Here is a 121463-nt window from a genome sequence, read left to right on the forward strand (position 1 = left end):
CCATAGTAAAGCGTTCTACAAAAAAAAAATTATAGAATTATTTTTCAACTATTGCTAACGCATGCTAAACGAACGTCTGAAACAAGCTTCGATTGAATTTTAAATAATGTACATTAATTTGAAGGGACTTTAGTTGAATTCAATTTAGGAACCTTTTGCTGTTTCATACATTCGGAAATTATTATTCAATAAAACTCAATAACTTTTTTTAAATAATTTTTACTTACTTATTGTCCTATTTGGATCATGTCTAAATTCACAATTATTAGCCCACTCCTGCGCGCGAGCTGCTAGTTCATCATCCCAAACAATTTCTTGCATATTTTCTGCGGCTGGCTGACCAGGAAAACCACCTGTTGCTACAAGTTGTCTTAATTTATTGTGTTCTTGTAGGATAATTTTCTTTTCGTCTGCTGTGATGCCTGAAGCTGTAAATTAAAGAAAGTTTAGGTAAAATTTTAAATTTGGCTCTTAACATTCTGCTTTTTATGTTTAAATGAAAGGTGGCGTTGAGCTGGTTATGATATATTTTCCAAATCTTTAAAACAATTGGTCGTAAAATGCGTAATAATTAACCTACAAAAATCATGTTCATATCAAATGAAAGGTATTTTTCAGCTTCACGTTTGGAAATTGAAATTGCGCAAACTCTATATATTATAGGTATATTCTCTAAGGGTCTAACTGTGTTCAAATTATTTGAAAGTTTGCACTCGTGCAACAGTTACAGATCCGAAAGCTGGACCAGTGGAAATTTTTTCACAGATAGTGAGAACAAGTGTTTTTTTTTTTTTAGTATAATTAAAATTTTTGTCTAGTTAAATTCTACGTATGAATAAAAATAACCTAGAGATTTTGTTTTATCATCAATTATAACCTATCTATTGGAAATTTGGTTTGATAAATTGAAAGTCATTGAAAATTATTACTGTTCTTGCTAAATTTAAATTTCCAGGCCTAAAAGATTTGTCTTAAAGAGAGCTAAAAAATGGAGAATCTAGATTTAACTTAACTAACCATTACGTTAAAAATGTATTCATTCTTGTAAGTGTTTTATAATCCATGTCTACAAGGAACGGGCAAAACTAGACCATCTAAAAGTTCTAAGAACTGCAGCAAGCGCACGAAAAAATTAATTAATTTTGCAACATTTTACAGAAGAGGCTAACTTATAGGAACTTAAATGACCTTTCGTTTTTTAAACTCTCCTCAAAAATCAGTAAAGACAAACATAATACTTAGACTTGAACTTGTTTGACTCTTCTGCATCCTATTGTATACGGTGTCCACAAAATACACACATATACAGCTGAACTATTACCTATAATTGCAAGTAACTACTGCTGAAATCAACCTTCAATCTCTATTAATCAAAATTTTTTAAAGCATGTTTAAGATTATCAAATAAAATCTGTCATCTTTACAACTTATTATAGCACAAGGTCAGGCTGCATCAGAATCGAAGGTCCAGAACAATTATAATTAGTTGTTTAATTAATCATTTATCAATTACTTCAGATTCATTTATTTGAAATACATATTCTAAAAGCTCGCATATTTATGAGGTTGACCCAGATATTGATTAATATCTACTCAGGAACAATTTGAAAGCCACTTTATGAAGACCCTAACAAAATTGATGGGACATCGGAGAGCCATTTAGTGATTAATTTATAACTAAACTACTGTTTATTTTTTTATTATCATTTTTTAAATCACGTTATTTTAAAAGTTTATTAAATATAATTTGTTATAGAAAACAAAAATGACCTCAAGAATTGTTTTCAAGTTCAGAAAAATTAAGGCTGAGCCACAAAAAAAAAAGTTCGCTGCTCAGCTCTTTTATTTCGCATTAACGGACGGTTTATCTTAGTATTTTTAACTAACAACATGGTTTAATGTAATAAGTGATAGCAACTGGTACTCTTCCTACTTTGGCGCTGATGCAAATTTGGTTTTAAGTTTTTTAAATAAGCCACTATCGATCTTTGAAATACAAAAATACAGTGCTTCTGCGCGCAATGTTGGTCCCTATTTCCGACTATACAGGACACTAGAGTATAATTGTCCAAAAGGTTAATGGAGAAATTGCTTCATTTATTGGTTGAATAGATTGTTGAATACATAATTGTCCAAAAGGTTTAAGGAGAAATTGCTTCAGTATAATAGAATAGTTTTTTTTTTAAACCATTCAAATTTGTTGGTTTGGCAAGAATGAGCTTTTTATTTTTTAATAAGCGCTCAAGAAAAAATCAGATTATTTACTGCCCAGAATAATATTTTGTATAAGAACCAAACCAATGTTTTTGTTTAAAGTACCCTAATATCCATGCATAACATTAAAAAAGACAAAGATCGAAATAAAGTAGTTCCCATTTAAAAGTTTTAAGCTTATTCTTTTTTGTTTAAATTTTATGCAAGCACCCCAGATTTTTAATACAAAAGAGTAAAAGTATTTTTAAATATTAAAATTTGGAACCGGTTCCGAGTAAATTTGATTCAGTTACTCGGCTTTATAAAAAAAAACAAAACGTGGGATTAAAGAACAAAATTCAAACTTTTGTAAGCTTCTAAGAAAAAAAAAAGCCTAGAAGTAGCAGCACATTATGTCACAATGAAGAAAGAGATGCATACGAAGAAATGCAAGATGCGCAAGAACATAACTTGTTGTATTTAGTATATTTGCCTTCGTATAATCCGGTATTTCATCTTTGCATTAAGGTAAGTTGGTTTATTCTGACCAAATTCAATTCATTTGAAACTATTTTCGTACCAGCTTTCTTTTTCGAATAAAATAACTTTTGTATAGAGTGGACAAACAAGCAAAAGTATTGTTCTATTACTTACCTCTTAATGTTCCATGACAGGATAATGCTGTACTGCAACAAGATACAAGGAAGACAATAGCTTGCAGATATTTTTGTTGAACTGATTTTGTCATTTTACGTAGAATGTTACTCATAAAAATTAAGATATTTTTATGCTAGTTTGTTACTTTTTAAGAAAGATCCGTTATCTTTATTTCACACAAACACAATATTATGTTTATATGTTGTACACTTGTTGGTAGTATATATTTACAAATAAACAAACAATGAGAATAGTTCTTTTGAAAAACATTTAAACACGGCGACCGACGACACTCCTTCAATGAATTTCTTGTGTTCTTGAAACTTTTATGTTTTTTTTTTTTATTTAAAACATAAATAATACAATTAATTCACAATTTAGTACATTAAATTTGTATTTTTATTTCACTAAACTCAAGACTTCAAATTGTCTTAGCTCGACGCGATGACTTAAGAGTAAATACATAAATATACTTAACTCAACTTCTCCGCATTGATATCCAGTCAGCTAGACTTGAAGGTGTCTTATGGTAATGGGGCAGTATATTGAATTGATAGCCGCTTTTATATTACCATAGGAAAAAAACAACACATGCGTCACCTGTTTGAGACAGAATAAAATAAAATCCACAGCTGGGTCGCACGTGCTTGCTCTTGTAAATCAAAGTACTTATATGAAAGTTGAACGTTTAAAATGTAAGCTTTTGTTTATATTAGCTGTGTTTTATTTTCCTCGTGATCCAGACAAGATCATGAATTTATTTGCGAAACAATAACAAAACAAAATCCTACTTTTGTTTTAAAGCTAATAAAACAAATGATCTGATCTGGATCACGAGGAAAATAAAACACAGCTATTACTTTAAAGTTCAGATTTTAGCATAAGTGAGCAGGCTTTTTAAAATAACCGTGAGCATTGTGGTAAAAGCATGAAATTTTCATCGTTGGTAGTACTCAAAATAAGAGTTATATTGGGCTACTTTGGATTCCATCTGGAAGGCTAGATATAAGAGTATTTCTGTATTGCACATGTTTTGTTGCATTTCAAATCAGTATCACACAAAAATGAAACATTTTAACTCATATACGGAAAAAAGGACACCTTAAAATAAGATGATGCCCACCTTAAATCCCACTACCTCAAAGCAATAGGATGTCCGCTTAAAATAAGTGGAATCCGCTTAAATTCTTTTAAGATGGTTTCCCGCTTAAATTTAGTGGATTTATTTTAAATTTACGCATTCAAGAAATTAAAAAGATTTGTCAGCTTAATTTAATCATGGCAAGAAGCCATGTAGAAATACGCTTAATTCAATGCGGAATCCGCTTGTTTTTAGGTGGTCTTTTTTATCAGTGATATGATACATGATTTCAAGGAAATAAAAAGTTGTTGGCCTCCTTATGAATATATAAAATTAGACATAATTTTAGTTTAAAAATAATTTTTTTCATCTTAATATTCAATATTATACCTAATAAGGTTATTTGCGATTAAAATCGGTTAAGAAATCAAAAGAATAAATAAATATTCTTTCAATTTTTGCAAAAAAAATGACAACGTCATATTTTCTTTATCTGAATGTTTGCAAAAAAAAGATGCAGTTTTATTAGAAGCACTTCAAGAATTGCCTACACACCAAACAAAATGGTTAGAACCTAACCCGAAATCGTTATATGGGATGTAAGTATTATCTTGTTCTATTAAAAGACATAAATCAAAATACAAAAGAATAATCCAAGCTGGAAAATATTTGTACCAAATTTCAAGTAGGTATATCGGTCCGTCAGTTTGAAATGTGGTTTGCTTTTGGGATGGACGCGCATAGCATACCAACAACGTTATAATGAAAACCACTTTTTTTTGTTTGCTTTTTTCCATCACGGACAAATTTTTATTAAACGAAACCAATACTTGACCTATAGAGCAAGTAAAAACAAAATTGTCTCTATCTTGTCCCAATTCTTGTCGTCGTTCGTGTATTGATAGGTAGTAAATAATATTTATGTATATGTTATGCATATAATATACACTATATTTATTTTATGCATAAAATATACAGATCTTTGTGTATCTGTATACTGTAATCCTGCGCGCCGCCGCTTATGATTTGGTTAAAAAAAAAGACAAACTTACAATACCTATATAAATGAACTGCCATCTGAAAGTTATCTCACACCTCACAGTGAAAGAAAAAAAAAATCGAACTATCTTGTATCCACATGATTTACATTTTAATTCAAACACAAAGTTATAAATCTTATCATCTTTCGGCAAACAAAAGCTTTTTAAAAAGCTAGGTTCCCAAATTTTCGATTGAGCTTTTTTAATATATTGTATACATAAATATGTAAATCTCTATCACACAGTTGCCACTTTAAAAAACTTCTTTTGGCCACATCTCTCTTTTGTGGTTCCTTTCATTTAGTCTTACAATTTAAAGTAAAATACATGACTTAAAGTGAGACTTGTTGTAATTTGTACTTGCTCTATAGGGCATGTATTGGTTTCGTTTAAAAAAAATGTCGAGGTTTTGTTTTTATTACTTTTTTTTCTACATTGTACACACATTTTTTAACATTATCCTGAGAAATATTCTTTGCTCTTTCTTCGGAATTAAAACTGTCTACATCTTCTAAGTGATAAACTTCGGTTTCTAAAATATCAATAAATATCGTAGGTATTTGAAATTGTATATCCGAAATAAATATTTCGATCGCTTCTTTCGAAAAATATTTTGTTTTTTTTTTTACAGTAGGCAGTCTAAAATTTGTTATTCGATATAAAATATATTCGATTTAAAACATTAAGATTGCATTTTTTTTTCTTGAATGCTTTCTTGAGTTATTAAAGTAATAGAGTCTAAAATGTTTTTTTTGCGCTTCTGTTGCTTCTTCAGAAAGTTTGTCCAATCAGTAAAATCAACAAAGCTCTGCTGTTTCAAATGCGTATTTAGAAAATATTGACACGCCAATTTTATATCCACTTGATAAAACCTATAGAAAAGTGTTCAACCTATAAATCAACTAACACCTGTTTTTGACGTGATAACGTCTTATAAATCGATGAACCATGGCAGCCACCACAAAAAAGTGACGCCATTTTCTAACGTTACACTCTCGCACTTTCGCAGGGCGGCAAAAAATTTCAATTAAAAATAAACTATTAGAGATACAAAAATCTTCTATAGCTTATTTGAAAGATATTAACCTAAAGCTTAATCTAAATGAAGGATTTTTAAAAATTCCATTTAATAGGGTAAACAGGGGTAAAACGGAAAGATGAAATTTGGGCTAAAATCTAAACGCAAAGCCGTAGAGAATTGATTTTTTTTTGCTATAGATAGATGAGATTAATTTAAGAATAACTGCATTTAAGAAAAAAATCTAAAAAATTTTGAAACTAAGCTATAGCGTTTTGTTTAAACGTTGTACATGTGTTGGGGCTATGACAAAATGATGATTTTGATTTTTAGCTTTTTTTTTGGAGCTTTAAAAAAATCTCAAACTTATATGTAGGTCTTATGCATACATGTGCAAAAACTTGGAATCGTTTAGTGAGTTTTGACTGAATAACGGAAGAAACAAGTTTTTAAAAAACATGTTTTTTGACCGTTTTTAACCGATTTTAATCGGTTTTTCTTTTTATCTTTTTTTCTTTAATAGATACATTAATAAAGTATATGGAGTAATGATAGACCATGAATACGACTATATGTGCGCGAAGTTTTAATCATTTTCGTAAACACAATTTTGAGATAACGGTAAAATAAAATTTTAGAATTCAACAGGTCATAACTTTTGACCAAGAGCAGATAGAAATTTTATTAAACTTTTATGAGCATCCTGATACAATTACCTTTCATTTGGTATATCACACATAATAATAGACCAACTACAAGCCACACAATTATACAATATATTTTGTATAGGTTTTCAAAAAAATTGATTCCTGAGAACATAAAAATAAATGTTTTTTTGCTTTTTTTAATGAAATTTGATCGAACTCAAAAAATTCTAGCTCTTTTTGTAAATGTTTTCTTTTATCTTTTTCTTTTTTCCTTTTTTGTTTTCTTTTCTTTTCTTTTTCTTTATTTTCTTTCAGAACTGAAACATATAAGCAGAGAAACGAATTTTTAACTGATAGTACCATGGAAAACACTAAGAAACTTCAGCTAACTGAGGAGGAGGAGAATTTACTTCTCGATCCCTTCTCAAACCTAGACATGGAGGACGGAGCCAGCGCGATAGACGTCGATGATAGCGCCAGCATGATATCATCCGTTGCGAGCTCCAACTTCTCTAACTCGTCAAGGCGGAGTAGAATCTCTACCTGTAAGAGAACAATCCGGAGGTTAGGAAAGCTGGACTGGGACCAGATGTCCGAGGATGACAGAATGAGGCTGCACAATGCTCGTGCCTTTATGGACAGGGAGGGCTTGGGAAAAGCTAAACTTATCCCAAACCCCCCCTCTTCAGAAATTCCGAGTAGTAAGACCGTGATGGGACCACCCGCCCCCCATGTTTCAAAACAAGGGAAAGGGGACTTCCCATCTACGTCGGGTGCTACTGCCTTGATAGCAAACGAGCAATCGTCTGAAAAGGACACTACCGACCTGAGCGTGAGGACACACGGCGTTGCGTCTGACAACTCATCAACCAAAAAGGTCGTATCGTCTGGCGGTGCGAGTGTTAAAGCAGATGAGAAAGGCACAAATGGTGAGGGGACGGATAAGATGGGGTGCAAGGATAACTTGGTGGGCCTTAGCCCACAGGTTACCCAAAACACCACCATCAAATCTGTAACCGAGGGGACGGGTTTAATGGGGTGCATGGATAACTTGGTGGGCCGTAGCCCACAGGTTACCCAAATCACCACCATCAAATCTGTAACCGAGGGGACGGGTAAGATGGGGTGCAAGGATAACTTGGTGGGCCGTAGCCCACAGGTTACCCAAAACACCACCATCAAATCTGTAAACGTAAACCGTAACCTTTCTTCTGCCAAATCAGTCCTACCGCCTGGTGGTACGACTGGTAAAGTTGGTGAGTTAGACAATACTGTCGAGGGAAAAGGTAAGGTGGGGTGCGAAGCTAACTTGGTGGGCCGTAGCCCACAGGATAACCGAAACACTACCACCGAACCCGATCCCGCAAACCAATCGATCAATTCGACGTTCCAGAGCCTAGCTACGGTCATACGCAAAAAGACCAGGGCTAGACCGATCGATGAAAGCGAGATTCGCCGCCGTCAGAATCGAAACGCTGAGAAGATTGTCCGTCGCTTTGCTAAGAGGACTCCCGAGTCCCTCACGGCAAAAGAGCGAGTAGCACTGGACAAATCACAACAGCGTTTACGTGCAGTGGCAGAACAGGGAATTGAAAGCACACCTAGCACCTCCAAAAGAGCTAGGAACGATGCTAATTCACCTACCAGCTCTTCGCCTAACAAGACGAAGAAGAAGTATAGAACCTCTCAGGATAACGTAAAAGGTCACCACGTCGCTATAGCTGACTATGGTAAGCCTACACGTAAACTGACTGAAGACGAATGGCATCTCCTTGAACTAAGAATCCTGGAGCAAGTCAATGAGGCTATCGTCAAGAGCTGGACGGTTCCACTCTTCGGTAACCTCAAGACTGTCCATGGTTTCAAGGTGATGTGCTGTGAGAATGACGTGACTCTCGAATGGCTTCGGGAGTTCTTGCAGAAAACATCAGCTCCATGGCAAGGCGCCGAACTACGTCTCATCGACGTAAAGGAGATAAAAGATCTCAACAGACCTCTTGGAAGGCTGTTGGTCAAAGGCCCGGCCCTTCCCAGCGAACGGCTTGAGAGATACATCCTATCCCTGAATAGTGATCTCTTAAGCAGAGAATGGGAATGGGTCAAGTGTGAAAGAACGAATGATGGCACCGAAGTGGTGGTGAGATTGAGTCACAAATCTTTACCACTCCTGAGGAAGGCTGACTTTAAGGTACGCGTTGGGATCACTAGGTGCAAACTTAGATTGATTCGCAACGAGAGAAAACAGGTTAGTAATGCGTTGAACTTAAACTTTATTATATAAATGGAATTGAAAATCTTACAAATCAATCTTCATCATAGTAAAGCCGCAACTGCTAACCTTGTCTACCTCATGGAGAGTAGACAATACGACGTAGCCCTGATACAGGAACCCTGGGCTGTAAGAGGGAATATCAAGGGTCTACAATCTAAAGAACTACTGTTGTACAAGTCAAATCTTGACAGTCAAAATAGTAACCCTAGAACATGCATAGTAGCTAAGAAACAGTTTAATCTTTTTCTTCTAACTACTTACAGCAACATTGACCAGACTACGGTTAAACTGGAACGCGATGGGCTTCCAACGCTCATCTTATCTTCCACCTACATGCCGTATGATAGCATAGAAGGACCACCGGCAGATATCACTAAAACGTTGATATCTTTTGCAAGTAAGAACAAATTTGATATCATTTTAGGTTGTGATTCTAATTCACATCATGTGCAATGGGGAAGCACTGACATAAATACTAGGGGCGAGTCCCTCTTTGAGTATATTATCGAAAATAACCTTGTGGTAGCTAACAGAGGCAACACCCCCACCTTTGTTACAAAAACACGTGAAGAGGTTCTTGATATTACTTTGACGAATAACTCAGACACTTGCCTATTAGAAAAATGGAAGGTTTTAGATGATATCTCTTTTTCCGATCATAGGCTAATAGAATTTTATATCCCTGATGCTGATAGGCACAATAAGCCCTTTAGGAATAATAGGCGTACCGATTGGCAGGTATTCAATAGGGAAATAGTTAAGAACCTCAGTCCCCTGAGGACTGATAATAATCTAGACCCAAATGGCTTAGATAAATTGACAGAGGAATTCACAGGAATTCTACGCGATGCATTGGACAAAAGTTGTCCTCTTATTACCGCGACGAAGAAAAACAACAAACCACCCTGGTGGACAGTTGAGCTCAGTAACTTAAGAAAAGAAACTAGAAAACTTTTCAATCGTGCTAAACGCACTAGAGCTGAAAGTGATTGGGAATCCTACAAAACCAGTCAAAGAAAATTTAAGACAGAAACTCAACGAGCCAAACGCTGTTCTTGGAGAAACTTTTGTAGTACTATCGAATGTACAAATCATTCGGCAAGACTAAGGAAGATCCTCTCCAAAACAGTCACTCCTATAGGCTCCCTAAAAGGGCCTGATAACCAATGGACTGAATCTTGTCAAGACAGCTTAAAACTCCTGGTGCAAGCTCACTTCCCACTTCTGACTTATGGCAGCTTAGTCTGGTGGCAAGCTCTGGAGAAATCCACGAACTTGAAGACCCTAACCAAAGTACAGAGAACAGCATGCATTAGCACTACGGGGGTGATGAGGTCCACTCCAACCGCAGGGCTGGAAGCAATCCTTAATCTCACTCCCTTAGATCTATTTGTACAAGAATTAGCAGCAAACAGTGCCCTACGACTCAGTCAAACCAACATTTGGAATACTAGTCAAAACGGCCACACTACGATCCTTTCTAACTATGTTGGCAACAACGTAAGTACAGATTACATGACCCCTTACTTAGACTTCAACAAGTCTTTTAATGTCAGTTTCCCAAACAGACAAGATTGGGAAAATAGTGTACCTTTCTCAAATGAGTCGACTATCACCATCTTTACTGATGGTTCGAAAATGAATACTGGGGTTGGTGCAGGTTTTTACTCAGAAAACCTTAACCTTGCCAGTTCTTTCAGGCTCCCCGATCACAGCAGTGTCTTCCAAGCCGAGATATTGGCAGTGAAAAATGCTGCTAAACAAATATCCATGATGGCGATATCACCTGCTGACATCACCTTTTTCATTGATAGCCAAGCGGCAATAAAAGCGATTTCTGCCACCTTAATCAAGTCAAAGCTTGTTTCTTGCTGTCGCGAAGAGCTTAGGGTTCTTGGTATGCAGCATAATGTAAGACTCTGCTGGGTTCCCGGCCACAGTGATGTGTTCGGCAACGAAAAAGCGGATGAGCTTGCAAGGGAGGGCTCAGTTCTTGATCCCTCTCTCATAGACCATAACATCAGAATCCCACAATGTGAAATAAAACGAAATATTGTCAACAATATTTCACAAAAAACAAATGAAAGATGGAACCTCCTAGAATCCTGCGGTCACACCAGGAAACTATGGCCGAACTTCGACGAGAAAAAATCAAACAAGATCTTACTACTTAGTAAACCTTCCTTAAGATCACTAATAGGCATCTTAACGGGACATAACCTACTAGGATACCACAAAAAGAAAATGGGGCTTAGTACGGATGATCTATGCAGAGGCTGCGGCAATGAGGACGAACAGGAAAACACTGTTCACTTCCTCTGTCACTGCCCAGCACTCTGTCGCACTAGGAAAAAATTCTTAGGAAACTACTTCTTTAATGAATTAGAAGAACTTTCGGAACTTTCAGGCAATAGCCTACTGAACTTTGTAAAGTCCTCCAAATGGCTCGAACAACCATAGCATTCATAGGTTATCACTTTTTCAGGAAGTTACAATACTTCAGGGTATCACAAGGGATCTACATTGATCTAAGTGTGACGGTAACAAGATCAACTGTCAGCCCATTTAACCTAACCTAACCTAACCTAAATGTCTCATAGACCTGATCAATATATATATTTTGAGCTAAGACAATAAACTTTCAGATGGTATAAAATTTTGTATAGGTTGTAAGGGAAAAAATGGAATTAATGACGTGAGAAGATAAAAATTCATGTTTTCTTTGCTTTTTTGATGAAAATGATTCTTCTTCTTCCTTTTTCTCGGCGCTGTTATGATCTCGATGTCGAGGGGATCATAACCTTCCCACGTTACTGCTTCACACTAGTGATCCGCCTGTGGGGTTCGCCGGGTTGACCTCAGAAATCGGCGGCAAGCCTCCCGGTTTTGTATTGTTCCGTTTCTGAGGCCAACTGAATGCTGGTGTTTTTGCATTTGCTTGTACCAGGAGTTTTTAGGCCTACCTTTCTTTTTATTTCGTGTTGGAACGTTATATGATATTGCTTTTTTGACGGGGTTCTCAGGATCTCTCCTTTGAACATGGCAATACCAACTTAGTCGGTCGTGTTCAATTTTTTGGGAGATGGTATTTTTAACATGAAGGCTTCCTCGGATCTTCGTACTTCTAATTCTATCAAGCTTTGTTACTCCTGCTGTCATGCGAAGCATCTTCATCGCTCAGCTGCCGTTAACTTACTCTCATACTTTTTGTACATTGTCCAACATTCTGAACCGTATGTGAGTGCTGGACGCACAACTGCGGTGTAGAGCCTTCCTTTCAGCTTAGGGGGCATTTTCGATCACAGAAGATAGCAGAATTTTCCCGCCACTTCATCCACCCTACGCTTACGCGATGATTGATATCGTCATCACAAGTACCTTCGTTATTTATTTATCATAGACCCCAGATATTTAAACTTTTCACACTTGGGAAGCACTACACCATTCAAATAAATGTCAGGAATAGGCCTGTGTGGATCAGAAAATGGGCAGCATAGGTATTCTGTCTTTTTCGCGCTTATGCGGTACCCACTACCTTCTAGAACATCCACCCATACATCAAGTGCTCGTTGCAGGGATAAATGAAAATAATAAATTATTTTTATGCTTTTTGCGCATTATAAAAATTTAAAAATAAAAGAAGAAATACTTGGCTTTTAAATTGCATAATTTTTTTGTAAGCTTTTAAAATAAAAAAAATAATATAATGAGAAAATAAAAAAGGTATTTTTTTTAGCTTTTTCTTGTAAATTATGATTGTTTGAAAAAAAGTAAACTCTTCAATTGACTCATTTTAAACAAAACCACACAACCTGTTTTCTGACGATGTTATCACGTAAAATCATCGTCCGTAAACCGGCTTTACAGACAACCTCTTTTTTAACTGAAATTTGTGGAGCATTAAAAAAATAATCCTTTACAGCTTGCTGGACACATTTTCATTAGGTGCTTCAAATAAACGCTGTTATGTCGTCAATAGAATGAAATACCTACATATTTTGTTGTAGGTACTTACTGTTAAGTAAATATATTTATTGTATTAATTAACAAATATTTAAATACATTTAAAATTTTAATTATGTGCTTCACTTTTGACGTCTGAAAAATTCAATTAAAACAAAAGAGCTGATATCCAAACTTCAAACTATGTGGAATGTATTTGTGGACAGTGCTACCAAAATTAACATAGTTTTCAGTTAGTCTCGTAAATTTCATCAAATTGTGAATACGTTTTTTTACAAATATTTACACAGATATTTCTCATCATTTTTAAGAATAAAATGTTTTCAAATTTTAATAAAAAATTTTGTCCAAACAAATTTTTTTAAAAATTTTTGTTTACCTTTTTTTTTTCTTTTTTTCATATAATAAGCTTGTGTAAATAGCTTAAACTTGAGTTAAACATATAGTTTAATACTAAGTTTTTCGCTTTTGTGGATTTATATTATTTCAACTCTCACAAATGTATCGTTTTTGAAAATTTCTAATGACAAAAACACACGAGTAAAAACGTGTTTCAAAAATGAGAATTCTTTGCGTATCATGACTTTCTATGATAAAATAGAGTGAATCTTATATTTCAGTTGACAAATAAATAATAAATATGTATGTATATCTTTCTTATACCACTAGAACGTATTGATAAGATATCTTAAATACATTCTCAAAAGTTGTTTAGTTTAACTTGCTTAAATAATTTAACCAGCCTCTTAGTAACATTACTTAAATTCTAATTTTTAAGAGAGAATTGACAAATCTATATTAGAAAGCAGATACTATTAACATTTGAGACACATCAACTGGTTTTTGATTGTTTGTCTTTTGTATGCAAACGTAATTCGTAAATTTGAATGGTCACGTGTACGTACGTCGTACATACATACATATGTAACTGGAACATTTTTAAAAAAGAAAAAGATTTCTTAAAGAGCAAAAATATATAAATGAGTAAATTAAATTGATATTGATGAAATCATTTGTGTGTAAAAATTTTCTTTAAAAAAAGTGCGCAACAGTAAATTTCTACTCTTATTAGTGATTTAAATTTTAAGCATGATAACAAAAAAATCCCTTTGAGAATTTCAAGCTTGAAAGGGAAAGAGAGAAAACCAATGGATTTTGTGGGTATTCGGTGAATGGAAGATTTTCGTTCGAAGCAAGAGCTAACGAGATTTAGAACGATTGTTAAATTGGCTAAATAATTACCAGAGATAAAATTCTTGGCGTTATGGCTTTGGTTTCATTTTATTATTTTTCGATTGTTTCAACTATGGACTAAATCTACAAGGTGTCAGTTTAAAATATAAAATAAATAAAATTGATAATTAATAGGTAATGAGGTACATTTTTTTTTTAAAATGGAGTACTAAATTTTTGTTATTTTTTCACTTTTTTCCTAATTTTAGTTAATGCTAATTAATAATTTTTAGTAGGCTTGCAAAAAACAGTTAGTTCTAGGAGACTCTAAATGTAGCAAATGTTACACATACGCCACAGTGACCATTTAAACTTAAATAAATGATAACAAGATTCATCGCTGAACCAAATTGTTTAGATCTTGTAACCTTATTTTTATGAAGGGAAAAATATCAGCATCTGAAAATAATTGCTTTTATTTCATCAAAGGGGAATTAGTTCAAAAAAACGTATTGAGAGTAAAATGTTCTTAAATTTTAGCAGAAGATATTCTTGATGAAATGTTATAATGTGAATTAGAACCCAGATGTCCTTGTTGATAATTACAAACTTTATTTTATTAAAACTTGCATAAGTTAGTCATTAAATAATTAAAATAATATTCAATCTTCAACTTTTTTATTAAATTCTTGTAATCCAGTATAGTGCATTTTATTTGAATTTAAAAATTTTGACAATTTATAGCAACTTAAACTAAGTAGGTAGGTATATGAGCAATTTCGTGCTTCTCCGTAGCGCATCTGGTTTTGTTTTGGGCCCTTTTTGACTGAGGCCAGTATTTTTTTTGAAATCTACTTTAATGGCCACTTTTTGTGTTGTTCGTCTGGCACCTATCTAAATAGAGAATGAAAAAGATAAAAATTTTTTTTAATAAAGAAAAAATCAAACAAACAAAAATTTACTCTTCAACATAGTTATTAGCCCAGGAAATTTAGTCAAAATTTTCCATTTTTGCGGGACATATTTTCATGAAATGTTTTGAGGTGTATTTCATTATCATACAAATTAATTTGTTGGAATGATAGGATTAATTAATTAATTAATTCCATGAGTAGATCAAATTCAATGTTATAGTTGGCCAAAGTCCGTATTTGTTTGGCAAGGTGAACGGCAGATTGTAATTTTTCATATAGCTAACTTGTAAAATTTTGATTTGTTTGGGTAATTCTTGAATAATGAATGTAAGTAGATACTTTTAATTATAAAGATGAGCCCTCAATCGATATTGTAACCAACATATTGTAGAAGCAATCTAACGTCAAAGTTCACAGTATAAGCCTGGTACGCTGCTCGCGCTAAATTTTAGCTGAGATAAAATTCCCATACAAGTTATCGATAACTTGTATGGGATTCCATTTTAGCTCAGATAAAATTTTTTGATAATTTGTATGGGAGCTAAAATTTAGCGCGAGCAGCGTACCAGGCTATACTAGTAAAAAAAAAAGCAAGTTTCTTTTAATCGAGCAAATTTTGGGAGTGTAGGTAAAACTAAAATGTGAGTAGAGTCAGTTGGGGTAGGTGAGCGCACTTTTCACTTTAAGGCGAAATTGTGAAGATTCTGTAAGAGATATCAGGATAATGTTTTTTAGATTTGATAAACCTATACTTTGGGAACAAGAAAACACAGAAAAAAAGTTTCTTAGTTTAAATATTTCATATGATTAAAAACAAAAACCAAATGAAGTCGAAGTGCGCACTCTTGCCCCAAAGTCAGGGTAAGAGCGCGCACATAATTTTAATAGGAATCTTGACAGTTTACGGCAACTAAATGTCTAAAAACTTAATGTTATACTTAGTTAAACAAAACTTTATTTCAAAACTTTCAAGTTTTCACTAATAGTCTATTGAATAGACCCTTTTGGATGGAACAAATTCGTTCAAGAGTTTTTATTGCTGATTATGATTCCTTGCCATACAAGAATACTCCAGCCAAAAGTGCTACTAAATCCGTTGGTGCATTTCTGAGAAAACGGCAACACTGGTCGGTTTTCAGTTTTTTTGATTTAACTCGAAAACCAAGCCTGATTTTGAAATGGTTCAAAGACACTTTTCATAGCAAATTAAATTTTCTGTCAAGTTAAGATGGTTAATAAATTTTAAAAATTATTTTTGACTAAAATTCTAACCTAAAATCAAAGAAAAAAAAGTTAAAAAATTGACAATTTTATTTTTTCTTACTAAATCAAGGGGCATTTTGTGTATGTAGCCGGGACGTCCAAACTTTGTACTAATGAAATAAAGTAGAGGTAAAATCCTTTGATAATATGCAATTTTAATTTTTTTTTGTCAAGAAACAACTTAAATGTACCTATTCAAAAATTAGCACTTTTTCTAAATTTCTGACTTTTTTAGTTAAAAGCAAGTTTTTAAAACTCGATAAAATCGTATTAATTGGTAACTTTTTGACTTTTAAAGTAAACATACTTCGAAGGATTGATTTAATATAAACTAAATATGGCAAACAAAAAAATTTATTTGCATCCTTATGGCCTTTTGTGCAATTTTGTGTATGTGCATTTTTATAAATACGGGTTGAATGGATGGACGGAGAGCCATTAGCTTTGGTCTATTGCATAGAAGAACATTTAATACCAACTCTTTTACTGTTTTCAATGGCCTGAAAAACAATTCTTGAAAAATCTGCGACCAACGAAAAGTTTCTCTTGAAAAACGAAAACAATACTCTAATGAGTTTGAAACAAAATAGCTCAGGCAAATTAGTAAATCCAATTGCACTTTTCGCGGGATAAATTTTTTTCATGGAACGTGTTTAGGTGAATGTCCTTATAGTAAAAGTGAATTTTTTGGGATGATAAGATATCGGGAACAGCCGCCATCTTGGAAAAGAGGTCGGTGCCGTTTTTATTTTATAACTCCATTTTTACTCATTTAAACCAAAAATGTCCAAGGATAGACTTATTATAAATTAAATTATCTAAAAAATGATATACAAATGAATTCCGTGAACTGGTTAAATTCAATTTTATAGTCGGTCAAAGTCCAGGTTCTTCTCGCAAGGTTAAGACAATATGACATTTTTCCAAATATCTGAAGAACTTTTTATTTGTTTGGGATTTTCTTAAAGAATGAATTATAGCACTTTTAATTATCGATGAAATGAACCCTTTATTGTTTTTGTAACCATCACATTGCAGAAGCAACCAAACGTCGAAGTCATGATATACGATTTTTTAACTGAACATTTCAATAGTTCAAATAAACAATCAAAAATTAAACACAATAGTCTCGAAAACATAACGGCTTACACGCCTCATATCTTGAGTTATACTTATCGTAATGCTGAGATTGAGGTGTTCATGTTTAGGAAAAATGACAGGGCATCAGTTCTTATATTTAGAATTATAAATAATGTCACTTTAGCTTATTCACATTAATTGCAAAATTCACTTCATTTAAAACCTCGAAAACCATATAAAGGTTAACATTAAAGATTTCAAACTTTGAATTCAATATTTAGACGAATATAGTTAAAAAACTGTTTACTTATATTTTGGTTATGCCTCCATTTCAAAAATTTGCTCGATCTAATAGAAGAAAACTTGTTATTTTCTCACTTTTGACTAGTAGAATGTGAGCTTCGACGTTAGGTGGCTCATACATTATGTTGGTTACAGTTACGAGAAAGGGCTCATTTTATAGATATTTAAAAGTGCTATAATTCATTCTTTAAGAAAATCCCAAACAAATAAAAAGTTCTTCAGATATTTGGAAAAATGTCATATTGTCTTAACCTTGCGAGAAGAACCTGGACTTTGACCGACTATAAAATTGAATTTAACCAGTTCACGGAATTCATTTGTATATCATTTTTTAGATAATTTAATTTATAATAAGTCTATCCTTGGACATTTTTGGTTTAAATGAGTAAAAATGGAGTTATAAAATAAAAACGGCACCGACCTCTTTTCCAAGATGGCGGCTGTTCCCGATATCTTATCATCCCAAAAAATTCACTTTTACTATAAGGACATTCACCTAAACACGTTCCATGAAAAAAATTTATCCCGCGAAAAGTGCAATTGGATTTACTAATTTGCCTGAGCTATTTTGTTTCAAACTCATTAGAGTATTGTTTTCGTTTTTCAAGAGAAACTTTTCGTTGGTCGCAGATTTTTCAAGAATTGTTTTTCAGGCCATTGAAAACAGTAAAAGAGTTGGTATTAAATGTTCTTCTATGCAATAGACCAAAGCTAATGGCTCTCCGTCCATCCATTCAACCCGTATTTATAAAAATGCACATACACAAAATTGCACAAAAGGCCATAAGGATGCAAATAAATTTTTTTGTTTGCCATATTTAGTTTATATTAAATCAATCCTTCGAAGTATGTTTACTTTAAAAGTCAAAAAGTTACCAATTAATACGATTTTATCGAGTTTTAAAAACTTGCTTTTAACTAAAAAAGTCAGAAATTTAGAAAAAGTGCTAATTTTTGAATAGGTACATTTAAGTTGTTTCTTGACAAAAAAAAATTAAAATTGCATATTATCAAAGGATTTTACCTCTACTTTATTTCATTAGTACAAAGTTTGGACGTCCCGGCTACATACACAAAATGCCCCTTGATTTAGTAAGAAAAAATAAAATTGTCAATTTTTTAACTTTTTTTTCTTTGATTTTAGGTTAGAATTTTAGTCAAAAATAATTTTTAAAATTTATTAACCATCTTAACTTGACAGAAAATTTAATTTGCTATGAAAAGTGTCTTTGAACCATTTCAAAATCAGGCTTGGTTTTCGAGTTAAATCAAAAAAACTGAAAACCGACCAGTGTTGCCGTTTTCTCAGAAATGCACCAACGGATTTAGTAGCACTTTTGGCTGGAGTATTCTTGTATGCCAAGGAATCATAATCGCCAATAAAAAGTCTTGAACGAATTTGTTCTATTTTTGCTCTGGAGCTCGGGTCTATTAAATAGACTATAAAATGAATGAAAATGCTAAGAAAAAACAAATTAAGTTCAAATACAAAAACTTAAACTCTATTTATAAAACAAAACAAACAAAAAAATATTTCGAATTAAATTAGAAGATTACGGCCTTTCTTTTTTGGAATTCATGAATAACAGCCTTCGTTTTTCAAAGTTCAAGTTTCAAATGTTTCTGTCCTGTTGAAAAAAGAAATGTTTAATATGGGGAGAAGTGCGCGTTCTTACCCACAAATGGACTGCCCGATTTTACCCACAAAGGTACTTTTTTTTTCTATTTACCAAATTTATAATAAAATACAACAAAATCTAACAAATTTTTGACTTTAATCAAATATTAATATGCACAATTCCAAAATATGTACTACTCTCAGTATATAATGCTCCCACGCCGAAGCTACACACTTTTCCCGCACAACTTTTTTTTTTTTTTTTTGAGCCGGGTTTTTTCAACCCGCTTTTAAAATAAAATGGAGCTGAGCACATAATCGCGAAGGTCATCACTTATTGACGTCTTACTAAGCGCTGATTTCCTCATTTTTCGTTTTAGTTTTTTTTGGACACAATTCGAGAAATAAGCACTGCGCGCTCTGACCCACTGAGCGATCTTACCCCAAATGACTCTATGCAATCTGTTGTCTGCCAACTTTAATTTTGAGCTTTATATGGTTTTCGGTGGGTTAAATAACGTGAGTTTTCCAATTATTGTGAATAGACTAAATTGATACTATTTCACATTAGCTGCGTTCCTTTGTAGGCATTTATCTACTGCTTGATTCTTAAAGTCTTAATGTTGCTTTCAACTACTATTATGCAATTGAAAAAGTAGTTCAAAGCAGCTTTAAGTACTAAGCCCCTATTATAAATATTAGACTGATTAAAAAAAAAAGAAATTACAGAGCTTTTTAAACCGTTCTTATATTTAATAAATATAAGAACTGATGCTCTGTAATTTTTTTTTTATCTGAAAATCCTAAACTCCGCCATGCGATTAGTAGAACTCAAGTTATAAGATGTTTAAGCGATTATGTTTTGGGGGTTTTTGTGTTAAATTTTTTGTTTATTTATTTGATAACCCTGATATGGTTAGGTAAAAAAAGCTTTGGGCATGGGATGGATATTTCAACTTCTTCTAAAAAGAGTTGGTCTACGGAAGGTTCGTCGTAATTGGCATTGGTTAAATTCTGCTAAACAATTTGGTTGATGTTCTTGAAGGCATCAGGTCCGGGCTTTATTGACTGCTGTCTATTCTGCAAATATGTGTTGTAATCAGGTCCAGCTATAAATCACTTTTAGGCGTTTTCTTAACCGTTGTCTGTGTGCATATGTATAATACAGTACCTGGACTTATTGTTAGGCCCTTTATTTTGCACCTTTATTTTGCTTTTTACACGTGATTAGTTTTGTAATTTTGAGGTTGTTATCATTCTGCCACTCAACATGAAGCGTTTTCACAAGCTACTTTGAACTGTTAAAAGCTTTTTTTGCAACCTTTCCTTTCAGAAGCTCCAAAAGACTTTTTTTTATGGAACTCAAGTCCGGAAAACTACCAGTCTGGTTCAATACTTACATTTTTTCATTGAAGAGTAATATATGGCACTCGAACATTATGGCAATATTGCATAGGTAAATATAGAAGCTTCGAGCTTCAAAGACTAATTCCGAACTCATAGAATCAAAACGATACTAAGTTTTTTTTGTGTTGGTCCTGCGGTTTGGTCTTTTTCACGATTTAAAAAGGATTTAATTCTTTCTCTGAGATAGCAGAATAACCCATTATAAGTGGGGGCTTTTTGATTACTGAAATAACGTGTTGTAACCTAATTTTTCATCTTAATAGGTTTGTAAAACTGATTCGTGCATTAAATAAACCTAGATGCAAAATGTTTTTTGAGTGAATTTTTTGATTTTATAAACAATAATAAAAGTTTTTAACATTACCCTATTAAAATTTCTACGGTAAATTACGTAGCCGTTTTTAATTAACGGAGGTGTCGTCTTTAGATTTTGAGAGGAAGATCTCTCCTAAAGTGATACACGCAAGTGGAAGGGGACCTTAATCAACTTCGCATACGAATTGACTGGACAAGCTTATTGATTGAGGCCCAAATCCACAATGGATTGTAGACACCTTATGGCACTGGTCACCCGAAGATAGTAAGAGGAAGATACTAAAAATAAAAGGAATTTAACAATGAAACTGACAAACTTAAAAGGAAAAACTACAATGTCAAAAATAGCATTAGCAATAATTATATAATTTCACAGTATTTTGCTCTTCTCTATAATGCTAGATTTGACATTAATAATGCAGTTATGGCAATTATGGTTCTGAATACAATTAATATAAGCAAAATAGCCATAAATGCATTTCGTTCAAAATTAAAACAAACCAACTATTTTTAATAAACACAAAAAAGGGTTTTCAATGCATTTTTTTTTTTAAACATTTTAGCGGCACTGTTTTATTTTAAATATATCTATGTATTTGTATAAATACAAGTGAGAATAGTTTTCAAAATTTCAATACAAAATAACATAGCTTTTATGTGGATTTGTCCGGTTTTATTTTCCAAAGATATTCAAAACCCTTTATATCAAAACAACTATATTTTAATGATTGCAGTTGCAATCACTTTATTAATAACTCGAATAAGTGTTTGTGTATAACATGATATGCATATTTTTTATTGCTCATTAACTATACTTTACCGGTACAAAATTTTATTTGTAATAAAACTAGTTTTCTACTGACAGTTAATTTATAAGCCTCCACACGTACAATTTTGCACATTTTTTTTTTTTATTTCCATTCAAAGTGGAATGCGATCATTTCCAGAGACGAAAATATATAGTTGCTAAAGCAAGGCAAAACAAAACACTACTTCTAGGAAATATTATAACCCCCTACATTTGGTGTTGTTTTTTTAAATATCTCGAAATATCTTAAGCACAGTGTTGCCAGAAACGCTGATTTGTCGCATTTTTTCCATTTTTAAGTGCAGTTTCCTGCAGTTTCATCTAAATTTCAAAATTTTTTTGCAATAAGTTTGGAGATTCAGCAAAAATGTATTGGGTTACTATTTTTATTTCTCGATACCATAGCAAAAAAATACTGCATATAGCGTCCTATTCAGTAACAGAGGTTTCGTTTGTGGTGGGTATTTAGCCCAATTTGTCTCATTCTCCGTTGACATGTCATTTTTTACTAATTGGAGTTTTCCCGAAATTCCAAAACAGCTAACTCCTTTTTAAAAATTACAGAAAATATTTTTGTTTGGGATTAAATTTTTCATTATTTTAAAATTTTCCCCTGTATATATAAATTATTTAAAGTAGGCGAGACCGATCACGAGAAAGTTGAAAAACCCGTTTAATGTAAAGTTAAGGTATCCTCAAAAACATTGATCCAAGAATGATAGAACTTTTTTTAAAGATTCACCACACAAACTATCACTTTTTATTATTAAATTTTTCATTATTTTAAAATTTTCCCCTGTATATATAAATTATTTAAAATAGGCGAGACCGATCACGAGAAAGTTGAAAAAAACCCGTTTAATGTAAAGTTAAGGTATCCTAAAAAACATTGATCCAAGAATGATAGAACTTTTTTTTAAAGATTCACCACACAAACTGTCACTTTTTTTGAGTCCCGTAAATTTTTTTCTGCATAATGCCTAGCTTCAAAGATTGTTCTCGAAATTGAAAATGGCGATCTATTTAATTTTTTGAAATAAGTTCATCTGGTTGTTGATGTAGCGATTTCCCGTATTGGAAACTTATTTTCTAGCAACACTGTGTTTAGGATATTACGATAGAAGAAGAAACTAAGAAAATTTTATTTTTTTTGGCTTAGTCCTCTTATATTTATTAATACAAAATTTTTCTTGTGCAAGTAAGTAAATAAAACCTGCGTTGTTTTTTAGACCCAAATAAAAATAAATTTTAACAAAAAAAAAATTCAACGCAGTTTGTGACTTGTAAAAATACTTTTTTTGGACCATAATTGTGTTTTGTATACAAAATAGATATCGTGAATAAAGCACAATGGTACCATTTTTTTTTAAAGAGTTAAAGAGAAAGCTTTATATTTATGTTCTTCAAACCCAATCTTTCGGTTCAAATTTTTTTTATTTCTGCTTTTTTATTCAGTGGCAAAGAATAAACAAAATAATATAGTTAATAGTTCTTTTATGGAACAATTACTATAGACTGAGTTCATAATTGTAAGGTTTTGTTGCCATGTTATACCTAAAGTATGGATTTCAAAAAATATTTATGAACACAATTACAGCAGCATGAATGCAGTCGTTATACTTTCATTAAAATGAGTTCATAAATGTTTTCATGTGTAAAACATTTTAACAAATTTTTCAGAAACATAAATTTATCATACATACACACTTTTTTCATAAATTCAATAAACAATATTTTGGGAAATGATTCATGGGCTGTTTTAAGAAAAAGAAAAAACCTTAAAAAATTTCAATTAACTATGTTATATCTATTATTGTTTAAAAATAATAGATTTTGATTTTTTTTAAACTTTTTTTTTTAAATTTTAATGTAAAATATAAAAATATATATATATAAATGTAAGCAAGAAAAGAGAAACCCATTACCGCCTCGCAATTCCAAATTTTTCTTAGGTCCTGGAACCTCTAAGGAACAATCGGAACAAATATTTGAACAAAAAATAAATAAATACGGGCGTTAATGGGGCTAAGTACACACGAATAAGATCTTCCAACGAATTTTCATGAATTTTCCACCAAACATGTAAAAATCCAATTTGATCTGTCAAAAATGACAGAAACAAAAAATTGACAGCCAATTTTCTAAAAAAAAAAATGGCTATTGGATGAAGATCTTCCAACAACATTGCCCTAATGATTTCACAAATACTTCATTTCTAAAAAAATCGTCTCCCTCTGAGTCTACCAATTTGTTGTTTTCTAAAATCTTCCAACAGTGCAAACAGACAATTTTTAATTGGAAGACAAAAAGTTGTCGGCAATTGTCAGCCGATTTTCTACCAATGATTTGTCTAATGTTTTTAATAAAATCATCCAACCGTATAAAAAGACATTTGATAGAAAATTGGCAGATTATTGGTTGCTATATACATAAATCAAATAAACTTCTTTTGAAGGAATTATTATTGGATGTGAATGGATTAAGCAAACTCTAAAAATTCAAAAAATGTGACTTTATTTTGCATGGATCTATGCGGTTTAAGTTAAGATATAAGAAACTGACAAATCTGTTAAAAATACCAAAAAACGTTTTATATTCTATTTATGTATCTAGCTATTATATATCAAATTTTATGAAGACATGGATTCAATATTAATACTTTATAAACCCTGCGTTTTGTTTACAATTGGCACCATTTTTTAACCTCCCTCACAAAAACACCAATACATTTCCCTTTAACTATATATTTTAATATAATGCTAAAATAGTTATTTTTTATGAAAAATAAATACGAAATAATGTCAAAATTCTGCAATAAAAAAAAAACGAAGAAATAGCATAATAAAAGGTCTAAAAGTGTGTTTTACTAATTTCAAACTTTTGGACTTTGTTTTACAAATTTTTGAAATTTTTATTCATACCTAAATCCAAGATCGAAAACCTTTAAACGCTTATTCTGTCCGCCATTTTGAATAAAAAGAAGTTGGCAAATTTTTCTTATTCCTCATGTATGCTACATGTATGCGTCAGTGTACCAAATTTCATGACTTTTCGCCAAGAAATGGCCGTGCAAATGATTTTTGACGCCAGAAATTACCAAAGGCACCAATGTGCGGGGTGATACAAATTCCAATAAAATAAATAAATTTCTGTGTCAAAAAATCCCAATAAAAATGGCCGCTCGGCAAAGGAAGTTTTACTCATAGGTACATAACTAGCCAAAAGAAGTATAATTAAGATTCAAAGGTCTTAAAGAGGATGCACGAAGTAAGAAGTAAGTAAGAAGGCCTTTCCAAAATAAAACAGATAAACTTGTTTCTTAAAATGTCCATGAATCAGTTTAAAGTACATTTGTGTACGAATAAGGAAACACTCGGAATGTATCAAAAACAAAAGTACAAAAACAAAGGTACAAATAAGATTGTTTACAAATATTATATAATTCATAAGAGCAAAAGAACAATCGCTCTTCTGCAATTTTCCTGCAAGTTAAGCAACATAATACAAAATCACATGACTGCTAGATAGTATATCCCCTGTTAGTTCAGTCAATAGGAAAAATCTGTAAAAAAAAGTTGTGGCCTCGGCAAGGTTTGCATGCAGCATTAAAAAGGGGTTTATTCTGAGGACAAATCTCAGTTTGTGTAATATTTGGTCCGCCATTTTGAAAAAAAACGCATAATTGACAATATCTCGAAAACGACTTGTTTCGCAGAAAACTTGCAAGGACCTTTCTAATTCTAAATCAATTGAAATTGGAAATCTTCTATACTGTATCCAAACTTTGCTGACGTCACAGTTTTATATTGATCTTCTATATTTGACTCCTCATTGACTGAACTATGTTTGTCTTTTTTTATTTTTTCGAACTCAAATGTTGCGCAACTCAAGCAAATAGTAATTTGCTTACAATTATGAGTGCAAGTACGCAGGGCTGCCTTACAGTTATAAACTCAGTCATACTTATTTTGAAAACATAAACATCAACATAAAAATGAAACTTATAGTTATATAACATATTTTGTGTATTTTGTTATTTTTTTTTTTCAATAAAATTAAATAATTCATTGTGCTGTTATCAATAAATACTATTAAATGTTTTACTTTTTTTTTATTTCTTATTTGATTGTAAAAATTCCAATCCACAATTTAAAGATCTAATTCGTTTTGCTTGTACATATTTGTGTTCTCTACTTTTTTTTAATACATTGGTATCTTTTCTATATTTTCTAAAATCATTTCGATTGAATTTACTATTTAAGTATGTTTTTTTTTTATTATTATATTTTTTAGTTTATTATTATTTTTTTGTCTATAAATTATTTTTCCATTTTATATTGTGTTCTTGGAAAAAGTGATACATTGCCAAAATGATTTCAATGTTTTATTTTGTTTTATGTGAGATTCACAACTTTTGCATTTATATTATATTTCCTTTCACAACTTTTATACTTAAAAAAATACAACAGTTTTATTTAATTTAAAGCATTTAAACTTGTTGCTTATTTATAATAATTGTTTATAATTTTGTTTTACATTGTAAAGGTGTGTTTTCATATGTTTGATTTCATTTTTTTTTTTTTTTTTATAAAACTAATTTTAAATTACTTGTTTTTTTTTTTTTTAATTTGTAAAGCTAATAATACTTGTTAATATAAGCGTAGTTATTATGATCCCGTTGTTTGCTAGAATTATTCCTGATGAAGATGATATCCTGTTGAATTTTTCAGTATCATCGCATGCACCTGTCGACAAAGTAATATATTCTTAAGTTAATGATATGAATACATATAACTAAAGTAATTGTTAGTATTTGCGAAATTGCAGGCAAAATGAGTATTTATTAAATCAATAGAATTTGAATGTTCTAATATTTTTGCAGTTTTTCTAAATGAAAAACACTTTTTGAAAAAGCACCTACAAAACAAACACTCTTAAGAAATGACCACACCCGAAAGGTATGCGGTAGCGGTATGGGTAACTGTATGAAAAAAAGTTCCATTACTGCAGGCTCTAGCCATAATGGCGCCCGGGGAAAAATATGAAAATGCGCTTTAACCTTCAAATTAATATTATGATTTATGAATGTTTATTTTTTTTATTTATATTATTTTATAACTATTTTTTATTTATATTAGAAGAATGTGTTTACTGAGATATTTATTGTACATATTATAAATGCATTTATAATAATGATAAAAGACACTCTCACTTTATTTTTTATTAAAAGTTAGTATTTAATCTAATGTTAGTTTTAAGCACTTTTATTAAATAAAGTTAAATTAGTTGAGCAGAGATCTCAAGTCCTTTGATTCCGAAATTTCACCTTTTATTAAAAACATTTCAGTGGTGATGAGGAAAATTAATCCCATGGTTGATATGCGCAAGTTTTATAAATAAAGTTAGAATTCTGTTTCAACGATAGGAATGGATCAGACCTAATATTTTTATTATTAGAAATAAGTGAACTACATTTAATAAAATAAATATTTAAAAAAATTACGGATGCTCGAAAACTTTTTATGCTCACATGGGGTGAAGATTTTACTTTATGAACACGAAGATTGGATGACTTACTTTTGTTAAATATAACTGATCCAAATTTTGAAAAGGACTTTACTCAAGTATTTAAAATAAATAGAATACCTTAAATTACATTTCGCTAAAAAGAACAATTTAATGGAGAGCTTTTATTTTTTTAAGAGATAGCAGAACCAGAGTGAAAATATAAGTGACTCATTAGTTGAATTAAAATAAATGACAAATGCGTACGAATTTGAGTCATTTTGTGGGTAGGGCACTATTTAGGCAATTTGTGTGTGGTCTAAGTGACTCAAAAATTCAAAATAGGCTTTTAAATAAAACTGGTCTAAAAAAATTATGCAAAAGCATCAGAAATTATTCTAATGTATGGAAATGAGCACCAAAAACATTAATATAATGAGTAGTTAGATGTACTAATGTTAATTACGAGTATATAACAAATCAGCAACGAAGAAGCAACAACAACCAAGAACCGAAGAAGTGCAAGTAGGTCTAGTTTTTCTCACCATGGAGAGGGTCGAAATTCACCACTGACTCTGCCTCATGGTCAAAGGCAGAATGAGCAGCAATATCAGCAGCGAACAGCACATGCCTCGCGGGATAAAAACAGATCAATAGAAAGAGTGTTTAATGTTTTTATTGTAAAAAAAATTAACACTATGCTTAATTTTGTTATAAGAAAAAGAGGAGATTTTCAAATAATGTAAATAAATAGATGGTTGTGAAATAAATTCCTTTTGTTAAATTTATATTGCTATACTTAAATTCTTTGCAATATGGTGGAAGAAGACATTTTTTGAAATTACGGAGTTGAGATCAAAAAAGGGATAATTTTGGCAAAAGAATTAAAATCAATAAGTAAAATTTGAGTGAAAAAATATATAATTAATGTACTTAATGTACAATAAGTGAATTAAGTGAATTGATTTAATTCTAATTTTGTTGTCTGTTTAGAAGTGATAGTCAAATACATTTTTTTTCGATAGAATTTCATTATACAAACAGAGACTTAGGAAGGAAGGGGAAAAATAGCATTTCGCAAAAGAAAGAATTTCCTATATAATTAACATGATTGGATTTTCCATAGAAAATTACTTAACTTGAGAATTATAATTTTTAAAGAAATTTGTTTTATGTTTACCTGCCCAGCTGCGGACTTTCGGCAGATATTCATTCCAGAAAGCACATCTAGATGCCATCGGCCCACGTCCTAGTTTTTCGGTTTTCTTGTTATTTTCATCCTCGGCCCCGAAAATATAATAGACTGGATCTTCCTTACTGTAGAGTGGCCAATCTTCACCATCTACTGATGGGTTCCTGCAAGACAAAAACAACAACAAAAAATTACGAAGTTACACTACACCAATGAAATCGCTACCATGTCAGTAGTTTCTCATAAAGAATTTCACGATGATCATCTTTCTAATTTTTATCAAGTTTAAATATGGTTTGATTTTGATTATTTGTAACCAAAAAGTTATTCAAGGTAGGTTCAATATCAAAACAAAAATATCTATACCATATTCAGAATACATTACGTATACATTACATATGTTGAAAGGGTATATCGAAATAACAAATATGATTTTATGTTCTCTATAAACCATTCTTGGAACTCAACTCAGGTTTGAGGAATGAAGTTGAAAAATGCACTCGAAACTTTATAATTTAAGTGCATATTTAGGAGTTTGATCAGCTTCAAGTCATTGCGAATTTACTTCGAAGATGGTTCAAAAAAATTTTAATAGAAAGAACTTGTTGATAGTTGGTTTTGTATTTAGGATCTGACAAAGATATGGTCTTAATACTAATACCTACTCTTTGAAAGAAGAAAACAATAAAACCATTAGCGGCCGATTTCTTGACAAAGTTCTAAAATCAATTTAAATCTATTACTTTTAGCTCTAGGTTTTTCCTAAGTTCTAATTTTTATAACTCGAGCGTTTCTTCACATCATTAGAACTGTCATATATTTTTTAGTTCAAGAACTAGAACTCTGTCAAGAAATCGGCCGTTAGAATCATAAAGACTTATTCAGTCGATCTTTTGAATGCTTTTTTTCGATTTAAAAGTTTAAATATATGCAGAAAAATACTGGGATATAGGATCTATTTGAGATATAAACTAGTGTAATAGTCTTTTTTAGTTTTTTTTCAATGATTCTACTTCACTGATAAGATTATATCGTATTTATTTATGTTTGTGATATTTATGTTGGCACTTTATTAATGTTATTGCTGAAAAGGTAAGTTTGATTACTTACATAGATTAAACATCACAAACCTTAGAATCAATAAAACAAAATCTCAAGCGAAATAACGTAGGTAGTAATAATAATCATAGCCGACTGCTGTCATTATAATGAATTAACAAGATTATAATAAACATGAAGCATAGGTACTAGCTATACTCTTCTCTACAACACCAATTTAAAACAAAATATGTAAAAAATGCAACAATATATTCTCCAAACATCACACATGGAAATTATTTTATTTAAAAAAAATGTATCTCTAAGACATCAAAATTAAAATAAATTTTAACAAGAATTACCAATCCGTTCATTAATAAAAAAATAAATTGCAAAACAGGTTAAAAAAATACTTTTAAATAATAATAATCATATTCACTTCTAACAAAAATAATAGCAGCAACAATTCGAATTCACTCAAACATTAGGTAAAAAAATTGTTTTTCACTGCATTATTTTGAACTTTTAGTGTGAACGCAACCTTAAACCAATGACCAAAGTGTCGATGTCAAACGTTAACTTATGACTAAAATCCGAGTTCGTGACGGTAGTTTTCAGGACGTTAATGCCAATTTTTGGGTCATAATTCTCGTCTCCATAGAAAGACAGCTGATAATCTAATGGGTAAGAGTTAGAATGAAAACCGGCTCACTCCATTTAAATACATTTTACAGGAATACAAAAAAACTACATATGCTTTTTTGAATTAATATTTATCCGCCTGATTCGTTTGTCCAAGGTTAGTCGAGGACAACTAGGATTTTTTTTCGTTAGCCCACCCTTAGTTCAAAAATTATGACAAAAAAATAGTGATGTAATTTGTTGGAATTACCATGGTTAACTGAGAAAAAGGGTAAAAACAATTTTACAATTTTAACACTAAAAAACAAAAAACAAATTTTGATTTTTAAGAGGTTGTTTATTTGAAAATAGTAGGTATTTTACTGTCATAATTTTTAAACAAAGGATAGGCTAAAGACAAAAAAGTTGGGCTACCCTGGACAAACGAACCACAGTGCAAAACTAACAATTTTTACACTGAAAAAAAAAAAAATATTTTTTGTGATTTTTTAGTTGAAAACAAAATTATTCTATTATAATTTTAAAACTAAGGTGGGTTAGCGAAAAAAATATTGGGGTATCCTGAACTAACCCTGGACAAATGAACCAGGTGGATAGCCTCATTTTTGTCACATTCCTTAAAAAACACACAGTTACAATTTTAACCTTTTGCTACTATGTATATCTAATAAGAAAACGAAAATATAAACTTCTCCGCTAGGATAAATAGTTTTGGAGATATACCTAGATCAATTCACTTTTCTTAAAATGACATAGGTATTTCAACAAAGGGGTTAGACATTTACTCTTCTTTCGAAAAAAATCGTTCGTTCTTTCCTTTACTGTAAATGAGAAACATCACCAATATGAAAATATATGTAGGTACATCCATCAACTCCTAAAAAATAAAAAAAAAACCTTTAATCACTATTACTCAACCAGAATATTTTACATAAAAAAAATAAAAGAAATGGGTCTAGCATGGGTACTCCATGAGCGGGCAATTGGTAGATCCAATAATATCGATTTCGATTGGACAAAGGACATATCTACAAACAAAAGGTATTCAATATACGTGGACGATATCCTTAGTAGTTATTTTATTTGAACATATCCATTTAATAAAATTAGATATGCTCGAAAAAACTAATTTAAAACACAAAAATGATAAAATAAAATTCGCAAACATAAACATAAGAGAGATAACAACAAACGCAAACATACAAAGATTGCAGCAAACCAATAACAACTGAAATCAATAAACACTGATACTCACTCACATCATCCATACACCCGAGAAACGGCAGCTTACTTTATCGAAAGATCATTGACAAAACCCATGAGCACAGAAAATTACTAAAACGAAATCAACATAATAAAATATAAAGCAATACAAAATGGGTATAGCATATAAACAATAGATAAAATCTATACAAATTTTGTCTCATCTTTTTCATAAAAAGCTCATAAAAGTGCCCATACACACACCACACTTGTGTGCGCTACGGTGTGCTATGAAGACGTTGTGAGTTGTGACATTCCGTAACGGTGCATCGATTATACTAAAAGTGCAGTACACAACGTTAAAAACATTGAAAACAAAAACTAAAAACTAAAAAAATTGCTTCCCACCGAAAAATCGGTCGAGAAACCAGCCCCAAACTTCTCACAGCACACATTTATTTACATTGACACCAATACGCGTACAAGTGTTGTGTGTTGTGATCAATTTATATTCCGAATAAAGTTTTTTATGGAAAGAAAAATTTGACAAATTTTCAGAAGAACTGAAAATTTTAAGGAAAATAAGTGTTTTTTTGCATACAAAGGAGAATAGCCAAAAGACAACTTTGATTAATGTGCGACATGAGCTGAGTTTTTTGGGTTTTTTATCCGTATCCGCAGTTGGAGTTTACATGTTATCCTACTGCGGATAGTTTTGCCAAGAAAACACACCTATTATGTGGCTTAAAAAGCCATCAATCGTAATTAACAAAAAGGCTAGAAAAAAGGTAGGACTTAAAAACTCCTGGTACAAATGCAAAAACACCAGCATTCAGTTGACCTCAGAAATGGAACAACACAAAACCGGAAGACTTGCCGCAAATTTTTGAGATCGACCCGGCGAACACCACAGGTGGATCACTAAAGTGTGAAGAAGATACGTAGGAGAGTTATGATCCCCTCAACATCAAGATCATAACAGACAACGGCGTATACAAGGGGGGGGTCACGGGGTCATGACCCCCCCCAAGAACTCAGAACTTAAAAAAGAGTTTGTTATGTGATACTGAAATCTCTTGAGTAAGATTATTTTCAAAATGTTGAAGTTTTAGAACATGAACGAAAATTAAAAGTAAAAAAAATGTTTGGTATTCAAACAAACTATTTTACCATATTATTTTGGGGATGTGGTCATATTTTTAGCGAACGCTATGCTGGATTGGGATTATTTTGATTCGTTCGATAATATTAGTTGAGCTGTGCTGTAGAATTTTGTATGGAAACAAAATCCGGATAAGTATTATATTCAAAGCTTTTTAAAAGAAATTGAATCTGGTAGGTACACAAAAATAATATCTTAAGGGCAAGACACTGCTTACCAGCAAATAAAAGAAGCAGCCATATCTTCTATTTTTTTATATGATGAAGTGAATAAAATATGTTTTAAATAGGGAAGCTTTCTGTCTCCTTGTGTGGAGGTCAATTCTGTTGATAAAATTCGTCATCGGCAAAATGTTAAAGAAGGGTATCATTTCTCAAATCTTTTTAGTTTTTTGCAATGTTCCAGTTCAATACATTCGTCTGATAAAATTTGGTGAATTTTGTTTGCTTACAGAATATAACAGTATTTTGTACATACTAAAATTGCTAGATCTGTTGCATTTTTTGAAACAACTATGGATTTGTTAATCATCAATGGCCAGCCAATTATAGAAGCAATGTAAGCAACCTTATCTAAGGCAATTTAAATATTATTATTAAATATCACTTAGGGCTAATTTTTTGAATAGTTAGATAAACCTAAGTTAGAGCTTATTCCTAGGAATAAAAGTTTTTTTTTTTATAGTGACATTTATTCTTCTGATAGTCTATCTGACGATTGAAAAAGCAGGGCTTAATCTAATAAATACAACTGAATGTTTTTTATATTGTAAACCGCTGATTAATACCTGAAAACGGACGAATCCCAAAATATCGCCAAAATTATTCTTTTTGTCTTTACTATTTTAATAGAGGTATTTTAAATTCCCATACAATTTTAAAACAAAATTTAAAAAAAAAATATATTTTCAAATGCAATTTTTTTTACAAAACTTTGCGATGCGTTTGCCTGAGGATAGGAAGACTTTTAATTCAAAAGTTAAAAACTGTTATTAAGTAAAAACGATTTTTATTTTAACTTTCTGGGCTAGCGGAAAACAATGAACAGTTGTTTTAAGGCAAATTATTCAATCGAAGTACTCGTACAGTACATTTTATTTTTAGGAGAGGATAGCCTCAATTGGTCAAAATTAAAGCCTAGTACGCTGCTGATAAGAAACGAAAAATCCCATACAAAAATGAAACAACGAAATGGTAACCCGAAAATTTCGTTCAACTTTTCGTTCTGTAGTACGCTGTTCGGCACAACGAAATTGAAAGTCTAAACTTCTTTTTCACACACAAACAATTGCCGGGGACATTCATTGTGTGTGGAAAAATGACATTTTGAGTTTTTTTGTTTGTTTTTGTTGTTCATTTTGTCATTGCATGTCTTTCTGCCATGCGTGTTTGCTTTTTTTTCATTTATGTTTTGCAATTTTTGAGTATTTTTCGGTCCAGTTTTCGCAAGCATTTCGTTGTCCTCGTGGAGACCGACGAAAAATTTCGTTTGACATCAGCAGCGTTCTAGGCTTTAAGGCTTAACGCTAAACTTGAACGAATCTCATAACATGACATTATTAGGGTTTTCGGATTAACCGCGTTTTATATACATAAATATAAAGTGAGTTCAATTCAGTACTCACCCCGAACGTTTCGCTTCAAATTACAATGAGCGTGGTCACCGGGAAACTGCCAGCGAGATGTTATATGCGATTTTGGCTACGCAAGTTGTAACGGGGCGTAGGGGGTTCCGTGTTTTGTTGTAGTTGGGAGCAAACCGTACTCACTATATCACTGTTGGTGTGAAGCGGCAATTGGATAGATCGTGACGAGTTTATTAAGGGGTCCCACGTACGAGATAGCTTAAAAACTGTCGTCACGGTTGAAATTTTGGTGTCGTTTTATTTCGATCGCTTCACGAACCAGGCGCGGTATATAATGAGCCTCTTTTGCTAGAACCTTAGCTTGATCGAAATGGATCCAGTGGTGTTCATCTGGATGATCCAGTATATGCTCACATATGGCAGACTTTTCCCTTTGTTTTTTGCTAACAGCGCTAATGTGCTCTTTTAGGCGTGTAGCAATACTTCTCTGCGTCTGTCCTACATATGAAGCACCACAGCTGCATGGTACTGCATATACTCCTGGTGTTTCAAGGGGAAATTGATCCTTTGGTGATTTTAGGTAGTTTATCACCTTTTTTGGTGGTAAAAATATGGATTTTACACCATATCTCTTTAAGATTTTTCCCACTCTATCAGTTACACCTTTAACATAAGGCAGGAAAGCTTTTTTGTCGAGTTGGTTCTCTTTCATTTCCTGTGAAGAAAATGGCTTCCACGATCTTTGTTTTTTACTATAGCCATTCGCTTCTAGGACTTTGTCCAACAACAAAAGTTCTGTGCTGAGATGGTCGCTGTCACAAATTCTATGAGCACGTTGAAAAAGTGTGGAAACGACGGAACTCAAATTTGCTGGGTGGTGGTGGGAGTCAGCATGAAGATATCGGTTAGTGTGGGTGCTTTTTCGGTAAACCGTGTGTCCTAAGGAGCCATTTTTAACGTTTTTGTTTGGTTACTTTTAGAACTACATTCGGAACTTTTCGATTCGAAATGCAAGACGCACAAATTTTAATGTTTAATAATTCAAAAAGCCCATTTTCAGGTTTATGCCTGCTATCAAAACTTTTGAAATAAAATGCACGACTGGGGTCGCACGTACTTGCTCTTGCAGCTCAAAGCACTTTTATGTTAGTCTACTTGTAGATTTTAAAAGCTGGATCTAAATTTAAAAAAAAAAATTGATATTGGGGAAGAGCCGACATTTAGGGCAAAATTATGTTGAATGAAAAAATTTTTTTTTGTTATTTGACTTTTTTGAGAAAAAATAAAAATGCAGTTTTATTGCCACTGCTTTAAATATTACGTATACAAAGTTTAATCAAAATCGTTAGAGCCGTTTTCGAGAAATTCGTAATATCGTATTTTTTTGTATGGGAGGTATACGTTCTAAACGAGATATAAAAAAACAAAAAAAAACCAACTTTCAGAATTTCATAAAAATCATCTATACCAAATTTGAAGAAAATCCATCCACCCGTTTAGGCTGTGGAAATGTGTACAGATGGACGCACAACCGCACAGACGCACAGACGCACATAGGGGTATTTAGTCAATTTAGACGGACAAAACACGAAATTTTAAACTGATCCAAACGTAAAAAATCAACATCCTACTAAAAGCAGATAACTTGCTTAGCATTTTCTTATAGTTTTAAAATTGGTTATCCTTTCAGGTGACTAACAGCAGCGGTCTAGAGTTCAAAGTTTTCAGCCCAAAGATAAAATTAATTTTTTTTTGTAATTTTGCGACTGTGCTTAAGTAAGTACTTTTTTTTTGAAGTGGATGTAGACAAAAGTTTTTATGGAATATTGATAAGGAGATACGAAACTGTCTACTAGATGTTGTATCTAAATGTTGTATTACTTTATAAATAAAAAAGTGATATGTTGAATCTTAATATAAATTAATCATAACAAAACTTAATTTCTGTGTTGTTAAGGAGATAAGTTATACAATTTCACATTATTGTGTGATAAAATTTAATGTTTTCTAAAGGTTAAACTCTCATCTAATTGAATCTGTAAAAAAAATGTGCAACTAAGTGCAACTTCGACACATTTGCCCTTCTTAAAGATTTTAGGTTTTGAAAAATGGTTACCTTGTATTCAGCATCCATATTTTAAGTTTCTTTTAAAGATTCAACTTCTTGAGTTACAAAACCTGAATCCTTATGATTTTTCCTTAATTTTAAGACCTTTATCTTGGCGATACCAATAATAGAACTCCATTTATAAGCGCTTTAACAAACCATTGGGATCCATTCTTGACACTTTTTTGTTTGATCAAAAGTGGTTTAGGAAGAAAAATGTTTTCATTGAAATCAACACTTAAAACACTTTATTCCAGTACTAAATACAAGCTTTTACCTTGTTGATGAAGATAAACCTGAAAAATAATTTTGTCCGCGTAAAATTGGCAAATACCCCTATGTGAGACGTACAGACGCACGGACGGAATTGCGAGACCCACTTTTTTGGAATTCTCCATCATCGTAATGTTGGTTTTGATTAAAACCTCAATTTTTTTTTTCGACACGAAACCAATACTTGCCCTATATAGAGCAAGTAAAAAAAATTGGCATGACCCCCCCCAAGAAGCAAACCTGTATACGCCCCTGATAACAGAGTAAAGGAAGAAGAAGTAACATTTTTCCCTTTGGAGACAATCCCCGGAACTTGATATATTGAATTTTAATTTCAAATTTCGAAGTGTTTTTTTTTTTGTTTTTGTAAAAATGGACAGTGTTATTTTATAAACATTAGTTTAAAAAGTTAAAAAATCGAGAATTACCCCAAAATAATGATGTGGTTGGCAATAGTGCCCCAGAAGAAAATTATAAGTTTATACCTAAAACTAAACTGAATTCAATTTGAATTGAAATCAGAGAACCAAACGAGTCGAGTATTGTTTACGAACAACGAGTACTTACTTGCTTGGTTTATACTATGTATATAACAACTATAAACTATATCAAAGTAAAGAACGCTCTACGCATTTGATTTAACCATTTGATATGCTACATATTTTATTTCCTGATCACTTTAACCAGCCCCCTTTCTTTTCCAATAGAATGATACACAATACTGATATGGGTCTTTTGTCTGCCATGCAAAATCAAGCAAGCAGTCATTAAGAGGGGTTCGCTCAAACGAAACTTAAGTCCTACATAAGACCTTTTGCGACAGTTTACGCAGTGAAAAAAGTAGAGAGCTTATGTTCAAGTAAAATATTTAAGTTTCGTTTCAGTAAAAAGTTCTTACCAAAATAAACCAAGGTTATGGGTATTTTTTTATGGATCTTGGATCTTGTTAAACTTAAACTAAAACAAAAAACTTATATAAGAGCCGTTTGCTGAATCGAAACTTAAGCATTTAAGTTCAACATACATCCTTATGTGACAGTTTACGCAGGGGAAAAAGTAGAGAATAAGAGTATATGTTCAACATATTTTTTTTTAAGTTTCGATTTGGCAAATGGCCATAAGACTTAATAATATAAAATTAAAAATCATCGAAGCAAGTTCCTGGGATGGTTTTTAGAAAAGAAAATCATATTCGTTGTCTACGATTGATGGCCGTAAGCCACATTTTTTAACCCACACATTTTTGGGTATCCTCCTTTATAAAAATTTGAATGAATAAGTAGCCCAGATAAATTAAGACTAGCCCAAATAAATAAAAGAACGATAAAAAAGCTATAATTATATGTAATAACTTTTGTATCCAATCCAAATCTTATGACAACTTTTGTTGTTGTTTGTTTTTATTCCGGAAAAAGTTTATTTTTGTATTATTATTTTTTTTTTTTTTTGGTAATGGCTCAGTTTGTGTGTTTTCTTTATGTTGGAATTAATGTGGTTCAAAAAATAAGGCAGATCCGAAAATATTTGAACGAAACCGAATTTGAGAATTCCCAACAAGAATTTCGAATTCCGTTCGCATGACAGAGTGCCTCATAATATTAAGTGTGTTTATTATTTTTGTTTTTGTTTTTCTTGGCTTTAAATTATTGTCTTCCTGAAAAGTGTGAAAGTTTGGGTTTAGAAAAAGTATGAAATTGGTCACTATGGCGTATACGTAATTTTTTTTTCTTCGTAACAAAAAAACAAAATTGTTTGTACAATTCACAAACGTCAATTCATTTATAATTAATATATGGCGTTTTCGATTGGCTCTCCGGAAGAGTCCGGAATCATTCAGAAGCCTTCTGAAAGTGTTTTATTCGCACAAAACTGACAGACAGAACGCTTCTCAGAAGAGAAATTCTCTTCTCGATTTAAAATCGGAATTCACTCAAAAAGCACTAACACATGAATATTTGAAAGTCAAATTAATCACTCAATCAATGTTTTTTTTTTATTTTTTGAAATAAATTATTGATTTCCGAAATAAATTTTTTAATTAATTTTCAAATTTACTTAAAATATTTTGGAAGCCAACTTTACCATTAATTTCTTGAGCATTAACGTTTTTGAACAATTTTAAAGATTTTTTTTGAAAGAAAAATAATTTAATATGAATTATTTGACATTTGAAATTTGAAAGAAAAACACACAAACACAAAAAAAAAAAATGAATTGAGTGGAAGCGATTTAAACTGTTTCATTGGATTTCAGAATGAGTGAATCCTTGAGTGTTTCCAATCGAAAACGACAATAATTTCATAACATTAATACGAAAGAGTGAGATACAAATAATTGTATTCTAATTAGAATTCTCTGATTGTATAAAGACCAATAACTACGAGAGATTTCAGAGGGGTCATATAGTCCAACAAAAATTTGTTTTTGATACCTTTGACCTCCAACATAACTAGATAGCGGATAAGGATTAAAGGATCTTTCCTAGACGACAAACCACATCAATACCAACCTATAGGTATGTAAACACCAAATATCAGCATGTTCGATTTGTTTTCCTTTTTTTTCACTTTTTTGTTTGTCTTATTCTTACTGGGTCAAGTGCGTAGTAATAATTGTTCAGCTAATGAGAAATCAAATTTGAAAAATTTTAAGACGTCAGCAAATTACACAGCTTGACAATTGGTATTGTGGGGTGCCCACCATTTAAAAAAATACATAACTTTTAATATCTCGAATGTCGAGAATGACTTGTTGCACGAAAAATAAGCAGTACCTGCCTGATTGGATACATATTTTCTTTTTGATTTCTCTCAGACATCATTTTCTTATGAGAGTTACACATTCAGAAAGCTATGTCATTTTCAGCTGTTTCCCTGCAACTATTATCCTGAAATGATGAATCTAATAAAAAAATAATGTACCTAGAAAAAAAAATATTAAAAGATACTGCAAATTTTCTGTCCAACAAGTTGTTTTCAAGATATTGAGCGTTTTCCAAAATGGCGGACTGAAATTTATACTTAGAATAAACCCCTATCCAATAATACATCCAAACTTTGCTGACGTCACAATTCTTTTCCAAATCTTTCCCTGTTGACTGACATAAGTGAAAAAAGAATAATGAGAAGAGAAACTAAAAATAAAAACAATAATAAATAGTAAAACCCTTCAGGTACAAAATTCACATCAAACAATACACATAATCTTCTACCTACCATAAATTGAAAACAGATTTCAAGAAATTGAACATATAAAATCAACAATAACATCCAAAAGCTAGTGCAATACAAAACACATGACACAAAGACAGCACGATTAACAATTCAAGAGATCAGACTTACATACCAATGAACCAAATTGCAATTTTTGCTTCAGTCGCACATGACAGCAGCTACGCTGTAGCGTACATGGAAAGGAAACCCTTCTACTATTCAGAACTTCAATAGATCAGAATTGGGGAAGGGTTTAAATGGTTAGTTTAAGTTGTGTGTATGAAAACTCTTCCGCAGTTCGGAAGGATTTAAAGTGATATCTTATGGATGAATTTTGTAGGTAAGCCCTTCCGTGATTCAGAGCTAAGAAATATCTGAATCTGTAAAATGAGATCTAATGGAACATTGATATTTTGATGTTTAAACAAATAAATTTTTAGCATTCGTGTAAGGAATATGCATGGATTAGACTCATGCAACATGATCGGTTTTGTATATTTTAAAAAATTTATAAAATAGGTATAAGACAATCGTACAAAAATCGCGCGATTTGACGTTGAAACTAGATATAAAGCCTTCTAAATACCAAATAAACGCATGACACCATAAATTTTGATTCGCTTCAAAGTAAAAATTGAAAACGTATTTTAAAATTTCTTTTCCATTTCATTCTTAATTCTTCATTGTTCTTTCTAAAAGTTTCGATTTTCAGAAATTCATGGCCCAATGAGGCTATGAGAAGTTAAAGTTGGCACCCCAAATGCTATTTTTTTTAAATCTGCCTGGTTTGATTGCCTAAGGTTAGTCAAAAATAGCCCACATTTTTTTTTCGCTAGCCCGTCCTTACTTCTAAAATTGCAACGAATTTAATTTTCTTCACCTCAAAAACCACAAAAAATAATTATTTTTTTCAGTGTGAAAGTCGCTTATTTATCACTGTGGTTCCCAGCCCAGTCTAAACGACCATTTATTTTCGATATTCCTATTTTAGTAACAAATGCCAACTAGTTTCATTAATTGTTTAAGAAAAAAAAAATAGTACGCATACGCCACAGTGACCTTTTTTAAATTTATAATTTGTAAAAAGTAAATCCACTAGATCCATCATTTTTTTCGTGAGCATACCCTAAGTAGGGGATAGGATAGCGAAAATAAAATTTACGTTATACTGGGCTTACCTTGGGAAAACAAACCACGGTTTTAAACTAACAATATTTTCACAGGAAAAAAAATAATTTTTGTGGTTTCTGAAATGAAAAAAGGTTTTTTTTTTATCTTTTGAAAAAATGGTGGGGATTAGATAAAAAATATTTGGCTTTTACCTAGGCTAACGTTGAGCAAACGAACCACAGTGGAAAATCAAATTTTTAAACTGAAAAAAAAAAATAATTTTTGTGGTTTTGAGGTAAAAAAAAATTAAGCTCGTGATAATCTTGGAACTAAGGGTGGGCTAACGCAAAAAATAAATGGGCTATCCTGGGCTAACTTTGGGCAATCGGCAGGTTAAAAAAAATTACATTTAGGGATTAGTGGTGGCTTAAAGATTTACATATCTGCTCCAGTTAGAAGAGTATCTTTCAAATGAAAAAAAAATAAATTAACATTTAAACAAGCATCGTTACATAATAATCGATTTTAAAATGACTTTAGTGGAAATGCATCTATTCATTTTGCAACCACAAATCGCAGGTAACATGAGTTACCAAAATTATGTAACGTGAGTTACCTAAAGACTCAAGGCAGAAAAAACGGAAATCTTTTGCTACACTAACTGTATTCTACAACTCTGCTGTATTCCCGGACACAGCAATATAAGAGGTTCTCTAAGATATTATTATAGATTATATACATAATGACATGATTCAGCGTGTATCAATGATGAAGCCTCTAGAAATGAATAGCTAGATATACAATTTTATAGTATTTTGTTTCATAAATACCTCACGGATCTTAAAATTGGTGCAAGGCCTTGCAAGTTTGCATATGCAACTATGCGTAGCCTTTTACAGTTTTTTTTTTTCAGTTTAAAAATTATTAAAACAACCATATATTTGTTAATGATTTTCAGTAGCTTAGTTATTTTTATATAAGGTATGTTATTTAATAGCAAAAACACTAAAAAAGAACTATTTTAGCTAAACTTACCCGCTTTTTGCAAATTCAATAACTGAATTCAACATCCGTTTTCCTAAATCGCGTTCCACTTGTCTGTATTGTAGCGATTGGTTTAATGGCTGACCGAAAAAGTATTCAATTTCATCTCCATGCAAAACGCCCATCCATTCGCCCCACAATGAAGTGCTGGTTCTCTGAAATAAAAATACTCTTTTTATTTAAAACTTGAAGGCATCTGGGGGAAATCGTTTAATTTTGATTTCTTAAGAAAGAAAATTATTAACACACTCAGACTCAAGTTCAGAGTGCATAAATAAATACAATCAGAGTTAAAATAATTATGAAGTGGCAAGTGCCACTTGCTTGTATCGCTCATTGCCCTTTTAGTCCAGTAAATAAAGGAGTTTTACCCTACAAAAGGTCCGGTAGTTCTAATTTTTTGATATGTTGTTAGGTATGGTTAGTAGATAAAAAAACCAAATTTCCACAACCACGCCCCCTCCGCCCCCTTCAGCATCACCGAAAAACCATAGAAATCTGGCACTTTTTTCACTTTTATGCCCATAACTTTCTTCTGGTGCATTTTATTGAAAAAAAGTTGTTGGTAGACTTGTAGAAAACATAATTTCCTACGAAAATGACCTTGGTAGTATGTTTATACACCCAAAAACAACGAAGTTATGAAGCTTTCAAAAACATATAAAATTTTGGATTTTGCAATATTTTCAGTTTCTTGTCACTTAACAGTGCTATAACTCTTTAACAATTGACTTTTACGCAAAAGTCTCTATAATCAATCTTACAGGCAATTTAATTACCTAAAATAAAATGTACACTACTTTGATTTTGTGAATCAAATAACCGAGTTAGGGCTAAAATAGTAAAAAAGTATTTTTGATAGTTTTCGACACTTTTTGAATTATTCATTAAATGAAGGATTTGTATCCCACAAAAGGTCGGGTGGTTCTTATTTTATATTTAATCAGGTTTTGATGGTAGATTGAAAAATAGCCACGCCCCCTCCGCCCCCTTAACCATACTCCAAAAACCAATTCTGCATTTTTTCAGTTTTATGAAGTTTCATACATGAGTTGATGAGTTGACAAGTACGATTGAAGGAGGTTCAGCCTTATTGCTACATAGAATAAGGTGGTCCTTAGGAACAAAAAATTGGGGACGCCCCCTAGAATGGTTCCAAATCAGGAAAAAAAAAAGCCCTAATTTTTTCAAATTTTTATTCCTAACCCTTCCTGACCATATTTCATTAGGAAGTTTATATCAAAAATCCGCCATTTACCCAACACTGGACACAGAATATCGCCCCGGAAGGGTCAGAGATAAAAATTTGAAAAAAATAGTGTATTTTTTTCCTGATTTGGAACCAATCTTGGGGGCGTCGCACTCAATTTTCGAAAAAGAGTAAAATAAGGACCACCTTAATATACAACTATCAATCGATAGTTGATACAAATTAAAATTTAATATCTTACTACTTAATTAAAAAAAGTTTTGAGAGCAGAGAATGGTCCTAGTCGTTATAAAGAAATCTAATTACAAAATTCCAGTTGACCAGTTTTCCTATAATTTTGGTTTAAAAATCCCAAATTTCAGTATTTATCAACAATCGATTGACAGTTGTAAATCACAATACGGGTGATTATAAAATTGATAATAGAACAGTCAAATCCTGTTTGCCTAAGAAGTATAGAGAAGGTTAAAAGGTTGAGAGTAGTCAAAGCAGCTGCAGGCACAGTTTTGGAAGTCATTCGGTCTAAAGTTTACAATACAGATGAGTACCCTCCTCTATTTTTTTAAACTGTAATACTGTTATAGCTGCTGCTCGTCCCCGATCCTTCCTTTCCCCCCTTCTAACAGGAATAAGTGTATATGTATAGGAAGGTCCTAAGCTTCTCATTGAAATGATTACATCCCTTGGCTTTTCATCAAGTCACCACGAGGTGCAGCTACTTGAAGTTTCTACTATCATGCAACCACAACCACCCCTGATTCAACTCAAACGTACGGATGCTTTCTTCCAGTTGCGCCAGAATTAGTATCTAAAGGAGGTACCATAGAGCTTCAAAGATTTTTGAGGAAGACATCGACTTTCTATACCTAAGGCCCAGAACGTGTACCTTCGAAAACCTGGGGGGATCAATTTATCTGATGAATTCTCATTTTTCACATTCAATTCTATGGAGAACGTATTACTCATTCATGCCATAAGGGAATGTGACACCACCTCAAACATCTTTGGTTTCGGAAAAAAACAAATTTTGCAAAATGTTTCAAAAACCCCTCTGCACTTGAAGCTGCAGTGAAGTTAAGGACCTAAATGCCAGAGTTCAGAAAATATCGGAGGCGGAAAAACATATCTTGTTGGCTTTATATGGAGAGGACAGTGGTATATCTCTAAGCTCTCTTCGATATTTCAAATTTATGAGCAGTTCAAGAAAAATCTAATTTGTGCAAACTACCGCCTACAACAGATGCGGCACACTTTCATTTCCTCCGGACTTATCACCAGATCATGGCGTGGATGGGTATTGAGAAAAATCCTCTGGAATGGGGCTGGACGAGAGGATGCCACGTATTGCAACCCATTAAAACTGTGCAAGATTCGCTCCCCAAAAATTGATGAAAGCTTTGTCATGCAAATACCTATGTATGTGTCTAGATGCATGGGAGCTGGCAGATGCATGAAAGAGGGACTTAAATGTTCCACATTCTGTAAGTTTTGTTGTGGACAATCCTGTCAAAATCGTCCACATGAATTTTGTATGAAGATGACGACGAAGAAGATCAGATATCATCGATCAATTTGAAGAAAAATTCAACAAAGCCAACTTTTCTCATAATTCACCATCTTCAACTCCACCTATTACTCCTATATTTCCCCACCTGCTACCCCTGCCCCTCATAACCCAATTCTTTTACCTTCGTCCACTCATATCCCACCACTTTATAAGCGCATGAGATATTAAACTAGGTTATTAAGAAATATGACTTTTATTAAATAAAAATACTTACTATTACCTGGTTCTTATCGAAAGATAAAAGTTGTATTCATGAAAATGAATTCCCTTCAAAAGGATTTTTGGCTAAAAATTAAAAATTAGGAAGTTATAGCGCTGTAAACAGGTAAGAAACTGAAAATAAAAAAAATCGGAAATTGTAACTTTTTTGAAAAATTCTTAGTTTGGTGGATATTGGATGTGCAAGTTGTAGAAAATTTTGTGTTCTACAATTTTGCACATTTAAATGACCAGAAGGAAACTATGGACATAAAACTGAAAAAATGCAGAATTGGTTTTTGGAGTATGGTTAAGGGGGCGGAGGGGGCGTGGCTATTTTTCAATCTACCATTAAAACCTGATTAAATATAAAATAAGAACCACCCGACCTTTTGTGGGATACAAATCCTTCATTTAATGAATAATTCAAAAAGTGTCGAAAACTATCAAAAATACTTTTTTACTATTTTAGCCCTAACTCGGTTATTTGATTCACAAAATCAAAGTAGTGTACATTTTATTTTAGGTAATTAAATTGCCTGTAAGATTGATTATAGAGACTTTTGCGTAAAAGTCAATTGTTAAAGAGTTATAGCACTGTTAAGTGACAAGAAACTGAAAATATTGCAAAATCCAAAATTTTATATGTTTTTGAAAGCTTCATAACTTCGTTGTTTTTGGGTGTATAAACATACTACCAAGGTCATTTTCGTAGGAAATTATGTTTTCTACAAGTCTACCAACAACTTTTTTTCAATAAAATGCACCAGAAGAAAGTTATGGGCATAAAAGTGAAAAAAGTGCCAGATTTCTATGGTTTTTCGGTGATGCTGAAGGGGGCGGAGGGGGCGTGGTTGTGGAAATTTGGTTTTTTTATCTACTAACCATACCTAACAACATATCAAAAATTTAGAACTACCGGACCTTTTGTAGGGTAACCCCCTTTTTTTTAGCTTCATTTATTGGACTATTTTCAATGACATCAATCAAAGGCATGATAAACAGTGACAAAATTTGCTTTTTTAGCCTTATTGGGTTTTTCATTGGTAAATACAAAAAATTAATTTTTGTTCTAAATCTATCAAAAAGCTGATGTTAAGATCAGTTAAAGGGTTATTAGGAAGCCTTTTATTTATTGGGTTTTTCATTGGTAAATACAAAAAATTAATTTTTGTTCTAAATCTATCAAAAAGCTGATGTTTAGATTAGTTAAAGGGTTATTAGCAGGTGGCCGCGAGCACTGCTATTCGACTCCAAGCCATCTCTCAATGGACCAATAACTCTATTGGCCACACAAATATTCTGAACTCATTCGGATCAATCCACAGTCACTCCGACTACACCACCCCACAATTGGTTTTCGGCAATAATTATGAAGTCACCATCCCAAATAGATCAGAATGGGACAATGCCGAGTTTCTAAGAGATGATTCAATTCATTTCTACACAGATGGTTCTAAAACCAATGACGGAGTGGGTGGCGGGGTTTACTCCGATAGACTTAATGTTAGTCTCTCCTTCCGTCTCCCTAATCACTGCAGCGTGTTCCAAGCGGAAATAATGGCGATTAAAGAAGTACTGACTTGGCTCAAAGAAAACGTGATATCTACATCGGATATCCGCATCTTCTCTGATAGCCAGGCCGCCCTTAAATCGTTAGCTTCGGTTTCCACAAACTCCGTTACTGCCCGCGACTGTCGATCATCTCTCATGGAGATGTCAGAACAGTTTAACATTCACCTTTTCTGGGTGCCGGGTCACAGAGATATTCTGGGAAACTGTGAAGCAGACGAACTCGCCAGAAATGGAACTCTAATACCAATTTTACCCAATAAGGCAAATATTGGTATACCAATCGCAACGTGCAAACTCATGCTGAAGCAAGAAGCTATAGAGGCAACAAACATACGATGGTCAAACATTATAACTTGCCAAACGACCAAGCAGATCTGGCCTAGGCTAGATCCAAAACGTTCAAAAAATTTGTTGTCTCTAAGCAGATTGCATATCAGCTCTGTAATAGGTGTCTTAACAGGACACTGTCTCATAGGTAGACACGCCATAAGACTTGGCGTAATCTCTAACGACTTCTGTAGAAGTTGCCTTGATGAGGAAGAAGAAGAAACAATCCAACATCTTCTCTGCTCATGTCCTGCCCTTTCCAGTAGACGTAAAAAATACCTGGAAAAATATTTCTTAGAAGATACCAGTGAACTAATCAATACTGACATCTTCAACCTTCACCGCTTTATTAAAAGCTCCAACTGGTTTAATTAGTGAGGAATTTCCTCACAAAATCATGGTATCACAACGGACCAATAAATGGTCTAAGTGTGTCAGTTGTTTTCCTGACAGCCATATCTACCTAACCTAACCTAACCTATTAGGAAGAAATAAGACGTTTTAACTTAGCTTAAATGGTTCCCAAAACTTTAAACGGGAAAACGAAACAAAGTTTTCATGGACTGTGAGGAAAATTTGTCCGAAACGTCTGGGCCAATCCGCTTCAAATTCTTATACGATTTTCTTAAATTTCAACTTTTCAATTTTTTAAGCCACTTAAATTCCTTCAAAACTTTTTTTTTCCTTCAGGAAGCCACCATATTGAATATTCCATCAATCATAACGTGTATTCATCTATCTTAAAAAAATTTTTTCATCTACATATCTTTTCATTTTTTTTTTTTTATTTCGATAATTTGGATGAAACATATCTTCGTTATAGCCAAATACCTTTTTGTGGAGGTCCTATAGGAGATCTACTGCACGAACAACGGAACGGAATATTTTTGTATAAATACATTCGCAATACAAATTTAATTCGCTATATGAGCGTATATTGAACATACATTTTGTATTCTATGTATTTATTTAAAAAAAAAAGCCTTTTCTCAAAAATTCACAAAAAAATAAATTTTTTCGGACTTACAAGTCGATATAAGATAATAATTATAACCCTTTAATTGAAGTTAAAATCTTTTTTATACTATTTTTTTTTTAAGTAGTCACCTAACGAATTCTACAACAATCTATTTTGTAAACTACAAAATATTTTCAACTCCTAGATTTTGTGAAACCATTGCAGCTGAAGTCAAAACAAAGCTTTAAGTCACTGTATTGTATGTTGTAAATAACTCACATGTGTAAAGAAGTAATAATGTACTGATGCACCTCGCTCAGCCAAGGCTTGTGCATACTCATTTGTAGGGCAAGTAAAGAAATGGTCGCCAACAGCTCGTCCAATCTGATGCTGGTTTTGAAATCCTTGATTTCCACCATCCCAGCTTGTGTACTAAAAATACAAATACAAAACAAAAACAAATATAAACATTATCGGAAAAGAATGCATCGCAAAAGATTTCCGCATATATTTGCAGTCCAAATAAAGTTAAATGTACATACTTCAATTTATATTTTATTGTACACATTTATAATACATGTTATAATACACTTTTGTATTTATGTACCTGAAAAATAATCGCCTCCCTTTCCTGTTCCGTGACTTTACTGAATATTGTATTCATTATCTCTAAATATTTGTCTCGGGGTAGGTTTGTAGCGTCATCTTTATCAAAGTAGTCAATGAAATCATATAGCAGAAAGTATGTTCCTGAAAACATGAGCGTAAAATAGAAAACAGTTTAAAAAAATCTGTAGTATTTCTTACATAACAAAATAAAAATTATTTTAATATTAATACAATCTTCTTGGATATGAAGAATACTTAGAGTTTCTCATAACAGTTGGTTTACGGAAACTTGTAGTATTAATACTGGCGTGCCGTACTTGACCCTTTACTGTTTAATATTTTTAAATTAGTTTTTTATTTCATTAGTTTTGACCCGAATTTCTTGACTTTACGAGCGTTATAACCGTTCTTGTATTTTGTCAGAAAACACTTTTATCTCAAACCTAGTTATGTAATCAATTTCACTCATTTATTAATTATTGTTAATTAAAAATATATTTTATATTTATTAGTTATAATAATTTTGTAATTTACTTAATTTTTTTTAATATTTTGAAAATCGATGATTTAAAACGTCTTTTTCGTGTCAATTTTTTGAATTTCGGTACATTTAAAACGAAAAAGAACCATAGCAAGATATCAATCCAGTCTTAAGATTGAAAACGTTAAGGATAGGTATTTATTTGATACATATTAGCATTTTTAGAACTACATATTTTAATTCCTAGAGTCTTGAAGAAGAGTGTAACTACACTTGAAATGTCAACGAAAAAGTAATATTAATATAAAACTATGTATGACCTCTGGCCTACGATAAAGATTAAATTAATATAATAAAGAAGAATCACGAAACAAGAATTTGGAAAACGTTGAGTATTATTTATATAATAAAAAGATAAACATTTTTATCAAATTAATGGACAAGGCTTTATTTTTGAATTAAAAAAATATATTGATTTTAATGAATTTATCTTCATACTATCAACCTTCCCACAAGATGGCATCTACCGACCTTTATCACATCAACACAAAAATGTGCATCTGGCAATGTAGATAATGAATTACCAAATTTAATGGTTGATCAAAAAATATATTCAATTCATCATACTAAAAAATAAATAATTCTCTCTGTGTTCTCTTGTACCTTTTTTTTAAGTTTATATGTTACCTGCAATCGATACATTTGGCTAAATAAAGGTATTTTATTACGAAAATTGCATTGTTCCATTAAAAAAATAGACTTACCTTCATCCCGAACATTGCCCATCATAATGTCATACCCTTCCAAGTTAGCAGTTTTAAGTAATGTCATTGGATCGGCTGGTAAAAATGCTCCATCTACAGTTGGGGCTGAGGGAAAACTCAAAATTCCCGAATATGAATTCCATTGTTGGACAGAAATTGTTTTAGCATCAACAGCCCTCATGCAGGCCATAACAGTTAATGGTGATTCCTAAAAAATACTTTTTATTTAAACACCATAAAAATTTAATTGGCATTGAAAATTTACCGCCAACATAGAAACGTTGCAGTTACAATCGTTTATCAAAGACTTTCCTATTTCAACAGCTTTCTCGGAGCTCATGTGACTCCAAGGAGCATTCATTGTACCCGATTGCATCATACCTCTTTTAACAATGCCCTTTGTCACCGGTGACATAAGCTGCGCATTTACTGAACTTGATCCAGCTGATTCACCGAAGAGTGTTAGCCAATCTGGATTGCCACCAAAGACTTTGGCGTTATCTTTCAACCATCGGATAGCAAGCGCCTGATCCCAGAGGCCAACATTACCAGGAGCTTCTTCTTCATAGCCAGGCATTTCTGGTGCTAGATGTAAAAATCCAAAAGCTCCAACTCGGTATTGGAAGGATGCCACAATAACATTTCCGACGGCAGACATTATGTCAGCATTGTATATATCGAGTGTAGCTGAGCCTGTCATAAAACCACCGCCATATATCCAGATAAGCATGGGCAGCCCACTAAAATTCTGGTGATTTTGGTTGTGTTCATCAGGTTTGCTTGCATGCTGGAAAAGTAATTGTTTAACGTTAGTTTTAAGGTCATCTTCATAAAAACAGATGTTATATTTATTATTTGAAATTCTTAAGTATTTGGCATTCTTTATTTTCGAAATTCAATTACACGGTTAAAAATTTTTTCGTAGTTTTTAAGACAGCTTTTGCAATTACATTTGATCTCAACAGAAAATACAAAATAATGGGCCATATTCATAGTTCTTTCATAAGCTTTAACTTTTTTGGGTTTTTCTTATTCAAAGAAAATTTAGACTTACTTAATTTATTTTCTATAGAAAAGAGCTATAAAAATGACCCAATGATTTAAAAGTGAACTATAATTGAGGGTATCCAAGTGTTACGGACTGTATGTATAATCATTTTTTTGTAATTACACTTTGGTTTGGAACAATTTTAAACAATTATGTATTTACCTCGGCACCGTTGGTACCTCGGCCATGGCGAATTCTAGCTTTTGCTGGTGCCCACACATTTATGTACAAACAGTCTTCTGACACGTTTGTGTTTGGATTCCAAATTTCCTCTCCAGAAAATCCAGGAAAGTACTCATATCTGAAATAAAAATAGAATAATTTGCCGTTACTAACTATATTTTTTTAATTAAATTGCAAGCGATATCTAAAAATATACAAAAATTTATCATGAATTATAATGTAGGTACATAGTAAAATTTGTGGAAATTAAAAAAGTACGAAAGGAACACTGAATTAAGATGGACATAAGAGAGAGGTCAGTAAGTAAGATCCAAGAAAAGGGGGGTATACATAATGAGTTTTCATGAGTTTAAATATGAAGTAATATATTGATAACAATATTATGTTCTTTATATAAAGTCTTAAAATCTTACAATCCCTCATTATTAACATCTACAATTTTTTAAAATATTGAAACCAGTAGTTGAGTCTCTTGAACCTCGGGAAATACTTTAAATGGTTAAATGTTGCAAATATTCTAAAATATGCTTCGAGAGCTGCAGGAGGATGTACAAATCAATGTTTTTAGCTGTGAAACAGGCCTCATATACAATTTGTTAGCAGTATCTTTGAGGAAAATGCCATTTTTTCGAATCGGTGATTGTTAAAATAAGGAAAGATCCTGATGTATTTGTATTCATGCTGCCGATTTCAATTCTCTTCTAGCTAGTTTTAATGACTTACAAGTGAACTAAAGCATTTTGTAAACCTAATAAGTGTTTACCAATTTTCTTCGAGATAAATCCACATACTAAGTTTCTGAATTTGATACACCTTCAATCTTACCTTTCTATCTTTTTAAGTGCCAATGGTTTTGCGCAAAAAGGGTCAATATACTAGATATAATTGCGCAAAAAGTGGCAATCTCTCACATTATTACATTGGAGATTGGCTCTTATTGCGCAGATTCATCCTTTTTACGCAACACAATTGATGATCTGATGATCTTTTTTTTTAAACCTCGGTAATTAACATACTTTAACCTCTATGGGCTAAAAGCTGTCGTTGTTGCCGTTTTTTTTTCAAAAATTTTAAAATAACGGAAAATACCTAGAGTGGTAGAATATACATATTTTAAAAGCCAGAAGTTTATCTATAACTAAAAGTATCATCAAAATCGGACCTGTTCGGCCTGGTACAGAAGTAATTTGCTTTGATTCCTTCACTATTTGATTAATTAATTGGTGAAACAGATTTGAGAACAGAGCTATTACCTACCAAAAGACAAACTACGATCATTTGAAAGCTGAAATTAAATTGAAGGCATACAAAATAAAATAGTTATAAATGTTTTATTACTAAAACTTTCCCAGAATTTTCGAGGCTGAAGAAGTATGTTTGATTTTCTGTTAATTTATAAACTCTGACGACAAAAAAGATGAAGATTTTGTTTAGTTATTGAGTGCAAGTGTTGTTCAATTTCGATTTGAATGTTTTCGTATCTAGGCCAAAGTTGTAATTTACCCTATTAGCATGTTTTTCACGTGCACTGTGGCGTATACGTGTTTTTTTTTTTTGCATTTTTTTATTGGAATTGAGGAGAAGACGGATTTAATTGTCCGAAGACTAATGTTCATTCAATCGGACTATAAGATGCATTATTTGCATTTTTCATTGGTAAAAGTAGTAATTCGAAGATAGAATGCAATATGCACATGTCTCATATTTAAATATCCGCCTTTTAAAGTTTGGCATCTTTTTTTGGATGTTTTCAAAACTTTTGGCCAATACTGTAAGCTTTGCAGTGCTCGTAACCAAAACCTATTCATTTTATAAGAAATAATGGAAAAAACATAAGCTGTAGGAAAATTTTTAGCTCAATTTTGTATTTAAATTTGTATTGTTAAGTTGGAGCAATTTGGCAAAAAAAATCGTCATAAGGACGTCATTTTTCCAATATGGAAGCACACGAATCAACAAGATACTTAGTAGCACAGTTCGAATTCAAAAGAAGCACATTGAAATTTAAAAGGTCACAAATTTTCAAAACTCGCGAAAAACTTTCCTGGTAACCTGTATTGTTTTAATTTACAATGAATAAAGTTTATAACCATATTTATACACAAGTCACATTCGTTGCGACCGTTCTGACAAAACCTCACACATTTTTTCACATTTTCGTTCGCTGCATCTTTTTCACATTCTCGTTTGCTGAATCTTCTGGTTACATATCAGTTTTAAAAAACAGAATTCTCCCTGATAAACAATCATTATCACGGACAAGCTTTCTTGTCTTACTCTTCAACATTCATAAATATTTTTCTTTTATTGCAAGTGGATTAGTATTACCATTTTATGTATCACAAATTTAAAGACTCACCGCTCCTGAACACATGTTGCTGGTAATCTTGTGGCATCTAACACTCCATGCCAAGGTTCCGAGGGCACGGGTTTTCGAAATCGGAGGTCTTCTACGGGTGACTTTGCGTATGGTATGCCAGTATAAACGTGTACTTCTCGCCCTTGCACCATTATAGATCTTCCCCGTACAGGCCCACTCGTAGTTTGAACTACCAGACGATCAATAACACAATTTACCGAACAAATTCTTAATAATAATACAATCAGCAGAAAGCCGCTCGTAAATACTTTACTTTTCGCCGCCATAATTGATCGCATGTATATGCTTTTCTACCTACAAACAAATTTACTAGACCAAAAAAAAACCGATCTTACCGATCACTAGCCTCGAATTTTACGATATTATGTAGTTCTTGGGTAGATTTGTACACTTTTGTAGCACTAAAAAGCAAATACTCTTAATAATTGATACTCATTTACATGCACTCACAACAAATCCATCACATGGTTTAAACTGTGAAAAAAATTTACGAGTTCTACTTATTTATGGTTGTTGTTTGGTATATATCCACGGGTGAAAAAGGTTCGGCTGGATAATGCTTGGATCGTATATATTAGGAATAAGGGTTAAATTCAATAAAGTTCAATTGCACAAAAAAATAAAAAGGACACTCAATTAAGTTATATTTCGTGGTACTACATTCTTTAAGTGTTGAGCCCGTATTTTGAATATATTCTGCCTTGTTTTCTGGTCGCTTTCTTGCTGCACTAATTAATTGCACGCGGAATTGCCTGAAAAAAAAAGAAAAAAAAGTTTTATTAACTATGTGTTGTGTATGGTATACTAAATTTTATAAAGAACATATTTTAAAAAAAAAAGCAAAATTTGATATCTTTCTCTCCCAGGACATTTTTTCCACATTAATCACTTATACCTACATAATTAGATCAAATTCTACCAAAACTGGTTTTATTTTTAATTTTTCTAAACTTTTAAGGAGATGTTTTTGTAACCTAAAGGTTTAAATATCCATCACTAAGAATCATCGTAAGATTTACTTTAAACTCTGCATGATGTTCATATTCGGACTTGGTCTTTTAGACGTAAGCGGTGATTTGACCGTCATTTGTTTAAAAGCGAATATTTATGTTCTATTTTTTATATATTATTTTTTCAAATACATGCAACGGACGAAAAAAATGCACTTGAAGTTAAAATTTGAGAATGTTCTCGAATCTCAGATTTGCAAATTGCCTACAAAAATAACGAAATTTGGGTTCTTTTTATAATTTTTGAAAAGAAATGTTTTATATCAATAACTCAAACACATTTTCTGAACTATATCAGTTTCATCAATTTCTGTATGCCAATTGCCAATGTTTCGTTAATTAAAAAAAATATTTGACAAAAAAAAATGTTTGGGGTGGTTTTTTACGATAATTTGGGTTTGTCAACGCCAAACTTGATACTATGAATATATTTCATTTCTAAATCAGATACAAGTTTTACTGAAATTAAATTTTAGTTCATTATAATGATATTTCTTTCTTTTTCTTTTATTTTTAAAAAGAAACGTAAATTATTAGATTATTCATCATTATTTCATAAACATATTAATATTTACATTATATTATTGCCTGTATTATGTGTTTCGCAAACTGTAAAGTAAAATTTTGCTGCAAATAAATAATTCATACATTTTAATTCGAAAAAAAACACAAGGCAAATAAATTTTAATTTTTAATTTTTAAATTAAAACTGCATTTTTTTTAAGAACAAAATGTTTCTATAGGTAAACCTACCCACTTTTTCAGGTAATTGTTACCCTAAAACCAAGGAAAAGAGTTTTTGTATCTTTGTCAAAATAACTTCTCCTGTAATTTACGTTTTGAATACAGTTTGATTTAGAGCCCCCTCACACTACAAACTTTCTATCGGCCGATAATTTAGTCGGGTTGGGCTCCTAGTGTGCGCACAGGCAGCCGACTAAACAATCGGGTCGCTAGGAAACATTTTAGTTTGAAGGCAATTGTGTAGCAAAACAAACTTTTTTTTCGATCAAACAAACTTTTTGTGCGCACTCTCATACATTTTCATTCTGATTAAGAGACCGACTAAACTGTCGGGCGATAGAAAGTTTGTAGTGTGCGGGGGGTCTTAGTAATATTTGTCGAATTACACTGGTCAACAAGATTTTTGCCACAAGAACCAAAATATACTTTTCTATAGGTTCTCGATGTGCTGAACTCGAATCTGAAGTCAAAAAATGTTGCCTCTGTTTTTGAAATATTACTGTAACAGTAATATTTCAAAAACAGAGGCAACATTTTTTGACTTCAGATTCGAGTTGCCTCTGTTTTTGAAATATTACTGTAACAGTAATATTTCAAAAACAGAGGCAACATTTTTTGACTTCAGATTCGAGTTCAGCACATCGAGAACCTATAGAAAAGTATATTTTGGTTCTTGTGGCAAAAATCTTTTGCCAAAAACGGCATTTTGGCTTTTTTCGACGGTTTTGCATTTTATAACGGTTATATTTCATCAAATTTTTCTGAATTAGGATTCGAGTTCAGCACACCGAAAACCTGTAGAAAAGTATATCTTGGTTCTTGTGACAAAAAAAAAGTTCAATTTTGTTGACCAGTTTTATTCGCGTTATAGTAATATTAATATTTCTATATAACGCGGATAAAAAAAATACCTGAAAAGGATTTTAGTTACTAACTAACCATAACTATATTACAAAAATTCAACTTACTGCTGTTTACCTATGTTACCTGTTTATTTATTAACACTGTCGAGAAGGAGGTATGTATATACATTTTGATCAATTGAGGACATTGCATCAAAAGCGGAGCAATTCCAAATTTTTACTTTAAAAAAACTCTTTTCAAAATTAATCATTTCACGAATGTTGTCAAATAACATGCTATTTAACAAAATTAGTATATTTTGACATTTTTGTAATCATTTTTTGGGTTCAATACAAGTATTTGTAATTACTACGATTTTTGTTCTGCCTAGGGTAAAAATTTGGACCTGCCTCACTTTTGATGCAAGGTTCTCAATTATTGAGAGCAAAATGCAGAAAAGCACTTTGATTAGGGTGTGTTAGCATCAAAAGTTTTAGTTCGCATTATTTTTACGTTGTCAACGTGCACTGTGGCGTATACGTGTTTTTTTTTAAGTGCCTTTTTCATAAAACCGAATAATCAAAAGGAAAGAGAAGATAAGACGGCTGACCAAACTAGAAAATGTATGAGACATTATTTTCAAGTATTTAATAATGCTAAATGGAATGAAATTCGAAACGACCACTCTAAAAAAGTTTATAATACTTTTTTAAAAAAAGATAAATATTTTTTTAATTGTGGTGAGCTGAGCGGCAATTTTTTTTTGCTGCAATTTTGTATTCGACTAATGCTTAACGTTTTTCTTTAAACCAATTTCCCTTGGGATACGAACCCAGAACCAGAAAAAGTAATTTTTCGAATTCTTGTCGTTATGAAAAATTTCTTCTTTTTTGTTGTGACAAAGTAAAGTTTTTGCCAAACTTATATGTAAGTGTTTGACGCTTCAACAACAAACTGTTACTTAAAATAAATAACAGGAACATTTAGTTGTTGTATAAAGTGTAAAATGTTTACCAACAATACAAAATTCTACTTATATTTTTTTTGTTCACCTATATTGGTTTTGTTTTGTATTAGGTGTGTGCTAGGTTTGTTTTTTTGTTTTTTTTTTTTTTTTTTAATATTTTCATAAATAAAATTAACGAGGCTAAAGAGATATTTATACATTTTTGATTGTTATTTGCATGGATTTCTTTTTTTTGTTTGTGTATTTATTAACATTTGCGACAAGAAAATGATGCTATTACAAAAATTTTAATATTTTGACATTTTTGTAATCATGTTTTAGGTTGAATAAAAAAAATATTAATTTGTACTGCGATTTTTCAAATATGGATATTCATCCCTTTTGTTGCCAAGGTTTTCAATTATTAAGTGCAAAATGCAAAAATCATCTAGTCCAAAGTTGTAGTTCACATTATTTTCACGTTATACAAGTACACTGTGGCGTATACGTGCTTTTTTAATGCATTTTTCTGAGATATCATTTTCAAGTATTGAATAAGGGAATGGAATGAAATCCGGAACGACCACTCTAAAAAATTTTGTATCCTTATTATAAAAAGATGAATATTTTTTTTAATTGAGGTGAACAGAGCGGCAAAATAGTAATCTCACTTGGGATTCGAACCCAGACCAGAAAAAATAAGTCGTTTTAAAAAATTGCTTCTTTTTTGTTGTAACAGAGTAAATTTTTTGCCAAACTTATTAGTTTTTCAACAGGAAACTGTTACTTAAAATAAATAAAAGCAATAGCTAGTTGTTGTGTTTAATATAAAATATTTACCAATAAAACACATAAATTATCAAAATCTCTGTCGACAGCTGGTTTGCCCGGTAAAGTTTATCAATTTGAACCACGCTATTCTTGACACAAATACGACATTTTGCAGATAGTACATGTAGGTCAGAAATTGCACGTGTATTCAAAGTGTAAGAAGAAAAATAGATTTTTCGAACACTTATCTCTCTCATTTCTCTTTCTTATAAGAGAGTTCATTTTTTAGACGATAAACAATAAATGCTATTTTGCTTGGAATATAATTATTACAAATTAAATAATTGTTTGTACGTGATTGAAAATGATCTATATACCACATAGATTATGTTTCTGTAAAAATACATACATACATATGTTTATTATAGGTGTATCCGTTTTTTTTATGACTTAAAATGTTATTGTTTCTACTAAATATAAAGAAACCTTCTTTAAGTTTTACAATTCTCATATAGGTATCATGTTTTTTTTTTTAACTCGACCACAATGTACGTGCTACCCAGTCGTGCATTTTTTTTCTGCGTCTCTGCATCTTCTCCCTACAAAACAAGAAAAGGGAAGTACATATCTATATGACATGTTGATTTTTTATACGGGTCATTCATATGTTCGGTAACATAACATGCAGACACAGTAAAGTAACTTTGTCACATAAAAAAAAAAAAAAAAAAAATACGACTAATTTAGTTACTGTGATGAAGTTCCACTGCCTACTTTATTTTTGGTGCACTATCACCATTACAGTATCACAAATCAAATCAGTCGCAATTTCCCAGAGAGATAAATACATATCGTCATATGTACAAACAACATCTACATTTATAGGGGTTAATATACTTGCACCACTATGCTAAACATAATTTTTGCCCATTTAATTTGAACGGTAATAACACTTAGATGTACCTATCTCTACCCTTATAGAGTTTGTATAGAGTGTACTCTTCAAAATGCGTCAAAAACAAAACATTTTATACCGAAATTGAAAACATTTCGTATGCGAAAATTATGAAATAAGAAAAAACTGTTATACAAGTATCAAAAAAGGACAGCAAAAAAAACTTACGCTATGGAGGGCAGAGGACTGAGGGAAATTAAAGATGAAAGATCCTTGCAGATGGACGACTACAAAAAATAATATTTTTTCTCTCCGCAAGGGTATCAGTTTTGTTTTTTTTTTTAGAATTTTTATTTTTTCTTTTATATAAATAGAAAGTTTTCACCGGACTTAACAATAATTAATGTCCACTTCCTTAAAGCACTTTATTTAAAATAAATAAAACAGAATTTATTGGGTTTTTTCATATTAAAGTCAATTTGGAATTGGAAAAAACACACTGTTTGGTTAGTAGTTTCCTTGCATATATTATACTACACTTCAAATTTTGCAATTGTATTGAATATCTTGTTCATATCTTTCCTTTTTATTTATTTTCTTATTATTTTTTTCTTTCCTAAAAATGTATAAATTCTTGATTCTGTTTTTGAAAAGGCATCAGCGCTAAAAAAATAAGACTCTTACTTTTTTTCAAATGAAGGTTATGGAAAAATCTGCTAATGCTAGGCTTGCATTCTTTTTATTAACAACAAAATAGAGAGCAGATAAGTAGGTCATAACACGACGACGACTCTAACTAAACTAAAATTTTCTCAGGGGGAGAAACACAGTAATAATATACATCGACATTCATCCAATCCAGTAAAGTGACATACAATATAATTTAAAAAGCAGTATAAAAATGCTCAAACACCAAACTTGCACCAAGAAGAAAGACACATATAAGGGAGGTATCTCCGGAGAACAGAGCTTTTTACCCTCTAGATTTTATTTTTTTTTTGTCTGTTGTTTATAAAAAGCTATCTATATTAATATGGAAGATTCTAAGTAGTTTCATGCAAGGGGGGCAAAAAAGGGGGGTTTAGGCTTTTATTAAAACACATGATAAAAGAAAAGCTTTTGCTAATCGATGAACCGTGATACTTTGGGAAGCTTTCAATTATCTATTAAAGCTGTGTTCGGTGGAGAGTTGGCCCTATAAGCGGAAATTGAACCCAAATAAATGTATATTTGATGTAGAGTTTAGTAGGGGCCGGTTATTGATGGGAATCATGTAAAGCAGACAGGATGGCTATATTATTAATTTAAGATTTTTAGCTGTACAACTGCATTGAGTTTAGGGGTAAAAAATGAACTTGTTGATAAAATATAATAAAAGCCGTGTTTTATTGAGAATTGAGCATTAAGGATAGTTTGATTTTTATAAAAATCGGTTCTTGTTTGAAATGGAAGAGTAATCGATTTCCTGTCAACCAGTACAGGGATGCCTACCCAGAAATTTGGTCCTTTCTAGGGTTGCCTACATTTAAGATTTTTAGTTTCCAGCAAGTGTTGATACAAGAGGGTGTATTTTCTATACATTAAGACCTGGCAAGCCTATAATGTGGTCAGAATGAAGTTAGGCAACCTATGTTTTTCTATTTCTATATTGCATTTGCTATCAGAAATTGCTCGATTTTTGTAAATAAGAGGTGGGTAGTTTTTCTAAAATATGCATTACTTAGCACCTTAGGGTTGTTACTACAAGGCCATACATACCTATCTCGAAAAAAATCAAGTTTGACATTTTGGTGCGAAATGGTTTGTATATTCAATACGAATCATTTTACGCTCTTTTCAAGTTAACGGAACTGAAAATATGACAATATGAATTTTGAATAGAACCAAAAAGCCTTATGGAACTCGTAGACCAGATATATGGTAGCGGTTCAGTCACAACGGTACCTAGTCCTGAAGCGGTAAATATGGTAAGGGAATACCGCAAGTAAGTTTTTCTATACAATGTCATAAAGTTACCCGTAGAGCTACCGTATACTTTTCCGCTGTGAGCTTCTTTACGTGACCAAAACCATATCGTCGCTTTTATGACAAAGAAAAGAGCACAGACAAAAGTTTAACAAAAACTATCTATGTGTAATCGGCTTTCCCACTACTTTTTTTGTAAAAAAGTGTATTCAATTTTTACTAGGCTCTTCTAAAACTTGTCGAATTTGGACTCGTGCCACTAAAAGCGAGGATATAAAAAAAAAATAATACAAAAAAATAATGAAAATATTTTAGTAGAAGGTATGTAAAATTCTTAAAAGCGTTGTTTTGAGCATCATCAAATTTTTCAATGCATTTATGTATGTTTGCTTGAACAAACATATTTCTCCCTTCACGTTTAATAATAAAAATAATTTAATTTTTTTTTAAACAAATATATGTATTTGTTTAAGTTATATTATGGGAGAAACTAAAATTAATAAAATGACAACAACCGTGTCATGTCGCCGTCGGTTATTAATTGCAGCTGTTGAATTTTTAATTAAAATTTGTCTGAGCAAAAAACATTTTTTATTCTAAAAAAATTGTTTGAATGTCATAATTTAAATGATACCAAAAGATTATAAATGAAAAAAATTATATGTGAGTGAGGGAAAATGTTTCATCGTTAAAGCGGAAGAAGCAATTTTCTTACAAACTTATTTCAAACATAAAACAAAATATTTGCACACAACGGCAACACCTAGAATATTGTAACGATGAATTACTGAACTACTTTTAAGATAAAAGTCTGAACACACTACCTACTACTGCAAAGGTAGAAATGTGAACGGACCTTTAGTTATTAAGAAACTACCCTCTGAACACATCCCAAAATATCCCACTAGACTGGAAGTATGAAGCGCCCCTCCTGGAAAGGAAGTTTCGAGAAGCAAAGACGAGAACCTTCGAAGACATTCTCGAATCTCGAAATTCCGGTATGAAAGGGCAGCGTAGGCATCGACCGGACACAGTTTAATCTTGAAAGTGAAAGAGTACAGTAAAAAGTGAAATAAAGTGTTGCGAATTGTTAGTAGTAAATAAAGTGATTTAAAAGTGTAATAAAAGTAAATTGAGTTGAAATAAAGTGTGTTCTTATTTGAACGGAAATATAAGTGGAAATTAAATAAGTTTTATTGTGAACCCGGAATAAAACATTACAATATAAAGATTTACATTTTTTAAAATCCAAAAGTTAATTTATTTTTGTAGAAATAAATCAAGTTAAGTGAATAGAGCGTTTTTGTCAAAAATTGTCCTCAAACTCAGAATTTGGAAAAAAAATTAACATACGAATTTTAAATTATTTAGTTATTCGCATATAATTATATAACAAAACAAATCTCTTCTTATCCTCTCGTACAATTGCTGTTTTTATTTTTAGAAACGTTTTCGTAAAGCTAACTTTTCATCTTCAGGCGATTTTTTTAGGTCATTAAAATCCTTTCCCTGGTTTTAACTCTTAATTTTTCATTCTTAGCGATTTTGTCCAACTATTTCTAGTGATTTTTAAATTATTGCAAAAGCCAGATCTTTTAAAAACATTAAACATTTGTAACTAATTTAAATCAATTTAAAAACGGGTCACTATGGTGTATGTGGAACATTTTTTTTTTTTAATTCTGGTTAATACAAATTCCATTACTAAACAAGTAATGAAATGTTGTGTATTATTCTGCAAGATGATGGGTTAGGTTCGATTTGTATATTCCCGTTGTTTAAAATCCTGCTTTTAAAATCACGCGATTTTTTAAAAATAAAAACAACTAGTTTGCAAAATTGGAATGATACAAAAACTAAAACAAACTAAAATATGAGAGATATTTGTAAATGCATTTTATTGTAATCATTAACAAATTCATACATTTAAAAAAAGAAAAAGAAGAAGTATTCTTTTAAGGGACAATTTTTCAATAGTCAGTTAAACAGTCAGTTAGTACTTATTCCTCAGATAGAGAAAAAATCAATTTTTCAACAATCGGATATAGCATATTAATTTAATAAAACATTTAATAGAGGAATAAAGCTATCTGCTTCTTTCAGAGACGAATAAAATTTATTCTAAGGAATAATCTGAACAAAAATATTGTGCCAGTTGTCAAAGCTATTTTGAAGAAAATATTGATAAAATGGATTTCTTTGATATAATAAATTATAAAGATTAGCATCTTTTCACAAATTTGAGGACCAACGCGTTTAAAAAATACAAGGGAACACAAGAAAACAATAAAAAAAATTATTAATAATAATTATTAAATTTTGTTATCTGATTGTTTATGAGCCTAATAACTTTATTCGTCGAACAGTTAACTGACTGTTTATTAGAAGATTGAAAAATCGGATCTAAAACAAATACAAATATATATATAACAAAAAATTAAATCAATTAACAAAGAAATACTGTTTTGTGGATGTATTTAGTTCAACTGTAGGTAAACTGTGCAGGTGCACTATATGAAGTGAAAAAAAAAGGTTTTACTCATTCGTTGTCCTTTTCGCATGATTTTTTGTATTTAGTTTGATGCATGTATTTTGTAAAAAATGGGATTGTCGTGATTTAATGGGATTTTAAAAAGCGTGATTATAATTTATCGGGATTTTGAATTAAAAATATACCTATCACGTTTTGTAGACCTTCTTGCACTGATTACAATTATACGTAATGGCAAAAAATCCATAACACCCAAAAATGTTTACTTACGGCCAAGAACGGTTTTTTCATGGGTGATTTGACGAAGATAAAGTTTTTGCATTGGATGAAGGTCCATGAAGTGTTTTTTTATAATCAGTGAAACAAGCTCCACAAAACGCGATAGGTCTCCGCTCGCGTATAGTTTGAGACAGTGTAATAGAATCTGAGTTTAAATTGGACTATCTACATATCTACATAAAAAAGCAATTAACTTTTCGATGGCTCTTTGTTGTAGTCGGCAACAAGTACTCCCTTAGAACCACTAGTTTTGGGTACAATTTTGTTTGGTTAAGTTACTGTATTGGTTTTTTTTTTTAAAAAAAAAAAGGATCAGTACATCTCGGGAGATTAGCATATTACTTGCTATTGCTATGAAGGGACCTCTCACGTAAGAAATTGATGCGATTCTATAAGTGATGCCTAAAACTTATTTTCGACATAGAATCGTAATAATAATTCGAGAGCTAGAGATAAAAACAACAAAACAAGTATAAGAGATTTGTTTCATTATACAGGGTGTCCCGGAATGAGATAAAAACATTTTGAGGGATGATTCTTGGGTATATTCTAAGAAAACAATTGTTCTACAGTAACAACTCTCTATCTGCAAAGTTGATACGCTTTAGCGATGATTTAAGAAAACGCTTACTTTGGTATGCCTTTACTCATGTTAATGTTAATAACTCCATTAATACTTATGATAGAAACTTCATTAATGTCTTGATTTTTAGAAGAAATGATATTCTTTGTAACTGCATTTGAAAAATGTTAATATCTTTTTTAATTAATCAGATATTAATTTTTAAAGGGAATTATAATTTTCTTACGCATGATAATTTTTGACTTTGGGCCGATTTTTTTCGATAAATGTAAAATAAATATAGTGTTTTATAAATTTATTCCTATGAAGAAAACAATAATAAACAAAAAAGTCGTTTACGAGTTTGCCAGAAAACTCATAGATTTTATGATATTTAGGAAAACCTGCACCAGGTAAAATCTCCAAAAAATGTGTTTTATTGCTTTAAAAAAAATATATGTATGCCACAATATTGTAATTGTAAGTTTTACCATTATTTTTTTTTTTGCTATTTTAAATTAATAGATATTTGGATGAAATTGCCCGACCCACCTAAATAATGGGAAATACACTTCCTCTCGTATCATATTTTTCTTTTTTGTATATAACGTACACGGTTTAGCCTTTTTTCATACCTTATGTAAAAATATATGTATCTATTAGTATATTAATTGAACATATTGAGAAGGATTGTTCTTTTAAGTTCCGTAAGTATCTTTGGTTTGAAGTCATATTATCTTCAGAAGTATATAAAATTAATAGAAATTTGATGGTCTACAACTTTTATGATGATAAAAAATTATGTAATTATCATAGAGAGTGAGAAAAATTAAAAAACCGAAATGCCTGTTTTTTACTAATGGCGTTTTCGATTGGCTCTCCGGAAGCGTCCGGAATCATTCAGAAGCCTTCTGAAAGTGTTTTATTCGCACAAAACTGACAGACAGAACGCTTCTCAGAAGAGCAATTCTCTTCTCGATTTAAAATCAGAATCACTAGTACATGAACACTAAAATGTCAACAAAAAAATACTCAATCATTCTTTTTTTGTTGCCATTGAAAAATTTAAATAAAATTATAATTAAAATTAATAAAAAGATTAAAATGGGTACCTTAATGCAGTGGAATGATTTTTTTAACATTTTCTTCTTCCGTCGTCTTCAGATTTTTAATTTGTATAATTTTTTCGTTTGAAAAAAAAAATAATATCAATATTTGACATTTGAAATTTCACAAACACAAAATAAAAAAACAGAATTGAGTGGAAGCGACTTGACCTGTTCCATTCGATTTCAGAATGAGTGAATTTTTGAGTGAAACCAATCGAAAACGACATAACTTTCCTGTACTAAATCTTATGTCGTTTTCGATTGGTTTCACTCAAGGATTCACTCATTCTGAAATCCAATAAAACAGTTTAAATCGCTTCCACTCAATTCTGAAATTTTATAACTGTGTTGGTGAATAATCAAATAAAAATTGTTTGCTTTTCTACTAGAAAATTTGATTTGACGTTTAATTATTTAAATATTAGTGTTTTTAAGTGAATTCTGTTTTGAAATCAAGAAGAGAATTTTGATTCTGAGAAGCTTTCTGTCTGTCATATTCGTGCGAATAAAACACTTTCAGAAGGCTTCTGAATGATTCCGGACGCTTCCGGAGAGCCAATCGAAAACGACATTAATTTAAGAAACTTTGACACTTTTAATACTTTTTTATAAAGTTTTAAAATAAAGTTCATACAATTTAAAAACAACCTGCTCAGTTTCAGAGTGGGATCTCTACTCGCTTAGAAATATACATTATATTTTAATACGCGGCTTTCGTGCAAAAAAACAATTTTTTTGCTTAAAAAACCGGAAATAAACAATTCAGTTTAAGTTTCGGGTAGCTTAGAATATTTTGATATTCAGCCCAATTCTAAATGAAAATTCCCGGGGAGTCGCGTTCGGGAGAAGGGCTCCCAATCAAAAGATTTAGTACGCTTTTTCATCATTATTAACAGGGCACAAAAAAAAACAAAAAAGTAATGATATTCTTAGAATTTTTCGATTCGGAGCCCTTCTCCCGAACACATTTCCCGGGGAGTTTTTTAATCAGAATCGGACTTTTTTTTTTATTTGATGTGCCGACCATCGTGTTTTCTGCAGATAAAAGCTAAAGGTATAATTTTTTGAAGGAGCTACCCATATTCTAATTAAAAAAATAAGTTGGTATCACAAATATCTGTTCATTGAATTGCCTAATTCCGGTTTTTTTATTAAAAAAAAAAACAGTTTTTTGCGCGAAAGCCGTATATACTAAAATGTGTAGGTATATTTTTTTAAACGAGACCCACTCTGAAGCTCGGCCATTGTTTTTAAACCATAAAAGCTTTTTTTTAAGACTACCTAAAATAATATAAAAAGTGTCGAAGTTTCTTAAATTTAGATTTGAAATGTCAACTTCCGGTTTTCTATTTAAAAATATAATCAATTTCCGGTTTAAAATTCATAACTGAAAAGAACGGCTAATTTTCCATAATTCCATCATTAAAATAATTTTGTTAGCCATGCGTTTAATATATTTAAAGGAAGCGGTGTTTATCACACCTACATGTGTTGGTGGCTGAAACTCATCTGTCAAAATTTTCTACTAACAGTCAATTTTCGAGCTAGTTTCCCAGATCTGATTTTTGTCATCCTATATCTCTACCTGTTTTTGTATCCATCTGTAGTATTCAAATTTTTTTTATATGAAGTTTCCATAGATTAAAAATACGAAAGTATCCAATCTTGGTAGTTGTTAGTCTATGGTTGTGTGTTTATTTGTTGCTTTCCATAGATGAGACATTCAAGTATGACTGCCTTTAACCTATAAGGCGTCAAAACGGCCATGTTCACTTTGGATTTAATATGGATAAGATGAATTTTAAATCCAACTATTTAAATCCACATTTTTTAAATACAAGGATTAAAAATTTTGCTCATATTATTCACTCTAAACATAAATTAAATCCAATGAATGAAGTTTAATTTGAATGGATTCTAAACGTCAAATTCAACTGTCTTTGGATGTGCTTTTCCATCAAATTCCAAGAATCGCACAATCATTAGAAATATCCAAAAACCAAAATTTTTTGTTTTTCTTCATAAACAATTATTCGTTTTTAAATAAAATTATTATCATTTCTAAAAAGGCTATTTATTAAGATTCAAGTTTCTTTTTGTTTGACTCTTCTAAGATTTTTTTTAGACTGCAATATTGGTCATCAATCCAAATATACATTCAATACGATCATTTTTCATTCAGATACAGCCTATCAAAAATCGTTAAAAAATAAAGATTTTTTTTGTTCCTAATTTTTGTAACTAGAAAGTGTAGCTGAGAAACCATATCGTCGGTTGACAACCAAAACTCACTAACTGCAATTTTCACTTAAAATGAACTTACATGACCAAGTGCTTTATTTAACAAGTTTTTATTGGTCAAGACAAGAATATCCGCTTTGCATTTAAATGACCCTAAATATAATTTTATTTCAAAAATTCATCATTCCTACAATCAACGAAGTTCAGACTTCTTTGACCGCCGAGTTTAACCAAAAATATGAACTCAGTTTAATGTTCAGCTGAACTGAGGTTTAAACCCTGACTTTGAAACTGGGAGTAATAATTTTTTTTAGCAAATCCTTTTCTTCCCCCATCCATAATAAATAAAAACTCAAAAATTAATAATAGCATTAGGAATTATATTATATTTTAATATTTTTAGAGGAAATACAGTGTAAAGCGTGGTACGTTATAATTTAACTTGAATGCATCTTATATCATTTTTTGTTTTAAGAAAAGCTAGGAAACGTGACGATGGCCTTTAAAAATATTGATCTTTTAAAATCATGTTAAAAAAAAAATTTAATTGCTTTGCTACTTGGTCGATTGGTTGATTAACGACGCTTGACACTAGTCCATTCGCCATCGTCCCGATTTTCTGAAATAAAAATAAATTTACTTGTGAGCAGAAAAGAATTTATTTTGTACATACCTTTTTCTTCTCGTCGTTGAGGAGGAGCAGGGCGTTCCTTGCGTTCATCATCAAGCCGTCTCCAGCTGGAAGAAGAATCTTTACTTTGAGCAGGGCGGGCCGGCCGATCTGCACGGTCAGCACGGTCAGCGCGGTCAGTTGTGCGGTCTCCACGATCACCCATCGGTCTGCGAGCTTCATCACGACGATCATCATTTGAACGTGTGTTAGCACGCCAATTTGAGCCCGATTCGCGGTTATCCTGTTCTCGTGGTCCATCACGACGACGTTGAGCAAAACGATCATCTCGACGATCATCGCCAACACGACGGTCATCTCCACCGCGACGTTCATCGCCACCACGACGATCATCTCCTCCACGACGATCATCTCCACCACGACGATCATCACCGCCACGACGATCATCACCACCTCGACGATCATCTCCACCACGACGATCATCACCCCCACGACGATCCTCACCAACTCTGCGTACGTCACGATCTTCACCACGCCTATCTTCTCCACCAGTACGACGCCATTTATCACCGCCAGCTGAAGCGGCTGGTGCAGGTCTGCTTGGACCATCGCCATCACGTCCTCTACGCCAGTCGAAGCCTCCAGCCTGTGCGGGTGCATCTGTGGATGCAGCAGTAGCAGCACCAGTAGCAGCACCTCTGCGCCATTCCTTGTTTTCACTACGGTCGCCACCACGTTCAATTCTCTCACCTCGGTCCGAACGGTCAGTTCTGTCACCGCGGTCAAATCCCCTTGGACGCCAAACTTCACGTTCACGCTCCTTATCCGAATCTTTAGCAGCTTCACGAGCGCGTTCGCGTTCTTCCTGAATTTTCTTTTCAACTTCTTCTTCCTTTTGGCGTTGCTTCTCGTATTGAATTCGTCGTTTTTCTTCTTCAGCTTCGCGTTCGGCGCGACGGCGCTCCATCTCGATGCGTTCCTCTTCCTCCTTAGCACGACGAATAATTTCTTCTTGTCGCAAACGTTCATCTTCTTTTTCTTGGAGCCAATCACGGCGACGTTGTTCGCGGCGTTGAATAATTCTGTTTGCGAGACGAGTTTTACGCTCTTCTTCAAGTGCTTTGTTAAAGTTCTTCAATTTCTCAACGAACAATGAAGCACGCTCCTTCTTTAAGTTTTCTAAGAAAGCATCACGATCTGGATACATACGTTTCAAGCGATCTTGTTGTTCAACTGCAATCTTCCTCTCTGCAATGGCATTTTCAATACGTTGTTGTTCTTGTAGTTCCCAGAATTCCTTATTTTTAACTTGCTTTTCGGAAAGATACTTTCCAAAGAGTGGTATTTCTTCGATACGTTTAGCGCGTTCAAAGTAATCAACTTTTTTCTCCAATGATTTGAGTTTTGTCTGGAGTTCCTTACGTTCGCGATTCAACTCTTCGGTTTCGCGAGCAGCAATTTGTTCAGCATCTAACTTCTTAATACCTTCTTCATCCAGCTTGGACAGCATTTTTTTGCCATGAGCTGTTTGAGAAATTTGTTGCATTTTTTCTTTCAAACTCTTCTCTTTAATTGCTGCAATTTCATTCAGGGCACGTTTCTTTTCACGTTCCTCATTTTCTTGCTGCAAACGCTTCTCTTCTGCTATCTTCATTTGTCGAGATGCTTCTTCGATGCGTCGTTGTTCTTCTTCTTCCCTGGCATTGTTTTGCTTTTCAATATATTCTTTGCGATCTTCGATAATCTTTTGGCGTTGAAGAATGCGTTGGTGTTCCTTTTCCTTAATTTCATGGTAATGCCAAACCATTTGGGCGCGCATCTTTTGACGTTCTTCCTTTTTACGATTTGGATTAACTATAGCTACAGCTCTGTGTAGAACATTAGACATGTTAACCAGTTGCGAACGAATTTGCTCTGAAGGCATTGACTGCAAGGAAGGGCCATCAGTGTGATCTTCGCGTTGGCTTTCGGTCAGATCTGTTCCAAAGTAAATGCAACGCTTCTGGTGATCAATACGTATTTGCATGTCATTGTGACGAACACAATCCACAACAATTTTCTCCAATTGGAAAATATTGGAGAATGTTGCCAGTTGAATCAAACGTGTAAATTCAATGCTTTGGTAGACTTGGGATATTTGTCTAATTAAACGCATAATAGTGACGTCCTTCAAGGATTGTATGTACTGGGTTAGCATGTTGTTTTCTTCTTTCTCAATAACTTCAATAACAGTTTGTACACGCTTGCAAAGACTTAATGGATTGAAATCAATTTCCAACCAATTGTAAAGGTTTTTAAACTCTTCGGAAGCATAAAGATGCACGTTCAGACGAACCTGTTTCAAAGAAGACAATATTTAATTTCTTTTAACAATAAGATTTTTAATAAATATTTCTTAAATTATACACATATACAGTTGGATCCTAATATCATTGAATAATTACAAATAGAAGTGGACACCCAGGGAAACGTCCGCTGTAAAATTGTAGTCGCTAGTATCGTGCGTTGAATTAAAAAAGCAAATCCAACAATCCAAAAGCAAAGCCAACAATCCAAAAGCAAATCCAGCAACCCAAAATCAAATCCTAAACAGCTTATACATAAAGATAAAAGTTTTCCTATTTCAAAAAGTGGAGATAGCCTAGAGGATAAGGTGAATGTCTGTTAAGTTTACCTGCCCAGGTTCGAATCTGACGGGAAATTGAGATTTTTTTTTTTTTTTTACATTACTAGAATAAAAATTAATTAAATTTCTCAAAAAAAAATCTCCACAAAAAAAAAATTCAAATTTTACCGGTATTCGAACCTAGGCCAGTAGGAGTAAAAGGCATCGTCCTTGTTCTCTAGACTAATATGACTTTTCAAAATACGAAAACTTATATCAATATAAGCTCTTTGAAATGTATAATAATAATTATTAATTTTTTTATGAAGGTTTCAAAAAAATATTAGTTAAGACTCAACTCGAAAATACATGATAGTTGAGGCGCAAACCTGTAGTTCATCTATCTTCCGGTACTCTTATAGTCGCATGAGTAATCTGCGGTGTCACTTCTATTTGTAATTATTCAATGCTAATATCAAAATAGTCCACGAAATTCTTGCATTCCAAATTCATACATGCTTCAGTCTGTCCCGTAGTCACCTTCTAAGACGTAAAACATGGATTGTGAATTTTAATTGATTTGCATCGGTTGCGAATGAATATTTGATAAACTTTTAGACACCAAATTCACAAAGGAGAAACGAAACTGATTACATTCGATCAGAAAATGGATTTGACCGAGATGCAAAACCATCCAGATTTAATTTTAACGTACTATTTCTTGACAGAATGTAAAATGCAGAACACATGTGATTCTCTTTTCTTTTTTTTTCAGAAATGATTATATTTCGACCAAAAATGTGTTTTAAACTAGGAATTTTTAATTAATGAAAATTTGAGAAATAACATTTTTTTAATACCAAGGACAGTTTACAATCAATTCTAATTCAAAACAAGGAAGTAGTTTATCAAAAATTTTAATGGTTGATAAGGGTGCAATGCAACCATTTTGTTGATTTAAAAATATCAAAATCAAGTTCATTCATGACAACCATGATAAGAACATTCATAAGCATTTATTTTAACGGTTATTCGGCGCTAGCAAGGTATCCGTCGTGCAGTGTTTCACCTTAAATGAAAAGTCCCGACTTTGCACTTTGCAATTTGTGATGTATTTTTTGTTTACAAAAGAAAAGTGTGGGGGTTAAAAATTTTACTGTATTTCCAGTCGTAATTTGAAAAGTTTCGAAGTGAAATAATTTAAATGCTTTCTAACTTCTTTCCAAAATAAAAAAGGACAAAAATATTTTTTTTCCATTGTTAATGCTAGATTTTTTTTGTCGATAGGTGTAAATGTATTAGAGTGGAGTGTTTTTCATGGTTGCATTTCATGGTTTTTATTTTATGGTATTCTGAACATATTCTGATTTTTTTTTTATTTTAAAGCGCTGGTCACTATAAGAAGAAAAATGATAAAATAAAAATGGAACGGAGATCGAGAATTTGTGATTTGTTTGAACCCATCTGAATTTACTAATTCTTTTTCAATTGACTTCACGTAGCTCATAACAGTGGTCTCTTGAATAAATTCTAACCACCTATTTTGAGTCTATTATGAAAAAACGAAATCGGGAAGCTTGTGAAAAATGTACATTTTCACAAAAATTTAACTTTTTTGCAATCCGTTAGTATTTGATACATTTTCTCAATGCAGGGCCATTTTTTCACTATTGCTCAACTTGAAGCAAACTCTCGAGTTTGCCAACTTGAGAGTTGACTTTAACTCGAGAGTTCAAACGCAAGTTGTAATTTCTTTTTATTCAATAATTATTTTTCGGGTTTTGTTTACTTTCTCGATTTTTGTTTGCTAACTGCGAACAACATTTTGACAGAAAAATTGAAAAAAAAATCTAAAGCAAACTCTCAAGTTTGGTCGGCAAACTTCTGGTTTGGAAACTGGAAGTTGATCAACTCTCAAGTTTAAAATCGAAAGTTAAAAACGTCAACTTGGAGTGAATAAAACCGAATTCGGAAGTTAAGGATAAAAATCCTCAAGTTATGTTCAACTCCGAGTGAAAAAAATGGCCCTTAAGGGGGATTTAAGAAAACATAATTTTGGCTTGCTTGTTAACAGAAATTGCAGTTCTAATACGACCAGTAAGAACATCGTTTGTTTCTTTGTAAATTATGTTCATAACTTAAATTAGTAGGTAGATTCTTTAAAAAACTAAAACGATCATTTGTTTTTGAAAGACGAAAGAAAATGTGCGACAAATTCAGAACAAATTCTTAGCATTTTACATATTATTATTACATTCCATACATAGATTAGATTTCTTGGATGCATATTCAATTCGGAATAAGATCATGTTTTGAAATTTGGACTTGGTAAATCCTTCGGTTGTGAAGCCAACCCTAAACTGAACACAAAGACTAGAAATCGCCACGACATAAATTATGTGATAGTTATTTTTCATCTCTCATAAAATACGTATTTACATTCAGAATTACCTTTGTCAATTTGGTAACTATTTGCAATAATTTTTTTTAATGCACAATATTTTTATAGGTATGCAACAAATTTTATTTTAATGCAATAATTTTTTTGCAATGAAGTTTTTTTTTTTTTAATTGTAATGGAAATCAAATGGATTTAAAAGAAAAAACTGATTTTTTTGCCACAGGCTTTTTACTTCGCCATAAGTACCTTAGCCCAGGCGTGTGCACCAAACGATTTATCCCACGAGTAAAAACAAAATCTCTCCTAGTGTTTACTTTCATACAATATTTTGAGATGTTTTAAAAATTTCATTTTAGCTATAATGTAATAAATAAACTTACCACTTCTTTAAGTAGAGACACCCTTGTTGGTGGTTGCGTTAATCCAAGTAAAACAGCCAAACGTTGTGCCTTCTCCAATGGACTCTTGTCAGTTTCAATAAAACGATCAAATTCTGGATGAGCTGATGGCAGTGGAATAGATAAAGTTGCAATCAAAACATGCGAAGCCATTCTCTGCATTTCCTCCTCGGTGGTATTTTTCTTAAGTTCACGAGTCAATTGGAAAAGCTTAAGCAAAGCAGCAGCATGGAACAATTGATTACCAGCCTTTGAGAATACCATTGCTAACTTCTGATAGTAATTAGCCATTGTTTTAGCTGCTGGACTTTTCTTTGACAAAGCCATCAAACCATGAATATCTTCAATTGCTTTATAAGCTTCTAACCATAATTCCATTTGAATGGCACTATCCAATTGATGCAATCTGGTATCCAAACAAAGTTGTTGAGTTTCCAACTTTGTGATACTCACACCGTTTGCTTGGTTGGTACCTTTGCAAACATCTTCCAAATGTTTCCTCAATTTGTCACACAAACGACGGAACTCACTTTTACGATTGTATTTTAGACAAAATTGAAAAGCCATTCGAGCAATGTCATGATAAAGAATCTCACAATGAGTATTCAATCGGAGTAACTCCAAACACTGACAATAAGATTCCCACAAGAACTTAACCCATGGCAAAAGAATTGTTCGATCTGAACGATCTTGCGCATCTTCGCCACAAACTGCCGACATAAGAATGCTTTCCGGTGTGGCAATATTGTCCAAATCATCGACTTCAAGGACAGCTACAGCAGCAGAAGACTGCTGTTGAGCTGCTTTGGTATGCTCCTCAGCCATTTTCAAATACCCACGAATGACATTCTCCAATGAATTGACATTGACCAATTGAATCATGTTCCTGTATTGGAAGAGACCTTCCTTGGCGATATGAGATTTCTTCAACTCAACGCACAAATACAGGTATTTGAACATGAGAGGTTCAATTACAGATTCAGACCAATTGTAAGTGAACTTTTTGTTGCGGAAGACTTCTTGGAGCGTATCCAACGCTCGTAAGGGTTTTCCTACATCAATAAATTCTACAAAAAAAATTTTTTTAATTATTTCAATTATTCACCATTTTTCACATAGAGACGATGAGTTGGCCGCATGGAAGGAATAATTTTTATATATACGTGTTACACTAATACTAACCATTTGCTCTTTTTAGAGCATTTTCCGGACGCTGCATATAACGAGCCATGATGTAAACAGATTAAATTTTGTTTAATATTTTATTTCTGTTTCAATATAATACAATACTTTCACTGATTTTAAGTAGAATTTTATTTATAAAATTCTGTTGAAAGTATGCGCCCATGAATTTTTTTTAACAAAATGGCCGAGTTGAAGTCAAGTTGTCGCTATAACTATATGGGGCTATTCGGTCTAATGTCATTTCATAGAGTGTCAAAATTGTAGTTGTGTATAAGTTGTTTATATGAACGGATTTGAAGATCGGATTCAATTTGAATCGAAATTTTGATTTGATTTGATTAGGACAGATCGAAAAATTGAATAATTGAAGAATCGAAAAAAAATCAATTTTGCTATAAAATAGACTGGACAGTGATAGCTGATAGATAATTTAAATAATAATAATTTTAACTAGAAATTACATAAAATAACACAGTCAATGGGTGCGTTCTATTGATCTATAAAATTCATAACGGATTTAATGCAAATTATAACAGGTCTCTCCTCTTCATATTGATCTTTTGAAGTGATCCACTGATCTCTGGATGAACTGGTTTCCCTTTGAAGTATAATCATAGGATTAAATGGTATTTTTCTTCCGTAGCACAGTTTAAAATTGATTAAAAGTTTTTGTATGAATCCACAATCTAGTGTATTAAAAAGATCAGTGGTGCTATGTCATTTTCTAATAAAAACTGTTATACTTCAAAGGGAATTTATTTTATTGACATATCAGTGGCCTTAACTTTTTTGATATATTTCCCCCGGGATTAAAAAAAATAACAGAGTTACTACCAGTTATATATCACGGAGAACAAAATGGCATCTTCTAATCAAGTCACAAAAACTGTTATACTGTGTTGGAAATACATTATCCAATGTGTTATACATATCAGTGGTTTTTCTGCCTTTGTATGAAATTTTCCAAAAAAAAAAATTGAGAAATTAAAAAAGATGAAAACGAAGATTTTCTACCCTGTGAATCTCGGGAAAAAATGTTAAGGCAAATTTAGACGTTTCTCTTTCTACTACTACTTCTACTATACTACTACTACTACTAACAACTTCATTTTACTGCAGTTTTGTTTTATTATATTAAATTTTCTTCTGTCGTAGAGTTTAGGAAGATTTGATGGAAAGTGTTGGACTCTACGCTGATATACAGAAATGTAATGGAATACATTGTAATTGGCGGATAGTTGTTATACAAGTGTCAAAGGAGAACAGATATGCATTAGTTTCGTTTATTATTATTATATACATTTATGTAACTTGTGGTTTTAAGGTTTTGGAAAGAAACTTGACGTGAGATATTTACATTAGTTTCCGACTGCTTTCTCCAAAAATTAAAACAAAAATAATGAACTGTCAAACCTAAGTCAACCAAAAAAAAACGTACCAAGAAATGCGATTTGCGAGGTGGTTACCCTTCAAGCAAACGAGTCCGACCTCGCTCCAATCCGCTCCGCCTCATGCGGAGCTGAGTCCAACTTCGGCTCAGAAACGGGTCCGAAGGCGGCTCAAATTAGTATGGAAATTATAATCACCGCGGAGCCGAGTTTATATGTATTGGTTTTTTCATCACGATTTCTCCCTCGACTTTGTGTTTATACACAAAAAGTTGCAAGTGTGTGAGTGCAACCCCGTTTTTCTCGGTCGGAGTATCTTTTCTGAATTCCGTTTTCTTGCTTGAAGGGTAGTCTTCGTGTAAAACCGGCCTTAGTATGCATGAGTAGACTATCTAAAAAATTAAAGTTTATGTTCATTCACATTTTTTTTATTTTAATGTATATCAATATCGGAACGGGCAAAAAAAAATCGCGTCGTATAAATCGAAATTCTGACGACAAAAAAAATTTTTTTTTAATATTTATTCTGTTCTAGTTGTCGATTTTTCCGTCTAGAGTGGCAAAAGTTGAAATATTTTAATAAAAAAAAAGTAAAAGTATTTAAATAAAACATTAAATTAAATGGATAGAAACAAATGATATTTAATATAAAATACTAGAATTATCAATATTTTGAAAGTGATCAAGAAGAATATAAAAAGGACACAACCCCTAAAAATTATAAGTTGTTTGTATGTAAAAAAAAAAGTTGATAGAAAAAAAAGAAAATTAAATTTTGCATCTTGTTAGGAGGAAAACTTTTGATGTCACAAAAATCAGACATTAATGATGAACGCCGTGTTTCATGGCCACAGCGTCACCATCAACAGCATTTTTCATCATCGTCTGCACAACAACAATCTCCTGGCGATTTGACGACTCCCGAAACTCCGACATCGCCAACATTTATATCAAATAATCATCATAGATTATTAATTCCAGTACAACAACAACAACAACAATCCTCAACAGTTACTACATCATCATCTTCTTCAACAACAATACCGCCAACAACATTATCACCACAAAAAGAATTATCCCATTCAGCTCATAATGTTTCTTACTCATCATCAGAATATCCCGAGACATATTCTGTACTGCCAGTAGGTCATGGGAATTTCCTTAAAGTCTATCACACTATTGACACTGACCAACAAAATCAGCAGCAACAAATAATTTATAATAATTATGAACTCTTTTCTAACAATTGTCAACCATCTTCTCAAATAGATTTGAATCAAGTAGATAACAATTCTCAATCCAAAGTAACTTCGTCAAATGATGAATGTATTCAAGTTCATGGAATGCATTCAGTAGTTCCACCAAATCCATCAGGTTTTGGGGTCACAGAAGCTGCTGCTAGCACGACAAATATGATTATAAGTAAACTTGTTAACAATTGGTCTCCCAATCTTACAGGAACATATACTCAATTTGAAGATCAAAATACTTCATTTGTTGATGGTAAAGGTTCTTTGATTCATGAGAATCATTATACAACTCCTTTAGATGATTCAAGTGGTTCATTGTCCACAGGAAAATCGGCTCAAAATGTTGGCCAAAAATCTGTAGTTATTAACAATGCAACTGGCAACTCTGATAAAACCCATGAAGTTGGTAATTCTCATCCAGAGGTTAAAAAACGTAACATTGCTGAAGTTAAACCTATGCGAATGTCTTACTCAGATGTACTGAGTAAAATTAACAACCAAGCTGCAGTTGGAACACCCAATGGAGTTGTAAATAATCAGAAAAATGATTATCCGGGACAAACTGCCAAGTCGCCAAAGTCAAATAGTGATAAAATAAAAACCTCTGGCTTTCCCACCGAGCGTAAAGTTTCACCAACAGCCGCAACGGCTGACAAAAAGAAACGTATTGAATCTCAATCTCATCGTAAACTAACAGACGAATCACATTCAGCTTCTTTGGATAATTTAAGTGGATTTAATAAAAAAGGGGGTGATAGAAAAAATTCACCTACCCACGATGACAAAGAGAATGTTCAGATATTTTCATTAAATTCAAACTCTAATAAAAATTCAAAAAAGATTCCGTCAAAATCTTTTAAAAGTAATAGTAAACAAACTGGGAATCTTCCATCTGATGCAGGTAACTATTTTTATTTAGCATACTTTCGTATTGAGATATTATTCTACATCAGTTATTTTTAACAAATTTCTTTACATTGTTATTACAAATTTTTTTTTGTAATTTTGTTTCATTTTTTTTTTCATTTCATTTTTATTTAATGTATAATTATTATGCTCTGTAAGATACAAGATCTTCTAAATTAGAGATAATTTCAGTATCGTAATATTATTTTAACAAAATTTGTGCTTTGTATTTAGAAAATTGGAACTATGCTAGTTTTAAACAAATTTATTAAAAAACAAGTTCATTTATGTAAATATCTATCAAAATGAAAAAGGTATTAAAGCTATTTTGTTGCACTTTGTGGAATGGGAAATTTCATTTTGTTGGATCTCTTAGCACGACAATGAACCAAAACACACAGAAAGTCCAGTAAAAACACTGTTAATGATGGCAATATTACAGTTATATATTTCCCGCTACTGTCACTCAATTTTAACCCAAAAAAAATCTGTGCAAGATCGTCAAGTGCAAAATTAATTGAAAAAATGTTAGAATTGCGGAAGCCGCTTTAAAATGGCTTATAATGAAATACCATTAACTATTTTACAAAATTTAATTGAACCAATACCGGTGAAAGCCCGTGATAGAAAACAAACCTTTTGTCACTTAATCTTGATTATTTTTTAATTTGTTTGTAGTTGAATTAGAAAATGCTGTATCTAACAGTATATAAGTTATGTATTTAACTATGTACGGAAAAATGGCTTCCAAAAAAATTGGATGGATGCTATCAGAGTTAGATTTAATATCAAGAAAACACTCTAGAACTTCAAATGCGAGATAAACTTGAGTTTGTAAGTACAGTTTCTGTCAAATCAAAGGATCGAACAACGAAACCTGAAGAGTTTAAAGTGACAAATTTTTTATTAAGTTCATCACAATCAATTGGAATCTCCGTTTTTTTTATTTGCTTACCTACACCTATGTCTCACTTCGTCTTTTGAATAGTCGGCTTTGAGTTTATTCACTTCGAACCAAATGGTTAATCTTTCAATATCTTCTTATAGTTGCTGAGTCTTTGTTGAAGTATCCTTTCCCACAATGTATATTAGAGTATCATCGACAAACTAACTATCTTGCAGTAAAAAGGTCCAAGTATTGAACCTTGAGGTACTACTTAACTAGCTGAGAGTACATTCGATCGTTCTTCGTTTACAGATTTGACTTTGTGTTCTCTGAACTAGATATGAAATGAAACACTGTAATTCTACGTCTTAAATACCGTACTGTTCCAATTTTTGTATCAATATCGATAGGTCGATAGTCTTCTTCTTGAGTCTTGACTTTTTTTACTAGCGCAACTTACAATTCATTCCTTGAATTCGGAAAACATCTCGAAACAAAAGATGTATGTATTTACAATTTCAGTCAGCACGTTTTCTTTTTCATGAAATGCGTCTAAAAACATCTTTGGATACTTAAAGCTAAAATCTTACCTTTGTTTCATGTTTCTCAAAACCTCATATATATCGCAAGGATTTACAAGACTGAATTTAAAATGACATTTAAGTTCATCAATTTGGTTATCATACCGAACAACATCAATAGACTGATTTGTTTCAGCCACATTTTCTACAAAAAACGAATTAAATGTATGTATGTGCAATGTTTTTCAAATTATCACCCGGTACTCCATTAAAAATAATATTTTGTTCAACAGAAGAAATTTTTGATCCCATCATATATTTTTTTAAAACCCTTTTTGGTCATATTGAATAAGAATTTTATTTTAATTATAACACGCAGCTACACCTTTTACTTTTCTCACTCTCTATCTTTCTCAGGTGATTACAACAAAAAGAAATACAATTTGAAGCGCGACGAAGATCAAACAAAATCTTCAAATTTAAACACATCACAGTCGTCCTCCTCGACAAGTGGTGGTGGTGCAGCAAATTATAAAGAAGGTTTCTACAATGTTTCCAAAACGAATAACATGCAATTTGAGCGATTTCAAAAATACAATACCTCGCAGCAAAATACCAATTCATCATCATCGGTCGGTAATAATATTAAAAAGAACCGCCTTAACAGTAGCGGAACATGTCTTAATTCTAAGACAAGTAATCGTTTTGAAAAACAGCTCACTACCAGGCGCGGTGGTCAAAACCGTGATATTCAAAAGAAATCTTCGAATGACAAATATGAACTCTTGAAGACACTTGTAAAAAATTTCTTATTAAAGTACACAGTGCAAATTCTCACCTGGTTATTTTACTTAATGTATGACATTATTGTAATAGGTTTCAGTATATTATATGAAAGATTATCTCAAGCATATGACCATGGTTATGCGTACTTTTTGATTTTACGTAAAGATCTTCAACAAAATTCAAATAAACCAAGCATTTGGATTCGTAATTATTTGAAAAAAATTGATAGTAAATTTAAGAAAAACTCAAAATGGGCATTTTGGAGGAGATTTTATAAAAAAAAGTTGACACAAAGTTCGACGGAATCATTTAAAACAGGACGTTTACCACAGACAGGTGAAGAAGCAATGTATTCGTTATTAAATTGTAAAGGGAAAGATGCATACAGGTTGGTTTCAATAGATATCTAATATGAATATGAGGTTGTAATAATTTTTTTATATTTTTTAGCATATTAGGCGTTCCAGCAAATAGTTCACAAGAACAAATACGAAAGCATTATAAAAAAATTGCAGTTCTTGTACATCCAGATAAGAATAAGCAACCAGGAGCTGAAGAAGCATTCAAAGTTCTTCAAAGAGCTTTTGAACTTATTGGCGAGGCGGTAAGTACATATTCCTATACTTTATTTAATATACATAAATAGATAATTGTTTTCAAATTTTATACATCGCTATTCATAAAGTGTCTCAACACTTTCTCACAAAGTATATTTCATCAAAATTAATTAGGGGTTTGTACCCATTTCTAAATTTTAATTTTTCATGTGGTCCTATACATTAAGTTAAGAATACAACGTTATTCTCCGAAAAAAAATTTAAGTATTCGAACGGTCTGGTAATTCTCCGAGCACCGAGCATGAATTCCATACAAAATGTCCTTTGGAGCTTTTCTCCTTTTGTACTTTTGCTTTCTTTCAAAAGGTATGATCTCTTTTTTTAGTCTATCCGTAGCTACATGATAAGTGTAAGTAAATGAGACAAAACAAAATGTAAGATACTTCGACAAAAACTTTATAACTAAGCAACAATAACACATGTGTTTTGTTCACTTGGGCCTAATAATATAGCAAGGTACTGTAGTGAAATTTGTTTGTTATATTTTGCAAAATACATACATTTTTACTTTATAGTAAGAGTAAACATCTTTTGATATTGGTGACCTATTTATAATTCTATAAGTTATTGGTGAATGAGCTTCGGGTGAAATGAAACAAATATTTTCTTTTTGTCAAAACGTTTCGTCCTCGTATATTGACACCATCAAACAATGGTTTCTATTTAAGCATTGATAAATAATTAGAAATGTTTGCAAATTATTCACAATACATTAAAAACTTACAATAATCTATTGTTACATTTAAATTAAATAATCAACTTCCTACATCCACACAGTATAAAGTTTAACTGACAAGCTACTCTGTCTTATTGCCACAGGACAGAAACATAACATGAAAAATCACTTAAACATAACATATTTCTTTTACCCTTCTCCACCAACTGCTTATACTTAGGGCTGACATGATCCATATCGGCTCTCCTGTTCATCTTGTTATCAAAAACAGAAGGGTGATAATCGTCAGTTTTAATTTGTAAAGTGGAGACTTGCTTTATGCATTTCATTTGTAATCATTAATTTTGTTGTTTTATGATATTCATAGACATGAACGAACCTTCGTGACAATAATACACTTCGTCGGCTGGATGCTATCTTGTTCAATGTCCATTTTTCAAAATGTTGGGAAATCGATTTTTAGAGTTCAGATTGCAAATTTTTGTTTATGTCTGAAAGTTTTTGATTGGTATTGATTTTCTGCTTGAAGCCTTGATAATTTTGTTTTTAAAACATGCACAGAACTTTTGTTTCTATTATTTTGAATAAGTTATAAACTAAATTCAAAGAGGAAGTCATTTTGGATTGAGGATATTGGACAAGATAGAAATAATGAAATATTTTTTTAAATACAATTCCCATTGTTTTCAATGTAATACAAACAGGAATTTATTGAACGAAAATGACATAATAAACCGTTGTAAAAGTGTCCTATTGAACAAAACAGTAACTTGAAAACTAAAAGAGATAGAATGGAACGGTTTACGCCTAACTCAATTTCGTAAAAAATATAGCATCCAGCCGACTATTTGTTTCATTTGACCATGCCGATTTAATGCGAAACCCATGTGAAAAACATGATACACTCATGAATTTTGGGACGAAGGTTTTAGATGGAGCGAGGACAAAGAACCCGTAAAGTTTTTAAAAATGTTTTTAGTGTAGGGCTCACATAAATGTTGGTTATTTTTTAAACTTATGAAAATGTTTCGAATTGAGAATCTAAAGAGTCTTCATAAAATATCTTGAGTGAAATTTCCCAAATGGAAATTGTTAAAAAATGTTTCATTTACGACAGAAACCAAGAATCTATAGTCTGTAAAAATATTTTAGGTGAACGGGGGTTTATTTTGGGAAACAACGAAAATCCGTCGTATGGCCGATAGAATCAATAGTATACATAGTGGTACCTGTACGGAATTATAAATACATCTATATATTTTTTTCGGGTATTTTTTTTTTTTTTACAGTTTTTGCACTTTTGCTTGCATGTGACTTTTAGTTTTATTTTTAACCACCAATTTTTTATTTACAGGAAAACCGAGCTGCTTATGACCAGAGTTTAGTCGAAGCACTGCATGCAGAAAAAGCTTGGACTGAACTTCACGACTTATTATCTCAATTGCAGACAAAAATTGCTGAAGCGGCCAATACAATAAGGTATGCTTATTGCAGATGTCTCTATTCTCTTTTTACCTATTGATTAAATTTTAACATAATAGATGTAGTAGTTGCGGACTCCGACATCCAAGAAAGATAACCGATCGACCTCATTATGCTGCCCGAGAATGTGGGTCATGTAAAATAAGACATTCAGCAAGAGAAGTAAGTGTACTTATAGTAAATACATGTTAATCATAAAAAGTCGGGCTTATCACGAATTCTATTCGTATCTTAGATTTGCTACGAATTTTCAAAAAAAAAAAAAAAAAAACAATTATACAAAATAATTAGCATATCCTTCTAATTTCTTCTAATTTATATATTCAAAGGGTGATATTTGGGCGGAAACGAATTGGCTGCGATTGCATTGGAAATATTTGGCTTTAATGGAAGGAAAAGTATATGATATAACTGAATGGGCTTACTGCCAGAAAGGCGCGTTATCACATTTACCGCCAAATTCTCACATAGTACAATACCGCATTGTCCGTGGTGGCCAACAGCAGCAGCAACAGCAGCAACAACAACAAAAACAACAACCAAATTCTCAGCCACCAAGGTAAAGTTTACATAACTTAAAAAGATAATTTCTGATACCTTACTTTTTTTGTTTGATTAATAGTGGAGCAACTCTTGATGAGTTCCTGGATAATTTATACAGCGGTCAAAATCAACATGGCACGTCCCAAAATGCAACTAGAAGACGACCCAAACGTAATTAAGTACAACTTACAACAATAATTTCTTAGTTTCCATCCCATTCAGTTGTTTGTTTTTGCTTAGAATCCCATCCTCTCCAGTTGTTCGATTTCGAAATAAAACTCTTGCCCAATGAAATTTAAATTTTATAGTATTCTAATTTTCTTATATAAATTAGAGGTTCATATAATCAAATATGATTTTCAAGTATATAGGCTATTGATTATGTAGTTTAGAAAGGAACTAAGACGTTCACGGGTTTTTATTGCAGGAATCGTTCAATGGGTTATAAAAGAAGATAAAACCGCGGAGTGCTATTAAATGAGAGGGTGGAAACTGAAGATAGGGGTGCAAAAGCCCCCTTTTTGGTTTTTTCAATATACCTCGTAAACCAAGCAAAATTTTGATATATTGTATATACAACTTTTTGTAGATAATTAAATTTCCAATTGGAATAATGTTCTTTAAAAATTGAAAAAAAAAATTCCATACCAAAATAGTCGAAACAATCATAAAAAAAATATCAAAAAATCGATTTTTTGAGTTTTTTTGCTTTTTTAGTTGTACATTTTTTTTGGGTTGAGATAGACATAAACATTGCTCCAAAGAAAAAAAGAAGATTAAATTTCCTTCAAAATGCTGTACTCACTAAATTTTTTCATTGAAAATTGACCGAAGTATGGCCATTTTAATCTATCTTTTTTTTCGCATTTTTAGTTTTACTTAAGTAAAACAGAAACATTTGAGGGGAAAGTACGATTACTTAAGCACCAAGAACTGATAATGAGATTTTGTAGAGGGGTTAAATACAATCATTGTTTACTTTGGGAGGGAGGGTCAATGTTCCCCCGTTTTGGAGGGAGGGGCAATTTTCTAAAAAAAAATACTTAAAATTAAAAAAAATTATTAAAAAACAACGGCAACACTTACAGTTTTGATTGATACTTTTTTCAAAAGCTAGAATTATAAACTTAATATTAATTTTAAAATGAAGTTATTTTAATCAGTTCTTTTTGAAATACCCGATTTCAAAGTCAAAACTTGTAAACAAAATGTTTAAAAAGCACATTTAGTACAATTTTCACAAAGACTGTGGACTTCAATACGACAAAGTAAACTGCCTTAATTGATTTCTTATCAAATCATGAAAATCATAATGTTCCTATGCCTTCTACTTTTTGAGAAAATTGAAAAATAGACAAAATACTTTCTTTATCGGAATCACTCGTTTATTTCAAAAAGAATAGATTAAAATAACTTCATTTTAAAATTAATATTAAGTTTATAATTCTAGCTTTTGAAAAAAGTATCAATAAAAGTATCAATACTTTGAAAAAAGTATCAAGCAATGTTTATGTCTATCTCAACCCAAAAAAAATGTACAACTAAAAAAGCAAAAAAACTCAAAAAATCGATTTTTTTGATATTTTTTTTATGATTGTTTCGATTTTTTTTTTCAATTTTTAAAGAACATTATTCCAATTGGAAATTTAATTATCTACAAAAAGTTGTATATACAATATATCAAAATTTTGCTTGGTTTACGAGGTATATTGAAAAAACCAAAAAGGGGGCTTTTGCACCCCTATCTTCAGTTTCCACCCTCTCATTGAATCTTCTTTTATAACCCATTGAACGATTCCTGCAATAAAAACCCGTGAACGTCTTAGTTCCTTATTACTCTGTTTTTTTCGACATAATCAATAGCCTAATATAAGATTGATATGAAACAAATCGTAAGCGTTCACATAAAGTTGTCTAATTTCGGCCGTCTCAAGTTTCCGGCCACCTTTCGGAATTGTGATTTCGTAGGGTTTATTACAAATTTTTACTCTTATTATATGTTCTATATGTGTAAGGTGTAACAGCATAAGATCGAACATTTGGAATAGACCCTAACAAATCACTAGTTTTAACGATTTTCCGAAAGGTGGCCGGAAACTAGAGACGGCCGAAATTAGGCAACTCTACTCTACATTTTCGAAGACGAAGAAGGATTACTTAATTTTGGAATTTCTTTTGATTTTAAAAATGCAATAATGACGAAATTGGGGAAAATGTTCATAACCGAAATTCGTGACTCATTTTCTCATTCTCATTGCACACTAGGTTGAATATGTTCAAGACTTTCTAAACTTTCTCCAATATCGCAGCAAATCGTCATTTCTTTATTTTTTTTTTTTGAAATCCACTGATAAATCTACTGATCTAGCTAGTTAAATGGGTATTACCAAGTGATTTATTTGTGTTCGAGCAAAGCTTGATCAAAACGCCGATCCAAAAACACGGATGAAAAATATCGCCTGGAAGACGACTATAAACGTTGCAAGAAAGAAGCAGGGCAGTGTCTCTAACATAAAGCAGATTGTACGGAAAGCATGATATCACGAGCTGGAAGCCATGCATTTCAGGAACTACAACATGCCAACACGAATAAGGCTTGGCTCAGCAATGTTTATTAACAAAAGTCTTCACAAGTGGCGGCAGTATTGTGCGGGATTTTAAAATTAACAGTTGCCTGCGATATATTTTTAAAATTCAGAGTGTAACGGCCATATTATTCACTCTGGGATTTAGTTTGGATTTAAGTTAATTTTAAATCCAATCCATTAAATCTGAATTTCATAAATCCAAGGATTTACTTTTTTGGTCATATTATTCACTCAAAAAAAATTATATGTTTATTCAATAAATTTTGTATAATTTGCATTTATCTTTATTTTTCCTTTACAAAATACGTGAACAAACAACTGAACACTGTGAAAATTAATTTTACATCTGGATTTATAAAGTTAAACAGACCTCCAGAGAGCAGTTTAAATTAGTTTGGATTTAACGAGATTGGATTTAAAAAATTGGATTTAAGATTGGATTTAAGTAGTGAATATTATGGAATTGGATTTATTTTTGACATTTGACATTGTTTACATCCAGTGCCTACGTTCTATAACTCAGTCGAGAACTTCTCGCATCGAAAAATTTTGAAACAAAAATTCCAAACGTTTCTCTATTTGAAAAAATAACCTGTGTCTGTATCTCGATGTGAGAAGCAGCCCTATAAGTTTTTTATTCCATTGGAATATATTGGAAACTGTCAAAAAAAGGGAAAATATTTTTACCTTTGGCCATAAAAGGTCATATGGACATTAAATATCCCAAGACTCGGTAGTCCGAAGGAAGAGCATTCGGTCGGCGAGTGGAGGGTATCGAGTTCAAGTTACGTTTAGGACATGAAAATTTTTCATTTTTTTTCTTTAATATTCTTTTTTTTATTTTGAAAATTTAATTAGATTTGTTGTTAGATTTTTGTGTTTATACAATATACTATACATACTTATTTAGTACCACTAATACTATTAAGCATTGAATACTATAAAAGCAAAAGCGAATAAAAACTGTCCTCTTAGTCTTTCTGGCAAAACTACAAAGGTAACATCGTTGTTTCATTTGATATATTTGGTTTGTTCCAACATTGGTTATGGGCCCAGGTTTATTTTTGACTGCATAAAATTTTTTTTTTCCTACAAAGAACGAAGTCATTTGTTTGAACCATAAGGATGAGTTCCGGCGGGTTATATCAAATAGATAAGCTAGATGATACCAACTATGATGGGTGGAAAGTCCTCATGAAATCCGTGCTAGTGCACTGTGGCTTATGGGATTATGTATCCGGTAAGATACAGCAACCAGCTGCTGCAGCTGCAGCTGAGTTGGAAACATGGATATCGAGGGACCAAAGAGCGCTAGCGACACTTGTTTTGTCTGTGAAAACGAGCCAGCTTCTACACATTAAAAACGCCACAACATCGAAAGCCGCATGGACCGCACTTGCTGAACTACATGCCCCAAGTGGACCTGCACGAAAAGTCACTATTTTCAAATCACTAATTAACCTAAAAATGTGTGAAGAAACAGTCATGAGTGAGCATCTGAACAAGTTTTTTGATTTGTCTGAAAAACTTGCAGAGCTGGATATCAAGTTAAATGACGAGCTGCTTGCGATTATTTTGCTTTCGGGATTACCAAAAAGCTTTGAAAATTTTATTGTGGCCATAGAATCGAGAGATAGTTTGCCAAGCACAACGACACTAAAGACTAAATTAATTGAGGAAGAAAAACGGAGACAATTTGATAAAAAGAGCGATGAACATCACGAGACAGCATTTTTTGCAAACAAACAACGGGCAGATAACGAACGAAATCAACCGCAATACCAATCACAAAAGAAAAAACCAAGAGGCAAATGCTATAAATGTCAGAAGAGGGGACATTATGCCGCTTCATGTCGAAACAATAACACAGTTAAACATAATATAAATTGTGCAATGTTAAATCTCTCCAAAGAGAAAAATTACACTCAACTCAATAGTTCCGTTTGGATTTTGGATAGTGGTTCGACATGTCACATGTGTTGTGACAAATCTTTGTTCACTCATTTGCAAGAGCATCGAGAAGACATCGAGTTAGCGGGAAACAAATACATTTCTTCTGAAGGTATAGGTCAAGTGTGTGTAGAAACGGAGACTAGCAAAATTAACTTGCAGAATGTACTTTATGTTCCCCACCTTAAAACAAATTTTTTATCCGTTACGAAAATAGCTGAGAACAATTGCACAGTGGAGTTTAACAAAGACATTGCAATCGTGAAATCGATGAGTGGTATGAAAGTCATGCAGTTGAAAAGAAGCGGTGATTTATTTATTTATGAAATGATGAAAAATAAGCTGTATTTAGCGGCTTCAAATGACAATCTTCTTGAATGGCATCGGCGCTATGGTCATTTAAATATAAGAAGTCTAGAGCTGTTGGGTGCAAAAGGTATGGTTCGTGGAATGGATGTGAAAAAGGTTAAAGATTTTGATTGTGATGTGTGCCTCAAAGGAAAGATAAGTGCTCTACCGTTTCCTAAATGCGTTGGCAAATCGAGCACGAGGGTTTTAGACATAGTCCATAGCGATGTCTGTGGGCCCATGAAAACTCCGTCTCTTAGTGGGGCGAAATTTTTCGTTACATTTGTCGACGATTTTAGTCGAAAGATATTCGTCTATTTTATAAAAAACAAGAGTGATGTTTTTAAAACTTTCAAAATATTTAAGGCAGCGGTCGAATTAGAGACTGGTGAAAAAGTAAAGATGCTACGATCAGATAACGGTGGGGAATATGTGAACAGAGAATTCACCGAGTTCCTCAAGCAAGAAGGTATCCGTAGGCAACTTACTGTTCCGTATACCCCACAGCAAAACGGGATCGCTGAACGGGTTAATCGAACTTTGGTGGAGATGGGACGATGCATGATAATCGATTCTTCTGTGTCTGAATTTTTATGGGCAGAGGCTATAAACACTGCCGTTTTCCTTCGGAACCGTTCACCAACGAAGGTGTTGCAAGACCTGACACCATATGAGGCATGGTGTGGTAGGAAACCAAATGTTTCCTATTTAGAAGTTTTTGGTAGAAAGGGTATCGTTCTAGATAAAATGCCAAAAAGATCAAAATTTTCGGCCAAGGGCAATGAGTGCATAATGGTAGGGTACGCAGAAGAATCGAAGGCTTATCGCTTGTACGACAAAGGTAGAAGAACAGTAATTGTAGCAAGAGATGTGAGGTTCCTTCGTACAGATAATGTTCCTTGTTCTTCGAAAGCTGTGTTTGATGATGGTTTTTCGGATTCGATATTCAACACCAAAGTGGATGCGAAAGCTCCACTAAAAGATGAGCTTAAATATTCCGATGAAGACGATTTCTATGATGCTGCTGAAGACCCCGATGTGAGTGCTGGTGTTCCTGCGACGTCATGTGCTGGTGTTGCTGAGACGTCATGTGCTGCTGGTGTTCCTGCGACGTCATGTGCTGCTGGTGTTGCTGCGACGTCATGTGCTGCTGGTGTTGATGTGACGTCATGTACTGCTGACGTTTATCCAAAGCAAAGTGTGGCTGCTGCTGCTGATGGTCAGGTTAGGACTACAAATGATGCTGCTAAAGGTGAGTCTGAAAACGTTTCAGATGATTTAAGAAAGTTGCGCACTAGAAAACCAGTAAATTATACCAGTTTTATGCAAAGTATCCACAATGAAAGGCCAACAAATCCAACGAGCGTTGCTGAAGCTCTTCAAGGACCAGATGCAGACAAGTGGAAGGCAGCAATGGTGTCTGAGTACAACTCACTGATGAAGAATGAGACTTGGGAGTTGGTGGATGCACCTGAAAATCGTAGGCCTATTAAATCCAAATGGGTTTTCAATGTCAAGTATGATAAAAATGGGGTTGCAGTCCGCCATAAAGCTCGATTGGTGGCTAAGGGATGCAGCCAGAAGTACGGGGTTGACTACACGGAAATTTTTTCCCCTGTAGTAAGGTATTCGTCGATTCGACTGATTTTGGCGTTGGCGGCAGAGTACAAGTTGATCGTGCATCATATGGATGTCTCATCGGCTTACCTAAATGGGAATCTTAAAGAAGAGGTGTACATGTATCAACCCGAATGCTTTGAAGATCAAGAGAAGAGAACTAAGGTGTGCAGATTGAGGAAAGCATTATACGGCTTGAAGCAGTCGGGGAGAAACTGGAATGAGGAATTAAACAATTTCTTGAAATGTCTTGGATTTGAAAGATGTCATGGAGATGCCTGTGTGTACGTGCTTAAGAGACCAGGCGAGACAATTATTGTTGCGGTTTACGTTGATGACATTTTACTTGCGTGCTCCGACTCTAAGACACTAGAAGACATAAAGTATAAAATAGGTTGTAGATTTGAGGTTGTCGACAAGGGACCAATTGATCATTTTCTTGGAATGGAAATAACAAAGTGTCCAAATGGAATCCAAATCTCACAACAGCAGCTGATCCGTAATCTACTTGACGATTTTGGTATGCAGGATTGCAGAAGCTGTGCAACTCCTTTAGATCCAGGGACTAAGTTCAATAAGTGCGCTGACTGTTCCAAATGCAAGAAGGTTGATCAGAAGCAGTTTCAGTCATTGATTGGTTCTTTGACGTATTTGAGTATTTGCTCGCGGCCAGACATAACGCATTCCGTCAACAAGCTAGCGCAATTCAATACAAATCCGCATGTGGAGCATATGAATGCTGCAAAGCATATATTGAGGTATCTTTACTCAACCGTTAATTTTAAACTTACATATTTTCAGAATGGTGAAAAACTAAAGGGTTTCGCAGATGCTGACTGGGGTGGAAACATATTAGACCGAAAGTCATATACTGGTTTTGCTTTTTTCCTGGCTGGGGCAGCTATTACATGGGGAAGTAAAAAACAGATTTCCATCGCCTTGAGTACTACAGAGGCCGAATATGTTGCGCTCTCAACAGCATCAAAGGAAGTTGTGTACCTTCGTCGTTTTTTGGAAGAACTTGGGTTTAACCAACTGGTTGATGAACCCACCGAACTTTTTGGTGACAACATCAGCGCTCAGAAGTTAGTAAAAAATCCAGTGTTTCATAGCAGGACGAAACACATCGATATACAGGCACACTACATTCGTGAAGTCTACGAAAAAGGGATTCTACAGTTGAAGTTTATATCAACCGATAAAATGACGGCTGATTTATTTACAAAGACTTTAAAGAAGGTCAAACATCAGGAGTTCACTCATATGTTAGGACTAAAGTCATAGAGTAAATTCTAAAGTAATGATTTTTATATTTGAATTTGTATATTTCATTTTTATTAAAGTTTCTTGAATTACATTGTTATAATAAAATTGAATATTGTTAGATGCCAGTTTTAAGGGAAGGTTTGTTAGATTTTTGTGTTTATACAATATACTATACATACTTATTTAGTACCACTAATACTATTAAGCATTGAATACTATAAAAGCAAAAGCGAATAAAAACTGTCCTCTTAGTCTTTCTGGCAAAACTACAAAGGTAACATCGTTGTTTCATTTGATATATTTGGTTTGTTCCAACAAAAATAAATTAACGTGAACACATTTTCAGTAGTAACATCTCACATTTAATGCAAGATTATCAATTTTTTTTTCAAATATCTTACTTTCTCGCATCCTTTTTGCTCGTGAGAAATTTTGGCAGTTCAATCGAGAAATTTTCTCGATTATTTTCTTATAGACACAGTTTTATTCCAGTCTGTCAAGCATTTTCATTCAGAAATGTTTCAAGGCGAGAAAAATTTTGTTTATAGAAACAAACGAATGTGAGAAAATGATTTTTGTGTCGATTCACATTATTTTTGTTCCGATTTGCGTGTTTCATGCGAGAAATTGCTCGATGCGAGGGTTACAGAACGTAGGCACAGATGTGTTTTTTAAACTTGTGAATAATATGGCCGTAAGAATCAGAATGGAAACGAATTCTGATTCATCAAGTAATTTCTATATTGTACTATTTAATACTGAAAGGGCATTAGATAGATAGATACGGGACTTACGCCCATATTCCTTAATTCGATCGAATGTGAATTAAAATCACTTTTCAATTTCAAGTGAAATTAAATTGCATGTTCTACATTTCGATCGATTTCGTAAACTTCGAAATTGCTTCGAGCTGTCAGAATCATACATTTTTATTTTGTTTCTAATGAAATTAAGTAAAATTCGCAGATAAAATTTTGTAAATACAATCTTTTAATTCTAGTATTCTCCACAAATTGCATACGCCCAAATTAAGATAATATTTGGAGAGAAAAGCTCAGCTAAAATATTGCCTGATCTGCGTACCAGACTATATAAGGTCTTTTTAATTAAGTATTTTCCGGACTTACCGCGACAATTAAACTTTAAATCATATAAAAATATGACACGGCTCGACGTTTCGATAAGGTTGCACTTATCGTGGTCACGTGGTCAGTCATCTCGTGACCACGATAAGTGCAACCTTATCGAAACGTCGAGCCGTGTCATATTTTTATATGATTTAAAGTTTAATTGTCGTGGTAAGTCCGGAAAATACTTAATTAAAATGTGTACAAACCGCGAATGTGAAAGTTTAAAATATATAAGGTCTGTTGGGGTACTGCCTAAAATATTTCAATTTTTGACAAATATGAACAAAACTACACAGTTTCAGAGTACCCAAACAGGAATTGGGTTAAAAATGTTGAAAAAGTAGAAATATTTGTGTTTTAGGCAGTACCCAAACAGACCTATAATTTTTAAATCAATTTTCTTATCTAAAAGAACATAAACTGTTTTCTTATGACGTTATCACTTATCACGTAAGTAAACTGATTTTACGATGAGCAATGTTATTTTTTGTTTATCTTTTCACCAATTTAGAAATGCCAAATTAGAAAGAGAAAAGATGGAGACAATTGTTGGAATTTCCTTTTGAGCTAGAAGTCAAATGCTAATTCGAAGAGGTCAGAACCAGAACTTGAACAGCTTGAAAACAACAACACTGTGAGAACAATTTGTTGCTGTACCTCATGATTTTTTCTTATAACCCTTCAAGCAAGAAAACGGAGTTCAGAAAAGACACTCCGACCTCCGACCGCGAAAGACGGGGTTGCACTCACACACTTGCAACTTTTTGTATATGAACACAAAGTCGAAGGAGAAATCGTAGTGAAAAAACCAATACATATAAAATCGGCTCCGCGGTGATTCTAATTTCCATACTAATTTGAGCTGCCTTCGGACCAGTTTCTGCCTTGAAGTCGGACTCAGCTCCGCCTGAGGCGGAGCGGATTCGGACCGAGGTCGGACCTGTTTGCTTGAAGGGAAGCAAGAAAGAATAACGACAAAGACAAAAGCCTGAAAAGCCCAATAACGAAGTTTAGTTTCTTGGTAATTATTGATCTATGGCTCTTTTTCATTTTTATATTTGTCTTCGTCGTTTCTCTTTCTTACTTACAGGAAATATAAAAATAAAAACAATAACAACTTTCTCACATTGTTGTTGTTTTCAAACCTTTTCAAAGTAGAATTTTCATCGAAATAGAATTTGACATCTAGCTTAAAAGCCTTACAATAATTGTTGTCAAACGACACAACACCACAAAATCACAGGATTCCTTTTCAATATTTTTTGGACAAAAATGTTCTCTTTTTATCAGAGATTCTAATACTTTTCACAATAATTCAAATCAAATAAACTATTCCAAATTGACAATCTATTGGTTAAAGAGGAAATTGATACATTTTTAACTCTGTATTGAAAAAAAGTAAATTACGTAATTCCATGTAATTTATATGTAACTTAATAAAGTGTATTTTTAGCAACTTAAAAACATGGGTAATACAGTATCTGCTGCTGAACATCCAACTATACAACCGGGTGCAAGTCCACCTCCCGAATGTCCAATGCATCAAAAGCAACCAGAAGTAAAAAAAGAACCTGTGCCATCTGCTTCTGAATGTCCAGTTAAACATGATAATAGTGATGTGAATCCACTCAACATGATGCCAGCAGCAAATCAAAATCCAGCTCCAGATCAACCATTTCCTTTGCCAACTGACCGTCAAACCTCAAGTATACCAAAAGTAACTCCCGATGGACATGTCGAATTCTGGCAATATCCAAGTCAACAAATGTTCTGGAATGCTATGCTTCGTAAAGGTTGGCGATGGAAGAATGAAGATGTTAGTCAAAAAGACATGGGCGATATAATAAAAATTCATAACGCTAACAACGAGCAGGCTTGGAAGGAGGTACTTAAATGGGAAGCACTTCATGCTTCGGAATGTCGTAATCCAAAGTTGAGGAGTTTTGGAGGCAAGGCTGCCGACTACAGTCCTCGTGCACGATTTCGTTCATTGTTAGGGTAGGTTTATTAAACAACTTGTGTGTTGATCCATTTTTAATTGAAAGTATTTTATAAACATTTTTGTAGGTACGAACTTCCTTTCGATCGACACGATTGGATTGTAGACAGATGTGGTAAGGATGTTCGTTATGTGATTGATTATTACGACGGTGGTGTTGTGGATAACGAATATAAATTTGCTGAATTGGATGTGCGTCCGGCTATGGATTCGCTTGATAATATTTGGGATAGAATGAGGGTAGCATATATGCGATGGAAAATCGAATTGGTTGAAACTTTCCAAGGGAAAATAGATCAGTGATATTCTAATATCGAATTAAAAGAAAGCAAAAATGTTGAACTGAGTTGTTGACTAAATTGAATTGGTCATTTCAAAAACGACTTAAGTCTTAAGCAGTAACCTGATGAACTTAAGTTGTTTTTTAAATGAGCAATTCAATTATTCTAAATAGAAGAGAACTATCTAATAACAAACAAGCAGAGTATCTTGATTAAACAAATCAAATTGTGGCTGGACAAAGTGAAGAATATAATAAAAAAAAAATAAATCTCTAGTTAAATAAAACGTTTTAAGTTTTAATTTAAAAAAATGCATTTTTTATTTCGACTGTGGCCCATAAGAATCTATTTTTTTCATAATGAACTGTTGCCAAAATATCTTTCAAAACGTTGATTTTTTTTTACTACTGAGAAATTTCTGGAAAAGTGATCAATTTTCACAAAACGGCTTATGTGGAATAAAAAATATCAACAGTTATGTCTCACCTATGTAGGTACTTTGTTGCTAGTTATGGTTTTTACTAAAAAGGTCGGAAGAGCCTGAAGTAGGTACCTGAAAAAAGTACTTTCACCCATGTTCTGCATTTCACTTTTTGCGAATTCACTAGCCGAAAGTGAAATTAGATGTTTTGCCTTTCACTTATTTACATTTTCTGATCGGATTGAATTCACTTTTTTTCTGTTCGTGACATTGGTGCTTTTTTCAAAGAATAATCAGCCTTATCGGGAATTCCTGGGGAAATATTTTTCCCTAGGAGTTTTTCCCTTCCCGGGAACAAGTTCCTTCTATCGGGAATTCCCCACGGAATAATAAATTAATTTACGAACATAATTTGTGAATGATTTGACAGCCGGTTTTTAGTGAACAAAAATCGCTTGTCCTTAAGCTTGTTACGCAGATCGAACTAAATTTTAGCTCCCATATAAATTATCGAAAATTTTTAGCCAAGCTAAAATGGATCCAACAAACAATACTAATTTATCGATAACTTGTATGGGAATTTTATCTCCGCTAAAATTTAGCTCGATCTGCGTACCAGGCTTAATCCGGACATCGTTTTTTTATTATAATGAGAGAACAACGAAGTTAACAAAAAACCATAAGGCGTAGTTTAAGAGATAATTCAAATCCATTAGAACTAGGTACTTCAGCCACTGTAAGTATAAATATTTATTGATAGGAAAAAAAAAAGATTTTATCTTTTTCTTCTACAGATTCCATCGCTGTTATAGAGTAAACAAAACATTTTTTAAACATTTGCTTGATATGCTATCTGATCTCATTCTTCAAACCAAGAAACCAATAGCCATTCATCCTATAGTCAACCTAAGCGCATGCTTGCAAAACATCATGGTTATCAATATTTATCACCTACTTTTATGCACTCAGAAATAGATTTTGTTCGTGGGCCCAAACTGTAAAGCTCTTTTTCTACTTCTTTTCAAAATTTTTGCTACATCTTCAAACTGATTTGTTGTGAAACCATAAGCAATACCTGTTTTTTTTTCCATAAAGCTGGGGTCGAATCACCGCACATGATTACGATCATACGTTAACGTTTTGACTATTGCTCTCTCTATTTAATCAGTAGAAAAAGATAGGGACACATAGCAACCATAAGTTAACGAACGTATGCCGTAGTTCGACCCCTGATTAAAACTTGAACTTGCTGAGTTTTTTATGAATTCGACCCCAAAAAGATAAATTTTTATTGATATTTTTTATTATTATTTTGTTGAAACGGGGAAATGTTCAAACAGAAAAAAACACAAGATTTCCCATAAACAAAGAGTTGCCGATAGCTATTTTTCCATGAGAATTTTTTCCCAATTTCGAAACCTATTTTTCGAATATGGGAAAAAATCCATGGGAAAAAAGTCCTTAAAAATGGATGATCCTTCAGTTCTGACAGTTCGAAGCAATTTCGAAATCCATCGAAATGCAAAACATGCAATTTCATTTCACGTGAAATTGAAAAGTGATTTCAATTCACTTTCGATCGAATTGTGGAACATGGGCGTTTTTCTCTTTTATTTAAAAAGCGCTGATTTTTCAACGAACTTTTATTTGACGGTCATAAGACAAATCCCATATATAAATTCTTGGCTATTGTCTCTTCTATGTAGTATACACTGAAAAAAAAAATCACTTTTCAAGTAATACTACAAAAAAAAAAATATTTTTTTTTCTTTTTAGATAAATTACTCAGAAATTTTTCTGAACGACTTCATATTCCACTTTAACCCTAGGGGTGAGTCTGTAGTAAATTAAGTTTCTTCGAATAAAATGAAATTAAGCTCAACGATACTCGTTTACGGCCTTATGGCTGCCATTTGCCTATCGTTTTTGTTTAGGAGTAATAATATTGTAACGCCTACCGTTAGAATGCATGTTTAGTGTGGCCAAACGACTTTCTCGTTTTACAAAAGCGCTCTTTGTCGTGACTATAGTTTACTTCATTATCGTTTACTTGCCACTCCTTTCGTATTACGACCGCCTGATAATCTTTACCTTTTACTTTTTCATGTTAATACGGTAAACATGGTTATATAAAACGACAAAAAGATTTTTCTTTCCTTTCTGTTAGGCAGGTTAAGCTAATTTTTCGATGAAAAAATTTAAATTTCGAAGGAATAACATTTACCTATATAATTGGGGCTATAGTGAATAAAAATTCCCTTTGGAATGAACATGTTGTTTCCCTCGGAATTTATTGAATTTTTTAGGGAAATTTAGCTGTCCAATAGGTGATTCCCAGTTAGAAACAAACTCGATTTTCAAACTCGGTGGTTCTAGTTTCTGTTCTTCCAACGTAAAGACAACAAAACGATATTTAAATCAAGTAATCATTCATAAAAGAGCAATCAAAATGTTTTTAATCTCGTCTGCTTGATAAAAGATTATATTACTTGATTTTATAATTTAAAATAATTTGCTGTTAAGGGGAAACAATAACATAAAATGATTTTTTTTTTGGAATATGGATATTAATTTGGCTTTTAATTTTTTTTTTTTAATAATTTTGAAAAATATCTTAAAAATATTTTTGTGTGAGATTTTTTAATTGGTTTATTTAAAATAAATTACGCAGTATTCGGAGACTAGCATTTTTAAGATACTAGTAAATAATACATCTTCTTAGGTCATACATGGCACGCAACAATAACTTATCGTGCAAACATTTTGCGTGCTTACATTTCATTGTATTTAACATTTTTTTTTCTCGGTTTTGCTAATATTTTTTTTTACTTAATGAATATTGGCGATGACAGCACGTGTGTAATCCTGAGTAGTAGACTGTCCTCCTAAATCTTTCGTTTTGATTTTGCCATCTAGGAGAACTTTACTAATGGCGTTTGTAATTTGGTCACTGTATGTTGGTAAATTAATATGACGCAAAAGTTTGGCACCGCAAAGCAACATAGCTGTTGGGTTTGCAACATTTTTGCCAACGGCTTCAGCGAAAGTGTGACGTGCACCCTATTAATTGAAGAAAAACATTATATTATTCTTAGCAATTGATACAAATAAATTAAATTTATTTACAGGTTCAAATACTACTGCATCGGCAGAATAGGAAGCTCCAGCTACTACACCTGCACCTCCTACAAGTCCAGAAGCAATATTGTCCACAATGTTACCGTACAAATTGGGTGTAACCATAACATCAAACTGAAAAACACAATAACTTTCATCCTACATAAAATACAACACAAAATTGTTGTTTATATACCTGGTTTGGATTGGATACCAGTTGCATGGTTGTATTATCCACAATCATTTTTTCAAATTGAATTCTAGGATACAAATGGGCCATTTCTTCGCACGAACGCAAGAATAAACCATCACCTAACTTCATGATATTAGCTTTGTGAACGGCAGTGACCTTTTTGCGGTTATTTTTGACGGCGTAATCAAATGCAAATTTAGCAATGCGCTTTGATTTTTCTCTGGTGATGATTTTCAAACACTCTACCACACCCTTCACAGATTCATGTTCCAAAGCGGAATATTCACCTTCAGTTTGTTCACGGATAATTACCGTATCGATGTCCTTATGGCGACTTTTAACACCGGCCAAACTGCGGACATGCACAACGTTGGCATACAAATCCAATTCATTTCGCAACTTCATGTTAAGTGTTTGAAGTTCTCCGGCTACACTGTAATCTGGAGTGGCTAAAATGCCCTGAATAGAAATAAAATAAATATATTAGATAATAATTATAGATAGTAATACGAAACAAATCATGTTTAAAATATCTTAAAAGAATTAATTTAAATATAAAATAAAAAAGGTAGAGGAACGCAAAGGAATAAATAATAATTTGAGTCCTTAAACGTGCGTTTAATAAAAATACTAATGCATGGAGGGTTTTAAAATTTTTTTTTTTTAATTTTAAGTTCTCAGTACTTAAATAATATTTTTTTAATTCTAAAAACTTTTAGTTATTGAAATAAAAAGTAGCATTGGATTTTTAAGAAAAATAAGTTCTTCCGAATTTTTTGGTCCTAAAAAAAAAATAATTCCAATACCCTTCTGGAGTCTCCAAAAAATTCAAGATACGCATTTTGAAATTAACCGACTCAGACATTTAGGATAATGCACCCTATATAGACAAGTAAATTTGCGAGGACCCATTCTTTCGCAATCTAATTTTTGTAGTGGGATCTGAGTTTAAGTTCACTATCACAAATAACACCCAAATTCTTAATGGTTGTAACTTAAAACAAAAAAACGTTCATTGATAGTAGTACCGCGGTGGCGGATGAAGGTACGTAGGTAGGAAGAGATGGCGGTTGTAAGCAACCTGACTTGATGACCCAATTAGCGCAAATGGCCCTTTTTGATATCAAAACTCATGAAACCTATGAGTTATAAATGGATTTATTAAACTAATGTGATTTTAAGAAAAAAAAAACGAGTTTTTAGGCTGTCCTAAATCTACTTCGTTGCATTGAGGAATAAGATCAAGTCTTTCATCTTTGATTCTGAGATTTTATCTACATATATCATTGAAAAATTCACTCCCCAGAGACAGTGCTATATTCCTAGCAAGGGCAGGAAATTGGCATAGGAAATGGAAGATCGTTTCTTTTTCCTGCTGTTCCAAACAAGTTCGACAACAGGTATTGTGTGGTATATCCAGCTTTGCTGCATGTTCTCTTATCGGCCAATGTCCTGCGCACACCGCAACGATCCTGCTAATTTCTTTTCTGTGTCTAGAGATCAATCATTGTTTTTGATTTATTACACTGGTCTACAAAATTAAATTATTTTTTTGGTGCGGACACTAAAATATACTTTTCTATAGGTTTTTGTTATCTCCAACAGTAAAAAAGATATCGAAAAGTTCTTGAAAGAATTAAAATAGTTTTTACAGAAACCGTTATAATTTATATTAAAAAAAAAATGTCTTCACACAAAAGCATAGCCTCAAAAGTAGTCAAAAAACGTTTTTTGCATCTTGTAACGGTAATATTTCAAAAAACGGGAGCTGATAGGATATTTCTGACTTCAGATTCGAGTTCAGCACATCAAAAACCTATAAAAAAGTATATCTTAGTCTCGGCACCAAAAACCTTGTTGTTGCTATTCAAGCTGTACCACCTTTTATTACCTTATGTTAAGTAATTTGAGAAGATTATTATTATTATTTCTACTAGTGACTCACGAAGGGCCAGCTCACCCACCTTTTCATTGCCTTAAAAACCACTGTGGCCTGGGATCCAGATAAGAGTGATTGTGAGGCTTCAACTAAGCATTGAGAATTCCTTTCTGCACTGCTGAACCAATTTGGAAGCTGTCATGCCCGAAGCAATTGCTTTTATAGCTGCCTGACTATCTGTTAGTTTAGCTATGTTTTGGTTTTGATTTGGATTTACCCTTAATAATTTGCAAGCTTCTTCAATTGCCAGTTCCGCTTAGAGCATACTGACAAAATTTTGTAGTCGAAAGTGTTTTGAGATATTCAGCCTTATTGCGATTTGTATCAATCGATAGTTGATAAAAATTAAATTTCGATATCATATTACTTAATTAAGGAAAATTTTGAAAGCAGAGAATGGTTCTAACCGTTATTAACAATCAAATCTAATTACAAATTTCCATTAAAAAGTTGACCAGTTTTCCTTTAAATTAGGTTTAAAAATCTCAAATTTCAGTATTTAACAACTACCGATTGATAGTTGTAAATCACAAAAAGGTTGATTAAGTGATTTATAGTAGACACCCGCACCCCACAGGCGAATGGAAACGTTTAAGGGGGGAAATCCCTCTGGAATTTTTTATTTTTGCATTATTTTTGTTCCCCTAATAAATTCATTTATCAACCGAAGAAACTATTTTCAGTGTTCTTAGCCTTAAATGAAGCCTCATAAGTTCCTAAATAGTCCCGAAATCCATGCGCTCCGAGCCTACCATAGTACGAAAACGAAAACTTTAAAAGCATTTTTCTCAAAACGCGTTTTTTTTCCGCGCCGTGCAACGTAACTCAAAAACTAATGAAGCTTTCGACTTGAAAAAGTGCAAATTACTCGTTAACTAACTGGCTATTGCATGAACCTAAAAGTTCAACAAAATTTTTACAATAAATATTTTTTTAACAGTTTGTTTATAATATATTTTATTGGAAAAAAATTACTTTTTTGATTATAAATAATTTTTTGGACCAGGGCATTGCACGGCGCAAACTCGAGGCGTCAACTTTAAAGAGCTGAAAAGCCACCATTTTGTTTTTTTTTTTACTTAAAAAAAATTGTATCAATACTTCATAATGTCAATAATATCATATACTTTTCCAAATTGTAATAAATGCTTTCGGTTTTCCAAACAAAATTATTGAAAAAGCTGTCGTCCAGAGGGATTTCCCCCCTTAAGGAAATATTTAATTGCTTGCTTAAGATTTAAATTATTTTTCAGACACCAAACAGAATACCAAAGATGTTCATATCATCCGCGTACGTAGAAACTTCAGAGTGCTGAATCACTCATTCTACGTCATCAATTGTCCGAATAAAAATAATAGGCCTTAAATGACTTCCTTGTGGAATGCCCAAATTTGCAATGAATGGTTTTGAAATTTTAATAAGACTTTATATTTACGATCGCATAGATATGATTATATTCATTGAATGAAATCAGGAGAAAATCCAAGAGCTTTCAGTTTAAACTTAAGTCCTTAGCAATAACACAGACAAACTACTTAAATAAAAGATTTCACAATTAAAATATTGCTCATTCAAAACATTCTATGCTTTAAGAGCTGGAAAATGTTAATAAATAAACTGGGCCCTAAAATAATTAAAACACATATTTTTTGTCAGTTACCTTAATGCAGACTTTGTTTTTCTGTATGGAAGCGGTAACATCCTCCAATTTGGCACTTAGAACTGGATTAACCTCCGAAAGAAAATATGATTCAAAATCGACTGGTACATCAGCGGCCTAGTCAAAAAAAGATGAATTGAATTAAAAACTAAACAATTCGAGTCATTTCGCTATGGATTAACCTTGAACACTTCTTGAAGAGAATAAACCAGTTCAGGACCAACACCATCACCAGGAATTAAAGTGCAGGTTGCACGATTACGAGTTGGTGCACTCGAGTCCTGTAAAAAATATTTTCTATTTTAGACAAATCAATAAAATTAATTTTACTACTAACCTGTCTCTGGACACCGGTGGTATGCAAAGAGCGAGCCGAAGCTGCCTGCAAAATATAAAATTATATCAAAAAAGAAATACAAAAAGGTGAAATCAGTTTTATAAGATATTTAGCCAGTTCAGGTTTCAGATATCTCGGAGCGCTGAAAAACCTACAAAAAGATTTCTTAGTTTTTTTAAATCTCAAGAAATCTGAACTGGAATATCTATTCGCTCAATAATAACCTAAAAAAATACTTGGACAACTTATGTAAACAGAATAACAGACTGACTTCTATTTATTATATCTTCTACTCACTTGAATTAAAATTCGGCTGGTCCTAGCCAACATTGACATTGTTCTAATTTTTTGAAAAACTATCTAGTTCAATAGAAAGAAAAATAATTGAGTGCTGAAAATTAAAATAGTAAAATAATTTTTTGTTTCTACCTGCTGAAATTATATACCAACGTTATACGTAATTGGAACGTTACCTTATTTCAACTTTTTTCGTTCTACGAGAAAAAAGTCAAAATCCCAAAACCATAGATTAGTTATTACCGGGATCGCAAACTTTGAGATCAGTGTCAAATCACTTGTTCCGAGTCATATGTTGTTTTCCATTGGTTTGGGATTTGATAGTTTAGTGCTTTGTATATAAAATGTATATAGATTTTATATACAAAGGTTTTGTGTAAAATTTCCTGACAAATGGAAGATACAATTAATTTTTGTAATTGAATCATTTATTTGCAAAACATGATAAGTCCATGATTTTAAATTTTTCAGGAGAAGAAAAAAACGTTCTATTTTCTTTTGATATGCGTAGAAAAATTTATAAAAAATATATTCTGTATAACTCTTGCCTAGCTACGAAATACCGTTTCGTTTTTAATTTTTGGAGCGATAGCTCAAAAGATAAAAAATAAACACGCTTTTGGACTTATCATACTTTGAAAATAAACGGATGTGAAATTAGTTTTTAAATGGATATGCAATTTTGCTTTTAGCACCAGTCTATCAAACAATTGTATTTGAGAATAAAATACAATGTCCGGACTGCTAATTTAACTTTAAAGTAGCTTTAAACTTAAGATTTTCAGCCATTAATCTAATATACCATTTACACAAAAAGAAGCTGTTGTTTATTTTCAAAAGATGATAAGTCCGGGACTTATTCTGTTTTTGATACTAAAAAAATATTTCGCGTAGCTGTAAAATCGGATATAGATGGAGTAGATAGTTGATATTTTAAAGACAGACGTGGTTATCCCTGGAGTACAAATTTAGTCAAAAAAACGAATTTTGAAAAAAAGTGGACTTATCATGTTTTGCAAATAAATGATTCAATTGTGTTCGCAATGGAGCCATTCGGGAAATATTAGGGACTAGATATTTAGGCAACGTAGTTTTCTGAACGGAAATTTGAGTAAATTGGCAAAGTACTACTAGTAGTTTACTAGCTATTTTCAATGGAACGCACTTTCAACGAATTCAATTGACACTTGGCATCACGGCACCTGGTGGATAGCGACGAAAACCCGAAATTTATATAGATTATTTTCCGATTTGCCGCTCAATGTAATTTCCATAAGAAAAAAATAAAAAAGACCTCGAAAAACATTTATTTTACGAATTAATTTTATATGTACGAGTATCAATGTTATGATTGTAAAATGATAATAATAGCCGTTTTTTATTATCACTGGATCCATATAGATCATTACTTTAAATGTATTACAACAACTACATGAGATCTTGCTTTTCATCAGGATCACAAATCGTGATATTGCTTTTCATCAGGATCACGAATCGAAATCTTGCAAGATCTCATGTAGTTGTTGTTATACATTTTAATTAATGATCTATATGGATCAAGTGATAATAAAAAACGGCTAATATGTGTTTATATCTAAATCGGGTTTAAAATATATCAAAAAGTATAATAATACCTGTGTAATTTGTATTTAAAAAGTGCAAGCGAATCACCTAAAAACAACAAAAAATACTATAAAAAATATAGAAATTATTAAATTATTCTTTTATTTGTTTTGCTTTTTCACAAATAATAGTAGGTAAGCATTTTTTTTTTATTTTCAACAATTTTGAAAGAAAATTAAACCAAAATAGTTTCTATATTTTTTGTAGTATTTGTTGTTGTTTTCCTGCGATTTGCTTCCCTTTTTGGAGCCAAATTAAATAGGAATTATTATTCTTTTTGATATATTTTAAACCTGATTTAGATATAAACACATATTATTATCATTTTACAATCATAAAATTGATACTCGTTCATATAAAATTAATTCGTAAAATAAATGTCTTTCGAGGTCTTTTTTGTTTTTTTCTTATGGAAACTACATTGAACTGCAAATCGAAAAAAAATCTATATCATTTTCGGGTTGTCGCTACAAGTGGTAGATGGCGTGGAAAGCTATTTCCCAAGTACAATACAAATCGTATCTACTCGGGAAGAAAAGCACGAGTAGACAATACGCTTCAAGCAAACGAGTCCGACCTCGGTCCGAATCGGCTCCGAAGTGAGTCCGAACTCGACAATGAAAACGGTCCCACGGCGGCTCAAATTAGTATGAAAATTATAATCACCGCGGGCGGAGGCAATTGCATATGTGATTGTATTTTCACCACGATATCTCCTTCGACTTTGTGTTCCATTTTTCGAACTTTTGTCGCGCATACTTTTTTCCTTGAATACTTTTATCTGTTCATACTTTCCTACCTAATACTAAAAGTCGTGAATACTTTTTGTTTTCACACTTTTGTTACGGATTCCACTTCCAAAGTATTTAAAATGATTTTTATTTTGTAACACAGTGTGGTATTATTCAAAGCAATTGCAATAAAAACGCATTAATTCTAAAATTGCTTTTAAAATAATGTACCCATTAATTTTTTTTCTATTTATGTGATTTTTGATATTTGATATTTCTCACTTCCAAATTAAAAAAGTTCTATCATTTTATAGGTGAACTGCTTCTAAACCAATTGTTTAGAAGTTAGATGTAGGTATGTTATTTTACCATTGATGTTTTTGTTAAAATTGAGTTTTGCTAGACTCGGGTTATTACCAAGAGCCAATGTGATTTTAAAAAGTTAATAAATTAACGTTAGTTATTTGTTTTTTTCGCATTGAATTTGACATCTATTTGTCGTATGTCGTAAACAAGTGTGGAATAAAACTTTACTTATTTTTGTCGTATGTGTCATCAATTTGTCGTATGTGTTTGGCTTACAAATAGTTTCTGTGAAAACGTTACATACGACATCGGCATATTGGAGAAAATTGACTATTATTTGTTTCTGGATTGGAATATTGAAATAATTCTAAAGCCTTAACTACATTGGCTCAAAAAGTGAAAAAGTACAAAAGTGAACATTTTCAAACGCATTTTTATATAGTTTTTCGGGCTGAAAATTAAAACAAATGATGTAGAAAGCTTATTTTTTGGTCTAAAAAACAATTTGTACACTCTTTTTCACAAAACAATTGCGCTAGCCAGAAAAAAAATATTTTCACTTTTGTACTTTTTCAAAAAGTGGTGTATGTAGTTAAGCCTTAGCATAATTCAATAGACAAAAATTTTCTGTATATATGTCATGATATTTTGAAAAAAAATCACCGTACAGTTTTCGAGAAAAAAAATCTGAACTTTAATTGCGTTTTCCCAAAAGTAGCCAAATGTAACATACGACATTATTTTATTGAGGAGACGAAATTTAAAAAATAAATACAAATCCAAAAAAGTTATCCCGATTTTAACTATGAAAATAGTTAAAAAATAGTTAAAAATGACTATTTTTTCTCTGTGTGATAGTGAATATCATGGATTTGGATTTATTTTTGACATTTCAATTTCTTTACATCCAGATGTATTTTTTAAACTAGTGAATAATATGGCCGTTAAATACCGATATCTTCTAATCTAAACGATCATGGGGAGGAAAAAAATTTTTTGTAAACAGTTTTTGTATAATCTACAAGTTTAGTATAAAATACTCTTCGATAGCTTTCACCATTTGAAAGTTATATGAGAAATTTTTCAACATTTGAAGTTGAAAAACTTTTTTCGCGGTCACGATTCGCTTACGGACTTCTGTGTGCGTATTCCTTACGGCAAAGTAAAGATAATTTAACTTACAAAATCCTCAGTCGTAATTTTTTCGCAGCTTTTTTTGTACATATTAGGTGTGTTTTTTGTTTATCTTTGTATATTTTGCACAAAAAAACGACATCGGGATTTTTGAAATCCATGTAAAATTTGGCAGCACTGTACATACATCTTTTTTTTCTAATTTTTCAACAAAACTTTGGTAATTTTATATTTATAAAAATAATTTTTGGAGTTGAACTCCAATGAAACCAACAAAAAAAAAAAAAAACAAGGAAATTGTCTGCAATGATGAAGCTAATTTAGGCCGTGTGTGAATTGCGTTAAATAGTAAAATCCGTGTTAAATTTTTGACACTATTGAGGTGAACAAAATAATTTAAAAAAAAGAATTTATTGTTTAAAACTTTGTCTGCCTTTTTTCTGCCATGATACTCCTCTTTAATAAAAAAAAACAAAACAAAACCATCTGCAAAAAAAATTTAACTCAAATTAACCAGGTTCCGGAGCCCAATAAATTTTAAACAGCTGAAAATTTTTTATTCACCTCAATAGTGTCAAAAATTTTACACGAATTTAACTATTTAACGCAATTCACACACGGCCTTAATTTAATAAATAACTAGTTAAACTTTTTTTGCGTTAACTGAGTTTCAGGGTGTGAATGAATATAAATCATGAAAAGTTTCATCATAAATTTCGTTATTTTATTAAAACTCTCATATATTTCTGATATTCCAATTCACTTTCATGGACCGTCCTAACAGAACCAACTCCATTTTAATACGATCCAGCATCACGAGAGGATAGAAGAGTAGTTTAACCTCGCTTCAACACTTCATATAAACGTATTCTCTTATAAACTTTAAAACTATTATACTGTTCTTAAAATAGGCATTTCCAACTTAATATACAGAATACAAGGTAATGGCCGGGTTCAACGCACCATCTCAACTAAAGTTCAGAATTTTATTGACGTTGAACGTAAAAAAATCATCTGAATTTCAGATGACATTAACGAAGAATCTGGAATGACTTTAAAAAAAGAACATTTATTTTTCTAGTATAATAAAAATAGTTCAAGTTATTGTAAGAAAAAAAGTAATTTATTAATATTTTCAGTGAGATCACTTCAGTATTTGTAAAAATTATTTTGTTGGTATGTTAAATTTTGCTTTGGTCCCCAACTTCATTAAGTTTTTTTTTTATTTCCCCATTTATTTTCATTAGTAATTCATTTCTGCACATTTACATGCGAAGGAGGAACACAAAATTATATTAATTACATATGCATTGTAATATCATATCAACAAATAACAATAACACCGCAACAAATGTCCAAACACAAAAGAAATATAAAGAAATCCATTTATAACTTGTATTAAAATCACAAAGTTCAATTTTGGAGTGTAGAACATTGAGTACGTTTACCAACTTCACTAACACAAACATACCCATCTGAATTTGCAGATAAAAATTTCCACCTGAAAATCGTAACTAAATGTCAAAAAACGAAACTAAATGCCACCTAACTTTTTATGACATCTGACCAATCAGAGCCTCTGAAAATTCAGATCTTAAGTTCAAGTGGCCTGCGTTGAACGCGGGGAATATACTCAGATTTGCGGTATCGGTATCCTATTTCTTTCTGTTTTTGTAATATATTCAGATTTCCTTTCTCTTTCTGGTTTTTATGACGTCATCTGTATTATTCAAATATTTTTTATAAGAAGTTTCCATAGATTAAACATAAGCCATGTTCCTTTTGGAGGTGGCAAAGTGCTACTAGTAGTTTAGTAGCGATTTTCAATGGAACGCTTTTTCAACGAATTCAATACAAATCGTATATACTCGGGGAGAAGAGCATGAGTAGATGGTAGCACTATAGATTAACCAAAACATCTACCAGTAGTAACAGGGCTATAATAGCCCTGTTCCATTGGAGGTGGTAGTTTACTCATGAGTAGATCTAGTACTACAATTAACACACGATCTTCTACTCGAGGAGATACGAAAGTGTAGTTGTTGTAGTAGATTTCTACTCACGAGTAAACTACCACCTTCAATTTAACAGGGCTAAAATTGAATCAACTTTCGAGATGATTGTGACGTCACAACAGGATTGTCAAAATTCATACCCATAAACAAAAATACCAATACTGGAAACTTTCGTACGTCTTTCCCCCCAAAACCCTTTTGTGTACAGTGTTGTCTGTGAATATATGTGAAAGCCACCACGTTGGTAAGCGACTTTAACACGCACACGACATTCACCACACATCGGACGCGAACACAACGATAGGTTCACGACATTCACCACACCTCGCAGCCCTTCAAGCAAACAAGTCCGACCTCGGTCCGAATCCGCTCCGCCTCAGGCGGAGTTGAGTCCGACTTCGGCTCAGAAACTGGTCCGAAGGCGGCTCAAATTAGTATGGAAATTATAATCACCGCGGAGCCGATTTTATATGTATTGGTTTTTTTCACCACGATTTCTCCTTCGACTTTGTGTTCAATGAACACTGTTCATACACAAAAACATAGAGGAAGGAATACCTAGAGAGCCGACTCGTACCCCCCTTGCCTAAAACACCCGCAAATTTAATTTCAGATAATCTCTCTTATTTTTCTCTTGTTTTCCTATCTGTGAATACGTGTGAAAGGTACAATTCGTTTAATACCTTCCTTTCACCAGTAGATGTCCTCACAAACTTTGAATTTAAACATGATTTTGGTTTGTACATGAACTTGAATAGCTCAAATAGCTCACTCCAGACACCCACCTTTCAATAAATATGTACAGAAATAAAAAAAAAGGTTCGTGTTTTGAATTTATTATATTATTTTTTTATGAATTAATTCCTCTACTGAGCACTTAAATTGGTTTTAATTGTTTTGAGCCCAACTCCACAGTTGAATGTGTTGGTGCCATTTAAAATGCACGGGAAAACTACCACATATAAGCACTGTGGAGTTTTTCCTCTCATTGCAGCTTGTAGGGTGGAAGAGAAAAACCAACCGAAGTCGCGTCTCTAGGTATTCCTTCCTCTATGCACAAAAAGTTGTAAATGTGTGGGTAAAATGGCGTGTCCAAATGGAGAAATCAAACAGAACTCCGTTTTCTTGCTTGAAGGGTAGTACTATATTAACCAAAACATCTACTATTAGTAGACTACCACCTCCAATGGAACAGGGCTATTATTGTCAAATTTCGAAATTTTTTTGAGAATTTTACAGATCGCATGAGACAGACACCAAATTTCACTTCACTTTAAAAAATAAAAAATAATTATAACCGATAATGCAATTTTTACTCGTTTTTTACACAAATATATTTAATTCTGTTACTGTGCCTACGTTCTGTAACTTAGGCCGTGTGCGAATTGCGTTAAAATGTTGGTTAAAATATGACGTTTGGTTAAAATTTGACACTAGCATGGTGAATAAAATGTGTTAAAATTTACCCAGCTGCGGAGCAGGGTAAAATTTGACACTAGTGGTTAAAATTTGACGTTTCTCAAGATAGAAAGATCAAGATAGATTTGAAATTATTTTTGTTATAATGCGTTGATATTTTAAGAAATGTTAAAAGTATTAATACAAACTACTTCCTCAAATTAATATTCATCTTGAAAAATTGAAAATCTACTAATTGTTTGTTTGTTTTTTTTTTTTTTATATTTTTCTTTTGTTGGCAGCTGGTGAACTACGAATTAGTGTTAGAAGACTGAATTAATAAATTTCTTTTTGATCATAATGAAATGGGAATTTATCGATAAAATAAAAAAAAAAAGTATGTGTAATTGTAATTGAAAATTTCTTACATTTTCATACTAGAATATTAAACTTGATATATTTTCAACTGGGTTTTGTTAAGAAAATTAGTTAATTGAATATAAGAAAAACCATTTTTGAGGGTAATTTTGTTTTATCTTGAGGGAATTTTATTCAAAGTAGTACCAAGAAAAAAGTCCCATTTAATACATTTTAACCCAATTCGCACAGCAAAAAAATAAATTTGATCCCTTTTTCAACCAAACGTCAAATTTTAATCGTGATAGAAATTTTAACCAACATTTTAACACAATTCGCACACGGCCTAAGGCCGTTTGGTTAAAAAAGGGATCAAATTTATTTTTTTGCTGTGCGAATTGGGTTAAAATGTATTAAATGGGACTTTTTTCTTGGTACTACTTTGAATAAAATTCCCTCAAGATAAAACAAAATTACCCTCAAAAATGGTTTTTCTTATATTCAATTAACTATTTTTCTTAACAAAACCCAGTTGAAAATATATCAAGTTAAATATTCTAGTATGAAAATGTAAGAAATTCTCAATTTCACATACTTTTTTTTTTATTTTATCGATAAATATCCATTTCATTATGATCAAAAGGAAATTTATTAATTCAGTCTTCTAACACTAATTCGTAGTTCACCAGCTGCCAACAAAATAGAAATATAAAAAATAAAAAACAAACAAACAATAAGTAGATTTTCAATTTTTCAAGATGAATATTAATTTGAGGAAGTACTTTGTATTAATACATTTAAAATTTCTTAAAATATCAACGCATTATAACAAAAATAATTTCAAATCTATCTTGATCTTTCTATCTTGAGAAACGTCAAATTTTAACCACTAGTGTCAAATTTTACCCTGCTCCGCAGCTGGGTAAATTTTAACCCATTTTATTCACCATGCTAGTGTCAAATTTTAACCAAACGTCATATTTTAACCAACATTTTAACGCAATTCGCACACGGCCTTAGTCGAGAACTTCTCGCATCGAAAAATTGTGAAACAACAATTCCAACTGTTTCTCTATTTGGAAAAATAACCTGTGTTTGTATCTCGATGTGAGAAGCCAACCCTGTAAATTTCTAAAGCCAGAACTGTAATATTCGGATGCGTCGGATGAAAGAGAGGCGAACAGCGCTCGCAACAGCACTCGACGGATGAAAACTTATCGAAAATACAAAGAAAACAACAACAATTGACAGTAGCTTCCGACTCCATCCGCCAATTTTAGTTCTGGCCAGAGATACCCAAAGGAGATGGGAAACTTTCGTACGTTTTACCCCCCAAAACCCATTTGTTTATTTCGTGTTGTTGTAATCTCTCTTGTATTCGTGAATAAATGTGAAAAACACACATAGTGTAGCCACGTTGTTTTTACGCACACCTAAGCAAAAATGTACGATTTTTCACGCATACTTAGCCAAAAATGTCTATTTTTTCACGCATACTTATCCAAAAATGTCTAAAGCAGCTTGTAGGCAAACCCGTATGACGTCAGAAGTTTCTCATCTCTTTTGGGTATCTCTGGTTCTGGCTTTATTCCATTGGAATATATTGGAAACTATCCAAAAACGCGAAAATATTTTTTCCTTTGGCCATCAAAGGTCATATTTTGAACTTTATTTTTCCCCATTTAATTTAAAGGTCAAAAAGTCGCCTTTTTAAGTATTCAAAGAGGGCTTGGGGCACCTCAAAATGAAATTATTTAACATTTTTAAGTATACAGTTTTGTTCGTTTATAAAAAGCGCAACTTTTAATTACTATGCCAATTCGAAAATAAAAAACAAAAATAAAATCACTCCACCTTAATAGACATAGTTTTAGTTTTTACTCTTGACAGTTGACCAATTAGAGACCGAGAAATTAAGTAAATATTTCGTCCCTAACGTTTCTGAACCTGCTCAATCTATTCACATAAAAAAAAAACTTGCCAAAAAAACAACAACAAATGTTAAGACAAATTTCATACAGCGGTGTTTTTAAAATGCGTATGTGCAAATATTGAAAATAATCGAGATTCAGACTCTTCTTTCAGATATGATTAAATCCTTCCTTGCCTTATTATGGCATCCCATCAAATTTTTCCCAGTCATGAGAATACTCTTTCATTCAAGTTCCAAAAAATAGGTGGACTTTTTTCATGGATTTACCTCGAACTAAATGCATCCAAGTGTGTTTCTAAACTATTATAACAAAACGAGGTTTCCAAAGATGCGTGGTAGTACAGAGTACACCATATTAGCCCTGTTCCATTGGAGGTGGTAGTCTACTAATAGTAAATGTCTAGTACTATCATCTACTAATGCTCTTCTTCCCGAGTAGATACGATTTGTATTGAATTCGTTGAAAGTGCGTTCCATTGAAAATCGCTAGTAAACTACTAGTAGTACTTTGCCACCTCCCAAAGGAGCAGGGCTATTATATGTAGGTATAACAGACAAAGAGCCAAATAAATTAAATCAAAGTATCTTATAATCGCACATTGGTTAGAGTCAAAAATGTATGAAAAAGAACAAAAAATATGAAAAGACCGTATGACGTATGAAAAAATTTAAAAATATTCTAAGTCCGAATTATATGAATTATATGAAAAATAAATTTAAAACATTTACCCGAAAATAATACCTAAGTATGAGAAGAATTTATGAAAAAAGTTTCCGAGTCGAAGAAGAAATTGAATATTATAATTTCTACTTAAGTCAAAGGTGACTTCACTGAAGTGTGTTTTTGGGCCATTTTCGGATCTTACGAATTAGTAGAAAAACTAGAGTTATAAAATTAACATTATAATGTTACAATGTTATAATTACACGGTGTTACAAAAATGAGGTTTTAAAATATACGCGGGCGGAGACCTATCAGGTTTTGTAGAGCTAGTCGCACTGAATACGAAACGGTATTTGAAAATCCCCTAACACCCCCAAAATCTGGAGTTACGGGCAAAAAACGGTTTTTCGGACCTTCACCCATTGAAAAAATTCTAGCTTCGACAATTTTTTACCCATTTTTGATTTTTTTACAGTTTCTGATAGAAGATAAATATACCTTTTTAACAAGGTATAAAACATGTAACTCGGTTAAACCACTTAGAATTTATAAGATGTCAAAGTTCAAAAATTCAATTATTTTTGTCATTTGCCCAACTTCGGCATCAATTTAAAGTATATGTTTTCAAAACAACATGCTATTTAAAAAATATATTCTAAAACTATATCTATTTCCCAATTGATCGAGAAATTTTTTTTGAAAATCACTTCAAAATTGGCTTAGAAAAAAAAATTTTTCGATTTCAACCCAGATACAGAAATTCGAACTTTTAGGTATAGAACAAAAATGTTGTTTCGGCACGTAGTAGGATAAGTTGGGCGCCAGGATTTGATGAAAGGTTTTTGTAGAGGAGCTCAATACAAACATTTTTTTTCTTTAGGAGGGGGGTCTATCTCCCCCCGTTTAGGTGGGAGGGGCATTTTTCTAAAAAAAAATTATCAAAATAAAAAAAAATTATTTAAAAACAACGGCAACACTTACAGTAATAAATGATAACATTATCAAAAGGCAAAATTGTGCGTTTGATTTTAATTTTTAAATCAATATAATATTACAAATAGTTTTTGAAATAATCGATTTCAAAGTTAAAAATAGGGGAAAAAATTTTTTTAAAACTCATTTTATACTATTTTTGTCCAGACTGTGAATTTTAGTAAAAAAAATTACTTACACAGAAAACTGCCTCAATTGATTCCTTATCAAACCGTGAAAACTATATGTTTCTATGTCTTCTAGTTTTTGGGAAAATTGAAAAATTATTTTATCAGATTTTTCTTTTTTCAAAATATTTTTTGTTTGTATTTGTTTTTATTTTTCAATTTTCTCAAAAACTAGAAGACATAGAAACATATAGTTTTCACTGTTCGATTAGGAATTAATTAAGGTAGTTTTCTGTCTAAGTAATTTATTTACTAAAATTCACAGTCTGGACAAAAATGGTATAAAATGAGTTTTAAAAATTTTTTTTCCCCTATTTTTAACTTTGAAATCGATTATTTCAAAAACTATTGGGTATATTATATATTTATTTAAAAATTAAAATCAAACGCACAATTTTGCCTTTCGATAATGGTATCATTTATTACTGTAAGTGTTGCCGTTGTTTTTTAATAATTTTTTTTTATTTTGATAATTTTTTTTTAGAAAAATGCCCCTCTCACCTAAACGGGGGGAGATAGACCCCCCTCCTAAAGAAAAAAAATGTTTGTATTGAGCTCTTCTACAAAAACCCTTCATCAAATCGTGGCGCCCAACTTATCCTACTACGTGCCGAAACAACATTTTTGTTCTATACCTAAAAGTTCGAGTTTCTGTATCTGGGTTGAAATCGAAAAATTTTTTTTTCTAAGCCAATTTTGAAGTGATTTTCATAAAAAAATATCTCGATCAATTGGGAAATAGATATAGTTTTAGAATATATTTTTTAAATAGCATGTTGTTTTGAAAACATATACTTTAAATTGATGCCGAAGTTGGGCAAATGACAAAAAAAATTGAATTTTTGAACTTTGACATCTTATAAATTCTAAGTGGTTTAACCGAGTTACATGTTTTATACATTGTTAAAAAGGTATATTTATCTTCTATCAGAAACTGTAAAAAAATCGGAAATGGGTAAAAAATTGTCGAAGCTAGAATTTTTTCAATGAGTGAAGGTCCAAAAAACCGTTTTTTGCCCGTAACTCCAGATTTTGGGGGTGTTAGGGGATTTTCAAATACCGTTTCGTATTCAGTGCGACTAGCTCTACAAAACCTGATAGGTCTCCGCCCGCGTATATTTTGAGTGTTACACCGTGTTATTTACTTTACAAGTTTGAAACCAAAATTTGGATCGAATTGTTTACAAATCACGGTAACATTGTGATTTACCTTGGTAACGCAATGGTATTTAAAGTTTTAAAGCTGATTTTTGGTAATAAACTATTAAGAATATTTAATTGATATTAATTTTTCTGTGATTTAACTTCATAGAAGACGTAAGACAACGTAAGTTCCTATAGTTTCAAATAGGAACATCCGAGAGCTTAATTATATGATTTTACAAATAAAACTGAAATTTGCAGTAAAGTAACGCAGTTGTTTGGTTTTGGAATATCATTCCAAACATATCCGTGCAAATATTATTTTATAATAGATTAAAGTATAACCATTCTATGTCAACTAGAATATATGAAAATATATTGTGTAAAAATGTTCATATATTTTTTTCAAAATTCACTGTAGAAAGGGATAACTTTTTAGGCACTAAATAGTATATTGGACCGTATGTGAAAAATTTTTTTTTATTTTCTAAAAAATTTTTTGTATGAAAAAATTAAAAAATTTTTCAAGTCCAAACAAACATCAAAATATTAAAAAATATACACGAAAGTATATGAGAAGAGATAATGAAAAAATTCCAAGTCGAAGAAGAAATTGTACTTGATTTTTTCTATCATGTAAAAGTCGACTTCACGGATCTTACAAAAATGTTGAAATTTTTCCAAAAAAAAACTTTTCAAAAACTACACCGAAAACTGGTGAACTTTTTATATGGATTTACGCCGAACCAAATGCTTCCAAGTGTGTTTTTAAACTATTTTAAGAGTCGAGGTTTCTCGTTTCCAAAGATAGGTCGCGACCTTAGAACAACAGGGTTCTAAGTACACCTAAGTGTGTTTTGAGAAAAACGCTTCTGAATATTCAAACACCTTTATACCGTCACTGTGTATGAAAAGTTTGATTTTTTGTTTACAATTCGATGAGTTTATAGAAAATCTTCAAGATTTTAGCTTAAAAAACTAATAAAAACACATTTTTAACCCTTAAATTTGACTTTAAAAAACCGTATAGGACTTTGTTGTTCAACGATGAGACAGTTAAATTTAGAACAATAAGGTTCTATGTACAGTTTTTGTTCATGTGACCTTAGTTGTTCGATATTGAAGACTTGGAATGCGTTGAAATAAAAAAATTTAAATAATTCACTTCTTTTTGTTTAAGAGTGGTGGATTACGGCAATTATTTCTAGTTTTGAGAATAAATTCTATTTCAAAATAATAAACAAAGTCCAGTTGCTCAGCATTCAATTTTTTCGTCTAAACATGTAACAAAGTTCTAACTGCAACGTTGTTTGAAGTTAGAACCCTATTGCTCTCAAATCAAATCGAAAAAGAGGCAGATAGAACTCTGTATCTCTGGATATTTTGTGAAACAAAGTTCTAAGTGGAAGTTAGAACCTTATTGTTTAAATCTCAAATGAAAATTGTGCAGATAGAACTCTGTAGCCCAGCTTATCTTCGAAACGGAAAGAGATAGAGCAAAATAGATAGCGGGAATCGAAAGAGCACCACGATTTTACCTAGATTTGATATATAACTCATTTTTTTCAAAATTGTCGGTTAGAACCTTGTTGTTCTGAGGTCGCGAGGTAGCACACAATAAAAAGAAAAATACTCATTTTACTAAAAAGACCAAAATTTATCATAAATTATAGAATACTTTTAAATGAAAAAAATTAAAATTTTTTCTTAGTCCGAAAAAACATCAAACTAAAACTAAAACTAGAACTAAAACTAAAACTAAAACTAAAACTAAAACTAAAACTAAAACTAAAACTAAAACTAAAACTAAAACTAAAACTAAAACTAAAACTAAAACTAAAACTAAAACTAAAACTAAAACTAAAACTAAAACTAAAACTAAAACTAAAACTAAAACTAAAACTAAAACTAAAACTAAAACTAAAACTAAAACTAAAACTAAAACTAAAACTAAAACTAAAACTAAAACTAAAACTAAAACTAAAACTAAAACTAAAACTAAAACTAAAACTAAAACTAAAACTAAAACTAAAACTAAAACTAAAACTAAAACTAAAACTAAAACTAAAACTAAAACTAAAACTAAAACTAAAACTAAAACTAAAACTAAAACTAAAACTAAAACTAAAACTAAAACTAAAACTAAAACTAAAACTAAACTAAACTAAACTAAACTAAACTAAACTAAACTAAACTAAACTAAACTAAACTAAACTAAACTAAACTAAACTAAACTAAACTAACCTTAACTAAACTTAACTAAAAATGAGTCAAAGTAATATAAACTAACTAAACTATGCTACATTTAATATATACAGGGTGTCCCGAAAGTTTAAGTGAAGTCTGAAACGCTTTAAACATAGTTAATTTTGTCACCATGTATTATAAAAATATCTTAATACTATATTTTTTAAATTGTAAGATTTCAAAATGAATCTAGCATAAGATTGAACATCTAGGACAATTTTTGGAAATCATCTTTAGAATTTTTGTATTATATTTTCTTCATTAAAATACATGACTTATACTTTGTTTACACCTACCCTAAATCCGAGATTTAGCTATGTAGATCTAGAGTAAATCTCGAGATGTATTCTAAATATACTTCGCTAAATCCCGGATTTAGGGTAGGTGGAAAAAGAGTATTAGATTTTGGCCTTATATATTTTCGATAACTATCATCAGCCTTTAATGCATTTGTGGATTAACGTTGATACACTCTGTTAATTTTGTAAATTTTATTTGAGTGATGATTAATTTGAACTCCTAACTATAATATTCATAATAATGTATAGTCTGTTAACAAAAATAGCGCCACAAAAAAACTAACTTAATTGTTTCTCTGTTTGTGATTCTCTATATAGGTATTTGCCCCAGTGCAGTAACCTGAGCTCATTACTCTATATAATAATGATTTGTTAGGTATATTCACCAAAAACCTCAACCGCTTTTTGTTATCACAACCATATAATAATGTGTATTTGGATAGACCACGAAGATTAAATTTCTAAGATTTTATTTTATAAAAGGTAAGCACTTGATTGCTAGCAAAACATTATTTGAAGTCAGTTAAACGTTAGTTGAACATTTTGAAAGGAGGCTTAAGATACTATTATCACTGAAATATGGATACAATAACGTGCAGCTCGGTAATAAGCAATCCCAGAAGAAGTGACAATCGCTTTAGTATGCAAAGGCAAATTTCGTTCACAAATACAAGTTACTCCTCATATGAACCATATAAACGCTGGTCAACAACTTTAAAATTCGGAAAGAATGGTTTAGAAGTAAATGAATCTATCGGAGATGGTCACCAAAAAGGCCTTTTGATGGCATCAACCAGCAATAGCATTAATCCAGCAGTTTCAGAAAGAGTAGAAATTTTAACTACAGAAAATGGATGTGAAATAATGAAACAAACAATTGAATTTAAAAGGCCTCAATAAGTCAACACATTCAAAAAATTCCCATGATGTTCGAATTCCATAAAATGGTTACAATAAATAAAATTAATGTTTGTTGATTAACTTAGTGTTAAAATTGCATGATTAAATTTGAAAGTATGATATAATACTGTGATGCGTTCTAATTATGTTTTTTTATATTTTCTTATTTTTTTAAGTTTAAATTTGTGGGACAATTAATAAACAACTAAGAAAAGAAAACTTGTTTGCACAAACAAGCAATTTAATGCAGTTCCACACCTTCCACGTTGAAGTTCCGGTCTTGAATATTTTTTTTTACAATTACTCGCACCGTTACCGCATAGTTTTACAGTGTGGTAATTAAATTACTCATGGAGCAAATTTCAGGAACATAATAAAGTACCTACTTTTAAAAGCATTGATATTAAACAAGTAAAAAATCATAGAAATAAGTAAATCCAAAAAACCAAATATAATAAGAATCAGTCCAGCAGTTTTTGCGTTACATTTTGTTTAACTTATTGGGAGTTTAAAAAAAAGTTTCATTTTCTCGGAACCAAGCTCAAATTTTTCGTTTAGAGGCAAAAACTATGTCCATGAAAATATGAGCCTTTAATATTATTATTAAGTATGAACGTCGGCATCGCTTTTTTTATTTCCCTTACATAAGGAAACCTCGTAACTCCCAAAATCAAAATTTTACCGGAAAGACGAAAAAGTAGAGAGACTACAGAGTAGTTGGGGAGTAACGTGATGTTCAAAATTTGACTTTTTGTCTATTTAGAGTTTTCGGAATGACCGACGATATGTAGATCAGTAGAGAGTTGAACGCTCTGCAAGAAAGGTGTAATTTTTCATTTAATAAACTTAGTCAGAAGCTATTCGAGGTCAAAACAAAATTTATTTTTCATTCAATCGTTTTCTTTACAATTATAAAAATGTTTTCTTAGAAAATACCCAAGAATCATTCCTGAAATTTTTAATTCTAGGACAAAACGTATGTATATGCGTAGATTTATAAATTTTGAAATATTGAAGAAAATAACGGTTGAATTAAGATAAATTTACCTTTGAGCTCGAATAACTTCTGACTGAGTTGATTAAATGAAAAATCAATTTTTTAGAGCGTTCAACAAAACATGGTTTTTCAAAGTAAAACAACTTCCAAATACAGAGGCTTTTATTCAAAGAGAAATAAACAAACAATAGTTCGAGAAAATGTGTTTATTTTTGTTTGTTTTTTGCTCTGAAAAACCATGTTTTGTTAAATTCAAATTGTAACATTTTTCGATCTAACTTCAACTTTGGAAAATTTTATACTTTTTAAGTTTTTAAAATAATAAACCAGTATCACAGTGTACATTTTTTTCGGGGTGTTGGCCTGAAAAAAAAAAAAATTTAAGAAATTGAGTTTTTATAAAACTTGGGACTGATAATTAATTTGCGGCAAGATGGCGTGCGAAATAAAAAAAAATTTTGATTAATCAATTGTTTCTGGTTAATAGGAAATATTTTAGTGAAAGAATTGTAAAAAAAATCAATTATGGGCGGAGGAAGATAAATAATGTCACAAAAACTGAATTTAAACGAAAACCGTAAGTATTTGGGATGAACAAATTTCCAAATTCTGAGAGCCCTAAAGTTGCCTATTAGCATATTTTGTTTGATCCTAATGAACAGAGTTTTCTTTTGCGTTTAATCGACGATGAATTTATAGTTGCAGAACAGCGACCGCACCTTCGCGTGGCTAGGAGTAGACTGACTCAACATCCTTCCCCTTCCTGCCACTCGATCGCTGGCCGTTTTCTTCTATTTCTTCTTCTTACTTCTTCGGTGATGACTGAGGGAAAGGATTATTTTTTTCCCTCTTCATTGTCGCTCAATAATCCTTTACTGTTGGGACAACATGTAGGTATATAGTATATAGTATATAGAATAAATGTTGTGATATGATATAGTTTTGCGGCTATATCGGAAAAACCACACGACTCAACCGAATCGGCATCTTGCTTAATTGGCGCCCAACGTGGGGTGCCAATGTGAAATTTTAATACATTAAGGTTCTTTATTTTTCCTTTTCAAAATACTCGATAAAAAACTGAATACCTACTGTCAAAATGAATTTTATATCTGGATTTATAAGCTTAAACAAACCTCCAGAGAGCAGTTTAAATTAATTTGGATTAAACAAGATTGGATTTAAAAAATTGGAATTTAAGTTTGGATTCAAGAAAAGTTAATAATATGGACCTGAAATTATTTTTTCGTAGAGAATTTCTCACAAAGTTTGAGCAAAGTCTAAAATATTGTAGTAACGATTTATTCTCTTTTTAGAAATTTTCATACTCTTTTCTGTTTTAATTTGTCATTTCTGGCTTAGTGAAGAGTTGAAGAAAAAACATATTATCATATAGTACTTGTAAAATATAGGTTATGCGAATATTTGTAAATTAGGTATATTATAATTGTTTTTAGCAATAAATTGAACAAAATCACTTATTTTACATATTTTAAAAATTACCAAGTAATTAAAACTCAATCAAAATTTGCACTTTCGGTAGATACAAAGTTTGTTTATCTTCTCTTCACCAGCCCACCCAGTTATAACTATAATATTTTTTTGTTTTTCTTTTGAAATTTTTTTCTTACACTGACAATCGTTCGAATTTCTTCATACCTTTACACATCAGTGGAACACCCCTACTTGATTTTTTTTTTGTCCAAGCAACAAGAAAAAACTACAACATGTGATTCAAACGTGCTTTATTTTCACAATATTATTATTATTATATTGAAACGCCACTGAAAAATAGCTATACATTCATATGTATCTATAAGCTTTTTTTTAAATCATATACGCGAGAGCTTTCTATAAAGTAAAATGTATCTGTTGATTATACACCATGTCTATTCTAAGCTTGTTCTTTACACACAGTTTATTTTTTGTATAGGTAGTGTGTGAGTTTTTGTATGAATAACTACATTTTTCTTCACAGTTTTTTTTTTTTTTTTATAATTATAAAGTTTAACTTATTTAAAAAAATAAATAAATTAAATATTTTATTTAAAAATTGAAAGAAAATTAAATATTAATTTAATAATAAGAAAAACAAAAACACAAAATTGTGATTTTAATCTTATAAACTTGCTCAGAATAAATTACCCTATACCTGC

General features: G+C 31.9%; 7 protein-coding genes across 12 annotated transcripts in view; 3 read left to right on the plus strand and 4 right to left on the minus strand.

The window, feature by feature from the left end:
- Positions 1-3368, minus strand: part of LOC129916278 (cysteine-rich secretory protein LCCL domain-containing 2) — a 7862-nt gene extending 4494 nt beyond the window's left edge. The window contains exons 1-3 of the mRNA XM_055996132.1: positions 2848-3368; positions 228-428; positions 1-15 (exon numbers count right to left, since the gene is read on the minus strand). The exon at positions 1-15 is cut by the window's left edge and continues 146 nt beyond it. Of these exons, the coding sequence (XP_055852107.1) occupies positions 1-15; positions 228-428; positions 2848-2962 (331 nt within the window). The 5' untranslated portion in view covers positions 2963-3368. The remainder of the gene's footprint in view (positions 16-227; positions 429-2847) is intronic.
- Positions 3369-6932: 3564 nt separating this feature from the next.
- On the plus strand, positions 6933-10117 carry LOC129915446 (uncharacterized). Its single transcript, XM_055994989.1, has 2 exons — positions 6933-9107; positions 9172-10117. Exon 1 carries the CDS (start codon positions 6998-7000, stop codon positions 8915-8917), a length of 1920 nt encoding a protein of 639 aa, XP_055850964.1. The 5' UTR covers positions 6933-6997; the 3' UTR covers positions 8918-9107; positions 9172-10117.
- Positions 10118-14705: 4588 nt separating this feature from the next.
- LOC129913031 (acetylcholinesterase) lies at positions 14706-59150 on the minus strand. Of its 4 annotated transcripts, none has more exons than XM_055991373.1 (11): positions 59019-59134; positions 58563-58950; positions 53105-53877; positions 50725-50863; positions 49780-50301; positions 49515-49722; positions 48268-48410; positions 47940-48092; positions 41817-41980; positions 28438-28613; positions 25781-26497 (listed from the first exon to the last, which is right to left on the minus strand). In XM_055991373.1, the coding sequence occupies exons 3-11, from the start codon at positions 53401-53403 to the stop codon at positions 26376-26378; spliced, it is 1926 nt and encodes a 641-aa protein (XP_055847348.1). In that variant the 5' UTR covers positions 53404-53877; positions 58563-58950; positions 59019-59134; the 3' UTR covers positions 25781-26375. The 4 variants fall into 4 exon arrangements, with proteins under 4 accessions (XP_055847350.1, XP_055847348.1, XP_055847347.1 ...); XM_055991374.1 differs by lacking the exon at positions 58563-58950 and adding an exon at positions 27803-27888 and having other exon boundaries at positions 26361-26497; positions 59019-59150; XM_055991375.1 differs by lacking the exons at positions 25781-26497; positions 58563-58950 and adding an exon at positions 14706-14938 and having other exon boundaries at positions 59019-59150.
- Positions 59151-67340: 8190 nt separating this feature from the next.
- Positions 67341-74400, minus strand: LOC129916884 (eukaryotic translation initiation factor 3 subunit A). The gene is made up of 4 exons (XM_055997082.1): positions 74199-74400; positions 72999-74083; positions 67655-69947; positions 67341-67600 (listed from the first exon to the last, which is right to left on the minus strand). Exons 1-4 carry the CDS (start codon positions 74245-74247, stop codon positions 67557-67559), a joined length of 3471 nt encoding a protein of 1156 aa, XP_055853057.1. The 5' UTR covers positions 74248-74400; the 3' UTR covers positions 67341-67556.
- Positions 74401-76040: 1640 nt separating this feature from the next.
- LOC129916885 (ras guanine nucleotide exchange factor P) lies at positions 76041-83556 on the plus strand. The gene is made up of 8 exons (XM_055997083.1): positions 76041-76320; positions 76379-77740; positions 79570-80326; positions 80389-80542; positions 82586-82710; positions 82773-82875; positions 83043-83272; positions 83336-83556. Exons 2-8 carry the CDS (start codon positions 76393-76395, stop codon positions 83433-83435), a joined length of 2817 nt encoding a protein of 938 aa, XP_055853058.1. The 5' UTR covers positions 76041-76320; positions 76379-76392; the 3' UTR covers positions 83436-83556.
- Positions 83557-93350: 9794 nt separating this feature from the next.
- Positions 93351-94472, plus strand: LOC129916903 (holocytochrome c-type synthase). The gene is made up of 3 exons (XM_055997114.1): positions 93351-93553; positions 93609-94153; positions 94223-94472. Exons 2-3 carry the CDS (start codon positions 93621-93623, stop codon positions 94455-94457), a joined length of 768 nt encoding a protein of 255 aa, XP_055853089.1. The 5' UTR covers positions 93351-93553; positions 93609-93620; the 3' UTR covers positions 94458-94472.
- A 3005-nt stretch (positions 94473-97477) lies between these two features.
- On the minus strand, positions 97478-102607 carry LOC129916899 (isocitrate dehydrogenase [NAD] subunit beta, mitochondrial). Of its 3 annotated transcripts, none has more exons than XM_055997102.1 (8): positions 102536-102607; positions 102401-102463; positions 102104-102148; positions 101949-102047; positions 101767-101883; positions 98170-98625; positions 97983-98108; positions 97478-97916 (listed from the first exon to the last, which is right to left on the minus strand). In XM_055997102.1, exons 2-8 carry the CDS (start codon positions 102437-102439, stop codon positions 97686-97688), a joined length of 1113 nt encoding a protein of 370 aa, XP_055853077.1. In that variant the 5' UTR covers positions 102440-102463; positions 102536-102607; the 3' UTR covers positions 97478-97685. The 3 variants fall into 3 exon arrangements, with proteins under 3 accessions (XP_055853077.1, XP_055853079.1, XP_055853078.1); XM_055997104.1 differs by having other exon boundaries at positions 102401-102459; positions 102536-102604; XM_055997103.1 differs by having other exon boundaries at positions 102533-102603.
- Between the last annotated feature and the right edge of the window lie 18856 nt (positions 102608-121463).

The sequence above is a fragment of the Episyrphus balteatus genome, chromosome 3, assembly GCF_945859705.1.
Source record: "Episyrphus balteatus chromosome 3, idEpiBalt1.1, whole genome shotgun sequence".
Lineage (NCBI taxonomy): Eukaryota > Metazoa > Arthropoda > Insecta > Diptera > Syrphidae > Episyrphus > Episyrphus balteatus.

Bases quoted from the DNA above. Each gene is read 5' to 3' on its own strand.
- LOC129915446 (XM_055994989.1), top strand. From the start codon at position 6,998: ATGGAAAACACTAAGAAACTTCAGCTAACTGAGGAGGAGGAGAATTTA.
- LOC129913031 (XM_055991372.1), bottom strand. From the start codon at position 53,403: ATGCGATCAATTATGGCGGCGAAAAGTAAAGTATTTACGAGCGGCTTT. The intron at 48,411-49,514 runs GTAAGTCTATTT...TCATGTTTTCAG, and splicing joins GGGCAATGTTCGGGATGAAG to GAACATACTTTCTGCTATAT. The intron at 26,498-28,437 runs GTAAACATAAAA...CTTTGTCGACAG, and splicing joins GAAAGTCCGCAGCTGGGCAG to GTGCATGCGATGATACTGAA.
- LOC129916884 (XM_055997082.1), bottom strand. From the start codon at position 74,247: ATGGCTCGTTATATGCAGCGTCCGGAAAATGCTCTAAAAAGAGCAAAT. The intron at 74,084-74,198 runs GTTAGTATTAGT...TTTTTTTTGTAG, and splicing joins TGCTCTAAAAAGAGCAAATG to AATTTATTGATGTAGGAAAA. The intron at 69,948-72,998 runs GTAAGTTTATTT...TCTTTGAAACAG, and splicing joins TGTCTCTACTTAAAGAAGTG to GTTCGTCTGAACGTGCATCT.
- LOC129916885 (XM_055997083.1), top strand. From the start codon at position 76,393: ATGTCACAAAAATCAGACATTAATGATGAACGCCGTGTTTCATGGCCA. The intron at 80,543-82,585 runs GTAAGTACATAT...TTTTATTTACAG, and splicing joins TTGAACTTATTGGCGAGGCG to GAAAACCGAGCTGCTTATGA. The intron at 83,273-83,335 runs GTAAAGTTTACA...TTTGATTAATAG, and splicing joins CCAAATTCTCAGCCACCAAG to TGGAGCAACTCTTGATGAGT.
- LOC129916903 (XM_055997114.1), top strand. From the start codon at position 93,621: ATGGGTAATACAGTATCTGCTGCTGAACATCCAACTATACAACCGGGT. The intron at 94,154-94,222 runs GTAGGTTTATTA...ACATTTTTGTAG, and splicing joins CGATTTCGTTCATTGTTAGG to GTACGAACTTCCTTTCGATC.
- LOC129916899 (XM_055997102.1), bottom strand. From the start codon at position 102,439: ATGTCAATGTTGGCTAGGACCAGCCGAATTTTAATTCAA. The intron at 101,884-101,948 runs GTTAATCCATAG...TTTTTTGACTAG, and splicing joins CTCTTCAAGAAGTGTTCAAG to GCCGCTGATGTACCAGTCGA. The intron at 97,917-97,982 runs GTAAATAAATTT...TTCAATTAATAG, and splicing joins ATGCAGTAGTATTTGAACCT to GGTGCACGTCACACTTTCGC.